General features: G+C 50.2%; 1 protein-coding gene and 1 long non-coding RNA gene across 13 annotated transcripts in view; both read left to right on the top strand.

Annotated features, from left to right (window-relative positions):
* Positions 1 to 6108, top strand: part of LOC131496930 (ADP-ribosylation factor 2) — a 20050-nt gene extending 13942 nt beyond the window's left edge. For 3 of the 4 annotated variants that reach the window (XM_058702779.1, XM_058702777.1, XM_058702776.1), the window contains 2 exons: positions 2231 to 2355; positions 4287 to 6108. In XM_058702779.1, the coding sequence (XP_058558762.1) occupies positions 2231 to 2355; positions 4287 to 4448 (287 nt within the window). In that variant the 3' untranslated portion in view covers positions 4449 to 6108. The remainder of the gene's footprint in view (positions 1 to 2230; positions 2356 to 4286) is intronic. The other variant, XM_058702778.1, reaches the window with a different exon arrangement.
* A 28975-nt stretch (positions 6109 to 35083) lies between these two features.
* On the top strand, positions 35084 to 99651 carry LOC131497131 (uncharacterized). 9 transcript variants are annotated; one of them, XR_009254786.1, is made up of 12 exons: positions 35092 to 39093; positions 39787 to 39881; positions 40374 to 40641; positions 41460 to 41560; positions 41834 to 41932; positions 45734 to 45821; positions 53542 to 53687; positions 53834 to 54040; positions 56414 to 56570; positions 57892 to 58028; positions 86479 to 86589; positions 87326 to 89790. It is a non-coding gene; the product is annotated as an uncharacterized LOC131497131 (long non-coding RNA). The 9 variants fall into 9 exon arrangements; XR_009254785.1 differs by having other exon boundaries at positions 35084 to 39093; positions 39787 to 40641; XR_009254788.1 differs by adding an exon at positions 51839 to 51906 and having other exon boundaries at positions 35091 to 40641; positions 53545 to 53687.
* Positions 99652 to 142346: the final 42695 nt, after the last annotated feature.

Below are 142346 nucleotides of genomic sequence, written 5' to 3'. Positions count from 1 at the left end.
CAATGCCGAGCTCGAACTCACTCATGGACCGTGAGATCATGACCTGAGCCAAAGTCGGATGCTTAACCCACCGAGCCACCCAGGTGCCCCAGCCTCCCGGCCTTTTAAAACAAATTGTAGTGTACCATTCATGTGTAAAATGATCTTTTCTAGGTTCTCCCCGTTCAAAAGTAGAGTCAGTCTGATGCTAGATTCTTTTGTTTCTCAGATCAGGATTTATGTGAAAGCAGTATAAAGTGGGCCCTGATATTTATAAACCTTTGTTTCTATCAGGAATGGCAAAGGGATTCTACGTCTGCTCCCACCCTGTCAGCTCTGCTTTGGAGACTAAGGATCTCCTCGAATTTCTGGATAACCTTGTTTGCTTAGTTATGATCAGAGACCTGGTTATACTATTGGTAGAATATTGCATCTTCGGGAGAAGTTTTGGATGTTCTGCATTGTTTTAATCTGATGTGATATAACAGACAGGACTTTGGCTCGGGTGCAGCACCCGAGCACCCCGAAGCCGTGGGAGCTCCTGTCTGAGGAGTGGGCCACCCCAGAGCAGCTGGCCAGGCAGCTGTCGGGCGGGCCTGGGAAGCAGGAGGAAAGGGGCAGAGGGCCAGCGCCGGTTCTCCCTCCTGACATCGCCGTGAAATCTGTGTTGGAGGCAGCCAAGAAGTCATCCTCTCACGCTACACTTCTGCTACCGGGAAGGTCCCTTTGGCAGTGTCCCCATAAGCTGTGGCTGAAGCGGGGCACAAATCTCCCCAGCGACAGGGAGGCCTCCCGAGGCAGCCCGTTGCGTCTTCAGTTTTGTTGACTCTTTGTTGATGTCCTGTAGTTTGTACCCACTGATCTTCAGGGTACTTATAGAGCTATATGAAACCAGTTGAACCTCTCTTTATGGCATGAACTCTTAGATATTTGAAGACAGCTGTCAGTCCCCCAGTGAGTCTTTTCTCGAGATAAAATATCCCCGGTTATGTCAGTTCTTTTTCGTCTGACATCGTCTCTAGTTCCTCTGCCGTCCTAGTCTTTCTTTGAATCCTTCCAGTGCGCCTGCGTTGTAGAGCGTGGGGTCCTGCAGCGACCATGTAATCTTCACAGGATGTTCTGACTGACACACGACAGAGAAGGCTTTTTATCGCCCATACCCCAGAAACTGAGCTGCCGACACTGCTCTCGATACAGCCTGAGAGCATATTAGTTCTGGCAGCCGCTTCACGTTTTTGTCGCACGGAGGGCTTATTGTCAGCTAGCCACCAGGTTCTTACTATCATTATGTACTTTACTGTACACGGACGGCTGCGAAGACGGTCTTCCCCGTTCTCTATTTGGGTGTGAGTAGGATTTCCCAGGGAATCATCTTGGCCCAGTGCTTCCTCCAGCCAACGTAGCAGCAACCAGGTCTGTGCAGGTTTCTACCACCTTTGCTTCCACACAGTGTGGTGGTATCTTTCTTCGACCTGTCTCTTGCTTCCTGGGGATCCCTGATGCTCTCTCTAGTGTGGGATCCTGCAAAGATTTCCCGACACCAGCTACCTGGAGTTGGGCCAAACTTCACAGGTCAGAGGCACAAGATTCCCTCACTTCAGACACCAGCTGTAAATGGGGTCCCCAGACCACCCTCACTTCTCATGGGCTGGCTGCAAATTCAGCAGTTCCCACGACCCCCTCAGGTTCGGTAATTCATCAGAATGACTCACAGGACTCAGGAAAGCGAGATACTTAGAATTACAGTTTTGTTATAGCACAGGGATACAAATGAACCAGCCAAAGGGAGAGACACATAGGGCGAGGTCTGGGAGTTACCAGACACAAAGCTTCCATGGTCCTTTGCACACGGAGAAAACACTGCATTACCTCTGGCACGCTGATGTGTGCCAGATGTGTAACATCATTTGAGCCTTGCCAACCTGGGATGCTTCTCTGAACTTTGATGTCCTTTGTTTTTATTGGGACTTCATTATGTAGGCATGATGTAGAAGCAAGGTAATAAAGCATGAACCTTAACCTTTTCTCTCTATATTCTTGTTTCTGTTAATCTGGTGAAGGCCTGTGATGCTTCTGAAAAGGTAGGTGGGTTGAGTGTGCAGCAGCCTTCCTGACTCTGGAGATTAGATGTCCTTCCTTATGGATTGCTTTCGGTGAAACCATACACATAAGTAGGGAGAAGCTGTAAGGACGTATAAACAGTTCCCCTTTCCAGGTTCAGATTACCAACATGCTTGTGATTTCTTTCCAGGTCTGATTTTCGTGGTTGACAGTAATGACAGAGAGCGGGTCAATGAGGCCCGAGAAGAGCTAACCAGAATGTTGGCAGAAGATGAGCTCAGAGATGCAGTTTTATTGGTGTTTGTAAATAAACAGGTATGTTGTTGGCTTTCTGAATACCGGGACTGAAATTTCTGCCAGATGTTCACTTAAAAGTATGGATACTTAAATTAGATATCTGCCTTCCTCTCTCTCTAGTCTCTACTGTAACCTTCCCACCTTACCCCCCACCTCTCTCTCTCTTTTTTTTTTAAAGTAAGCTCTAGGCCCAACATGGGGCTTGAACTCACAACCCCGAGACAGCCAGGCGCCCCCTATGCACCTCCTTTTTAGCTTATGTCTTCTATTCATTCATGCAACAAATATTAATTGAGCATCTACTAAGATCCAGGCATTGTTTTAGGTATTGGTGTTGTAGCAGTGAGCAGCAAGACTGACAAAAATCCCTGTGTTCATGGAGTTTGCATTCTAGCGCAAGCAGAGTCAGTCGGTAAATAATATGTAATGTGTCTGCTGGAAGTATGGAGGGTAGATGTGGGGAAGGGCCAGGATTCCTCCATCATATGATGACATTTGAGAAGAAGACCTGAAGGCCAGCAGGAAGGGAGCCATGTGGGGCCAAAAATAGCAAGGCAGCCAATACAGCTGGAACAGAGCGGGCGGGGGCGGTGAGGGAGGAGATGGTTGCATCATAGGGGGCCTATCTTCCAGGAGGAGAAGGGTCTTCTACATAAATGTAATGGAAAGCAGTAAAGGAAGAGTGGGAGGAGGGCCAAGTGTAGAGCCGTCCCACCTTGGGACTCAAAGCTGAACTAAGCTTGGAAGAGAAGGTAGAGTTGTGGAACGTACCAGCCCGAGATAACCTCAGTCAGTTGTGGTGTGTTTCCATCCACTTTCTCCTCCATGAACACATTCGTTATGTGACTGAGCTCACGCTCTTCTGACTGGGTTGCATCCTGTGTGTCACTTTTTCTCTTGCCATCCAGCTCTTTGTAATCATGATTTTAAATGGTGGCTGGGTCATCACTCAGTGATTACCCTACTGCTGGGTTCGATGCCAGTCCAGAATTTCACTAGTGAGCACAATGGACTTTCAAAAAGAAAATGACACTTGTTCTTTTTAATTATAAAAACAGAACATGCCCATGGTATAAACATGCCAGCAGTTCAGAATACCAAGTGAAATGTTCTAGCCTCACTCTTCAGGGTAAAACATTGTTGAATTTCTTCTTTTCCCAGAGTTACAACGTTCTATGCCTGTGTAAACAGTTACGTGATTGTATTCATATTTACATTCTGGAGATCAGCTTTTTTCCTTAGCCTATCTTTGATGTCATTCCATATCACTATATCTAGATCCATATCAATATATCCAGATCCATATCAATATGTCTAGATCTACATTATGTGGCAGGCATGGTTGTAGGAACTTGAAATATATCAGAAAACAAGCTTGTAAACAAGCTTGGGTTCTAGTTAGAGGAGACAGATGATAAGTAATTCACGTACCAAATAAGTTTTATAATGTAGCAACATATGGTGACTGCGGCATTTGAAAAGATTAAGCAGGACAATTAGGGAGGGGTCCCGGGGGCTCAGGTCACGAAGGCCTTGCAGACCATCACAAGGACGCTGGCTCTCCCCCTGAGAGAGACGGAGCTGTTGTCGGGTTTTGAAAGAATGGTTCGCTCTTCCCCTGACCACTGGGTTGAGAGCAGACTTGAGGGGAACAAGTGCAGAAGCAAGGGGACCAATTAGGAAAGTTCTTTCAGTGCTCCAGGGTAGAGGTCATGGTGCTGGCATCGGGAGGGTATCTGCGGAGGTGCTGAGGAGGGGTCAGATTCTGCATCTGTTTTGATGGTACAACCAGTGGTGGTACCCAGTGTGGAGTTGAGAGGTCAGAGAGAGAGAGAGATTAAGGACCAGCTGAGCTCAGACTGGGGTGGGGTAGGTTTGGGGAGAAGAACGTAGTATTTTGTTATATGAATGCATCGTTAAAAACTGACTTTCGGGTTTTCTTTTTCAAGGATCTTCCGAATGCTATGAACGCAGCGGAGATAACAGACAAGCTCGGCTTACATTCCCTCCGCCAGAGAAACTGGTACATTCAGGCCACTTGTGCCACCAGTGGAGATGGGCTTTACGAAGGCCTGGACTGGCTCTCCAACCAGCTCAAAAACCAGAAGTGATCGGAAGCGATCCCTTCCCCGTGCGTTGTGGCAAAGTCAGCTGGCCTCTTCTGTGTGCGTGCGTGCGTGCGTGCGTGCGTGCGAGGAGCTGAGTGTGGGTGTGTGGCTGGGAGCGGGAGCAGCTTTCTCACACTGTGCCTTATACATGCTGTAAGAAAACCAGTCTTACGTTTGAAGAAAAACCAGTGTTACATGTGAAATGCTACCTTCCACTTCGATAGCTCCGGCGCTCAGCCTGGCCGCGGGTGGAGGGCCCCCGGGGGCTTCCTGGTGCGCGCTCCCAGAGCCGTCTCCACAGCGGGCAGGAGGCGGGGAGCTGGCTGGGGGCTGAGTGGAGCTGGCAGAGCCGGGGCTGGCGTCTCCGCACAGCTCGAGTCCCCTTGGACGCTGGTGTCCTTTTGTAAGCAGGAAGGTCCCGTCCTTCTTGCCCATCACTGCCAGAGCTAGCAACTCACTTGTCAGTGCTTTAAAGCAAAAGATCCTCAAGAGGAAAAAGGCACTTGCTTCCTGCGGGTTTGAAGTTCAGATCTGAACTTTTCCCTTAAGTTATTTTCTTCCTGGTGTAATGTGCTTCATTTAAAGGAACTCGAGGTCTTTTTCATTAGAGTGTCAAGTCTCCATAACACTAGAAAATTGTCCGGTCCTTCCCTCATGCTAGTTCCTTCCCGTTTGCCTCTTATTTGCCCGATGGAGACCATGTGGGGTAAGTAACCCAGTGGGAGGCCGAGGTTCTTGGCCACAGGGTCCTGCGGAGGGGCAGGCATGTGTCCCTGCGTCTGTCTCCCCTTCTCAGGTTTCAGGCTCCCGAGGCTGCTGCTCCCACTTCTCTGTCCCGTGCTGAATGTTCTGTGCTCAAAGCGGGAGGTTCACTCCTGCGATGGAATCGTCGCCAAGTTCATGATCTCCCTTCAACTTTCGGTTTTGGTCTGTTTCTGTTCCCAGAACCACACACCTGTGAGTTCTGCGAGTGAGAGAGGGTTGAGAGCTTCCTTTGGGGTCGAGATGAAATTCCCGGCCGCCCCTGTGACTGCCCCTGAGTCGGTGCTCACTTTTGGTATGAAAATGTCTCCTCCGGACCGCTCTCTGCGGCGCCCGCTCCCCCTCCCGGATGGCAATAATGTCCTACGTGGAAACGTGCTTTATGTGGTCCTCAGAATGTTCATGAAAATGGCCTGGAGGTGAGCTTGGTTTCACGTGGTAGTCTAGAGCTCGTTTGGCCAGACAGCTGTTGACCGGATGTGTACCTGAGCACTTCCACTACGTGACCCTTGAGAAGTCCTTTTTCAAAAAAGCTTCTTATTCAAATTACAGAGGAGGGGAATGTAAGGTGAACTTGAACTAAAGTAACCCTTGTTTATTGATAATAATGAAGTCGATACTACCAGGAAGAGATTTCCTGCCACGATCAGCGTGGGGTGTGATGTTTTTCTGTAAGATGTTGACCCTAAAGACTGTTCATTGCAATACTGGCATCCAAATCCCGATTTGGTTTTTAACCCTGGAACAGTTCCTGAGAGATTTAAGTTGTGCGCCTCAAATGGGCAGGGACTGTGTCCTATACTTTTGTATTTGTGCTTAGTACGGTGTACCTAGTACAGTGCTAGGCCTCGTTTAACAATTGTCGGTCGGTTGGACAATAAAGAACTTGCTTTGGAAGGAGGAGAGGACAGCCACGTGCTTCTGTATGTGTCGTCGAACTACTTTAAGATCCCTTTTCCCTCCGTCTTAGCAGACTTCCTATTGAACATTCCCAGGGTACTTGTGCAAAAGACGACCCCAGAGGTGCTGTCCTGGGCCTTTGTGCCTCTAGCGGTATCCTCACTGATCGCATCCGTGACACTTTCACTTTCACTTTCACTTTCACTATGGGCTTTCCCTGTGGTCTGGAGCTGGTGAGTGGGGGGTGAGCGGGGCCACTTCAGTGTAGTCACTTTGAACAAAGACTTGGGTCCCTGAAAGCCATGTTGATATCCCAGTTATGTCCCTTCCTGGCTGCTGGCCTCTGGCCATTTACTCTTAGCTTCTGTATCTCTTGAGCCTCCATTTGCTTACCTGTTTTCCTTTCTCTTTCTTTCTTTTCTTTCTGTCTTTCTTTCTTTCTATGCTTATTTATTTTTGAGAGAGAGAGAGAGGCAGAGTACAAGTGGGGTAGGGGCAGAGAGAGAGGGAGACACAGAATTGGAGCTGTCAGCACAGAGTCTGACGCCAAACTTGAAACCACGAACCGTGAGATCATGACCTGAGCCGGAGTCGGACGCTTAACTGACTGAGCCACCCAGGGGCCCCTTTTTTCCTTAACTGTTAAATGGGAATGATGATACTTACCCAGTAAGGTTGTGCGGATTCAGTGTCTCAGACCTTTGTATACCTTGCTCTGGTGTTTCCTGGGGAGTATCTTCATGTCTTAAGTGTGAACAACAGTGCTGGTGGCCACAAACCGATGAGCGTTATTTGTAGGAGAAGGGAAGTGGGATCGTGTGTGGGGGCTGTATAAATCTCTCTCTTGCTCTCTTTACCTTCTATTCTGCTGGATGCTTGGTCCTTTTCTAACCATGGAGAATGTTCACGAGACTAGCTGGGGTCCTTGATTACCAAGCATGTTGCTGTGTCCTATCCTCACCTGTTTCTCTTCCTTTTTTTGGTTCATTCTGTGGTTTTTAGTGTATGCAACCACAACGACTGATTTTAGACAACCCCCCCCAAAGAAACTCTGGATCCAGTAGCATCCACTCCCCATTCCTCCCTTACCCCAGGCCTGTGGCGACCACTAATCTATTTTCTGTTTCTTTGGATTTGCCTGTTCCGGGCAGGTGAGGGGCCTGGGGCTGGTGGGTGCTTTAGGAAGTGCTGAGGTGCTGTTGGCCTGACCACAGCGTCCGTCCAGAGACATAGATCTGAGGCACAGATGAGGCAGAACCCCAGGGGAAGGACTGCCCCATAGGAACCATGGAATGTGTTATCTTGAGAGGGAATGGAATGCTACCAATAATTATGCGGGACACAGGGCAAAAAATGGGTTGTGTGGTCACCCTATGGAATGGTAAGGGCTCTGAACCTTGAATCCAAGTCTGAGGCCGAAATTAAAACTCTGCCCACTTCCTGGCTGGATTTGGTTGGGCTACTCAACCAATGACCCTGCATTTCCTTACCTAGAAGCCTGACCTCTGGGACACAGCTCTGTGTGGATACCAAGAATATGGGGTAATATGGGGGTTCTGTGAGTCAATTCTATACATAGTGGGTCGTATAATCAGATCTATAATATAATATAGGCATATAATGCCTATAATAAGGCATATAATGCCTTAACAGAACTGGGAATGTTTCCATGTGAGTTGCTCAGCACAGGAGGGTTTACACTCCTGTTGAGGTAGGTTTCAAGTGAAGTAGGACACCATGAAGTGACCTGAGTCCTTTGTCCACAGGTCTGATGGAGGTCGTCAAATAGTACACGCAAATCTGATGATACGCCGTGGAGATGAATTTTTTTTTCCCTTTGAAAGTTTCGATATTCTTCTCACCTTTTTTGGTAGCAGCTTTATTGAGACATAATTCACCTACTCTACAGTTCACCCATTTAAAAGTGTACAGTCAGTGGTTTTCAGTATACTCAGATCTGTGTGACCATTATTGTAATTTTAGGACATCTTTGTCATCCTGAAAAGAAACCCTATGCCCTTTAGCATTTGCTCCCCATCCTCCCTCCCCCCCACCCCAATCCTAGGCAACCACTAACCACTGACACTGATCTTTCTGTCTGTAGATTTGGTGGGGATTTTTTTTTTTAATTTTTAAAAAATGTTTGTTTATATTTGAGAGAGAGACAGCGTGAGCAGGAGAGGGGCAGATCCAAAGCAGGCTCCAGGCTCTGAGCTGTCAGCACAGAGCCCGACGTGTGGCTCAAACTCATGAACTGCAAGATCATGAGCCGAAGTCGGACGCTCAACCGATTGAGCCACCCAGACGCCCCTGGTGGGGATGCTTTTTAAACTGGCTTGTCACACCTTGTGGTCTCTAGGAGCACCATGCTACGAAATTTTCTTCTCTTTTTATTTTTATTTTTTTTTAATCGTCTTCTTTTATTCTAACGCGTGGCCATGAGAAGGAGGGTGCTGTGCACACACAGGACTCACACACAAGCATTGGATGGACCACTGACCTTTAAGGCTCCGAAGTGTCTAGTCAGACTAGCTACTAATTTGACCAGTAAATAACTTGCTGCTGCTCATCGCCACTAGGTGGTGCTGCTGCTTCATCCCACTGACCTACACGCAGCGCTGGCAGAGGTGGGCCTTGGGGGTTCCAGGTGCTGGCAGCATCCGTCTTTTTCCCGGGATGTCAGGAGTAACCTAGGAAACGGCCTGCAGTTAGGGACGTGCCTGGAAGAGAAAGGCAAATGGACACCCAGAGCAGAACACTTGCGAGTGCCAATGATAAGAAAGGTGGCAGCAGGATTAGAAGCGGTAATCATAACCGCAAAGCAGTAATCACTGCCATTTATTGAGCATAATACCATTGTAGGCAGTTTACGTACATCAGCTCTGCTCTTCACACCCGGCAAGGCACATGTATTACATCTACTTTGCAAAGGGAGAAGCCAGGGTTCAAGAGGATAGAGTACCTTTCTGAGGCCACATGGCCATGATTCAAATGTAGATCTGGGGCACCAGCGTTCAGATTCTTCCAGAACACACTGCCACCTCAGACTCTGTGCCGAAGACCAGACACTGACACGTGGCGAGAGAAGGAAGCAAAAGTGACAGTGGAGACAGCTGGGGAGGGTCCAGGGCCCAGGCTCACGGCAGCAGGTACAGAACCATGTCAGCTGACAGCAAAGAATGAGTGGTGGATGGAGGGGAAGAGCCAGGGCATGGGGACGTGGGCTGCGTTATTAGGCCAGTGGAGGCTGCAGCCAAGGGACAGCTCGACCTACCTTGGATGCTTATGTTCTTTGGGAATCAAAAACTACAATCTGTTCTAAAACTGGATTGTGCTGATGGCTGCACCACTGTATACATTTATTAAGAACCTTCAAATTGCTTTCTCACAATGGGTGAATTGGGTAGTAGGTAAATTACCTCAAGAAAGCTGTGTGAAATTTACAATCATGAAACCAATGGCAACAAGGGTGCTGAGTTAGTACATCTTGGCAGTGCTGTGGGCACCTTGAGAAGAGGGAGAGTATCATCTCAGTAGGAAGCCTGGCTGACAGCTGTCCAGCCTCTGCTTGCATGCTTTTGGTGCCAGGGAGCTCAGTACCTTAAAGCAGCTGATTCCAGTTTGGGATAACTCTCTAATCTTCAGAAAATTGAAATCTGTCTCTTGCCGTTATCCTTCTGTGCAGAATAAATCTCTTTGCTTTGGCATGTGACATTTCTTTGAGTGTTTGAGGGCAGACGTTGCATTCCCCCCAAGTTATTTTTATTTTTGTTTTTTGGGTTTTTAGAGAGTTATGTGGGGGGGGGGGCGGTGGTGAGGGGCAGAGAGAGAGAGAGGATCTTAAGCAGGCTCCAAGCTCAGCATAGAGTCTGACACGGGGCTCGATCCCACAACCCTGGGACCATGACCTGAACTGAAATTAAGAGTTGGACGCTCAACTGACTGAGCCACTCATGCACTCCACCCCCCAAGTTCATTTTTTATCCCATATGGAAACCCCCGGATTTTTCATATGTAAGATTTCTAGCCTCTCCCATTCTGGTAGCTCTCTGCCATACTTGCTTTGATCTGTCAGCATCTTTCTTAAAATGTAAGGGCCAGGGGTGAACCCAATGATCAGATGCCAGCCCGGTGATATGGCTAATAGTTTGAATCCTGGAGTTAAGTTCTCTGAGTTCAAATCCTTGCTCCACTAAAGGTCAGCTGTGTGACGATGGTTAAAATACCAACCTTTCTGTGCCTTATATTTAAATCTGTTAAACCTTATTTCTTCATCTTGCTCACCATGAATCCTCAAAGATTCTGTCAGTTGCTTCGCCAAGAATAAGTATACAATGTGCGTAGCAGCGTCTTCATGTACCGATTGATCAACAGTGCAATGAGGTCAATTTGACCATTTACCCTTACTGAGTATGTTGGCCACAAGTAACACCTGCCATCTTCTCTGAGGGCTCAAAACAGAGCTGACTACAGGTCAACGTCAGACATGCCAATCTCATTTCCGGAATCCACTTTCTTTTTCAAATGTGGGCAACATTTTCCTATTTCCAATTTCCGCCCACCCCTTGCACCTTCCTGGTTTCTCAATATTTATCAGTGAGGGTTCTGCAGTCACACCAGAAAGTTCTTGGATATATTTAGTTGGAATCAGGAAAGCTGAGCCCATGTAAAGCAGCAGGGCTCTCCTTGAGCACTGTGTCACCTGTCTTGGATCTCAGTTACTCCATAACCATGTTTGTTAACCTTTCCAGCTTGAGGATTATTCCCTTTAACAAAGGAACTGTAAGAAAATAGAGAGAAAGGAGGTTTTAGCTCTTTCCCAGTCTTATTAATATCGTGTCATCTGCCTTGAACATCTCCCTGTTACTCTTGCTCAGGAGAAAAAAAAATGAGCTTTTGAAGGCTGCCTCTGTTACATCTTACCACAAGCCCTCATCATTCTGGTATTCGATGATGATGATGATAATACCACCTAATATTTCTTGTATACTTACCGTGTTCTAGTCACTATGCTGTCTTACACGTATTCGTTTCATTTGTAAACATTCCCGCGACTGTCCATTCTTATCGTTTATCCTTCAGTGTTTCTCATTCATTGTCCTCTTAAAATCTGAGTTTAGCCCTGAGCTCCCAGTGTTGCCACCACTTACATTTCCTTAAAAGCTGCTGCTTTCCTCCTGATTGGGTGGGTCCTGCCTCTGAGGAAGCCCTGCCTTCCCAGACCTGCAGGGGTGGGGGGTGGGGGGTGGGGGGAGGTTCCCTGGGGCTGCATGACTCCGCGTAACTGATGGCTACATACAAAGGGAGAAACTCAAATTTAACTGAGGAGGGATGCAGAAGGCAGAAAAGTGGTCTGGCCCTAGGAATGCAGTGGGAAGGAGTCCAAAGGTTAAAGTCTAGGATATGTGGGCGTGGCAGGAAGTGGAGAGAAGGAGACTCCTTCCAGATGGAGGCTGTAACAGTGTGAACCCATCTGTGAGGGTTCTTTGTATGTGTTGATTTAACTGGGCTAAGGGATGCCCAGATAGCTGACAAACAGTATTTCTGGGTATATTTCTGGGTGAGTGTTTCCAGAAGAGGTTAGCATTTGACTCCGGAGACTGGGTAAAAAAGGCCCATCCTCACCAATGGGGGCTGGCGTCACCCAATCCATTGAGGGCCAGAATAGAACAAAAAGGTGGGGGAAGGGCAAATTCTTTCTTTTCCTTCTTAAGCTTCAACATCCATCCCTCCTGCCCTTGGACATCGGAATCGGAGTTCATGGTTCTTGGTCCTTGGACTCTGGGTGAATTATGCCACCAGCTTTCCCGTTCTCTATCTTGCAACAGCGTATCATGGCATATCTCAGACTCCATATAAGCCAGTTCGCGTAATAAGTCTCCCCTGTGTATCACCACGTATCCTATTGGTTCTGTTTCTTTGGAGAACCCCAATACACCATTATTTCTTTTTTCAACCGTGAGGGTCAGAAATGAGTCCAGAGGAGTGGCTCTCTCCCCTACTTCCTCAACCTGAGGACGAAGACCGGCCACAAGCAGGTAAGACCTTCCAGGATGCTCTACTTTTAGCAGAATGAGCCTTTCTATCTGTTTTCCCCCCAGAGCCAAATTTCCTCACCCCTCCTGGATTTTGCCTCTGTTCCATTCTGTGCCTTGCATTGAAAAAGAAAACAAGTTAGAGTCTTCCCACTGTGCCATCAGCTTTGAGATAAAGGACTGTGAATTTTTGCAAAATTCCCTCCTAGGGCCTAGCACTGGGTAGGTGTTCCACATATATTTGGTGAGTTAATGAAATCAAAGTGCTCTCCTTCTGTTCTTCTGGCTGGGTAGTGTACGGAAGAATCCCGGAACGCCGTCATTTGTATTTCTGTCCCCTTTAACTGACCCTGATAATTCTCACAATGTGTCCATTTTCAGATGCATGGATTTCCATGCAAGCATTTTGCACACAAAGATGGTTCAATATATATCACTTGTTCATCTGACTGAAGAGCCCAGAAGAGACTAGCACCCCAAAGGAGCATATATTTCTCTTTTAAGGCTCCCCAGCCCAAAGCAGGCATCTTAGGGATAAGCATGCAGTACGCAGTTGATAAATACTCAGTTACCAATTAGGGACCATAAATACGCAAGAGTGGTAAATTAAAAAAGAGCTGTGTTACAGATAAGCAAATAACAAGTTATCTAGAACAGCCGAGTCTACTGTGCTCTGCATATAGGGAGAGGAAGCCTCCACCAGCTAGAGAGATCTCCCTTCTAATTAGGCTTCTGTTAGGATAACATTGCAAGTAGCTAGGGATATTATTGCGCTTACCTGCTACTCTTGGAATAAACTCGTGGGAGATTTAAGTTGGGCAGTAGAAGGAGGCTGTCCCAGGAATAAATAAATACATTGGGACCACTCCTGAGTGAATACTCCACACATAGCTAATGAAACGTTCACCATCAATACTAACCTGATTGGGTTGCTGCGTTTTGCATCAATGACACTTAAATGTAAGCTCAAGAATTTAGAAGGCAGGGAGCATCTCTACTTGCTAGATGGGGTGCCGCGTGGTCCATGAATCATCTATTAAAGCCAATTAGGTCGGTCTTTTTTTTTTTTTTTAGTTTGTTTGTTTGTTTGTTTGTTTATTTATTTATTGAGAGTGTCCGTGGGTCTGGGACAGAGAAAGAGAGAGAATCTCATGAACAGTGAGATCATGACCTGAGCCAAAATCAAGAGTCAGTCGCTCAACCGACAGAACCACCCAGGCGCCTGAGATCTTTTTTTTTTTTTTTTTTTCTTTTTTAAAGAAGAATTTGGGTGGGCAATTAACAGGACATGGCTCAGGAAATTGTAGGTTTCAAATTTCGGAAAAATTAGCACATTTGGGCAACTTGAGTATCTTCTCATGAGGGTAGACAGTCTCTGCCTCTAAACCCTGGCTGACCAGGCTTGCTGCCGAGATGGGCACTGAGAGGAGAAAATATAATGTTCTCCATTATCTTGCCAGTCATTGAGACGTGTAACAGATGCATTTTATCCCCTCGACAGTCCCCTTTAATAAAACAGCTCAATTCTCGGTGGATTAATTGGCCGACGGGCTGGGAAGGATGTGCTGTCTGGGGGGTGTTTGCTCTCCCTGGCTGGGGTGGGTTAAGGGTGTGGCTGGCAGGATGGCTGGTGTGACAGAATCAAGCCACAGATCCAGCCTCTCTGACCCCTCCAATCAGCAGATTTCACTTTATCTGCCACCCGCCACACTTCTCTTTCTTCTGAGACCAGAGAGACGGCAGTAGAACACAGATTTTTGTCAAAGGGCCTGAGCCGGTGTCCTGCCTGTCTCCACTGCCGTCTGGTTAGGTGATTCTAGCTTTCCAAGGCTCATCTTCTCCATCTATCGAATGGTATGATGATACCCACCAGAATCATTCAGAAGGTTGCTGGCAAGGGGAGGTGCCTGGATGGCTACACTAGGCTTTAAAGAACCGTGTGGGCGCTGGTTTTGCCACCCACAGTCCTTACTGAGCCAGCCCTAGCAGCCTCCGCGCTGAAGCAGGGCTGCCCTGCAGATGGCGCTGTGGCCCAGGGAGTGCTCCCAGAGAGAACTCCGGCAGGTGGGACTACACCTGAGAGGCCGGACAATGGGTGGGTCCGGTCTGGATTTCTACTTCCTGTGTGTCCTGGGTGTGTGTCCCACCGACAGGTCCCCCATGGTCACATTGGGCTTCTCACAGGGCCAGTTGCCTGCTAAACCAGTGGTCCTCTCTTTCTCCTTTACTGCCCTCCAGTGGATGGAGTGCTGGGGTCTTGCCTACCTGCTCATGCTCTTTGACCCCTTCTCAGGTGGTGTGTCTGCAGCCCTTTCAATCCCATTGGGGCATCTTAAGGCTTAGATAACCCCCCGGGGCTCCATCTATCTGTGATGGTGGCCACCAGCTCTACTCTGGGAAACATCCTTATCCTGACTTTGTTTCCCATGTGAGGCAGTGTGACAAAGGATCTAGGCCAGTAAAAGAGAGAAGGCACCGGGACCCCCAAGTGGTGCTCAGAAGACAAAAGGCCAGGCTAACAGGTGGGCTCGGCTCCCGTCAGGTGGGAATCCTGGCCCACCACCCAGCATTTCTGTGTCCAGGGGCTCCTTCTGGGGGATGCCCAGAGACCCCTTCCCTGCCTGCGAAGAGAAGAGAATTAGACCTGCCCTCTAGGATGCAGTAGCAAAGACTAAGTGAGATGAGTCATCCCGTGGGCTTCGCAGAGTGCGTGGTACACAGCAAGGTTCAAAGGATGGTGATTAGTATTCAGGGAGGAGCAGAAGTGAGGAGGTGGAGGGATCGGACCAGGGAGAAGACAGGGGCGGCTTGTGAGGGAGGAAAAGTGGCAGTGGAGAGGAAGGTTTCTTGGCCCTGGAAGGCCACCGAGGGGACCCACCCTCACTCTGCTGACCCCCGGGGCAGCCGTGCTGGCAGAGCCAGGTGCCAGGCAGAACGAGCCAACCATCTGGCCAGTTGTTTCTGTAACAAAAATAGATGGTGGCAGGGGCTTGGAGAGCCGTACTCTGTTGACCACAACTGGCAGCGGAGGCCAGGGCCTCCTGGAGACCCCCCAACCCCTATCAGCAGCATTCAGGCCAGCACGCTGCAGCAGCAGGTGAGGTCAGGATCTAGCCTCAAGGAAGCAGGCACAGAGGCCCAAGGGCCAGAACCTTCGCTGAGCAAACGGCAAATCCTGAGAGGATTTGCCCTTCCTCCTGGTCAGCGATTTCTTCCTCCAGGGGCACAACCTCCTCTGTGTCCCATGAAGGTGCCTCCCTACCACCACTGTGGTATTTATTACACTGCACGGTCAGAAGTTTGGGCTCTGAGGCCAGACGGCCTGGAATCACCTCCTGCCCCCACACACATGGGCTGTGTGACCTTGGCACACAAGTTGCGTAGCCCCACTGTGCCTCAATTTTTTCAACTGCAAAATGAGTTGTCGCGAGTGTTCATTGAGTTAATACATGTAAGGACGCAGTGGGGCCTGGTGTGCCCGAGGCACCCAACACCTCATCCCTTTCTCTTCTTTTAAACCCCATCAGTCTCTGTCTCCTACCTCTCTCTCTCTCTCTCCCTCCCTTTTCTCTTCCCTTTCTCATCCATTCAGCAAACATGCCAAGCTATGGGGAGGGGAGCTGTGGGGCACATAGCAATGGGACACTGTGAGCACAGGACTCTCCAAGGTCCACCCTTTGTCAGGGCTGTGATCTGCCCACACAGCTGATGTCTTCGCCATCACTGCAATGGGGCTGGTCTCCCAGGCCCCGAAGACTGATCCAGCCCAGCTCCTACAGAAGGCAGGGCTGCCTTTGCCCTCAGCCTCCAGGGAGAGGTGATTCTGGGAGAGGGAGTCTTCCTTCCTGAGAAGGAAGGGCAGCACTGCTAAGAGTCTGGCTGGGAGTGAATGGGGCTGCTGGGGGACAGCACGGCTGTCAAACCCAGGAGCTCCTCATCTGGGGACGGTGTGCTTCTGCCCTGCTAATGACAGAGCCATCGCTCACAGGGCACCATGGCATCGTGCAGGACCAGACACTGCTGTCTGTCCCCAGACAGGGTGACAGATGTCATGGGGGCTTGGGAGGTTCCGAGGGGGAGAGTTGGGATACCCTCCTCCCCCCAAGTCATGTCACATCTCCCAAAGTCACACAGAAATGTTCTTACACACCTCAGTGCCTTTGCATGGGCCATTCCCTCTACCTGACCTGTCCTCCCCTACCTCAGGCCTCCTCCATCTGACAATGTGTCGAGCATCCTTCCAGACTCAGTTCCTGGGGCACACCTGGGAAGCCTTCTTCAGTACTCCAGGACAGAAGGAACCCCATCCTCCTCCATGCTGCTCGGATGCCTTGTACATACTTTTCCTAACACAGTGGTCACAGCGAATGACAGTTATTTGTTTAGGTGTTTGTTCCCCCTGCCACAGACAGTGAGTTCTTGAGACGAAAGGCCAGGGCTCGGCTTTCTCTGCATCCTAGGGCTGAGCACGTAGGTGGCACCTAACGAATGTGTGCTGAGGAGTGGATTGCCATTGCTGTCACCATCGATCTCTACGCACATCTCGATGCTGAGCAGGATCCAATCCCCACTTGATGTCTGGCCTAGAGGGACATCCTGCTTTAGTGAGAGGTTTAGAAAGCCAGCTGGCTAGAAGGATCTAGAATGAGGAGGCCTTTTCCTATTGAAGGCCAGATCTAAGCTCTCTTTTCCTAAAGAACTAGGGGATACCAGTTTGGAATTGCCTTTAAATGTTTATTTTTGAGAGAGCGCATGAGTGGGGACAGGGCAGAGAGAGGGAGACAGAGGATCCAAAGCAGGCTCTGCGCTGACAGCAGAGAGCCCGATGTGGGGCTCGAACTCATGAACTGAGAGATCATGACCTGAGCCGAAGTCTGACACTCAACCAACTGAGCCACCCAGGCGCCCCTGGAATTGTCTTTAAATGTACATGAGGAGTTTGAGCTCAGAACTAGTTAAGCCTCTTCTTCCCATCTGAGGCGACCCACAAACCGTGAATGGCACCCACCGGAGGCAGAAATGAGGCAGGGCTCCCTGGGGCAGAAATCCAGGGAGATGCCTCCCAGATCACAGGGGGGAAAAACAAAGAAGCAGTTTCTGTCTCAATTTTGTAATGCAGACACATAAAGTGTTCCTCATGGTTGCTTTTAAAACAGAGGAGAGAGAACATAAAATGACTTAACAAATGAAAAAGTAATTGGAAAAAAAGTTCCTGCCATCCCATGTGATGGCCAGTTAAGGGGGAGAGAGAGCAGGGCAGAGAGAAGAAGAAGGGGAAGACCAAAGAAGGTGGGAAAAATAATAATAGCATGAGAGCGGGGGGCGGAGATAGAGAAAGGAATTTGAGAAAGAAATGGTGGAAACACACACAGGAGGCCCTCCGACACTTGCTCTTTAATTGTGCCTTCTTTGTGTTTTGTTACTGTTTTTACGAGTTTAAGGGATGCAATTTCAATCACATTTCTCTATTTTCTGACTTCTAGAATGAAAAATTCCCAGTGAGATGCCTGATGTCATTCTTCGTGTTGATCTGTTTTGCTTTTTGTTTTGTAATCTGTTCTTTTTTTTTCCCCCCTTCTGAAAACTTTTAAGATCGTCTTTTACTTGAAATGCACCACCGTGAAATTAGCATGGACTTTATTCGTTCATTGTATTGGGTGCTCAGTGGGCTTTTATTTTTATTTATTATTTCTTTCTTTATTTTCAGTGGGATTTTTTAAACATGAGAGAGAGAGAGAGAGAGAGAGAAAGAGAGAGAAAGCAAGCAAGGGAGGGGCAGAGAGAGAAAAACCCGGGCAGTCTCCTCAGTGTCAGCACGGAGCCCGATTCGGGGCTCAATCCCATGAACCACGAGATCATGACCTGAGCCCAAGCCAAGAGTCACCTGCTTAACCAGCTTGAGCCACCCAGGAGCCTCTCAATGGACTTTTTAAATCCGGAAATGTAAGTCTTTCTTATGTTCCTTTGACAATGGACTCCCTTCCATGTTCTCTGTCCTGTATTTCTTCTGTTGGGCCTCCTAGGTGGATCTTTTACTTTCCCTATTTTTTTTTCTCTCTCCTCTTTTCCATATCTTTATTTCTTTCCTACTTTCTGAAAGTTTTCCTTGATCCTTTCAAACTTTATTTGTTGCCTATTTTATTTTTATTGGCAACTTTGTTTCACTATCATGTTTTCTTTCTTTCTTTCTTTCTTTCTTTCTTTCTTTCTTTCTTTCTTTCTTTCTTTCTTTCTTTCTTTCTTTCTTTTTTTGGTTTTAAATTTATTTACTTAAATTCAAGTCAGTTAACACACACTATAGTATTGGTTTCAGGGAATAGAACCCACTGATTCATCACTTAGTTTTAACATCCAGTACTCATCCCAACAAGTGACCTCCTTAATGCCAATCACCCATTTAGCCCAACCCCCCCATCCTTTCTACATGCAACCTGGGGCTTGAACTCACAACCCTGAGATCGAGTGTCGCGTGCTCTACCAAATGAGTCAGTCAGTGCCCCTCTGCTGTCAGATTTTCAATATCCAAGGGTTTGCTCCCTTTCTCCCCCTGATTATTGCCTTTAAAAAAATTATTTATTTTTGAGAGAGGGAGAACAAGTTGGGGAGGGGCAGAGAGAGAGAGAGAGAGAGAGAGAGAGAGAAGGAGAGAGAGAATCCCAAGCAGGCTCCACACCATCGATGCAGAGTCTGACGTGGGGCTTGAACCCAAGAACCGTGAGAGCGTGACCTAAGCTGAAGTCAGACAATTAACCAACCGAGGCGCCCCTGATTATTCCCTTTTCAAAACAGTTTTTGGGGGCACAATTTATATCCCAGGAAAGTCATCTATGTTTAAGTGCATGATTCAATGGTTTTTAGTAAATTTACAGAGATGTGCAACCATTACCATAATCCAGTTTGGATTACTCCTTCTCGTATAGTCTTTTGTTCTAGTTTCATGGGTGACATATCTTCTCCTGTCTCTCCCAAGACGATGCCTGTTTCTTTGATGTTTTCAAGTTCCTCCCTTTGGTTGTTGGTCAGCTGGTTTCAGTTTCTGCCTTTCATCATGTTGGAGACGTTCCTCAAGTTCTTGGTTCTTCTTTGTGGTCCACCGATATTTAAGAGTAAAGTATTAAGAAGCCATCTGGACACTGTGTGAATGAACATCATTTGTCAATTGGCAAGCTTCACTATGGGAGTTATATGAGGGCCATTTCTTTGAGGTTCCCCAAATGTCAGTATCAGTGAGTCTTTTCTAGGAGTCATTCAATTTCTCCAGAAAAGAGTCTACCAACCTCTCTGGGGTTGGGGTGGGTGAGTGTGGTGGGCTAGTGCTGATCTGTTTGCCAATATCCTTGGAGATGCACGGCGCAGGGGACTGGGGGGACAGCCATTTGCAGATAGACTTTCATGTAATCCTCCTGTTTTCCCTCTGGCGCCTCCCACTTATACTGTTCTTGCTGATCTGGGCTTAGACCCTCAGTTTCGCCACAGAATAAATCCACTCCTGGAGGAGGGGAGAGGGGGTCACTTGGCTGTACTGAATGGGGGTGGGAACTTGGGGCGTCTTCCTACCGATCTCTCAGTTTCCAGTTGGCCAGAACCTGCCAAGTTTCCAGTTCTACAACTCATCCTTGTCTTTTGCAGTCCCCGGTGCCCGCAATACCTGTGTCTTGCCAAGAATCCGCGGCTTGAATTGGCTCTGTTTTCGTTAGCATCCCCCTGTGTAGGCACATGGTATTCAGATTTCTCAGCTCTGATGATTCTCCCACTTGCTTTCCATCTTCCAAAAATCTGTTGACATCTTTTGTCTTCTGCTGGGTTTTTTTCTCTCATTCTTTTCATTCTTGTGGGCTCATACATTTTTTAAAATTCCTTAACTCACAGTCTAGTGGTATTTCAGGAAGAACAATGCTACCTCCCTGTGCTCAATTTGCCAGGCTTTACCTGAGATGTGGGACTAAAGGCCTTTCAAGCTTTGTTTTTTTAGCTGTGTTTTTGTAACTGTAGACATAAGGAGAAACAAGAGGAGGTCTTCTGTATTCTATACTCAACATGTTATGGATTCTCTTCCTACCAGAGCAATCTTTCTAATCTGGGTCACTGGTTCTTTAAAAGAACAAAAAGGTGGAAAATGGAAGGAAATCTTGAGAAGGGATGATCAAAGGGATGGACATTGGGTCCAGGGAGGATTTGAAGGTGTTGGTGCTGTTTAAATGGGCAAAGAGGCTCGGAGATGGTTTAGTTATTCATTGGAATTCATTTTCTTTTGAGTGATTTTTGTCCCGATTCATCATGCCGCACTGTACAATTTTGTGTTGGTTTGAACTTCCACGTTGCCATAGAAGAGGCATCTTAAGACTTGAGAGAGAGGAGGATTGGGGGAGAGACTAAGACTGTATTAATCAGGATAGACTAGGCAATGCTACCGTAATGGATAAACATGGAAGTGTCAGCGTCTTAACACAGTAAAAGTTCATGCCTCTCTCACTTCACCATCTTATCACTGTTTGGTAGTTTCCTCCAAGAGGTGAGCGAGGGGCCCAGGCTACATCTATCTCTTAGCTATACTATCTGGAACACATGGCTTCCCAAGGTTCTGCAGAAGGGGAGAGAGAATTGGAAGATCATGCAAGATGCTTTTAAGCGCCAAGACCGGAAGTGGTTTATATCTTCTACGCACATCCATTGGCCAGAACTCTGTCCCTTGGTCCCAAATTATCTGCAAGAGAGGATGTGGGAAGTGTGGTCTTCCTGTGTGCTCTGGAAGTAAGGGTGTTGCGTTGTCTCTGTCATCTGTTTACCAGGCTTTCTGAGGAGGAGGGGAGGTATGGTCTCCGTGTCCATAATGCCTGATCACGAGGAAATAATGCTCAATTAAAGTAGGAGACAGCCGTCAGATATAAAGAGAAATTTCTTGACTTTAAGGGAGTTGAACATTAGAATGGGCAATGGAGAAGTGACATTTACCCTTATAGATCTTTAGGAAAAGTGTTCCTGAGAACTGATGGATCTCCCCGCTCAAGAGATGAACCGGTTAATCTTTTGAGATCCCACCTGATTCTGAGATTCTATTCTCAAATATACAGGCCTCAGAGTTTGCAAAGCAGGACGGCCAGGACCAGAGGTGGATCCAGGTTTTGTGAAGCCTGAAGCTTATACTCCTTTGGGTACCTTCTATAAGAAAAATAGGTACCTTCTGTAATTCAGAATTATGTACAGGGCTTGGAAGGGGCCCTTGCAAGTGGAGGGCCTCAAGCATAAGCTTATTAGTTTCCCAATGAACTCCCCCAGCCAGGAGAAGCCTGGAACCAGTAGATTCCGAAGCATCTTCCCCAACACACTAGCTCTTCCAGATTATAGATCGCCTTCATGCTTTTTTCCAACTCTTTAACTCAGTAAAAATGGTTGAATGCTCCCCATGTGCCAGGCACTGGGCTGGAGCCTTCATCACGCACCTCTGTTGTAGAGTTGAGCTAGGCACCAGCCCAGGGGCCATTGGTCCTGACCCAAGGAGCTCCTAGGTCCATGCAGGCAGCATCAGTGCAAAGGGTGGGGGGGTGGGGTGGGGAGGAGAGCGAGCACAGAAAGCCAGATGGGAGAGCAGGGCCATGTGTGACCTGAGGATACAAGAAGTCATCTGTGGACGTCAGGCTGTTGTGCTCAGAGGAGAAATCCGTGCTGCTGTCTGTCTTGCTTTTAAAAGGAAATGTTCCTGTAGAAACTGCAGAGACCTCAGGCTTGCTGTGGAACAGAGGGCTCAGCTGTGTCCCGGGCCCCTCTGTCAAACACATCACTCCTCTTGAAGGGCTGGAGTCGAATGTCACCACGAGGAGTCAGCAGTCTGGACTGGGACACTTGGTCTGGAGCCCAGCTGTCAGCCCTGTTCCCACGATTGTCCCTGGCACTGTCTGGGCCTTTTTGAGCTGATTGAACTGCAGTGTCTGGAAAACTCCAGACCAAAGCTAGGTCCCGCATGCAACCTTTCTTAGAATTTTCAAACAGCAGAAAATCAAGCTGGCAGTGATTTCTGAGGCCATCTCAGAAGACCAGGCCACAGATTCGCTGGGTGACCTTGCAGGACACCTTCATCTCCCTGGGCCTCTTTTTCCTCTTCTGTAAACTGAGGAAATAACCCCTGTGAAGGACAATGTTTGTCACTGTGATCAAGGTCAGCATGGATCTGGGAGGGTGGGGGCTGGGGAAGGGACACTGACACCTCACAGTCTTTCCTTTGGGCCAGCTGCACAGGTGCTACACAGGGGCCCCAGCCAGTTAGGCAAAACCGAGATGATCAAGCAGCTCCAGGCCCTTGGTGGCCCCAAACCTGCTTTCTGGTTTTTGATGTGCCTGCATGGTTTGCATTGAGCTGAGGCCCGGGAAGCCTAGGGGGAAAGAATAAAAACAACCCACCTGCTTAAAGTGATTTGTCTGAAAATTCTGTCATCAAGACACACTGTACGGAACACAGAAATGAAAATGCATTTTAAAAGGCTTCCTAATGAAGGAGTTGCAAAACAACTCACGTTAGAGAAAGCTCGTCTCAGCGTGCCATGGGCTGCCTCAGCCAGAGAAGGCGGGCCAAAGAAGAGGTGGAGAAGGCAGTGGGGTGGAGGAGGTCTGGGAGGACTGGTTTGGGCTCCCCTTCCAGGTTCATTGTGATCCTGCTTTGTACCCAGAAACCCCAGTGGCCTGCTCTCTGCTGTTGACACTAGTTGCTTCCCAAACTTGGGCTGTCCTCTAACTTCAGGTCTAAATAAATGCCTTTAGGGGCTCTCTTGGTGGACTTAAGGAGATGCCAAACCCACTGAGGCGCAAGATTTCAAGTGTGTGAGAAATTTTCACGTGGCTGGGCTTGGAGGTTTTTCTGGGAAGAGGGGCCTGAGTTTTCATCCTATGTCCAGTGGGTTCAGGACCCAGGACATAAACCTTCACTCTAGAGTAGCTGGGGTTGGGGGAAGGTGAGGCAGCGTGTGATTCCAGCGGGATCACTGGGAGAGTGGGGAATGCAGGCCACTCCCAACTGTAGAGTGAGCTAGTTACCCAAAGGAACATGGAACCTTGAACCACAGAATGCATTTTCCTTGATGAGGTCTGCCCTTGTGGAAGTCGTGCTCCCTGACAAGTAGCCAGAGTTTTCTATGGACAGACCCATTCAAAGACCCCCATCTGGCACCTGAGGTGAGCCTGGCACTGTGCTGGGTGGTGGGGACATGAGGAAGATTAGACATGGTTCTCGTGTGCCCATGTGGGACTCCCCGGTCCAGGGGATGAGGTGCCCAGAGAAATGACAATACGAGGGGTGCCTGGCTGGCTCAGTCAGTAGACCATGCAACTCTTGATCTCAGGGTTGTGAGTTTGAGCCCCACGTTGAGTGTAGTGATTACTTAAAAATAAAATCTCGGGGTGCCTGGGTGGCTCAGGCGGTTAGGTGACCGACTTCAGCTCAGGTCATGGTCTCGTGGTTCATGAGTTCAAGCCCCGCATTGGGCTCCGTGCTGACAGCTCGGAGCCTGGAGCCTGTTTCGGAATTTGTGTCTCCCTCTATCTCTGCCCCTCCCCCACTCACACTCTGTCTTTCTTTCCTTCAAAAATAGATAAACATTAAAAACAATAAAATCTTAAAAAATATTTTTTAAATGTTTATTTAATTTTGAGAGAAAGAGAGAGAGAGAGCAGGTGTGCACTAGTTGAGAGGGGCAGAGAGAGAGACAGAGACAGAGAATCTGAAGCAGGCTCTGTGTTATCAGTGCAAAACCCGATGTGGGGCTTGAACTCATGAACCGTGAGATCATGACCTGAGCCGAAGTCAGATGCTCAACTGACTGAGCCACCCAGGCACCCCAAAATAAGATATTAAAAAAAATGACAATATAAGGTAGTATGTGCTATAAGGAAAGGTAAAAGAAAGGTCTGGATGGCACCAAGGGAGAAAAGGTTAGCTCAGTCGAGAAGCTGGAAGGGCACCCAGAAGGTGAGTGGCATGGGCCAGAGGGTCAAATACACAGGGGTGTGAATCCAGGCTGTACAACCTCTGAGAACCTCAGTTTCCTTTTTAAAATACAATGATAATTATTCACAGAATTGTTGAGAGTCCGATGAAATCATGTTCACACAACACATCCGTAGATTGGACGTCCAAGTGGGATTTGGCTTTTGGAAAGATCTAGAAGCAGCGAGATCAGCCTGGCTAGAGGCGTGGCCCCGGAGGGTACTTTGTGCTGACTCAGCAATGCTTCTGTGCTAGGAAGAGAGTCACTGTTGATGGCCCACAGTATGTGGATTCAGTGACTCAGCAATTCGGGATTCAATGATTTATTTTATTTTTTAAAGTTTATTTATTTACTTTGAGAGAGAGAGAAAGCTTGTGTGTGAGTGGGGGTGGGGGAGAGGAGGGGAAAAGAGAGAGAGAAAGAATCCCAGGCAGGTTCCACACTGTCAGCACAGAGCCCGACTCAGGGCTCGATCTCACGAACCGTGAGAGATAATACAGTAATTTAAACATGTGCGGGTACCAGGGATGAAGCGAGTAGACTGCTTATATATCGGGGTGCTGACACCATGGTAACAATGGTTGCTAGTGATGACTGAGAGCTTCCTATGTGCCAGGCTCCACCCGGTGCTTGTGGACTAACTCACCGGATCATTTGATCATGCTAATGGAGGAGACCTCACCCTCCTCACTGTGGGGCTCCTGCTACCTTCAGTCCCAGTTCATTCCTGCCCTGTCCCTGTTCTCACTCAAACCTTCGTACCTTTGCCCCCCTTACCCTGTCCTACACATCCTAGGTCAGAGCCAGGAGGGACCTTGGAGACCCCTAGTTCAATTCCTCATTTTATGGAGGAGGAAACTAAAGCCCCTAAAAGAAAGGAACTTGCTTTTCTAGACCATAGAAAAGGCCCCTGGGCACCCTATTGGTGCCAGATGAACCTAGTCAGGAGGCCCGGGTTAGCATGTTGTCCACATGATCCTGGGTGGGTGTCCTCAGGGTAAGGGTCAGACCGGTGATAGGCTGGCTGTGTCCACATGCCCCCCAGGATTCACATCCCCGCCATTCTTCTCCAGGCACTCATTTTCTTCAGTTCCCAGGCCTCCTGGTTTCCCTTCAGGTCAAGCAGCTGAGGTGGGGGGGGGGGGGGCCAGGCCCCTCCAGGGCTCTGGTTCAGGCCCTGGGAGGTGCAGGAGATGCGGTCGGGCCTCCATGTTGATGGAGATGTGTCACTGCAGCACTGTGAGGACCCAAGCTCTTGCCCACCTGTGGTCCGCCTCACTTCCTTGGTGCACAGACCCAGGACCGGAATTGCTAGATCAAACGGTACCTCTGTGTTCAGCTTTTTGAGCAGTTGCCAAACTGTTTTCCACAGAGGCTGCACCATTTTCCATTCCCACCAGCAAAGCACAAGGGTTCCAATTTCTCCACATCCTGGCCAACATTTGTTATTTTGGAAACACGCTTCTTTTTCCTCTCTGACAGCAGTCCTGGCGGGGTCACCCCCGAGCTGTCCCCTTTAGGATCTAATCGCCAATGCCTCGTTCACACTCCTGTCTCCTCAGCCCAAGTGCTGCTGAAGCCATCAGGGACAGGCGCACGCCAGGGCCCCGGAGGGCACGGAAAACAAAGAGGGCTGAGCCCCGTCCCCAGAGTTTCTGTTCCATTGGGTCTGGGATGGGGCTCTGGAATTTGCATTTCTAGTAAATGCCTAGCTGGTGCTAACGCTATCTTCTGGGAAACCCCGTGAGAACCACCGCTTTAAGGTATCACTTTCTGCATTTTGTCCTAGGAGGTCCCTACTTTCCTTCCTCATTTGCATAAAACGATAGCACCCTTCACCTCAATCTTGCTTCAAACTTCCCTTCCCCCAGATCTTGTTAGACTGGGCGGTGGGATGGGCGGGGGAGGGAGGGAAATGTTGGCTCTGCTTCCTCAGTTCCTAGACCCTTGGCCCCTCTGTCCAGCCCCATCTGGAGGGTGAGTGTCCCCTGTTCTGACTCTGGAAACGAGATGGGCCTTTCGCTGGGATCCACCACATCGCAAGAATTGTGGCCACAGTGTAGCCTTGGACCAGCTTCAATCAACTTTCCACTTTGAAGCTGTTCTCGGTGAGTGATTGATATTTTATTCAGCGTGTTAAATGCCTGACAGGAGTTGAGTGTGGTGAAGGACTGCACTGGGAATCCTTCCCCAAGGCCTGGTGTGGGGGGAACACGAACAAAAGCCTGGTCTCCCCTCTGGGGTGGAGGGCCTCTCATCCAAGCCCCAGAACGGTCTACTGAAGCTCTGCCCAAGGTAACCAGCCACTTGCATAGTCCTCCCAGCTCCCACCAGACCCCCCTCCCCTCCCCTCGCCTGCTTCCTCCTCCCCAGGCTCTAGCATGGAGACCTTGCACATCCCTTGGCCTCTGGATTTGGTGAACATTTTCTGACATCTCAGCTCCAGCTTGGCTGGACATTTTGCGTGAAAAATCATTTCCTTTATTTGGGCCTCAATTTCCCCATTGGTAAAATTAAAAACTAGACTATAGCAATGGTTTTCAAACTGTGTGCCACAGGGCCAAGGGTTCTGCTGAGGGTCAAGGTATACTCCAAGTTTACCACCTCTGCTTAATTAGAGTGGCTTCACTTACATTTACTTAATTAAAAAAAATTTTTTTTTATGTTTATTTATTTATGAGAGAGAGAGAGAAAGACAGAGTGCAAACAGGGGAGGGGCAGAGAGAGAAGGAGACACAGAATCCGAAGCAGGCTCCAGGCTCTGAGCTGTTAGCACAGAGCCCGACGTGAGGCTTGAACTCACAAACCATGTGATCATGACCTGAGCCGAAGTCGGATGCTTAACTGACTGAGCCACCCAGGCACCCCTCTTACATTTACTTTATATGTTGAGATTTGGTGTAAACAACTCATTTGGAAGACAGATATTCTGCTGCTAACAATCACTGGCCTAGATGATCTTGAAGATTTTCTTGCCCTGGTTGTATGGTCTAGATTCTGTGGTTCTTTGGCCTCTACATCTTTTTCAAGTCCCAGCCCATGTGTGACATCAGCCTTGAGCTTTTCCTCAAGTTTCTGAAACTCAGTGCTTAAGAATATGTGTTTCTTCCAGGATGGAGCTGGGGGGTGGCAAGCAAGGCAGGTTGGCCACTGTTCCAGTCACTGACCTGTCTAGGAGGGTGTCTCTGGGCCAAGTAGACAGGGCTGGCTGGGGTGGGAGGAGGTTTGAATGGATACCAAGAGACTTTCAGGGTGTGTGTGTGTGTGTGTGTGTTCCACACAGAAAAGGCTGTCTGTGAAGGAGTAGGAACCCATTTTGTCGTCTCTGTGATAGGTCTGTGGGAAATGCCAGCAAACTCCCAGACCCAGTGAAGGGTGGGAGCAGAGATCAAGTGTGAGCCCCCCCACCCCCACCCCCTGTGAGGGTCTTTTTTTGGATATCAAGTTGACCTGGAGTTGGTATGGAGCAACCAGTGGGCATAACCAGCTGGCATACTGGAACCTCTGAACAGAAAAGGGACATCCCTGGGATGCTTCTTGGAGAGCCAGAAAGGAGGCAGTGAGACGGTAAATTTTGCTGAATTGTTGGAGCTGAGGCCATTTCTCTTGGGGAGAAGTAGTCAGGGGATTGGGGTGGGTAGATGGGGGCTATCTATTACCAGGTTCAGGTACATATATCCTTGTTCCAATAATGCGATGCACAGGCTTTTGGATTTATGGTGAGAAAGGTAGGTCTCTAAATCATTTTATGGACCCTGAAGCCGTGACCGGGTCTCAGGCTGGAATATATTATGGGGTGGGAGCACCCCCTGTGATGCACCATAAATCGTGGAACCATGGCTACTCCAGAGCCACTGGAAATACTCAAAAGAAAGGGGGGAAGGGAGCAGTGTGACAGGATTGTGTGTGTGAAGGGAATGTCCAGGCAGGGGAGAAACAGGCAGCCAGTGAGGCTAAAGCTCCCACCCAGGAGACTCAGGTCCTAGCCCTGCTCTGGCACTGCTTAGTTGCATAAATTTGATCAAGGACCCTTTACAATGTTGTAGATTTACAATGTAGTTTGCAGCCAGGCAGAGCTGGACTTGAATCTTAGCTCTACCAATTCTTAGCTGGATGACCTCGGCAGCTTATTTGAATACCCAAGCCTCGGTTTCATTATCTGCAAAGTGGGAATAAGAACAACTGTGGATGTCATTGCTTGTTGTTCATCTAAAAGCTACTGTCTCCTTTCTCCTTAGAGTTTGTTTAGATGAAACATGCTCAGGGAAGAAGGGCCCGTCTAGCAAACTCAATGGATAAACTACACTTGGTCTAATCTAAGCGTGGTCATGTCATTTTCTTTTTGTTATCGCTTGGTTTAAGGGCGGACATACAATTTTAACCACTGAGGTATAAGAGGAAGGCTACTGGACTTCCAGGAAGGACTTTTCTTCCTCATATGCCAGGAAGTCCTGCTGTCATCTTCCTGCTGTGGATGAGGTTGGGTGGGGATGTGATGCTTGGAGCTGTGGCAGCCATCTTGCAACCATCAGGTGCTAAGCCTGAGATAGAAAGGCTAACATACCAAGGATGGTGGAGCAGGCAAACAGAAAGAGGACTGGATCCTAGACGACTTTACTGAGCTGCTCCATCAACCCTGGATTGCTTATACCTCCAGACTTCTTATCTGAGGTAATGATGGATCTTTATCCCATAGGACATTAGCAAGTACACCGTTACCTGCAGCCACAGTATTCCTCCTTATAACATGGCAGCCCCACAGGGTTGCTGTGAGTATCAGCAAGACATTAGTACACGGGAAAATTCCAAGCCCAGGACTTGACTCAGAGTAGGTGTTCAATACGCACTCGTTTCCACCCTCGGCCCTGTTGTCATCTCTGAATTGTAGATTTTTCCTGTTCTACCAACCTTACAGGATTGTGGTAAAAAAAAAAAAAAGCAAATGAGATCATTGTTATTTATGGCCACAATAATGCTCTAGTAACAACCGCAAACCTCAGTAGCATATCGTAACAGACATTTCTTTAGCACATAAATTTGGTTCTCTGCGATGTAGGCTGGCTACTCCACAGGGCTGGCGGCGGGTGACGGAGCAGCTGGGCCATGGACTTCTTTCTCCACGGGGCAGACTGGGTATGTTGTCAGGAGCAGGAGAGGAAGCAGAAGCACACAGCGTTTGTGGCCACCTCTGCTTCCTGCCTGTTGGCTGGCATCCCATTGGTCGAAGCAAGCAGGGTGGTGGAGGCCAGAATCGAGGGGAAGGGTAGGACGAGACACCACACTCACACTGGGAGGCCACCACTGAGTTGCGTAACAAAGGGAGTGAGGGAGAATTGGGCCAGTTTTTTATTTTTATTTTTGACAACCAACCTCTCACCATAATATACAGTAAAACCTTGGACTGTGGGTAACTCATTCTGCGAGTGTTCCGCAAGACGCGCGAACATTTCTAACAAGTTTTAACTTGATAAACGAGCGATGTCTTGCAATATGAGTCGTACGTGATGCCGAACGTCACATGATCAAACTGAGCCAATGGTTCTTCTGTCTCTCTCTCTCTTTTTCTCTCTCCCTGCGGGATTGTGGGTGATTGTCTCCCACGCTCGGATGCTTGGTCTCAGGCCACCGTGTTTGGCAGAAGTCAGTGATTTTTCAGAACGTTGGAAGGTTTCTACCACTGGCACTGGTGTATTTTTTTGTCACTTCCAAGCACCTATGGACAGTCCTTTGCTTTTCCATCCAAGAGTCAGCTTAGGAATGCTTTGCTTCATTCTAGGTCAGGCTGCCTGCAGATAGAGACCCTTTCCTCTGCTGCCTGATTGCCAGTTACATGAAATACAGTATAGGACAAGAGTTTATTAATACTGTACCCCAACAATGGTGCCCATGCAGAAAAAGGTTGAAAAGGAAGGTGGTAAGAAGGAGATGATTATGGTGGAAGTTAAGAAGGAAATCATTGAGAAGTACGAACGAGGTATGCAAGTGGCCGAAATTGCAAGATTTTATAAGAACTCTACGTCTGCATCTTGTCTGCAGAGGAGGAAGAGAAAAAGGCGGGAGGAATCCCTCACTTCAAATGAGATTAGGGAGATGTGTAAAATGTGGGAAACGGTGCAAAATTTTGTAGAAAAGCACCACCCAGATAAGGCTGTAGCAGTGCAGGCGATGAATCTGTTTAACGACAATGCAATGTCACATTTCCGCAAAAACCGCAAAAGGAGGCAAAAGCAAGAGTCATTGGAAAGGCTTCTCATGAAAGTTGCACAAAAAGAAAAAGATTCCATTGAGCCAGTAGATAGCAGTGATTTCCTTTGTGATAGTGAAAGTCATCCTACACAATAACCCTCCTCTTTCTTGTCTCCCTCACACTAGCTACAAAGGTTGTCAAAGGTAAGTGCGGGTTAATTTATTTTCTTTATATTTTGTATTTTCTTTATTATTTTGTATTATATTACAGTACCGCAATCATCTTTATATGAATATTTTTGGGTTGTGGAACGAATCATCTGAATTTCCATTATTTCTTTTTAAAAAAAGTTTTTAGTGTTTATTTTCGAGAGAGAGAGAGAGAGACAGAGTGTGTGTGGGGGAGGGGCAGAAAGAGAGGGACACAGAATCCGAAGCAGGCTCCAGGCTCCAAGCTGTCCGCACAGAGCCTGACGTGGGGCTCCGACTGATGAACCGCGAGATTATGACCTGAGCCGGAGTCTGACGCCTAACTGACTGAGCCACCCAGGTGCCCCAGAGTCTCCATTATTTCTTATGGGGAAATTTGCTTTGATACACAAGTGCTTTGAGTTACAAACATGCTCACTTTGGATTACAACGAATTATGCTCGCAAACCAAGGTTTTACTCTATATGAAAGGACTTCATAATCTGTAAAGGGTTCTACAGATAATAGTGATGAGGAAGGTTGATGATGTAGACAATGGCCCACAAAGGGGAAGGTTACATGAAAAGTCCAGAAGAGCCAAATCTATGAAGGTAGAACGTATATTAGTAGTAGCTTAAGGCCAATGGGGTTGGAGAGTTTGGGGGGGTTGACAGCAAAGAGGTGCAGTGTTTCTTTTAGGGGTAATCAATGTTCAAAAAATCCATCATGGTAATGGGTACACAAGTCTGTGAATATACTAAAAGCCACTGAATTATATGGTTCAAACGGGTGGGTTGTATGGTATGTAAATTATATCTCACTAAAGCTGCTTTTAAAAAGGAAAGAAAACAGAAATGATTCTGGATTCAGGAGGGGAGAGGTGAATCTCTAGGTGGTGGTCATATATCTCCTGTTTCCCACAAAACTGCCAGGGCACCACCATGAGTGACCATTGAAAAAACTTGTTAAGGTTTTCTCTGGCACCCTTGGAAATAATCTTGGGTTTTATCATGGGTTCTGTGGGGGAAAATAATATTGTGTTTATAGCAATTTGCTGCGTGGCCAACTTTGTGGGAGAACAAGCCCCCCCCCCCCCCCCCCCGCAAGCCTGGAGCAGAGCTGGGAAGCTCAGCTGTCAGTGCATGAGCCAAAGTGAAGGCTTTCAGAGGCGCCACATGAGTGGCTGCAACACTGGGCCCCTGCCTCCAGCCCCCCGCCAGAGGGAAGGACCCCCTCACTGGAGGGAAGGAAAAAGTCTTCCTTGGCCTTCTTAGGGGCCCTGACTGGATCTGCCAACGAAGCTGACATAATAACCGAAAACCACACAAATTAGCTTAACCCAAGTTTTACCTGGCACTGGAGCCCATAAGGAAATGAAGTCATGAAGGAACGTTCAGCCTAAGTGTTTTCGCGCTAGGTTTGATGAAGAGTGGACAGCGTGTAGGACAGTGAAAGACTATGAGCAAGTGTAGTAAACTGGGTGAAACTTAGCAAGGTCTGTTTGTTCAGTTTCCTCTCAATCTTCCTCCTTCTTGGAGGATAAGATGCTCCTTTCCTTTGAGTACAAGGAAAACACCTGTCATGTGAGGGTCTAATGGGGAGAAGCACGGCGAAGTTCAGAGAGAACTTCCTGCTTACACTGTTTTCTGTGACTTTCTCAAACTCCATCAGCTCAAAACATTTACTATGCCAGGATGCCATATTTTGGAGTAGTATGTCCTGAACCCTGTCACCTGCCTCTGGCCTGGAAGGGGCATTAAGGACTGTTCTGCTGTGCATTTGCAGAGGTGAGCATGTGGGAGGGGGGAAGGCTGGAGCGTGAGAGTGATGACAGGCTGGCGCGTGGGACCTACCGGCAAAGAGGGAAGGAGATGGGTTATGAGCTGAAGAAGACCAGCTCAAAGGGCAATGCAATAATCATCTTTGGGAAGCAGATGGGTTGCTAACTGCAAGGGGGCCATGTCTATAGGCTCATGTGCTGACCCTGAACTTAAGTCCTTAGGAAGCAAATTTGCTTTCAAGGAAACTGGCAACCACCCCCAGCATTCCAGCAAGTGCATGGATCACTGGTCCAGGCTGATATGAGCTTCTCCTTTCCCTAGAACATCTTCCCCCCACCCACTTTGGCTGCCCAACTCCTACCTGTCCTTTAGGACTCAGCAAAGACATCTCCTCCTCCAGAAAGCCTTCCTGATCCTCTGGGTGCCCCTTTGTGATCAATGACATTCTTTATCTGAATGCTAATCCTTCTGAATTGAGTTGTTTTCATATTAGACTGTAAGCTCCCTGTCCTAATAATGCCGAAGAACCCACATTGGCATAATGTCTGGCCAAGGAAGAAATGAGGGAAAGAAGGAAGGGAGGGATGAAAGGAGGGAGGGATGTTTCCATTGAACCCTAGGGAGCAGCTGGTAAATCTGGCATAGGACGGCCATTACGGGGGCAAGCCACGTGCATCCTGAGCTCTGACCAAGCATTGGCATTGCTGCAGTCCCCACTGCTCCAGCACTGTGGTCTGCAGACATCCTGGGCCTCCTGGAGTGACTCAGGGAAACTGGAAACAGTGGCCAAGTCTGGACCCAGGGCTTATCGCACTGGTTGCATTGGTCCAAAATAATGAAAAATGTTCCATAGGCTGGGTTCCCTTGAAGTGGAGGCTGAGACAGTTTACTGGGGATCGACAGATGTGAAGGGAAGGGAGGAAAAGCAGAATTGGCCAGAGGGAGACGTGGAACTGTGAAGCCCAAGAAAGGCTCAGCCAACTCCAGGGCAGGTGTGGAGCAAGTAGTGCCTGTCAGCGTGCCTAGTACCCAGGCAAGATGGCGGATGGAACCTTTATGCCCCACTCTTGCTCAGTCCCCTGGTAAAGGCTGCCCTGGGGCGAAGTGGCCCTCTGTAGCTGAGAGAACCAGAAGGAGTGGAAGTCTGGGGGCTGGGGGCTGAGCCTCCATTCTCTCTTCCCAGCCCCCCACAGCTGGGCAGTGAGTCCTTACTCCAAGGAGATCTGGGCAGTGCATCTCTGTGCCCACCATAGTTTGACAGTTATGGAAGCTATAATTTATTGAGCTCTTAGTCCCAGCTGTACAATTAGCATCCTTTACAGGTGAGGAAACTGAGGCTCAGAGAGCCCGAGGTCACACAGCTGGGCCAGAAAGTAGGGGAGCTAAACAACTGGACAGGCTAACTCTAGAACATCCATTTTTAACTGCTGATCTTAAGGGGCATAGCTACTTGGGGACCACACAGATACTTTTTCAGAGTGAGTTCTTTTAAATAGAAAAGCTTATGTGTATGTGTATATATATGTGTGTGTGTGTGTGTGTATAGCTCATATATATATATGAGCTATATGGGGACCAAACAGATACTTTTACTCATATATATATATATATATATATATGAGCTATATGGGGACCAAGCAGATATTTTTTCAGAGTGAGTTTTTTTAAATAGAAAAGCTTATGTGTATGTGTATATATATGTGTGTGTGTGTGTATAGCTCATATATATATATGAGCTATATGGGGACCAAACAGATACTTTTACTCATATATATATATATATATATATATATATATATGAGCTATATGGGGACCAAGCAGATATTTTTTCAGAGTGAGTTTTTTTAAATAGAAAAGCTTATGTGTATGTGTATATATATGTGTGTGTGTGTGTCTAGCTCATATATATATATATATATATATGAGCTCATATATATATGTAGCTTATATATATATATATATATATATATATATATATATATACACACACACACACACACACACACATACATATATATCATATATATATGGTGGTGATCATAAAGGAGCCTTTACATTTTTGCCTGGCCACATGCTTCTCACTGTCCCCAGTGGGGATGGAAAAAACTCAGTCTGTCCCCTTCCCCCATCATCAATTAATCCTGCTGAGGGAAAGGACAACCCCTGGGCACAGCCTCCTCTCCAAATCTCCTTATGCCCACTGAGCTGGGACTCAGGAAGCACAGTCAGTGAAGAAAAACCCTGCAGTACAGTTCCAAAGATATCAAAGGGGCTAAGGGAAATTGCCTTACTGAGAGAATTACTCAGTTTTCATGCTTTTGCAGAAAGGCTTTCTGGAGATGAGAGATGCTGGGGGCTGCAGGAGAGCCTGGAGGCTGAAGCACTTTTCTTTGTTCAGGGCCTCACCAGGGGAGTGAGGCAGTCTCGCTTCAACTCAGCTTCCTGTGCTGTGCTTCGAGTTGATCTGTGGTGGAGGAATGACTATGATGGTTCTGCAGGTGTGATGTTCTAAGTAAGGTTGGTTTGATTTCATTTATCTCCCCTGTCACCCACCCACCCACCCTCCCATCCACACATTCACCCATCCACCCACCCATCCATCCATCTATCCATCCACTCACCCACCCACCCATCCACCCATCCATCCACCCATCCACACAAACCCCACCCATCCATTCATCCATCCATCCATCCATCCATCCATTCATCTACTCATCCATCCATCCATCTACTCATCCATCCATCCATCCATCCATCTACTCATCTATCCATCCATCCATCCATCCATCCATCCATCCATCCACCCACTCACCTACCCACTCATTCAACCACCCATCCATCCATCCACCAACCCAACCATACACCCACCCACCCATCTACCCAAATCCCCACCCATCCATTCACCCACTCACCCATCCATCTACCCACCCACCCATCCAACCATCTAATCATGCCACCCACCCCATCCAACCATCTACCCAGTCCATTCACCCATCTACCCATCCATCCACCCACTCACCCATTCATCCATTCACCCAGTGGCTACTTTGTGAGTCCACTGTGTGCCAGACACTGTTCTAGGCACTGAGGAAACAACAGTGAAAAAGACATGGTTGTCATGGAAAGCAGGTCCTGGGCCTTCCTGCTCCCTCCTCTCCCAGCTGAGAAGTAAGAACTGTCAGCACTAGAAGCTGTCAAGGGCCAGATAGTAAATATTTTAGTCTTGAGGGCCCAAAGGTCTCTACAGTAGCCACTCATCTCTGCCCACATAGCTTGAAAGCAGCCACAGACAACATGTGTGTGGCTGTGTTTTTTAATTTATTATTATTAAATATTTTATTTTTAAGCCATATCTACACTCAATGTGGGGCTCAAACTCACAACTCTAAGATCAATAGTCTCATGCTCCACCAACTGAGCCAGCCAGGCACCCCATGGCTGTGTTCCAAAATAAAATTTTATTTACAAAAACAGGCCAGCTGGGAGTAACCCCTGAAGAAACACAGAACTGGGAAGGACCTCAGAGCCCAGTGGTTTTCAACCATGGCTGCATAGTCAAATCAGTCAGGAAGCTTTATTTTATTTATTTACTTATTTAACAGGTGACCTGATTTTTTTTTAAGTTTATTTACTTTGAGAGAGAGAGAGACAGAGACAGAGAATCCCAAGCAGGCTCCATCCTGTCAGTGCAGAGCCTGATGCAGGGTTTGATCTCACAAACTGTGAGATCATGACCTGAGCCAAAGTCAGATGCTTAACTACCTGAGCCACCCAGGTGCCCCTAGGATCTGATTTTTTGACTCTAGCCAGCCAGCCTCTATCTGTGACCTGAGCTGCCTCTTGGGGTTGGAAGGAGGGCACCTGCTGTCCATTAGTCTTTTCTGTACCAGCTCTCTCCTTCTGACAGGTGGGTTTCCCCAGGTAAGATATAGATGGCCTGATCTATGATTTAAGTTGAAGATGTGATGTTGAGGGCACCCTGAGGGCCCTCTGGAGGAGTGGATTTTGAGCTCATCCGTTTGGGGAGGCAGCAGAGGGCAGTTGTAAATGCAGGCTTGAGGGAAACAGAACTCCATTGGTAGCTGCGTGACTTTGAGCAAGTTATTTAACCCCTCTGAGACTGAGCGTCTCCATTTATAGAATAGGGACCATAATACCTGCCTTGCGAGAGAGAGTGTTGTAAGAATTAGAGGAGATTATGCGCACAAATGTTTATCGTCATTCCTGGCACCCACCTCGTGCTAATAAACAGAAGCTATTACAGTATTTTTATTTCATCTCGGTATTAGACCCACTTCTGTGCCTTCCACAGCCTTCTGTGTTGTATGCTTAACAAAGTGAGAGGCAGAAACCCAGCTGGAAGACAGAGGGCATTCCAGGCTTGGGGAATGGTCGAGGGAAGGCCCTGAGGTGGGAATGATTGAGCTGTGATGAGATCCAGCTCCGAGGCGACACTCAAATGTCACCGGCCCTGTCTATCTCTGCCTCTCAGAACCGTTCCATGCCTCTCCCCACTCCTGAGCTCTGGTTCTCTGCAGGTAGAGTTCTTACTGCTATCTGTTGGTTTAGGGAAATGCTCTCGGTGTGAGAGCAGGCATGCTGTTTATGCTGGAGGCTAGGACCCTGTGTGGCATACAATAGGCATAGCCAGCCAGGCTGTAAGGAGAGTGACTTCCTGATAACCATGAAGAGCGACAGGGCAGGCAGGGAGGCCTGTGGCCGGGAGGCTAAGGAGCTTCCATTTGGTGCAATAGGAAATGGGAAGCCACAGTTGGCTGAGCTGAGACTTGTAAACAGGAGCCTTCCAGGGGTTCCTGGGGGACCCTGTGCTGCCCTGCCCCAAAGGCCATCTGCTCTGGGAGGACAGGTGCACCAGCCCCAAGCAGGGAGGGGAGTACCTCCCTGCCCATCACTGCCACATCCTTCCAAGCGCATGTTGGATGCGGCTGCTCCTCCCAGAGCTTGCAACCCATCGCCTTGGTCACTGCCAAGGCTGGGCCTAAGGCGTCTGAGCCCAAAGTAACCACTCTGCCTGATGGTCCTGGGCACCATGGCCCAGGGAGGAGGTGAGAAGGAGGAGACAGGTGAGAGAGGGGCAAGGACTTCTCTGTGTCCTCAAAAGGCTGGCCTCAGCGATAGGAGAGTCAGTGGGCCTACAAAGGGACCGTGTGCAGCTGTTTTGGGGTTCAGCCATCCGGGACACAAGGGATAACTGCATCCAGAATTCTGATGTCACCTTTTGTGTCTGGAATAATATAGCATCATCTTGACAAAGTGCTTTACTGTGACTTCTCCCAGGCTTCTCCAGCCTCTCTGGTTGCTTTCTCAGGGCTCAGAGGTCTTTTCTCGGGTGGGCCACCTGTGGAAAAGGTGTTGGCTTTTCAGCTGGCACTGATGTACCCTAACCTACCCATGCCTGACCTTCTCCATCAAGATAAAGTGGCAGAAGGGCCCCCGTCCCCTGGCCCTTCTGTGGCTTCCCCTGGGATCGGGGTGTCGTGGGGAGGTGGTCCAGGAAGCACGCCGTGTGATCTGCCTCCAGGGGTGCCACTCATCCTCTGCACCTCGAGGTTTGTCCTCCCCCAAGAATCCCCTCCCAGGCTGGTGTCCGCTCCGTCCTCGGTACCCCTCGGGTGGAGAGGCTGCAGAATAATCCATCTGGATAGAGAGCGTGGGATCGATGCGCTGTTTTTAGTTCCGTGGGAGAAGTCACAACAAGGGGTTGTAACTTCTCTGCAATTTCTCTCCTCCATCAGGCATCTGTTGGCATGCTGTGAGGAGGTTCTCATCTGAGCACAGGGCTTGTATCTGGATCCAGCCTCATGGATGTGTCCTGGCCTCATGGCCCCTTCTGCCTCTGCTCTGAATGAGGGGAGCTGTTTAGGCGTTTGTCATCCTTTTCTCCCCACCGCCGCCCCTGCTCTGGCTGACTCACACATGGCCTCTAGCCCTCACTGCCTTGAATGGCACCTGCCCATGCCTCGGTTATCTCTTCTTTCTTTAAAAAATTTTCTTTTAAAATATTTATGTATGTTTGAGAGAGAGAGAAAGAGACAGAGCATGAGCGGGAGACGGACAGAGAGAGAGGGAGACACAGAATCGAAAGCAGGCTCCAGGCTCTGAGCTGTCAGCACAGAGCCTGACACGGGGCTTGAACTCCCAAGCTGTGAGATCATGACCTGAGCTGAAGTCAGACGCTGAACCGACTGAGCCACCCAGGCGCCCCAGGTTACCTTGTATTTCATGCTCCATCTGAGCCAGTGCTTTCCTTGATGCTTCCCCTGACCTCCAGCACATCTGGTCAGCTTAGTCACCAGTCTGACCATGTGCCAGGCCCTGTGCTATGTCCTAGAGATCTAGAAATGAACAGGGACTCCCTCTGCCCTGGGGAAGCCGGCTGCCCGGGTAGGAGGAGAGGCTCAGAGACTAACACGGGATGCTTGTGCCAAGGCAGAATGTGCCGGCGGCCTTGGAGTTCACAGAGGGAACCTCTCATCTTCTGTAGGAGAGCGATTAGCAGCTCTGGAACTCAGACGGCCAGGGTTTTGCTCCAGACCAGTCAAATATAGAGGGTCTGATATTTGGGGGGGAAATGATTTTAGATTTTGTAAGTAAAAAATGTTGCTACATTTACCTGATGATAGGACATTCCTTCTACACGGCAGGATGCCTGATAAGAAGAGCAATGATTTAAAATAGGAAGCTCCCAGATACATATTTAATGATATCTTCCTCCCCACTTCCTCCCTCGCCGTATCGGGAACAACCAAGTCGATCTTTGTCCTTGGCGTGGGCGTTAGGATTGCCAGTGACAGTTCAGGTAAGAGTGAACCCGGGAACAGGTGCTGCTTGAGCTGAGTCTTGATGGGTGAACGGGACTTTGCCAGCTGGAGGGGTTGGGGAGGTGGAGGGAGTTCTGGGTGAGGGATGGAGGTGTGAAGGTACCCACCATTTCCAGAAGAATAAACATGGTTTGGTTGGGCAAAGGCTTAAGGGAGAAAGGGCAAGAGATGGTCCTCAAATGGTAGGTGGGGCCGGATCCAGGGGGCTTTAACACCGCCCGAAGGGGGTCATGGTTTCCCACCTTCAGGCCTTTGCTCATCATAGACTATGAGCCCCTCAGAAGCAAGGCTAGGACTGGGGTGAGCAAGTGGTGTGCCAAGGGAGCAACGTGTAAGGAGGCACTCACTCTCAGAGTTGTGCCAGAGCAGGGCTGGCCCCCTGAGGGTGAGCACGTCCTTTGTGCACTCTCGGTGCTTTCCTTGCCTCCCCCTAGACCCAGTGCTGCTCAGGAGAGAGGTCACATTGTGTAAATCTTTGTACCCCTACGACCTAGGACAGTGCCTGACCATAGTAGCAGACTAATAAACGCTCAACTGAATGAATGAATGAATGAATGAATGAGTGGTGCTTTTTGGTTTTGTTTTTGTTTTTTTCTGTCTGGAATGTGTTTGCCCTCCTCATGTCCAGTCAAGGTGTGTCATTTCTTTTATGGCTTACTTCATCCCTGCAGCCCCTCCAGATACACCTCCCCTGAGTCCTCAGCTCTTACATTGTGTCAACGTCCCATCACCCAACCAGATTGTGTGGCTGTGCTTGGAAGAAGAGGTAACCACAGTTTACACTGGAGGCTGACCAAATCTCAGAATCTTCCCTGGGCGGGCTCAGTAGTTCTAGAATATCCTGGTCCCTTGGACGGAAAGGACCAGCCACCACTGCCACTATTGCTGCTGTCGCTGCTGTGTAGGGTCTCCTTCCCCTCTCCCTCCCTCCTCTTTATGGGGCCAGACTCAGAAAAGCTTCTGGAGGTGGTGTCTCCAAACTGCTCCTCCACAGTACTACCCACTTACCCAGCCTGCTTCCTCTGCTCAGCCCCTTTGGACCACGGCCAGCTGATCACTGCTCACGCAGTTACGAAGGCCCCAGAGGTCTTTTGAGACACCCACCCCTCCCTGCCCTTCTGACTAATGGGACTCCTCACCAGGTGGCTCTTGGCTGAGAAATGAGGTTAAACCTGGACACCGCTGGGATATGGAAGCTGGGGGATGATTAATGATACTACTCAGGAAGGGTTGAGACGTTTGCATTTCTGTCCAGCAGAGGATCTATTTCAATCAGGAAGTTACTCTTGCTGCCCAAAGAAGCAGAATAGTCCCCTCCCACGCTCACTTACTGCTGAAGGGAGGATGGTCACGCAGCATCGTGTGGGCAGTGCAATCACAGAGCGCCCAGGCAGGAGAGCTGAGCTGCACCGACGCGCCCAGAAGGGGGCCACTGCCCCTCATCCATGAGAGCTGGTATCCTGAGAACAATAGCCCTGAGTGCACCGACCTCTGAGGAACGCTGTTGCGAAAGAATCAGTGTTCAGGTGAACGCAGCGCAGTTACAGAGAATGGGACAATCTGCAAAAAGCAACAAAGAACAGGAAACTGTGCCAATTTTTTTGTATGGTGGAAACAGCATGGGGGCCCCCAGAGAAGGTCCAATGTCTGCAAAAGACAGAACAGATTCCACTTTAGTCAGGGAAAGAGCTGGACTATCTTGGTAGCCAATCCTGACCATAGGTTTCTCACCAGCTGCTATGGTTGTTAATTACACCTGAGAGGCAGCGTAATATACTGGCAATGAGCACAGCCATCTTCTAGCTGTGCACCCTCAGGCAAGTTTCTTAACCTTGCTGGGACTTAGTTTCCTCATGTATAAAATGGAGATAATTGTTTCTACCCCATAAAATTGTAAGGATTAAACAAGCCCTTAGAAGAGGGCCTGGCACACAGTGGATGCTGTCTAAGTATTAGCCAGTGATGATAATAAAAATATTTTCTGCGTAATTAATTACATTGGCCTTTCATTCTAAGCCTGGAAGGGTTCCAACATTTAAAACATCAATTCTTGGGGCGCCTGGGTGGCGCAGTCGGTTAAGCGTCCGACTTCAGCCAGGTCACGATCTCGCGGTCCGTGAGTTCGAGCCCCGCGTCAGGCTCTGGGCTGATGGCTCGGAGCCTGGAGCCTGTTTCCGATTCTGTGTCTCCCTCTCTCTCTGCCCCTCCCCTTCATGCTCTGTCTCTCTCTGTCCCAAAAATAAAAAATAAAAATAAAAAATAAAAAGTTGAAAAAAAAAATTTTTTTTTAAATAAAAAAAATAAAAAAAAAATAAAACATCAATTCTTTGTCCTTTTCGTGAAGTCCAAGTTCAAGAACATTTCCAGACGTTATGGATACCTGGGCCAGGTGGCCCTTACCTGACGTAGAAAGCCAAGATTCTGGAGCCCAGAAGGGCAGGCCAGGTAAGCAGCACCGCCCCCTTCCTAGATCCCATCCTTTTTAAGGTCCATCCCTATGTGCTTGGGTTCAAGTCATACAGACACAGCGCACCCTGGCCTTTTGGAGCAGGCTGAAGGCAGCCATGGACCCTACCTCACGTTCTGAGTGTCTGCTTCTCTTAGCAATGGTGGAGAGCTTTATCTTCCTGGGGGGAGGCACTGGCAAAGTAGAAGGAAGAAAGGTTCAATATTTGGCTGGCATATGTTTGTTTGTTTTTTCCCCATTCCCCTGTGCAGGAGTGGGAAGAGCAGGCCCAGGATGGATTTTCTGTCATCACTGCTCAGGGTCTAGGAGCTGGAGCAGTGTGGCATCCCTACCCGGCCCGGCAGCTGAAGGTGAGAATATAATAAACAGGCAGCTGCTGGAGGGGAGGTGAGAGAAAGGGCAGGTGGGGATGGGGTGCTTTGAACCTGTTCTGGGCCCCCCTGACCCTGGCCTGGGAAGCAGCTCTGTGGAAGCGGTCTGGGAGTCCTCATGCACCCAGGCAGGTCTCCCCTCCTGGGTACCTTGCCTTACCATCCTATTTGCCGTATTGTAACTGTTGGTGGAGAGGTGTGCTAGATTGTTGGGGCTGCTGATTGGGTCTGTCCCCAAGGCCTTCCCACTCCCTTCTTCATTGATCAGACTTTCTTGGCCAGGGGAGCAGATGCCCTTGTGTCTCCCAACTCATCCCCTTGGACCACTTCCAATGGTGGTGTTGGGACAGTTCGGTTCCACCCCAAGCAACCGCCGCCTGGCCTCGAAGTGCTGGAAGCTGGTTCAGCCCCTGCACAGGGCAGCCTGGAAGGGCAGGGGTAGGGTAGGGGCAATCCTTAACCACTGGGGAACAAGGATAGGCGGAGAAGTATTTCAGCCTCCGGTCCTTCAGGGCTCAATCCTGCAGTGTATTCCACATGGCGTCCGGTGCTAAGCAGCCCAATAACTCACCCTTCACTGGCTTTCCCGCCACCCCATTTTACTCTCCTCATGCCAACTTCCTGCAGTCACCTCCCCAGGGAATTCCCTGCTTCCTGGTTGTCTCCGACTCTGCTTTCTGGGAAAAGCAAGCTCAGATATCATGGGGCCACCGGACTTGGCAAAAGTGGTTGGTCTAAAAGACAGGGGTGTCACCCAAGCAGGCCAATCAGAATCCTTCCCTGGGAGAACAGCTCCTCTTTTGTGGGGGCTGCTGAGGTTGCCAGGGCCAAGTGCTTGGGCGCTGGAGAAGACTATGGCTGTGTGAGAGAGAGCGGGGCTGTGGTGAAAAGAGGAGAGACGAGCAGGGGCAAGAGAGGGCTGGGGAGAGTCTCGGTGTCCTGAGCCCCTCGTGTGAGCTCCAGAGGTTTCCGTTCCTGTTGCTTTTCCCCAGCGCTGGATCCCCCGAGCCTTCCCAGCAACAGAGACAGCAAATGTCCCGAAGTTGGTGTGAACTGGGATTCTGTTCCTTGCAACTGGGAGAGGCTTAGCTGGTAGCATGCTTCTGCGTCCCCCAGGGGAATAACTCCTTGAGCTCCTGGACTCTCCGCCTTTGCTTAGATCCTAGGACAGTGCCTAACGGCGTCAGGTGCTCGGGAAACTGGGCCCAACGGATGAATGAATGGATGCTAGTGGCCCAACACGTGTGCCTTTGCAGCTTTTTCTCCCTGCCCTCAGGTGGCCTATCTACAAGAGCCTGTTTTCCTGTGAAATGGGAGAAGATAATTAACCTTTTGATGGTGTAGAAATTAAGAGTAAAAAATTGACTAGAGGATTCAGATCCCTTGTTTGAAGAGAAAAGGTAGGGCAATGGAAAGGAACTAAGCGTACTTAGTATTTACTTGCACACCAGATTAGATACATTATTTCATAAAAGTTTTACAACAACCCCACAGAGTGGGTATTATGCCTATCTTAAAACTGTGTAGACTAAGGCATGGGGTAGTCAACACTCTGCCTGAACTTTTACAAACAGTAATCATTACACCCAGGGTTTGACTGAAGCCATCCTAATAGATGTCTGGGGGTATCTTGCTGTGGTTTTAATTTGTATTTTTTTTTTAATTTAATTTATTTTTGACAGAGAGGGAGAGACAGAGCATGAGTGGGGGAGGGGCAGAGAGAGGGAGACGCAGAATCCGAAGCAGGCTCCAGGCTCCGAGTTGTCAGGACAGAGCCCGATGCGGGGCTCGAACCCATGGACTGCGAGATCATGACCTGAGCCACCCTGGCGCCCCTTAATTTGCAGTTCTTAACATCAAGGGTCTTTTCATGCACTGATTTGCCCTTTGTATCTCTTGTGTGGTAAATGTTTGTAAATTTTTTTTATCCATTTAAAAAATTGATTGTTTATCGGGTTGGTTTTTATTGGCTTGTTATTGAGTTTTGCGAGTTCTTTTTATATTCTGGATACCAATCCTTTTTTTTTTTTTAGTGTTTATTTTTGAGAGAGAGAGCATGCAAGATTCGGGGTGGGCAATGTGACAGGGGGACAGAGGATCCAAAGCAGGCTCTACGCTGACAGCAGCAAGCCCAACGCGGGGCTCAAACTCACAAACTGTGAGGTCACAACCTGAGCTGAAGTTGGACACTTAACCAACTGAGCCACCCAGGCGCTCCTGGATACCAGTCCTTAAAAAAAAATTTAGGGGTGCCTGGGTGGCTCAGTCGGTTAAGTGTCCGACTTCGGCTCAGGTCACGATCTCACGGTCCGTGAGTTCGAGCCCCGCGTCAGGCTCTGTGCTGACAGCTCAGAGCCTGGAGCCTGTTTCAGATTCTGTGTCTCCCTCTCTCTGCCCCTCCCCCGTTCATGCTCTGTCTCTCTCTGTCTCAAAAATAAATAAACATTAAAAAAAATTTTTTTTAATTTATTTTTAAGTAATCTCTACACCCAACGTGGGGCTGGAACTCATGACCCCGAGACCAAGAGTTGTGTGCTCCACTGACTCAGCCAGCCAGGCACCTCTGGATACCAGTCCTTTATTAGATACGATATATGCTTGGCAGATATTTTCTCTCAGCCCTTTGCTTGCCTCTTCATTTTCATGATAGTGTCTCTTGAATGGCAGAAGGTTTTTATTTTGATATGGTTCAATTGATCAATTTTTTTTCTTTTATGCTTAAGTCTTTTTTGTGTCCTCGATCCAGAATTTGAACCCAGATCTGTGAGCCCCAAAGTCCTTCCCCTTATTACATTTAGGTAGTGTTTCCTTAAAAATCTATCTTTAGACCCGTTCCAGGTGGGTACCACCTGAATCCTTCAAGGAGCTTGCTAAAAATACCGAGTCCTGAGTCCTCACCCTGGGGAATCTGCTTCTGTGGTCCCAGTTTGATTTGGGAATCTGTATATTTAACAATTTCCTGTGACTGGGTGATCAGCTAGATGTGGGATGGGTTTAATGCAGGGCTCTTGGCATCCCTGAGCCTTTAAACTTGTTCATTTCTTGGCTTCCAGCTGGGTCCTGCAAAGTGTTGCTGAAGGTGGCATTTCTTGGTCTGTTTCTTATTGTGCCCCCTCTCCTTCCCCTCCCCCTCCCCCAGCTCCCGAGCACAGTCAACATCCATCAGTCGATCAAGACACGCTTTTGAACTAACCTACCTACCCTCCACCAGTCGGGGGGAGAGGCAGCCCCATCCCACAGCTGGCACTAAGTGGAACCAAGTAGAAACGATGATTACTGACCTTGGTATGAAGTGCTTGTGTGCACCCCCTCGAGCTGTGGGCGGCCACTGAAGTTGGTTTCCTCAACCTTCAGCCCAGCTGGAGTGTTCCCCACCTGGAGAGACTGTTATTTTAAAGTACCTCCAAGACTGGCTTATTGGACTGGAGAAGGACACTTCTGCCAGCGAACAGCTGTGCCAGCCTCCAAATAAAAGAAAACCATATTCAGGTGCGGTAGGTGGGACGGAGAAATGGAGTGTGTTTTGGTTTAAGAGCAAAAACAAGTGTCTAGAGCTTTTAGCAACTTCCTCTGGCATGTCAGATCTTTGACCTGCTTTCCCTGAGCAGATGGAGTTCTTAGGGGGCAGAAGTGAAGTTCACCTTCAAACCATGGGCACCAAAAAGGGTAGCAGGTCAGGGAACTAAGATCTGTTGAACCCCTACTCTGAGCCAGGTCTTTATATTTTATTCGATCCTTTCAATAACTCATAAGGTCGATATTATTATTCATGTTTTACAGATGGGGGAAACTGAGGCCCAGAGAGGTTCTAGAACTGCCAGAAAGTGCTGGATCCAGGATACAGAACATTAGCTAAAGCTGAGCTATGGTAAGAAAGAGGCCTCCACATACAGCTCGAAGGATGTTGAGGTTTATTTCTTTCTCATCTAACAGTCCCAGGTCAATAGGAAAGCCCTGCCCCAGGCAGTCACTCGGGGACCCGGGATCCCACCATCTGTCAATTCACAGGTTCCTACAACTGGAGTTGGCAAACTTTTTCTTTAAAGAGCCAAAGAGGGAGCATTTTAGGCTATGCCAGATGTATGGTCTCTGTCCTTGCCATGCAACTCTGTTGTATCATGAGAGCCGCCATAGACAATATGTAAATGAACGGATGTGGCTGTGTTTCAATAAAACTTTATTTACAAAAACAGTCCACAGACTGGATTTGGCCCAGAGGCCATGGTTTGCTCACGGCTACCCTAGAATAGTGGTTCTCAAAGTGTAGTCCTAGGGAACCAGCAGCATCAGCAGCATCTGAAAACCTGTCAGAAATGCAACCTCTTTTTTTTTTTTTATGTTTATTTATTTATTTTTGAAAGAATAAGAGAGAGAGAGAGCACAAACGCACGAGTGTGAGGGGCAGAGAGAGAGGAAGAGAGAATCCCAAGCAGGCTCTGTGCTGTTAGTGCAGAGCCCGACATGGGGCTCGAACCCACGAACGAAGAGATCATAACCTGAGCTGAAATCAAGAGTCAGAAGCTTAACCGACTGAGACACCCAGGCACCCCCAGAAATGCAACTTCTGAAACCAATCCCCCAGACCTATTGAATTAGAAGCTTTGGGGGGTGGGGGCGCCTGGATGGGTCAGTTGGTTACGCATCCGACCTCGACTCAGGTCATGATCTCATGGTTTGTGGGTTCAAGCCCCATATTGGGCTCTGTGCTGACAGCTCCGAGCCTGGAGCCTGCTTCAGATTCTGTGTCTCCCTCTCTCTCTGCCCCTCCCCTGCTCATGCTTTCTTGCTCTCTCTCAAAAAATAAACAAAACATTTAAAAAAATTATTAAAAGAATAAAAAAGGAACTTTGGAGGTGGATCCCAGGAATCTGTTTTTTTAACAAGCCCTCCAGGTGATTCTCAATGCATGTCGAAGTTTAAGAACCTCTGTTTTAGAGCCCTCTCAGGCCTGCTTCACATGAGCACCACCTAGGGAGCTTTCAAGGCTCTTCAGTGCCCAGGCAATTACACTGGACCCTCTGGGATGGGATGCAGGCACCCGCATTATGAAAGCTCCCTGGCTGCGTCTCAGGTACAGCCGGTGTGGAGAAGTACCGTCCTCGAGCACCGTCACCCTCTGCGCGGTCAGAGATGGTTTGCAACCCGACCTGTGACACAGCCGCCTCTCCGAGGGGCATACCCGGTGCTCCCCGAGGTCTGGGATTTGGTTTCTCCTTTTGTCTTATCTCTCAACCCCTCTACACCCTGGCCCCTTCCTGGGGCCCCTGTCTGGGGCTTCATGATAGGGAGGATCTTGGTTCCAGGCTAACCCTTCTCTGGCAGGAGTGGGGCAGGAAGAGTGGATGACTCAGTGGCAGGTGAGAAGGTGTGGAACGGAAAGAAAGCAGGAGGTAGAGAACCAGGAGAGGGAGGCAGGAGGAGAACTTGGGTATGGAGGCAACTAGCACAGTGGGCTGTCCCTGGAGCTCAGCGAAGGCCAGTTCCCCTCCCTGCCCCTGCTATGCGGTGACAAAGAGCAGTATCCTGGTATGCCCAAGTCTTCCTTTATACACGCCTACATGGCACTTACTGTTTGCCTGGAAGCACGCTATGTGCTTTCCGTCAGTTAACTCATTGTATCCCCGCAGCAACCCTCTGGGGTAGGGACTATCATCACTCCCATTTTATAGATGGTGAGACTGAGGCTTTAAGAGGTTGAGGTGACTTACACAAGGTTACATAGGTGGTAAGCAGTAGAGATGGGATTCAACTCAGAGACTCCGGCTCCGGAGCTGAGCTGTTGGCCACCGTGCTACCTCTCTTCGTCACAGACACGTGGTATTATTATTCCCATTTCACAGATGGAAGCATTCCCACAGTAACCTGTTCCAGATCACAGAGCCAGGAGGCGGTGGAGGCGGGATTTGAACCCAGCTGTCTCCACCACCAAAGCCCTTGCATTTGCCAGTTTGCCCCGCGGCCTGCTTTCGGCTCCCCTCCCGCCTCCCTTCCATCCGTCCGTCCATCCGGCATATTCTGGGTTCGCACGTGTGTGGCTGACTCACGGGGGAGCAGGGAGCCCATCCTCCGGAGTGGGAAGGCAGACTTTATTTCTGTTCAGAGCTGTCTCGGGTTGTCGCTGGGAGAGCTGCCAAACCCAGCTGACACATTTCCCCCCGGCCAAAGCTGCCGAGTGGGTGGGCAGCCCCGGGGGACCCCGGGGGGCCGTGACACCAGCTCCTCAGATGAGTCTCAGCACCCGGGGGAGAGCAGGCATGCCTGCTTCATCTGCTTTAGCTACAATCTCTTTCCCTCAGGGGATTTACTGGTTCCAGTTGCTACACTGTCTTTCTTACTTCCTCTCTGCTCTGGTCCGGAGCCAAAAGAAACCACAAGAAACCATTTGATCCAGGCTCTCCTTTAGGCAACCAAGGTAATCCTGGTTGTTCCCATTTTACAGATGCAGTAAGTGAAGCTAGCTGTGGCTCCTAATTGAATTGTCCTCTTTCCAACAGCCCTGTGATTTCCTAAATGTCCCTGATGGTAAGAGTCACCTAGGGGTGCTTGTCAACTACCTAGATCCCGAGTCCTCTGCTCTGGAAATTCCAAAGCAGGAGGTGAGAGCTGGGGTCCAGGAGTGTGCCTGTTAACAGGGTGATTCTCTCATCACCAGGGACCCCTGTTGGGTGTGGGGATTCTCCCCCACTTCAGGTGCAAGACCTGGGCCGGCTCTGTCTCAGCTATGCCCAAAATGGTAGTAATTGCCCCCCTGAAACTTGGATGAGTCTTGTGGGTTTAGCTGCTCACTTGGCAACATTTCCCTCCCCGCCCAATTTCAGGAAATCAGGAAGGGACTCGTAGGACGGTGTGGGTGATACCTCTGTCCTCTCTGGCCAGTTCTGCTGTGTCCTCCAGAGGAGGTTTTCGAGGGTCATTGGAGATCTCCCAAGTGTCCTCAGATAGAGGATACCTTATCCCCACCTCAGCCAACCTTCCCGATACCGAGGGATTCCCTACTTGCTAGAGGTCCCTGGTCCATTTGTTTCTGGACTGGGCAGGAAAAGCCAAAAGACATTGGAGGGAGGAGTTTGTTTCAAGGTGTGATGGGTTTAAAATATGAATGGGAATTCTTTGATACTCCATCCTGTAGAGATGGAGCCTGGTTCCCCGTTCCTTGAGTGTGGATGGACTTAGTGACTTCTTTCTAATGCATAGAATAAAGTGGAAAAGACGATATTCAACTTCTGAAACTAGGTCACAAAAAGGACTGTGCCTGCCTTCTCTTTCTTGGATTCCTGTGTGGAGGAAAGCCAGCCGCCAGGTTGTAAGGACGCTCAAGAAGGCCAGTGGAGGGTCGCCTGGTTGGCTCAGTCGTTTAAGCGTCTGACTTCGGCTTAAGTCATGATCTCATGACTGGTGAGTTTGACCCCGCGTCAGGCTCTGTGCTGACAGCCTGGAGCCTGCTTCGGGTTCTGTGTCTCCCTCTCTTTCTAACCGTCCCCCACTTGTACTCTGTTTCCCTCCCTCCCTCTCTCTCTCTGTCTCTCTCTTGAAAATAAATAATAAACATGAAAAAAAAAAAAAGAAACCCAATGGAGAGATATATCCATTTCCTGTACAGAGTTACTAAAACCCTTGTAATTTTTTTTTTTTTGAGGTGGGGAGGGGGCAGAGAGAGAGGAAGAGAGAGAATCTTAAGCAATTTTCACACCCAGCATGGAGCCTTACTCAGGGCTTGATCTCATGACTTGATCTCATGAGATCATGACCTGAGCTGAAATCAAGAGTTGAACACTTAACAGAGCCACTCAAGTGCCCCTAACCCTTGTAATTTCTTTTAAAAATCATTTATTTATTTTGCGAGAGAGAGAGAGAGAGAGAGAGAGCGAGCATGAGTGAGGGAGGGGCAGAGAGAGAAGGAGAGAAAATCCCAAGCAGCCTCTACGCTGTCAGTGCAGAGCCTGATTTAGGGCTTGACCCCACAACTGTGAGATCATGAGCTGAGCTGAAATCAAGGGTTGGTCACTTAACCAACTGAGCCACCCAGGAGCCTCAACCCTTGTAGTTTTTTAGGTGGTAAGAGCACTAGGAGCATTTTTGGTTCTAATATTTGGTGTTCGTCCCTGGTTCCTGACACAGAGCTGCTAAATCTCTTGGAATTTCCCGGGTGACAGGACTGTCTTTTGTTTTAATGAAGTGACTCTTGGTAGGGCTCCTGGATGGTTTTAGGATGGGAGCCGGTCACCAGAAAGACTAAACCATGATTTGGAGCTTGCAACTTTCAGCTCTGCCTCCATCCTCTCGGAAGGGAAGAGGAACACATTGACTCGATGATTGGTCATGCCTATGCGATGGAGACTCCATAAAAATCCCCAAAGCATGGGGTTCAGAGAGCTTCCAGATTGGTGCATACAATCCATGTGCCAGGAGGGTGGTGTACCCCATCTCCATGGGGACAGAAACTCTTGTGCTCCAGATTCTTCTGGACCTCACCCTATACACCTCTGCTTCTACCTGTCCATCTGTATCCTTTATATTATCTTTTATTATATAACAAATGGGTAAACCTAAGTGTTACCCTGAGTTATGTGGGCCATTCTAGCAAATTATTGAACCAAACAAGGTGATCGTGGGAACACCAATTTATGGCCAGTTGGTCGGAACTGTATTGACAACCTGGGACTTACAATTGGCATCTGGAGTGGTGGGGGGCGGGGGGGAGCAGTCTTGTGGGACTGAGCCCTCAACCTGTGGGATCTGAGGCCACCTCCAGGTAGACAGTGTCAGAACTGAGTTAAAGTGTAGGACTCTCGCTGGTGTTGGAGAATTGCCTGATGTGTGGAAAATAATTCCCACCCAGGAGTGAAGTGTGGTCATGTGAGAGCAAGGGAGAAGCTCAGGAGTGTTTTCGATACAGTTGTTTTGAGCTACTAAGTTTCGTGTGATTTTTAAAAACACATCAATAGACAACTGCAGGAAGCTTCTTGCAAGCCCCACCCTCTTCCTGAAGAACCCGGTGGGCTCCTTGGTACTTGTGAGGAGGTGAGCCTCCTCCTGCCGTTCAAGACCATCAAATTCTACGGCACCCTCCCCACCGGCCTCTTTCCAAGTGGTTTGAGTCTAGGCTTCTCAGGCCTCCTCGGGAGGAACCCCCCTCTGTAGACACCCTCACTCCCCTGCGCCCATCTCTCACAGTAGGAGTACCGGAAAGGCAGATGGATGGGGTGTCTGCACAGCTTGAGGGGCAAGGTGTGGGGACAGGCAGATAGGGCAAGCCCCAGGAAGGACAGATGGACAAGCATCCAGCTCTCCCCTTTCCTGAATGGCCACAGGAGGAATGAGGTCGCCGCCCCATGCCTCTCGCAGAGATGCTGAGAGTGTGAATGAGAACAGCTTGTGAGGGGCTCTGACGAAGCGGCCTGGTGAGGAGACCTTTTGTAACCTTCCGGACCTGGCATTGAACCAGAGGACACATCACATGACCCAAGTTACTATGCCCTTTGAGCTTTCTTGGCTCACATCCCAAATGTTCTTACACTCTGCAGGGGCTCTTTAATCTGGTGAGGGATATGGATGTGTCTGGGGAGGGCGTGAAGGTTCTGAGATGCAGCGGGTGGGTTAAACCTCACGGGTATGTGCCCCTGTACCATTTCCCCCCTAGAATGTCTACAGCTCCTGAAAGGGGACTGGGACCCAGAAAAGGGTCTAACTTGGTACTGGGCTATCCAGACTGGCCCCACATTGATGTTTACTCCCAGCAAATCTGGTTCTGTGTTTAAGGGCTGTCGGCATTCACCCTGAAGTACTGCCCTCTTCACTCTGCAACCCTAATACCCAACCTGCTTCGGGAGGTTTGAGATCAAACCGGCCAAGCAGGTGCACCCTCTGTCCTTCTCTTCCTCCCAGGCAGACCTCGGTTTCCTTGTACCTAAAAGTGGACCAGCCTTATGTTACAGCCACAGCCCAGACTGCAGGTAACGTCCCCAGCGACAGGGAAATCCTCTGCTCCCTGCATATATCCTGCATCTCGGCAGCCCCTTCTCAGGGATTTTGTTTACATTTTAATTTAACTGCACGGGCTTCTGCTCGTATAGGAGTTTTCGTATTTCTTGGACCTGAACGCGATTTTCTAATGTGACCTACCAACAGCGTTGTTCACCTGCTAATGGCAGTGATCATGGCAAAACGGCTTCTGTCTTGGTCTTATCTACATTCCTCCTCGATCCTTGTAATCCTGAAAGCTGATCTCAGTACGCTCATGAAAACCAAGAGCAGCGAAGAGGGAGGTTTCCGCAAGGGTTGTTTACCTTGTTTCGTTTACCTTGTTTCGTTTTGTCTTGTTTACATTGTAATAAGTTCCTGAAAGTGTCTGTGAAAACCAAATGTACCAAGGTTGGGCCATGGCCTTATGTTATACAAGAGGCAGTGTGCCCTACCGGTTAAGTGCAATAGCCATAGATCTCGGTGCCATGGGCATAGACCTGCCGCTTGCCATGGCCGAGAGAACTCTCTGCGCTTCAGTTTTCTGAAAACGGGAATGTTTATAGTAACTACCTTGCAGGGTTCTTGTGCAAATTAAGTGAATTAATGTATCGAAAGCACTAGAACAGGGTCTCTTATCCATGGTATGAGTTAGCAATTATTGTCGTATGTCCTAGGGTGGGTTCTACACTCAGCTGAAAAAAAGATTGGTGCCCTAGAGAGAGAGAGAGAGGGAGAGAGAGAATCCCAAGCAGGCTCCACGCTCTCAGCGCAAAGGTCGAAGCGGGGCTCCATCTCATGAACCATGAGGTCATGACCTGAGCTGAAATCAAGAGTCCGACGCTTACCTGGCTGAGCCACCCTAGCGTCCCACCGACGATCTATTTCTGAGGCTTCGTTTTCTATCTCTCACAAGCGAATCCAGTCGGCCAGCTCCAGACCGATGCACACTCAGCGAAAGCTAAAGGTTTTGCGGCTTTCAGCCACCTGATGACTTTCGTTTTAGTTCCAATTGTATCAAGTTTGTGAAACCTCTGTTTGTTACTACTAAAACTGGCACTTTTATTCTCTTGTTTTTGCTCATTCTTTGTACCAACGAACACAACAACATATTCAATTACGCCAGCACGGCGTATGGCACGGGCCAAATGGAGTGGCAGCGCTTCCAAAAGGGGACCTGTGTCACCTTTTGATATGTCAGTATGTTTGCTGGTGGATGTACAAAAGCTGGAGGTTGGTGAAGGGAAACCAATTTAGGAATGTTGAAGTCCACTATGACGGTGACAATGGTTCAGAAGCCAAGGACCATTGAGGCTGGGACATATGGCTGGGTTTGGGTCATGATCTACTTGTTGAAAGGACAGTTGTGACCATGAAGTTGGAGACAGTCATCCTTCGCCTGAAGAGCAGACCCATTCCGAGAGAGCTGGCTATAAAGCAACCATTCATAAGGCGAATCATGTTTTTGTTTGTTTGTTTAAATTCCATTGTGAAGTTAAGCTGGTCTTCTATAGGAAAATGGGTGGCTTTGACGAGTTTGGTGATGGGGCCAGGTCTATGTCATGCTGGGATTGTAGGGTCAGAGAGATTTAAGAATACTTTTAATAATTATCTGTTCCTTCCTGTAGCAGAAGCTTAAATGGAATCGTGAGTTCTGCCATGTACCCTGCTTCAGAAGTTCCGGGGAGCAGAGGACACTCGAGGTCGCATCCTCAGTGTGGCCTGGATCCTTCTCCCCTTTTGTTCTCCTGGAGAACGTCTTGCAGTATAGCTGGTAACTCACTAACATCTCCATTTCTTTAGCCCACATTTCTTTGTTTCGTTTTGCGATTGGGGTGAGCGAGACAGCGTTGGAATTCGTCACTCTCCTTACAGTTGGGGTTTATGTAATCTCGGTATTCTCCTTACTTCGGCGGCTAGATCCTGGATGTCGGAGAGGTCACATGTGACTCTGAGCAGTATGTCTGGCGTGGAGGCGTAAGAGAGGCCTGATGCCCACGGAGGATTTCACGTGTTAACAGGATGGCCCTGTATACAGAAGCAACCAAGGGCCCCAGCACGGGGACACCAGCACCGGATAGCACCTCATAAGGACAAGACACTGAATTTCTCCTTTGCCCTCTCGTGGTAAGGCCCTCGACTTTTTAATTCTGGGTAGTGACCAAGCTTCTACAGGTCAGCTTGGCTGCCATTGTTCCTGTATGATTCTGGAGACTCCAAGAGGTTCTGCAGACAGAGGAGAGCCCAGTCTTATGGTCCTGGCCAGGTCACGATTTCCTCATTGACCTGTCATCATTACGCTTCCTCAGTCTCTTTGGGCTTCCCCGGCCCAGAGGACCTCACAGTCTCATCCAGTCTTTGGGTTAGGCAGTTCCGGGAGCTCATGCCTACCTCCTCTCTGCCGGCCTCGGGTACAGTTGTCATAGTTGACAGAGCAGGATGCCTGTCACAGTCCCCTGGTGGGGATGGGCACTCAATATGTGCTGTGCTTCCCTTTGAAAGCACCTTAACTCAAGAATTCTAGAAAACAAGCCATTGCCTACCCTTATCAATCCTGGAAGCTCCTATTTTCGTCAAGTTAATTTACTTCAAAGAAGGTGTGATAAAATTGCTCAGACCCACTCGGAGATCCATTATAAGGGGGTCTGGCATCGAAGAAATTTTTTTATTTTCCTGATTATAAAAGCAATACGTGCTCATTCCAAAAACTTAAGAAAATGCAGCAAGATACATAAGAAGAAAGAAAATCTCCCAGAATCTTCTCTCTCAGAAATAACTACTATTAGCATTTAATGTGCCACCCTTTTTTCTGCGCACAGCTATTTATAAAATTCGGCGGGACTTCATACACAGTTTTGCATTTTGCTTCATTTCACTTTGTACAACCAGTGCATTTCCCCATTTCATTATCTATGCTCCAAAAACACCATTTTAATGACTGCATAATATTTCATTGTCTGGTTGTCGCAGAATTTAGTCAGCCAATTCTCCATTTGTAGGCACCCAGGCAGTTTCCCATTTTTCATGATTATAAATGATGCTGTGGTGAATATTCTTGTCCAGGAAATCTTTATCTGGGTTTCTGATAGTTTCCCGGGAAGAAATTCCCGGAAGCGAAATCACAGAGTCTCAGCTCTGCTGTGCGGTACCTCTGTCCTCACTTAAAGATGCCCGGGGAAGTGAGTGGCTCCTGTCACCCCCAGTGGGTGGACTTCGCTGCCTTTGAGGCCCGGCCTGCAGGATCTTTGTGAGCGCCAGGGGAAGGTGCAGAAGGGCCCCGCATCCTCCCCGGGGCCATTACCTGAATCCACTCCATGCAAAGCAGGACATCCCCCTGCAGGAATCACTTCGTAATTGACTTAGAGACTAAAGCATATTTAATTAACCATGGAAACCCTCCCAGCCATCTGCCTCTGTTTTTATTTTGAGGAAGAAGGCAGATCTTACTTCCTTCAGCTCCCTCTTTTTGGGGATGGAGCTCATTTCCAGTATCTTGGTTCTTGTGTAGAGCACGGACCTGCCCAAAGTGGCAGAACCATGGGTTTCGCCTGAGGTGGCAGGCCGGGTCAGAGGTCATGCAGGCCTCAGGTTTAGCCTGAGGGGGCAAGGCCAAGGCAGCACCTGCTCTGGCAGAGAACTGGACATTTGCCAGTCCCAGCCTCTGCCTCTTGGCTGCTGGCCTAAAATCACAGGCATTCATACTGGAAGGTGCCTTAGAGGAAAAGGCCAAAGCTCTCATTTCTCAGGTGAGGAAACTGAGGGCTGGAGACGCTCAGGGCATGCTCAGGGACACGGAGTCTGAGACTCTGTTTCTTTGCTCCTTTGCTGCACCCTCGAGGGAGGAGGTATGGCTTTGATTTCAGCTACACTCTACGGGCAGGGGACTCAAGGGGGATCCTAAGGGCTATAATGGCTCACAATGTCCAAGCAGTTTAAAATGTGCAAGACGCATTCCCACAGCACTCTTGCTGGATGGACACTCACCCAGCCCCTGCGGGCAAGGGAGACTGGGGAGGTCATGTGACTTGCCTGCAGACACATGGCTGATGAGCCAGTGTGGAGGCTGATGGAAACACTAAGTGCTTTGATCTGAATTGCTAATATGTCCAAATGCCTTTTATTTGCATGGTGTTCCTCAGAGGGCCCTGGCGGTGAGCTCACTGAGGAAGGGTCTGATGGAACATTCGCCCACTTGTCACTCATGACATCACCTCCTCCAGGAAACCTTCCTAGGCTCTCTCCCCCCAGCTACCCGCCCCCGCTCCCACCCCATCCAGGGTGAGTTGGGAGGGAGGACTGGTTCTCTGCCCCTTTGTCACCCCACACATACCCCAATATTCCCTAAGGCTCTAAACTTCACACTGTAACCCCAGCTCTAGCCAAGGGCGCGGCTGACACTGGTCGGTCAGTAAATGATATTGAGTTTAATGAGACTCAATATAGACCCAGGTGTGATTGCTCCGGTAGCTTTCCTTCCCCCCTTCCCTTTCACTTTGGCAGGAAGTCATCTGCGATCCCTCCAGGGGTGAGTATTATGCGTGCCCTGAGATGGTCCCTGAGGGCGGCCATATGGACCCGCGTGCTGCCAGGCTGGCTGTGTGCCCCAGATCCTGAGCTGTCGGTGGAGATAGGGGTCGAGCCCAGAGACCCCAGCCAGGTAAAACTACCTTTTGATAGATGTGCTGACGGGCCTGGGAGGGGCACTCGGGAACGTAGGCCACTAGGTGGCCTTGTGCTTTTTGGGCAAGTCATTTCCACCCTCCTCTGGCAATAAGGCAGTTTGACTGGACCCTTCCATCTCTGATGTTGCACATCCCGTGACTCTATAATGACCCCTGTCAGAAGCCATCCTGCGGGATGAGGACACAGGGGCAAAAAGATAGCGAGTCAACTCCAACCAGCGGTCAGGACGCCGGACCTGCTAACCAACTGCAACGCTTCCTACATACCCAAGGCTCAAGTCAAACAGAAAAGCACAAAGCTCCTGGATCCACTTTAACATCCCTGCGAGGCTGAAAAATCTCTCTCCTTTTTAAGCTGTAAAAGATGTGCTCCCTGAGACAGATGCCCTCATCTTTAATCATTTTCCACCGTCTCCAGCCACAAGCAGCCTGAAAGGTGATGAATTAGGACTCTGTAGATAGGTTTTCCTCCAGAGCCACATGTTAAACCCAAAGCAGGTCCTGGCTCCGCTGAAATCAGATGAGCCAAGAAAAGCCCTCGGTGGCAGAGCGCTGGGGTCCCCCGACCCGGAGGCACGCGGCGGTCTCCCCCAGCGCCACCCGCCTGGGCGTCTGCGCGCCACCTGGGCTGGCTCTTCTCTGAAATACGGTAAAACGAGGGTGGAGAACTCATTGTTTTCTATCAAGGGCATGGCCCACGGAATGGAAAAATCAATCAGTGGAGGAAGATGAAAGTAACATGTAGCTTCATTCTCTCTCCTTGGGGAGAGAGAAAGAGAAAAGGTTACAGTCATTTGCTTTTACAAATCAGGAATGGGGAGCATGCAACTCTCTCTCTGGCAAACGCACCCCCTAATAAAAACACACCGCGGGTCCATACTGTGGCCAGTTCCTGAGCGAGGCTGAAGGGGAGGGGGACAGAGAGGTTCCAGGAATGGGGGAGGGGGAGAGCCGCTGAGTCAGAAACAGGCGAGGAGGAATAAGGCAAATATCAAAATCAGGGAGAGAGAGAAGACAAAGCAGAGCCACAGTCAAAGAAACAAACCTGCAGACGAAAACGGGGAAGCGTGGCCACGACACAGACACAGACCCTCGATGTGATGAGAGACGGAGATGGAGAAGCCCGAGTGACAGCAAGGAGCACGTGAGGGGTGTGGAGGGAGGCTGAGACTGAGCTCATCCAGGAAAATAGCTATTTGGAGTAAATGACAAGGCCATCAAGGGTTGTTGTTGTTTCCTAAAGAGACAAGGATTACCAGAATCACTTCTTCTTCTTCTTCTTTTTTTTTTCTTCAGAATTACTTTGGCACGTGTTTTCATTTCTACCTGAACTTTGAGAAGCACAGACATTCCCCAAAATCCATTTTCCTCGTTTGCTGGGGCAGACGCCGCTCGTTTATGGCCCTGGGAAGGAAGACATCACACCTCAAGTGGTATGTAGACTTTTACAACGAGGCCATCAAATGCTTTGAGGCACCTTGTGTTTTCATGGTTCTCACCTCTTGACCTAAACAGCCACGTTTAGCTCAACCCGTCCCATCCTTGAAGCAAAGCCTCATGTGTTCAGAGACAACTGATTTGGAATCAGGGACGGTTCAGGGCCAGAGCTGGCCACTCCACTCTGCTGGGGGACAGAGTTTGTTGATGAGTTTGCAAATGAGTAATGAAAACAAGATGGCCGGCGACAGTGTTGAATGAATGAATGAATGAGAGGAATGAGTGCCAGGCATTCTGGCCACATCATACCCAGCAGTAGCTTCCCAAACGTGCCAAATACTCTCACATTTCGCTGCCAAGAACACTGCCTCTTTCCTGCCCTGCTTCTGTCTGGTAAAACCCTTCCCGTCCATTGTTCAGCAATCGATTCATCTGTATTAAGCACCTCTTCTGCGAATCCCCTGTCCATCAACCTCTTACTCCTTTGCAGGTTAATGGCTCCTTCCTTTGGGTTCCTGAAACCTGTTGTTGCTCTGCTGTAGGTCTTAGCATTTCCCAGTAGAGCAGGCTTTCTCAACGTTGGCACTGTTCTTTGGGGGGGCTGGGTACTGCTTTGCTGTGAGGGGGCTGTCCTGGGTACTGTAGGATATTTGGCAGTGTCCCTCGCCTCTACCCTCTAGAATACAGCAGCCATATCACCCTCAGTTATAACAAATGAAAACATCTCCAGTCATTGCCGCATGTCCTCTGGGGGGTAAAATTGATCCCAAGGACCCTGTATTGGAATGAGATGTGTTTGGGTATGTCAGCCCTCAGAGAGGGTGCATCCTCTGAACCCTAAGTGGCATAGAGAAGGCACCTGGATCCTGTAGAGGAAGAATCCAGACAGTTGGACTCTGCCCATTGAACCAGCCAGTTGAACATATGCCATGTCGGTCGTTGAAATAAGGACGTGTTGGCACGTGAGATCTGTAACCAAATCCATAGGTCTCTATTGTGTCCTTACCTACTGTGACCTGTGGGGGACACGCATGAGGGATATAAAAGGCGTTTTACATCTAAGGCACTTGTGATGATCCAGTTCATCAGAAAAGTCCTGTAGCCACGGGACACTGATGTAGGAATAGCAAGCAGTTTGCAATGAGGTTCTGAAGCAGGTCCCTCTATAAAGGGTTGGGGGGGGGGCGCGGTTAGAGCAGGGAAAACCAGAGTGGGCTGCTATTCCTGTGGAGCGCTTAGGAGACTACATAGAACCTGACCTGGGCCTTTAAAGATGAGTAAGACTTGAATGAGGACAATGACACTGGGGTAAGTGTGGTGTGGCCTGAGATCCAGTCGGCCAGGCCCGCAAAGTTGGGTCTTGATTCAGAAGGCCAAGTGTTTCCCAGTATGTCCTGAACAGCCTTCATCAGGGTCACTGGGAACAGTGGTCACAAAGGCAGATTCCTGGGCCTTACAGGCTTAGTGAATCCTTTTTGCTGGGGTGGGCCCAGGACTCTGTATTTTTCACATGCCCCGGATGATTCTGATGCTTGATGAAGTTTGAGACCTACTTCTGGCAGGGGGCGGGGGGCATTGACCGGACTTAGTAATAAGCTTGGTTTTCCATTGTGTGCAGACTGTAGCGTTTGTATAGTCTAATAGAGGGGTTCAGTACACAGACTGAAACTCCTGGAACCAGAGTGCCAGGGTTCAAATCTTGGTCCTGACATTTCTACTGTGCCACCTTGGGCAATTTACTTGAAACTTCTGTGCTTTAATCTTCTCATCTATACAGTGGGATTCGCAATGTCCCTGCCTCTTGGGATCTTTGTGAAGACTAAAGAAGTCAATACATATAGATGCACAGCGTGGTGCCTGGCAGGTAGCAAATGCTCATTTGATAATTAGTCATCATCATTATTGTTATTATGTTAGCATGTGATGTTCGCTGAAGGTTTGAAATACGGTCTTTAGAATGTGATCTGTGCTGCTCCCCTCACCTTGCTTTCGGTTACTCCTGAGATTTAGCTGGCCCCTTGCTCCTCCAGAAGGAAGCCGGGCCTGATGCTTTCTGAATGAGGGGAGAGGCAGCTGTGGACACAAAGGAGCATCCTGGCAGGGTCAGGTCCCTCCCTGGTCTGCGGCTCTGACAGGAGCTACTTCTTGCCTCCCTAGCTCTGGGGCAGACTTATTGGAGGCCCAGACCTCTTCCTGGCCTTGCCAGATGGCAGTTGTCACTCCCAGCAACCCTGTCCCTGAGGGGTCCTGAGCCAGAGCAGGAAAGAAGGGAGGGCAGAAAATGGCTCCATCTGTATGAAGGGCCATGGCCTTGGCCCTCCCGTTTGTAATAGCACAACTCTGCACCCCGGGGCCTGGAACACGACCCATCTTCCTCTGAGCCTCAGGATGACCCTATAAAGTGGGTGGGGTGGCCTTACCCATCACATTTAAAAAAAATGTTTATTTAGTTTTGAGAGGATGGGGAGGGGCAGAGAGAGAGGGAGACACAGAAGCAGGCTCCAGGCTCCGAGCTGTCAGCACAGAGCCCGACGCGGGGCTCAAACCCACAAACCACAAGATCATGGCCTGAACCAAAGTCAGATGTTTAACCGACTGGGGTTTAACCCCACCCATCACATTTTTTTTTAAAGTTTATTTATTTTGAGAGAGAGACTGGCAAAGGGACAGGGAGAAGGAGAGAGAGAGAATCCCAAGCAGGCTCTGCCCAGACAGTGCAGCGCCTGACCGAGGTGTGAACCCACAAACCATGATATCATGTCCTGAGCTGAAATCAAGGGTCAGCCGCTTAACCAACTGAGCCACCCAGGTGCTCCTGCCCATTACATTTTATTTTACTTTATTTTATTTTATTTTATTTTATTTTTTTAATTTTATTTATTTTATTTTATTTATTATTTTATTTTTATTTATTATTTTATTTTAGAGAGAGACAGAGACAGCACGAGGTGGGGAGGGACAAAGAGAGAGAGAGAGAGAGAGAGAGAGAGAGAGAGAGAATATCCCAAGCAGCCTCTGCCCTGTCAGCACAGAGCCCCACAACGGGGCTCGAACCCACGAGCCTGTGAGATCACGACCTGAGCCGAAACCAAGAGTCGGACGCTTAACCGACTGAGCCACCCAGGCGCCCTTACCCATCACATGCTCAAAATAACAGCTTTCTTGAGCTAAAATCCACATACCTTGCAATTCACCCTGGTGACGTGTGCAGTTCAATGGTTTGTAGTATGTTCACAGAGTAGCACACCCATCCCCACTGGCTAATTTTAGAATATCTCCTCACCCCCCAAAAGAACATTTTCATCACGCTCTTTCCCCTCCTCCCAGCCCCTGGCAACCACTGATCTACTCTCTGTCTCTATGCATTTGCCTATTTTGAACATTTCATATAAATAGATTCATACAATATGTGATCTTTTGTGTCTGGCTTGTCTCACTTTGCATCGTGTTTTCGGGGCCCACCCGTGTTGTAGCAGGTTTTGAGGGCCAAATAATATCCCATCGCATGAGGGTAGCACGGTTTGCTAATCCACCTATCAGGTGAGGGACGCTTGGGTTGTTTCCCCTTTTTGGCCGTTAAGGCTGCTGTGAACATTGGTGTCCAAATCCTTGTACAGATGTATGTTTTCCTTTCTCTGGGGAGACACCTGGGAATAGAATTGCTGGGTCACGTGGCAGCTCTGCGTTTCAACTTCTGAGCAATTGCCAGATTGTTTCCCAAGGTGGCCGCACCATTTTGCGTTCTCACCCAAGCGCGTAAAGGTTGCAATCTCTCCCCATCCTTGCCAACACTTGTTATTATCTGTCTTTTTTATTATAACCATCCTAGTGAGTGTGAATTGGTATCTCATTAGAGGCTCATCTCACTTTATAAATAAGGAAATTAAGTCTCAAAGAGGTGAAGCAGCTTGCCCCAGCACACTCAGATAGCCAGAGAGGAAGCCAAAATTCAAATCAGGCACGTCTCCCTTCCAAATTCCCTTCTTTTTTTTTTTTTTTTCTCTTGTATCAGGCAGCTCTCCAACTGGATGACTTTGGGCCTGGCCCCGTATCTGAGTCCAAGCAGTTCTTGGGATTCACATCGGTCACGGGGCAGGGACGCTCTGGCGGTCAGCTGCTCACTGTTCACGTGCCTGGCCGGCCTACCAGCTGATCCTCATTGAACACCTACCATGGGCCCAGCTCAGGAGATAGAAATAGGTTAAGGAAGAATTGATTTCTCGAGAGCCTTCATCGAATGAAAGATGGATTCTTTGTAGCCTGTAGATTTATTATTTGCCAGCAAATGGCCAAAAGCTGGCTTGAGGGAGAGGTGGGAAAAGGAGAAGAGAGAGGGACCCCTGGCAGGAGGCCTGGAGGATGATGATTTGAGCCAGTTTAAGGAAGATTTGGCACGAATGCTGAAGGGCATGGCCAGAAAGAAGAGGGCCAAGTTAGAGAGGGGGATTAGACTACCTTCAAGGATGGGTTTGGGGATGAAGAGGGAGAAAAATTGAGCCTGGCCAGGGTAATGTGCTGTCAGGGGTACTGGAAATGAGAACCAGTTCAGTCTCCCCTCTGGAAGGCTGGCAGTTTTGGAAAAAAAAATGCTCTGGAGCCGACGGTTTTCCCTGCAACGGTTTCAGCCTGTTTGGGCTTTCACACTTCAGTTTACAGCCTCAGCCCCTGCTGTTTGCTCTCTTACTTATTCTTTTTTACAGGAAAAAAAGCCAATGAATTTTTAATCGAATCGAGCTGAGGTATTTGACCAGTGAATCAGAAAGGCTTCTAAGTCTTAGGGTGGTGGTGGTTGAGGGGAGAGGAATTCACTCTCATCTGCCCGGAAGGAGGTTAGGGCTGCAGGGAGTGATGCCCTGGGGGTTCCATCAGGTTGGCACAAGAGTGCGGACCAATCCTGCATCCTTCATGGCAGGATTTCCAAGCTCCCTGGGGGATCGTGTCTCTCAGGGACAACAGCTGACGAAGGTGCTGCTGGTGGATGAAACATCCAGCTGCACAACGTGGAAGGAACTGGAAGGTATTATGCTGAGTGAAATAAGTCCGTCAAGAAAGGACAGGTATCATATGTTTTCACTCCTGTGTGGTCTTGAGAAACTTAACAGAAGGTCATGGGGGAAGGAAAGGGGGGAAAATAGTTACAAACAGAGAGGGAGGGAGGCAAACCGTAAGAGTCTCTTAAATGCAGAGAACACACTGAGGGTTGGTGGGGGTGGGGGAGAGGGGAAAGTGGGTGATGGGCATTGAGGAGGGCACTTGTTGCGATGAGCAGTGGGTATTGTATGGAAGCCAATTTGACAATAAATTATATTAAAAAAATAAAAAACAAAAATTTGGAGAAATAAAAAAACAATTAGGACATGGGGGGAAAAAAAACAAACCAAAAAACATCCAGCTGCATGCAGACGGTCTAGCCCAGGGGGCGGCAAACTTCCCTGTAAAGGACCAGATAATTTTAGGCTTTGTGGGACACTGTGGTCTCTGTCATCTGTTCCTGTCCTCCTCCCTCCCCTGCCTCTTTTCCTCTTGTCCTTGTCCCTCTCCTTTTTCCATAACCATTTAAAAATATACAAACCATCATTATTAGCTCGTGGACTATACAAGAACACACTGTGGGCCAGATTTGCCTGTGGGCCACAGTCTGCAACCCCTGGTCTAGAGGTATCTTGGAAACTAGCTTGGATGAATTGCCCAAATTTGGGGGGCTTCATATATTTGTTGAACACCTACTGTGTGCATGCCTCCTATCAGAAAATGTTCATGTTCTTTGCAATGGAAAAAACATGAAGATAAATCAAGAAAGTCAGTTCCAGTTGCTGTGGGTGTGAAAACAATGGGCCGCGAGAGAGAAGGCCTGGGTATCTGGCCTACTTTGGTCGCCAAGGAACCTGTAGAATTACATCTGTAAAAAGGAGGCAGTAATGCGTTCTTTGCAGGATTAAATAAGCTCAGGAATAAAAATTTTGAAAAGTGCTACACAATAGAAGCCAAATTTAGAGAGTTGGGAGTTACACATACCTATGAATAATTGATTGACAGTATAAAGCTACGATCCTAGAGATGTCACAGGTTAGGAAAGAAAAGAGGTTGACTGAAATGCTGTGAATTGGGACCTACAATTTAGGCATGTATCAATTAAGATTGGGCTTAGCTGCTTCCTACAGGAAACCCAAAGTAATAGCGGCCTAAATAAGTCGTCTCGCTCTCAATTAAAGTGCAAGAAGAAGGCAGTCCAGAACTTGTAGGGCAGTCTTATGGTGTCGAGAACCCAGGATAGATCGTTTGCTCCATTATCCTTGCACGTAGCTTCTGTTCTACAAAGTTACCTTATAGTCCAAAATGGCTGCTAAACCTCCAGCCATTTTATCTGCATTCCAGACATGTGAAAGGAAGAAGGAGCAAAGAAGAAGATGCACACCAGCAGCCTTTCAAGGAAGCTTTTTAGAAGTTGGCTCCAAATACTGTTATTTATACCTAATTGGCTATACCTAGCAACAAAGGAGGCTGAGAAAGTCAGTCTTTATCCCAAACGGCCATGTGCCCAGCTAAAACGAAGACATTCTGTTTTTAAAGAGGACAGTGAACACTGAGATGGGCAACTAGCTATGCGGCTGCAAGTAGCAGATTCCTGGGAAGGATGGATGTCTGGGCGGCTGGATCACGGAGGGCTTCATCAGGGGAATGAGATTGAGCCTGGTCCTGAAGAAATGGACTGAGTTGTTTTTTTTTTTAATTTTTTTTTCAACGTTTTTTAATTTATTTTTGGGACAGAGAGAGACAGAGCATGAACGGGGGAGGGGCAGAGAGAGAGGGAGACACAGAATCGGAAACAGGCTCCAGGCTCCAAGCCGTCAGCCCAGAGCCTGACGCGGGGCTCGAACTCACGGACCGCGAGATCGTGACCTGGCTGAAGTCGGACGCTTAACCGACTGCGCCACCCAGGCGCCCCAGAAATGGACTGAGTTTTAAGTGCTAGACATAAGTGGAGAGGGCGCTCCAGGCAGCGGAATGAATGTAAGCAGAAGGGAACGCACTCAGTATGGGGGAAGATAGTGGGCAAGCTAGCCTAGCCAGGAGCACTCCCATGGAGGAGGTTTGAGAATTGGTGCTGGAAAAGATAATAAAAGCTAGCTGTAACCAGTTGGGGTCCCTACACCTTGGGCGCTGTGCGGCTCCTTGGCCACTTTGTGACTCCCCAGCAGCTCCTTCCCTTGTCCTCCCCTCCCTTTGCTATGTCACCCACATGGCGTCTTTTGCCAGGCTGCCGCCCCCCGGGAGGTGGTCCCAGGGCCTCTTGGGTGGACCCCTTCAACACAGCCCTAGTCCGTCCCTTTCCCCTGCATCCACCCAGTCTTTGGCGACACCTGGCATCTTTGCTCCACTAAACTCTGCAAGTGGATATGACTTCCTGCTCAGTGGTGTCTCTTCTTCCATCTGAGGACACAGGCTGAGCCAGTGGTCTCTTGACTTTAGACTTTTTTTGGAGTGAGTTGGGCCCTAGTGTTTGTGTTCTAGCTCTGGGGGCCTGCGGGTCAACATACCTCTCCTTCCAGCTCCAGGGTGAGGTTTTGCTTGGCTTGGGGACATGGACATGTCATGGGCAGGTGCAGGTCACTTCAGTCCTCACCATTAGCTCCGAAGTCCAAAAACTCCCACCTCCCTCCAAGCACCTCAGTCAGTCTCTAGCCTTCTCTTCTGCACGGGCTGAGATGCAAGATGGGACAGGGGCCACATAGCCAGAGTGGGCCCAACCCAAGCAAGTCCTACCCAGATGATCTGGCATCTCCCTTAAGAATGTGTGGGCATTTCACGCCTGAAATTCGCAGTTTCGGGACCTCAGGGGAGATTCCACAGCAGCAGGGCAAGTCCTCACAGAGTGTTCTGCTCGGTATATTACATTTATTGACCTCTCACCGTCCATCGGGCACCTTTAGCCCATTATCTGTGAGGTTGTTACGAGTGAAGAAATGGACAGAAGTGAGTGAGGACTGGAATATCCTGGGGGAAAATTACGAAAAGAGAGGTCAGGAAAGAGCTGGGGCCAGATTGCAGAGGCTTTTTATGCCAGGCCCAGAAGCACAGACTTTTTCCTCAGAGCACATTGAAGGATTTTGAGCAGGTTGTGATGTGGTCTCAGTTGTGCTTTTGAAAAGTTGATCTCAAAGTGTGGGATGGATTGGGAAGAGAGGGACAGATGTCTTCCCATTACAGTGTAAGCCCCGGGAAGGGGTGGGGTATGGGGAAGAGAAAGAGGGGGAAGGGGAGGTGGGGGAGAAGGGGGAAGGAGAAGGGGTGAGGGGGAAAGGAGGCAGGGGGCGGGGGAAGAGAGAGGGTTTGGGTGCTCTATTTCTTTCTTCACTTGGAAGCCTACAGTTCCTGGGTGCCCAACACATGTGAGAGAGGGTTGGATAAACAATGCAGGACCGTCTGTGGTCCTTGCAGAGGCTCACAAAGCGGAAGGGAAGAGGGAGAAGAATGCCCACGAACATGTGCAAGGCCTCTGGGACTTACAGAGGGCTTTCAGAAGTGTTACCTCGCTGGATTCCTGCACCTGTTCCACGCAGCAAGCAGGACAGATGTTCTCCATTCCACAGATGAGAAAACTGAGGCACCAGCAGATTCACGGGCTCACAGTTATACAGGTGGGTGGGGCAAAGCTGGGACTCAAATCCAGTGCTGTTTCTGTTACCTCAGGAGCATACAAGAAAGGTACCCGGAGCTCTGGGAGAGGTGCTGTTGGGCAGAATAGGGTTCTAAGGACTGGGTTCTGGAGTCAGACTGCCTGGCCCCATTTCCAACTAGCTGTGTGAACCCAGGGCAAGTCTCTTAACTTCTCTGTGCTGTAGTGCCTTCATCTGTAAAATGGGAGAACTGGTGCCTATATCCTAGAGTTGCTTGAGGCTCACTCAAGATACTGTGGGTGTGTAAAGTGCTCAGCACAGGCCTGGCCCAAAGTAAACTCTCTGTAAGTGATTCTACCATTATTATTAGATTTCGAGGTGGGTGGAACAGGGAGGACACCCCAGGCAGAACCAATGAGCCACTTCAGGGGGATGTGGCAGGGACCCAGGCCACCCTAGGACCTTCTTTCCATGTCCAGACCCCCTATAGTACCCTGTACTTCACCTTTGCTTCCTCTCCTGCATTTTCCTCCCATCTTCCTCTTCCCCTCCCTTTCCTTGTCCCATCCGTCTTCCCCTCTCCTCCCTGATGCTCCTTGCTGTTATGCTGGAAGCCCTGGGTGCTAAAGACTTTGCTTACACCTCCCCATTCTCTTCATGTGACTGTGGGCCAAGAGCCAGCCTTCCAAATTGCTTTGACATCCACTGAGGAGCATGTTCCAAAAATATCAGCTGTTTACCAGGTCTGCTAAAGGACATGGCCAGGGCATCTGGCTTTTCCTGGGGGAGAGAGGTTTCTGTAGACAAATGTCTCCCTTTTCCTTATACTATTTCTCCTGATCCTTAGTCCAAATGGTCTCTTTTTATTAAAAGGAGACACACACACACACACATGCGTGGGTACGCATGTGCACGTGCGCACACACGCACACACACACACACCCACACACACATAGAGACAGAGAGAAGAGAATATTATTACAATCTGCCCTCTGGTTTCATGGAAGGAGAGAAGAAGGGAGAACAGGCTCTGTGGTTATCACAGCCATTAGTGGGAGATTATTTGTTCATCAGCCTATAAAAAGTTCCTAGCCTTGGCCAAGGTAATTACCAGCCTAGGTGGTTGGCCACACTGGGGCACAGGGGAGGTGAGGCTGTCATTTCCAATTTACCAGCCTCCATTTGCTACTTGGTCAAGGGGTTCAAATGAAAAGGTTAATTAAGAATCAGGCAATTTGCTCATCAGGTTAAATCATGTACACACAGCACAAAGGCCATGTCTACCCATAACTGCTTTGAAAAACCAATTCTATTCTGCATGCATTTATTGACATACCACACCTCATCTCTCACTTTCACCTCCTCCACCCCGCCCCCAATACATTCCCATCTTTTCTGGAACATGAGTGTACTAGGCTTTGTTCATTATAGGGCGCTACTTTTTTGGTACTCATTTGGGAAATAGGGCTTGTACCACAGTGAAGAGAAGCCTACACATGCATGGACTCCTTTCACATGAGCCATTTGCCCTGGGCAAATCACCTCCTTTGTCTCAGGGCCAGTTGGAATAGATCCTCAATTTCTAATCACGATGATCTATGGGAGGAGGATAGATGGTTGGTCTGTGTCAAGATGGTCTTGAACTATCTTGGATGATTCTTTAAACTATGTGCCCTCCAGGGATTCTGATATGTGCCCCCCACCACCACTCAATGTTGTCCAAGTTTATTGGTATATTTAGTGGATGCTGTGGGTCACCCTGATCCTTCCTGCAGGACCAAGGTCTTCATTCCTCCAGCTGCTGTGACTCTTGGCAGATGATTGACTTTCATCTGAGTCCCTTTCCAGGAATTGCCCTCAGCCCAAACAACCAACTTTCTTAAGGTCATTCCACCTTCCTGCTTCCTGGCAGCAGCGTGCATCCAACTATGGATATGGGGGTGTAAATACCCATCCTTTTGCACTCAGAAGGGTCAGATCAGTCCAGAAATCTCTGTATAATAGGCTGAGAACTTTGTTGAAACTTCAGATCAGTTCAGCTCCTCTCTCTGCCCAATCCTACTTCCTTCATTCTCTCCCCCTGCCCTCACCCCCGGTTGTTGATGCCAAAGTACCTTCAATAAATCTCCTTTATGCAAATCTCCATTTTAGAGTGTCTCTCAGGTAACCCAACCAGGGTTGGGTTTAGGATCATCAAATCCAGTGAACACCAGGGCTGTCCATTAATTCAGCAAACACGTGTTTGGCATCTATGATGACTCTAGCCCTAGAAGTCTTCCTGGATAAGGAAGGATGCCAAGTGGGCCTTAAAGGGTAGGCAGAATATGGAAGGAAGGAGGAGAGGAAATGAATTTAATAGAATCATTATATGTATTGTGGTGGTCCTTCCTGTTTTCATGTCAGCTTGTGGAACATCCCTCATAACAGAGATAATAGCAAATGGGTGGATATTTGAAATTATCCTGGATGGCCAAGATCACTAATTCTAGCTCTAGAATGGCACTATCTAATCTCTAATGGGTGCTGGATTATTGCCCATTGAAAATTCTATCGTGTTCCCATTGGCACAGCTCCCCCCCTTCCCTTTAAAGTGGTGACCTCCTTCTACCCTATGGCCAGAATCAAATAGGAGGAAGTTCCTAGCCCCATGGTATTATTTGCAGCCTTTGTCTTGAGCCTACCACCTCATCCCACTATGAATCTTCTGTCAATTGTCCTTGGGTGCCTCCGCTTCTGGTCTCTTGTCTTGCCCCCTGCCCAGGGCTTTTCAGACTCTCCTGAGCTCTGGTGATTGAGGTTGCCCTCCTAACTGTCACCTTTTGACTCCCTCCCCACTTACAGTCCAGACATGTTTTTACTCCATCTTTCTCCTCTCATGCCAGATGTCTCCCCACTCCAGTGCAGCCCAGACTCTATCCCAGCATTGCCCCAGGTGGCTGGGTGTTCTGCTGGCCTATAATCCCATGGCCACAGACCAAGTTCAGCATTATTGGGAAGGGTATCTGCAGCTCTTAGGGGGTTAGGGTCTGTGGCTCTGGCTGGAGCACATGACTGAAATGGTCTCATTCTAAACAAAACAAGAAATGCTGTGAGGTCCCTTATTTCCAGTGCCCTTCATTTCTACTCCCAACTGCCATGGTGTGGCTTCTGGGTCCTGGTGCAGGCTCCTAAGAAAAAGGCAGGTTTGAGTGGAGCCAAGACCTCAGTGAGGCAGCTGGAGGCTTCGCATTGAAGGAAACCAGGAGAGACTTGAGAAAACAGCCTGGGAGGAGGAGGAAGAGGTGGGGAGGTTCTGTCCATGGTGCTGAACAACAATCCCAGAAATAATTAGTTGTTGGGCTTCTATTTGAGTCTCAGCATTCAACCGTGTACTGTGAAGAACCCAAAGGACATAAGGAACCAAGTTCCTGCCATAAAAGGTCCTTTAATCAAGTCGGAGACAATAAAACACCCACATGAGAAAATATAGGAATAATCCTAAATGGTCCATATGATGATGGGTCTCAGAAAACTGCATGGGAGCAAGGTTCTGGCTGTCTTGATAAAGGGATCCCTGAGGCAAGCCCCGTTTTGGGGTCTGTGCTCTTTAGAGGAAAAAAAACCACTTTATAATGAAATGTTCTTTCTTTAGTCGCCATAGCATCCCCTAGAATATTTAAAGCCTAAAGGTCTTGGATATAAACTAGTTGATCTAACTGCAGCAGTTTAAATTTAGGTGCTAATGCTATGTTTGAAATGTAAGCACGTGATTGGCTTTTAGTTATGTCTTTAAAAAGGATTGGTGGGCAATTTTTGTCTGGATGCCCATCCCCAGACCATCTGGCCATGGTCTCTCAACCCTTGCTTGTTATAGTCACACCCAGATGATCCTATAAGCAGGAGGCTCCAGAGGCTCACTGCTGAGTGCTGTCCCTTCTCAGTTCTTCCTCTACCCTCAGCATTGTCAGGACCTGAGCCTGATGGGACTATGCTCATCCCCCTTCTCCACTCCCAGTATGTGCCCACCCCTTGCCTTGAAAAGGAAGAGGCTGCACCTTTGGATTCCTCCTTTAGCTAGGGACCTCCCTGCCTACCCCCTGGGTTTCAGGATGGACAGGAGGAGGCAGCTTGTCTGCACCTTCCTTCCAGAAGGTATCTTTGTGAAGATCAACTGCTCACAGAGGAAAGGAGCTGCTTTAGCTCTGTCATTGAAATGGGAAAAACTGATATTTCATCTGACCAATATACTGATCCCTGACTAACTTGCTGTATGAGGGGCAGGTGACATGTCTATAGGTCTCAGTTTCTCTCTTAAAACAAGAGGAGTTGACAAGATGGTTGAGCAGGGTTCTTGTTTGTTCATCTTCACAGTTTCTGAATCAGAACATGTTGGTTTGGTCCTTACTTACATTGTACGTATATGTCCTTCATCTGTCTACCTAATTCCCTGAAGTCTTAACTCCATGAGAGCTAAACTCAGGGAATTCTCTATCCATGGGCATACTCTTTATTCTTATGTGACTTTATTTGGTGTCCTGCAAAGGATCTAGGCTAGACAACATGGAGCCTAAAGGAACCCTTCACCCATCTCTCCCCTGAGAACTTAATCAGAGTCAGCTTCACTAGCAAGCTCCTTTAATTTCCATTAACTCTCAAGAGAAAAGGCAGGAGGCATGACCAGCCTCAAAGCCTCACTACCCTGGAATGAGAAAAGAAAAGAGAGAAGAATAGATTTTCTTTTCAATCAATAGATTGGCCTATAGACAAAACATTCATTGACAGGGCTTCAGGAAGGGACCGAGTGACACCAAAAGGAGGCTGGTGCAGATAGGAAGGTGGAGATAAGACAGAAAATCCCAATTCAGTATATGATAAAGATTGCCCAAGAAGGTTTTTCAAGAGAAGCTTTAAGAAGAGGCATTGAAACAGGATTTGTGAGCAATGGAGATAGTCATATATTGCAAAGACAAAAGCTGTAATTGGCGAGTCCAATGTGTCTGGGGTGAGGGCAAGGTTAGTAGGCTCCAGTGGGCCAGTTGAAGAAAGTGTGAGAAGTGTGTGGTGAGATGCAGGATGGTGGGGTAGACAGATGACCACAGCATTGCATGCTAGAGTCTAGAGTTGCTTCAATAAGAGCAAATGAGATGTCGGTCTTGACGCTGGGTCTCTGTGGGTTGAGTTTTTGTTCTGGGACTCTTAAGCTTGGGGAGACTTTAGGGTTCCAGACATAAGTTGGTGTGAGTATGTGAATATGTGTGGAGAAGAAAAGGGAGATGGATTTCACTTAGGTCATTATGGTTTGATCCAAATTAGTTTTAATTTGGTCAAGAGAATTAACTCAATGTTTATTAGCAATTGGTAATTAGCTCCAACTCAGCCCAGGCCCCAGGGACTGGCTGTCAGGCTGTGTAATTATTTCCTTGCCAGGAGAGAAGAGAATGGGGCTTCGGTGTTTGGTAAATACTGGGTTGGGGTAGATAAATGGATTTTTTTTCTTTCGGTCCATCAATGTCATCAATTTTGTTATTCTCAATTGCTGCCCCAGTGGATCTTACAGCACCACCCCCAACACATCCCTGGAAATTCTGTTACATTTAGCATGGCTAGGGACAGGAGAGGAACTGCTGGGGTGGGTATCTGGAGGAGAGTCTGGGGCTCTATCTTGGAGGGAAGCTCAGTCATATCTGGATGGGCAGTAGAACTGCACCAGCCATGTATATGAAGTTATCTCTAACCTCTTGCCTCCAGCCTCAGTTCTTACCATACTTTTCAGGTGCTATGCTGACTTAACATAAATCCAGGACTCTTCTCTTCCATGTCTCCCTCTTGCTTTCTTTCCAGCAGCATCAACACTGAGGCAATGCTGGGTTTCACCACTCCCTGCTCTCACTAGCCCCATCTGCACCAGGGGCCAGTCTTGGGAGCTGCAGGAAGGGTGGGGAAAGCATGTTGGGTCTGTTGACATGAGTGAGTCACTCTGAGTGGGAGTAGATGACAAAGGGAATATGACTCAGTGAAGGGAATAGAATGTGGGTGAAGGCAAGGGGTTTGCACATCTTCACCTGCCCAAGGAAATATGGAAGCCCAAGGGTCTTGGGGAGGGAGCAGCTGGTGCCCATTGATATTGGCCTAATGGCGTGACCATTCTCAGGTCTCTCTTTGTGTTGCCCATGTGTATGGCATTGTCTTCTGGATATTGTCCCATCTGCATTCTTTGCCACTTCCCTGAATATTTTGTCTTGGCCTCTTTAGCCCTTCTTAGCCAGTGTGGTTGGTGAACAGAAATTTCAGGGAATCTGAAACCAGTGCCCTCCCCCCAGCTACTGGGTCCACATCTATCAGAGGGGAATGTAGCTAGTTGCTAGTGTCCTGGCCTGAGTTTTGGAGCAGAGTCTGCCATGGAGAAAGAGACTTAAGAGTCTGTCTTAGTCACTGGACATTGCAATGGCCTATGTGGCCTCTCTTTTTGGAAAATGAGGAGAGGGATATTATCCTGACTGCTATAGGCTGCTGCTTTTTTCTGTGGCCGGCACCTTGAAAGGAGTAGGGGGACAAACTGTTCTGAGGAGGCCAAACTATGTAAGGAAAAAGAGCAAGGAGGTGCTGCCACAGGCCACATAGGACTGGCCATTACTGACCTCAGGGTCTTTGCACATGCTATTCCCTTCATATAGAAGACTCCTTCAGTATATCTGGATGGCCAATTCCCTCACTTCCTTTAGGTCTTTGTTCACATAGCACCTTCTTAGTGAGGCCTCCCTGACCACACTACTTTAAAATGTCACCCCACCCCCATCATTTTTTATTCTCCCTTCCTGCTTTATTTTTTATCCATATTACTTATCGCCATCCAATATACTATATCTTCGATTTATTCACTGTATTTATTGAACATCTTTTTCCACTAGAATGCAGGCTTCATGAGGGGAGGGAATTTTGTCTGTTTATTCACTGCAATACCTCCTGTGTCTAGAAAAGCGCCTGGCATGAAGAAGGTGCTCAGTGAATCTTAGCTGAATTAGTAAATTAATGAAGACAATTCTTTTTTTAAGTTTATTTATTTATTTTGAAGGAGAGAGAGCACACGTAGGGTAGAAACAGAGAGAGGGGGAGAGAGAGAGAATCCCAAGCAGGCTTCCCACTGTCAGCACAGAGCCCAATGCAGGGCTCAAACTCACGAACCATGAGATCGTGACCTGAGCCGAAGTCAAGAGTCAGACACTTAACCAACTGAGTCACCCAGGCGCCCCTAATGAAAACAATTCTTCAAACAGGAGATCAGTCCAGGAATGTGTTACCCGCTGTAGAAGATGAAGTCTCAGACTGGGATTCGGGAGTGCTGGTCTCACGCCCCAGCCCTGCCCACCAGCAGCAAAGTAGAGATAAGGTAGCCCATCGTGCATTCCTCCAAGCAATTATGAAAATCAAGCCAGGTGATGCTAGTAAAAGCATGCTATAAAGTATAAAGGGCTTCCCCTCATGGTCCTCATTCTGACTACCATTTTGACTGGGGCTGACCTGAATGACAGTGTGGGCACATGAGGTTGGGACAGTTAGAGATTCCTTGGAGGAAGTGAGTCTTGAGCTGGGCTCTGAATGTACAGGGAACAACACTGGCACAGGCCCAGAGGAGCAAGGAATTTGGGATGAGAGAGAAGCAGGGCCTCTGTGGAGATAGTTTCTGGTGTTAATTCTAAACAGGGACGAGGGATGCTCCTGGATGTCGTGGCCACAATTTCTCAGGCTAGTTGCCCTGGCTTAGCGGTATTCTACTCAACGCATGCCTGTTACAAGCAGCTGCGACCCACTGCACTGCCTTGGTGTGTTGCTGGTTGGCAAAGATGACAGACAGCCTCAGGCAGTAGAGACAAGTGTCCAAAGGTTGCAGCTGGAAGGCCAGGGACTCCAGCCCTCCTCCTGGGGCCCTGCAGCTACGCACTTTGCACAAGGGCCAATTAAGCTACCCTTGACTTCTTCCAGTGTTACAGCTTTTTGCAGTCACCATTCCTGACTACAGTTTCTATGTGTCTTCGTGCTATTCTCAAGAGAGAACATTTCTGGTGCCCTTGAATCAGCCTATGGATGGAGCAGTCACTTGCCCACCCCTCCTCCAAGCCCCTGTGGTCCAGAGGGGGGAAGGTCGCATGGTACATGACGGGAAGATACCTGGCCTCTCCCTTTAGTGTTGGGGAGCAGGGAGAATTGATTGACAGATGCAGTTGGGCAGGAAAGCCAACTGGCTGAAAGTTGAGTTCAAGCCCTCAGTGCCACCTTGGGAACCAGGGCTCAAAGGGTGGATTCTGGGAGAAAGAAAAAAGGCTGTCCCTATAGAGATTCTGCCTGAACTTTAAGCTTTATCTTCATTGTCCCCTTGCTCACTCACCAACCCCCAGCGCCCACCTCTGCCTGTGCTGTCTCCCTGCCTGGTTCTTCTCCATTGTTCTTCTCCCTTGATTCATACCCCACCTGTTCTTCAAGCTCAACTCTGCCCCATCTGCTGCCAGAGTACTTCCTTAGTCACTCCAGCCCCTTGGTGTTACCCCTTCTCTCCTTCCTCCCTCTTTCCAAGGTCATTCCCAGCCCCCTTGGCCCTCAGCGTGAGCTTTCTTGTGACAGACGGCTTCTGTAGGATCATCTCACATTGCCGTTGGCTCTGCTAACTACTCAGGCCTTGTCTTTCCAAGGTCAACAACACAAATATGCATCTCTCCTCAGGCCTTTGCTGGGCACAGAGATCCACAGAGCTAGGGCTGGAAGGTGTTTTAACCATCTTCAGGTCAAATCTCCCTATTTTAGAGATGAGAGACCGGAGGCCCAGAGAAAAGGAATGTTTTGCCCGTAAGCAAAATCGCAGAGGCAGGGGCAGAGCTGGGAGTGGAATTCAGGTCTTTGAGCTCCTTGCTTCGGAGAGGAGGATGAGAAGGAAGGAAGGGGCTTTGGCTGTGAAGTTGGTACCACAAGGCTGGAGAGTAAACCAGAGCCCAGGCGACCAAGGGCAGTCAGGGAGGCCTCACGCACCTGAGAGCCAGTGCTCGCCCAACACCCAGCGGAAGCAATGGCACAGAGATGCCCACATGCCCCTCCTGCTTGGAGGGGCTCAGACCCTGATATCTTAGCAGGAGCCATTTGTACCTTTGGGAACAGGTGTTCCCCCCTACTCCCTCCACCCCACAGAACAGACATTCCTCCCTCCCCCCTCCCTGCTTCCTCTTTTAAAATGCAGATCTCTCAGAGATGGGCTGAAGGACATTGATGGCAGAGAGCTCTGGAGTGGTCCTTGCAGGGAAAGGGAGGGGTGGTGGTGGAGGAGCCTTACAATGTCACCTGTTTCATGGGGCGCCTGGGTGGCTTAGTTGGTTGAGTGTCAGAGTTCAGCTCAACTCAGGTCATGATCTCGTGGTTCCTGAGTTCTAGCCCCACATCGGGCTCTCTGCTCTCAGCCTGTCAGCACAGAGCCTGCTTTGGATACTCTGTCCCTCTCTCACTCTACCTCTTCCCCACTTGCACTCTCTCTTTCTCTCTCTCTCTCTCTCAACAAATAAATAAAACATTTTAAAAAATTGTTACAATGTCACCTGTTTCTCAACCTGGCTCTGGCCATGGGCATGGTGTTTCCTGATAGACAGATGATCTGAATGAAAGCCAGCCCAGGGACCCAGGGGGAATAGTTTCTTTCTTTTTTATTTTTTAATGTTTATTCATTTTTTTAGAGAAAGAGAGAAAGGGCGTGAGTGGGGGAGGGGCAGAGAGCGAGGGAGACAAAGAATCCGAAGCAGTCTCCAGGCTCCGAGCTGTCAGCACAGAGCCCGACACGGGGCTCGAACTCCCGAACCTGGAGATCATGACTTGAACTGAAGTCGGACACTCAACCAACTGAGCCACCCAGGTGCCCAAAAAAAACCATATATTTTTTAATGTTTATTTTTATTTTTGAGAGAGAGAGTATGTGAGCAGGGGAGGGGCAGAGAGAGAGAGAGAGAGGAGGGGCAGAGAGAGGGCGACAAAGGATCTGACAGCAGCGAGCCTGATGCAGGTCTCGAACTCATGAACTGTGACATCATGGCCTGAGCCCAAGTCAGCCACTCAAGTGACTGAACCATCAGGGAGAATAGTTCCAATGAAATGTGTTATTATCAGGGTTCTGCTGCTCTGCGAGGGAGAAGCAGGTTAAGCTGAGCTTTCCCCACGCCCCCCAGGGGAGGACTGGTCTTCGGGGGCCTGGTGATCCCGACCTCAAGCCAAGGGCACTGCTGTGACTGTCTGATCCCACCCTGTTTCATCTGTTTCAGACCTTAGGGTGGGAAAGGCTGCGTGATTATTGCCATTTTGCAGGTGGGAAGAGTGAGCCCCACAGCGGCCAAGTGGGTGTGGAGAAAACAGACACGTGGAGAAGGAAGTGGAATGGAGGCTGGGGCCTAGTGCAGGCTCTGCCCTAACTGGCTGTGCGATGTTGTCCACACCTTTTTAGTTTTCTGGGTTTCTTCACTCGGTTGTGTAGGTTGGACCAGATCAGTGACTCAGACTACTTTTTACCATCCACGACTGCACGGGCTTGCCCCTCCCTTGGGCTCCTTTAGGACCACCCCAGGACCTGTTACAGGACAAACCCTTACCCTCCTGCCCACAAAGCTCATCAGAACAATGGCCAAGAATGGCATTGCGGGGATCTGTCCTAATTTATATAACCCAACTCAAAGCTTTTGCACTTGATGTTTAGGAACAAATGATGTACCAAGCCCCTGGGTCACTGTCTCAAGAAACTCCAGCCTTCCAGGTCCTGCTGCCCTGGGGCTAAGACGCCCTGCTTCTGGGTTTCTGGCCCAAGCAGTCACCCATTCAGGGGTGGCTGGGCCAGGGCTGGGTGCCCAGCCTCCAAACCCTTCATTGATCAGGGTCTGCTGCGGCCCCCGGTCCCCACCTCCCGCTGTCTGGACACCAGCCTCCTGTGGATGGCCAGGAAAACTGGTCAAATGCCCAGATTCCTCCGCGGGGCTGGTGCAGATTCCGCTCAGCGCCCTTCCTGGCCCGCTCCCTCGGGCTCTCAGCTGTCTTTCCCCACATCTCTGTGTCTTTCTCTGAGTCTCTAGCGAATACCGCCACACAGGAAGCCTGATTTACCAAGGCTTGCAAGGGGTCTTGAGACGCTAATGGCTTCCCTGGGGACGACAGGCTGGGGCGGCGGCTGGCAGGGAAGGCAGGCTGCGCAGCAACTCTCACCCTGGTGCTGAGTCCTGTGGTCTCCCTCGGCTGTTACCGCTGAGGATCGCTGATCAAGGTCACTCCTGCCTCCCCGGGGGGACAAGCCAGGCTCAAGGGCAATGCTGGATTGCCTTGCGGGGGACCTCTAGGCAGCACAGAGGGCCTCCCTGCTAAACCCAGACTGAAATTTTTTCTTGCCCTAGGCCCAACCCCGTGTTGATTTCAGATATGCCATTTACAGGCATAGACTGTGGCTCAGAGAGAGCAAGTACTTGCCTAGGGTAACACAGCCGGCCAGAGACAAAGCAGGAATCCCTCCAAGCCCACGGCCCAAACCAGAGTGAGGAAAGCCAGGAATTGGAACTCCATTTACAGATGGAGAAAAGGGGACTCGTGTCTTCCTCCCTTTGCCCTGGGTGGGTGAACACCCTCTTCCTGCACCCCGCCCCACCCCCACTTGCCTCTCCTTATGAGATTCCAGCCAAGGCAGTGTCTTTTTTCGTTCAAGAAAGAAGAGAATCTTCATTTCCTGCCAGTAGAAATCAATAATTTATGAATTGTCCCAGCCAGAGCAAAGAGTGATTTTTTAAAAATGCGTCTTAAAATACTATATTAATAAGTATTCCAAAGAGTGAAAATATTTGAATTAGGGGAAATGAATGTTTTACGAGCTGGTGGGGAAGCAATCCCCTGAGATGGGCAGGGATGGCGGGGGAAGCGGGAGTCTTGGATTGGGGCTGGCTTGATTGTTCTGAGGCTCCAAGCCTGAGCTGCGGTAACTCGAAGGGCAGAGTGGGTGCAGAATGGGGCCCAGCCAAGGGCCTGGAAGGTCTCCATCCCTAATGCTTGTCAGGTGTTGGCCGCATGTGTCCTGGTCTGAAACTACTGTGGATTTTAAGTTCTGGCTTCTTGGGACCTGCTCCCCTGGAACGGTCCTCCAGGACTTCCTTCCCGGGTAGCTGTAGGGAGAGTCATCATCCTACAGCCATATATTACTGTTCAGTAGCTATTCACTGTCTCCTCTTTGCTGTGAGCTGATTATACTGCTCCGCCCCTGCCAGGGACTGTGGCTTTGCCAATGGAATGTGGGTGGACATGACTTACGGCTCATCCAAACAGAGGCCTTATATCTGCCTGCCGGACCACTCCGGCACGCTCCGGCCCTGAGAAGAGCGTGCCTCATGCGGTCACTTCTCCTTCTGCCTGGGTCCTGGGACAGAGACACGTGGAGCAGAGCTGAATCCCAGCCACAGCCGGGACAGGCCACCGCAGCCAGCCTGCACACTTGAGAGCTCGTTGTCATGAGACGTGGAGATTTGGGAGTTGTCACAGGGCATCATCACAGAAAAGTGAATCTGCCCTCCCAGCTCTGCTCCCTCCGTATCCTGTTGGAGAAGCATCTTCTTGTCCCTCAGACAGGTGCCCCCATTGTCAAATTCATTCCTTTCGAAGGGTACCTGCTTTCCTTCCAGAATATGCTCCCCCTGGGGAGGGTAGAGCAAGTTCCCCCAGTTTTTTTTCCATCACAACAGTCCTTTTACAGCATCGACTCATGTCTCAGACCCCCAAGGTTTAGTGGATGTATTTTGGTAACCATGGATTGGGATCAAGTTGGGGGGGATCCCAATGAGAGATGCAGTGATAAAAAAGCAGCTACGAATTATATTTTACTATATATTTTATCCAATATAGTAATGGTTGATGAACATTTGAAAAGCAGCACACAAGGGCACCTGGGTGGCTCAGTCGTTTAAGCGTCTGACTTCGGCTCAGGTCATGGTCTCACGCTTCGTGGGTTCGAGCCCACGTGTGCTGACAGCTTGGAGCCTGGAGCCTGCCTTGGATTCTGTGTCTCCCTCTATCTCTGCTCCTCCCCAGCTCACACTCTGTCTCTCTCTGTCTCTCAAAAATAAATAAACATTAAAAAATTTGAAAAGCAGCACGCAAACATAAAAGGTGTAGTGTTTATTCCATTATTATTTGATACAGTGTAGATTCACAGATTCCTTGCGATCCGAGACTCTGAGGTACCCAGGAAAGAGAGTGACTTTTGCTGTAAGAGAGACCACTTGCCAGCAAGGACCTCAGGCTTTCCAGACCTCAGTTTTCTCTTCTGTAAAATGGTGATAAACACGCCTATGCTATAGGATTTTGTAATAGGTAAAAACATGAATGATAAAGCACTTGACAGACATGGGGGGTCTTGACTAATCTTCCCGTTCTTTGTTGCTTATCTAGTTCTGTGATCATAGCCCAGATTTAGAGCTGACTCTCAGCCTCAGTTTCCCCATCTGCAGAATGGGGAGCACACTACTTGTCTCCGTATTGCTGGGGGATGACCCAGAGTTCTTAATGTGAATGAACCTGGTGCACAGTAGGGACAAAAGCAACGTCTGCAGTGTCTCGCTGGCTCATTCGGTTAAGCTTCCGACTTTGGCTCAGGTCATGATCTCACCGTTCGTGAGTTCAAGCCCCACTTCAGATCCTCTGTCTCCCTCTCTCTCTCTGCCCCTCCCCTGCTCACTCTCTCTCTCTCTCTCTCTCTCTCTCTCTCTCTGTCTCTCTCTTTCAAAAATAAACAAATATTGGGGCCCCTGGGTGGCTCAGTCAGTTGAGCGTCCGACTTCGGCTCAGGCCATGATCTCACAGCTCGTGAGTTCGAGCCCCGCGTCAGGCTCTGTGCTGACAGCTTGGGGCCTGCAGCCTGCTTCAGATTCTGTGCCTCCCTCTCTCTCTGCCCCAACCCACTCTCATTCTGTCTCTGTCTTTCTCAAAAATAAATAAACATCAAAAAAATTAAAAAAAAATAAAAATAAACAAATAAATATTTAAAAAAGAAAAAAAGACAGTAACTTTCTCCTTGCTATGGTCACTGGCTGATGTTTTTTTCCTGACCACGTGCCAGTCACACCTCTTCCAAACAGCTTTCCTAGGCCCCCACTCCACTCGGGAGCCTCCGTCAGGACAAAGCTCTTGTCCAGGAACGCATTCATCCCAGGCTAAAGACCTGACCGCTGATGTCAGTAAGAGGAGCCCTCCCTGTAAATTAATTTAAGATCTTGTTTACATGCCTCAACCGTGATCATGTGCTCCTTTGACCTACAGCCCTGCACCTTAATTAAAGCAATTAGTGCACGGCAGTGAGTGACAGCCTGGGTTTCGCAGGCCTCTGCCAGGTTCCCACTTGCCTGCACTGCCCGAGGCCAGGCTGGGTCAGCCTGTCCCCACCTGGTGTTCGTAACATGGCCAGGCTCCCACCTAGGCGACGCCATCACTCTTCACAACAGAAACTGAAAATGGAATGCCACCAGGTGGGGACAAGGCGAGGCGGGGACCAGCCAAGGCGGAGGAACGTTTGGCGGAAGCAGGGACCACGCCTTTTTTTTTTTTTTTTTTTTTTTTAGCACATACTTACTATTTTCACCTTAGTAACTGGGCCACGGTGACCGGTATCAGCCTCAGCCTCCTGGGGACCAGGACATGCTCTCCCCACCCACATCCTTTTGCTCTCTGCTCTGAGGACGGTGGCAGGATATTCCTATTACCGATAGCTAGGACTGTGCTGACACACAGTTCTAAATGTGGTGGTTAAGAGCTCCAGTTCTGGGTTTGGCTCTTAGGTTGGCTGTGTGACCGTGAACAAATTGCTTAACCTCTCTGAGTCTCGAGTTTTCTCAGCAGCAAAATGGGGCTACAGTACCACCGGCGGGTAGGGCTGTCCTGGAGGCTAGAGGAGGTAATGGTTGCAGGGGGCGCAGTGCAGTGACTCACACATCAGTAGAGCTCAAGGATTGTCAAATATCATCACGCTTTGCTGATGAGATGACTTCTCCCAGTCACCCCATGGAGAGCTGACCTTAGTTCCCCTTTAAAGATGAAGATCTGGAAATTCGGAGAAGTTAAGTAACTTGCCTGAGGTCACACAACAAATAGAACGTGTTGAGCCTAGCTCTTTGTGGCTCTCTGTGACTCAGTTTCTCCCTAAGCGGCTTGGCCTGGATCAGGGGCCCCAGACAGCACCTCTTGGATGGGCTATATCAGAACCATCTAGAAAAATATTTTTAAAATATAGATCCCTGGCCCCACCCTGTGGAAGATCTGCTCCAGTAGGTGGGACGGGGCCTGGGAATTCGTGTTTTTTTTTATAAATTTTTTTTAATGTTTATTTATTTTTGAGAGAGAGAGAGACAGAGCGTGAACAGGGGAGGAGCAGAGAGAGAGGGAGACACAGAATCCAAAGCAGGCTCCAGGCTCTGAGCTGTCTGCATGGAGCCCGACGCAGGGCTCGACCTCACAAACCGCGAGATCATGAGCTGAGCCGCCCAGGTGCCCCGGGAATCTGTATTTTTAAATGTTTCCCCAGGTGATTCTGATGCTCAGTTAGGCTTGGGAACCACGCTGCCTGTCTTTGTGTGTTCCCCTCCCTCCGCTGCCATCCTGCACCCTGGCCCGGGCTGGGTGGCTGCCGCAAAGAGTTTAGGGATTAGGACCTGCTGGTTGGAAGGAGGGACAGCTTTCCAAGACAAACAGGAACCTTGCCAGACGCCTTGGGGCAATCTCAAGCTCCATGAGAACCGCTTTCATTTTTTACTGGGGAGGAGGCTCTTCTCAGCTGGAAAGATTCCTTCTGATGTAATTAGATTCCCTTTTTTCATTCCCTCCAGAAGCATCCCCTAAACACACACACACACACACACACACACACACACACACACACACACACACAGGAATCTAATCTGAAGTGCTGTCCAGGCCTTCATGTTGCCCATATGTTGAAACAGCTGAGTGTATGGAAATTGCTGGGGATGGGGGACAGGGTGGGGACAGCTAGACTTTTTCATTTGTCTCCAGTGGAGTAGGGCTGCATGTACCTGCTATGAGGGTGCGGGGGTGGGGGTAGGGTCCCGTGGGAAATGCATGCCTTTTTTTTTTTTTTTTAAGTTTTTGGAGAGGGATGGGAATGGTCTCCCAGGGTGGGCTTTGAGACAAGAAGAACAACACGTGACCCGCAAGAAACAAGGGTCAACCATGACAGGAAAGCTCACTTAGACTGTAGAAAGAACTGTTCTGCTTTTATTTTTATTTTCAAAAATTGTTTAATGTTTATTTTTGACAGAGAGAGAGAGAAAGAGAGGAGGAGGAGTGGGGGAAGGGCAGAGAGAGAGGGGAAACACAGAATCCAAAGCAGGTTCCAGGCTCTGAGCTGTCAGCACAGAGCCCCACCCGGGGCTCGAACTCACAGACCGCGAGATCGCGACCTGAGCTGATGCTTAACTGATGGAGACACCCAGGTGCCCCAGAACTGCTTTATTTTGTTTTGTTTTGTTTTGTTTTAACGATTTTATTGGTTAGAATCAAAGCAAAATCCAGAACTTACAAAAGGGTATCCCATGAAAAGTGCCTCTGTGACTTCCCATACTCAGTCCCACCCCACAGGCAACCACCGCTCCACTCCCTTACAAATCCTTCCAGAGACCGTCTATGTCGATAAAGGCAGATGACTTTTGTTCTTCCCGAAAAGGTAACGTGCTATCCACTCTCTTTTGCCCCTCGATTTTTCCGCTTTACTTGAAGATCTTTCCATATCAGCACATAGAGAGTAGCTACATTTTTTTAAAGAGTAGCTACATTAAAAACATTTTTTTAAAAGTTTTATTTAAGTAATCTCTGCACCCAACATGGGGCTCAAACTCATGACCCCAAGATCAAGAGTTTCATGCTTTTCCAACTGAGCCAGCCAGGCGCCCTGAGAGTAGCTACATTTTTTAAATGGTTGCTGGTATTCTATCTTAAGGCTGATTCATTTAATTAACCTTCTATTTAGACATTCAGGCCATTTTCCAATTTTTTGTTTTATGAGAGGTGCATCAATACATTAGCCCTACAAAAATGCACTTCTGTTCTTAATCTCTGGGATAAATATCTAGGGGTAGAATTCCTGGGTCAGAAGGCATATGAATTTTTAATTTTGATATGGTCAAACGGCCTCTTTTAGAGATTGTACCAATTTACACCCTCATCAGCAATATACAAAAATGTGTTGGCAAATATATTTTATCTTTGCTGATTTGCTAGCTAGGTGAAAAAAAATGCTGTCTCCTTGTAGGCTAATTTGCATTTCTTTTATGAATGAAGTTGAGCCTCTTTTCATGTGTCTGAGAACTATTTGTTCTTCCTTCTTTGTGAACCATTTATATTCTTTACTTGCTAGTTTTGCATCTGGATTGTTGTTCATTTTTCTTGGATTTGGAGGAATCTTTACATATTAAGAAAACAATCCCTTTGCCTGTGCTAAGAGATGCCAGTTTGTGGTTTACTTATGGGATTTTTTTTTTCCATGGATGAAATGTTGGCTTTTATGTAGTCAGATTTATAAACCTTTTCTTTATGGTTTCTAGGTTTTGTAATGTACTTTATTTTATTTATTTAAAAAAATTTTTTTAACGTTTATTATTTATTTTTGAGAGACAGAGAGACAGAGTGCGAGCAGGGGAGGGGCAGAGAGAGAGAGAGGGAGACACAGAATCTGAAGCAGCTCCAGGCTCCAAGCTGTCAGCACAGAGCCCAATGCGGGGCTCGAACTCACAAATCGTGAGATCATGACCTGAGCTGAAGTCGGAAGCTTAACCGACTGAGCCTCCCAGGCACCCCTAGGTTTTGTAATGTATTTTAAAAGGCATTCTGGGAGGCCTGGGTGGCTCAGTCAGTTGATCATCCAATTTTGGCCCAGGTCATGATCTCATAGTTTATGAGTTCGAGCCCCTCATTGGGCTTGCTGCTGTCAGCACGGAGCCTGCTTTGGATCCTCTGTCCCTTCCTCTCTCTGCCCCTCCCCTGCACTCTCTCTCTCTCTCAAAAATAATAAATCAAAATAAATAAATAAAAGGATTTCCTTCCTCCAAACTCATTGAAAGTATGTTTTAACAGTATCTTATGGATTTCATATTTTTATGTTTATGCCTTTAATGCGTCTGAGATTTATTGTGGTACAAGGTGTGAGACAGACATCCAGCTCCATTGTCCATTTGTTCCACGCCACTGAATAAATAACCCATCTTATCCCCAATGATCTGAGACACCACCTTCACCAGAGACCAAATTGCTGTTACTATTTGTTTTCGCTCTAGGGTTTTCTTTTCTGTTCCCTTGATCTGTCTGTCTATTCGTGTTGTTTTAATCACCATAGCTTTATACTATTTTAAATAGTTGGTAGGTCTAGGCCCCCTCATGGTTCTTTTTTAGAAGATCTCTGCGTATTCTTGCTTGGTTATTTTTCTGTATGAACTTTAGAAAGAGCCTGACTAATTCCAAGAAGGAAGCCGTTTACCGGGCGGCAGTGAGTGTGGGCGGGGCCCCCTGCCCGCCTCTCTGGCCCCAGCCACTTGCAGCATCTGGCAGAGAAGGCGAGATGGTGCTGGACAATTACAGATGACTCAGGGGTGTTCTTTCTCCCTTCCCAATTAAGCAAGGAGGGCTTTCTGGAGGAAGGGGAGGCGGAGGAGGCAGAGAAAGGGGAGAAGGAACAGGAGGAAAAGCAGGGGTAGAAGAGGATCTCAGAGCAGGGAAGAAAAGAGGCCTCCTGGCAGAGAGGATTAAAGAAACTACTCTGGAGGGGGAGAGAAGAGGCAGAGCACGATGAGGCTTTGGGGAAGAGAAGCCAAAATCAAAGCTGTGACGTTTCCTTGCAGAGATTGGACAGGAGTTGGGGAGGGCGAGGGGGTGGAGGCCAGCTGGGAGAGCCCGGGCCCGGGCAGGTGGGGGCAGCCTGGAACTGAAGAAGCCCGCGGTTAGAGAGGCGGTTGGCCTCTGAGTCAGGCCTCGGGGCTTCGGGGAGCAGGCTGCCATGGCTGAACGCAAGGCAGGCAGAAACGGAATCAAAGCCAGAAACTCCGATCATCCTCTTGTTCAGACCTGGCGGTTCCCAGGAGGCCCCCTCCTGTGCTCCTTTGGGTGACACGAGGTCCCTCCCCCGCCCCCCAGGAGAACCATGGCACGGGCCTCGGGCTTGGCTGCTGTGATCACGTGGGTGCATTTACTCACGGAGAGGAATCAGAAGCCTAGTCCTGAGAACTTGTAACTCCTGGGCTGCATCAGAAGCACATGGGGTTGGGGGTGGGCATTGCTGTGTGATGAGAAGTTGTAATTGTCCACACCGAAGAAGGCAGCAGGAGCCCCGTCCTGGGAACAGGCGGTGCAGAGTCAGGGAAGGCTTCCCCACCACGGGGTTGCGGGCTGGCACTGGGGAGGGAGGAAGGGAGGGCTGGATGAGCCGGGACTCACAGCCTCCTCAGGTTGTTCTAGGAGAGGGCGGATGAAGCAGGAAACGAGTGTGTGAGCGCAAGGAGCCCCAAGGTTCTGTCTGCCCAGGGTTCACTCACCCCTAGCCGGGGGGATCTTCACCCTGGCAAGATGTCCCTGTATGAGGACCCGCTCAGTCCCAGGCAGGACCATGCAAGGTGCTAGCGGACCACACCCAATGAGCTGCTTCTGTCCCTGCCACGTAACCACCTCAGAGCCGCTGCACAGGGCAGTCGGGACCCTCTCCGCACCCGAAAGCTGGCTCTTCTCTCTGCGCCCTCCTGGGCTGGGCCGGTCTGGGAGCAGAGTCCTGCTTGCCCACTTGAGGACCTAACAAAGTTTCTTTCCTCAGCCGTTCCGATCCCAGAATGTCATCAGGACCACCCCCACGCTGAGACTTTTCACCTGCAACACTGAGGCTCAGAGAGGGCACGTGAGGGCCCCATAGCCACACAGCAAACAGGTATCGATGGGGCCAGAATCCAGGGCAGCGGCTTCTAGCTGTAGGGCCTCCTCCTGTGTGCTGTGGGGGGCACATTCAGCACCCCCCCACCCCAGGGATCCCGGGGCCATCCCTGCAGGAGTCTGCCTCTGCTACGCCAGGGGTGGGGTGTGTGTGTATGTGTCGGGGCGGTGGGGGTCGATCTTCCTTCCCAAGAGCCAGAGCATCTTGGTTTTAATGAGCTCGGGGTCAGCGTCTAGAGGGACTGTGTGTATTTTCAGTGAGAATGGGTGGGATATTTGTGTGTGGTTTGCTTTTTGGATGCAAAATACATGCCATGGATAAGAGGCCACCAACACAAATCTGTACAGAGCTAGCGGGGTTTGGTAAACAATGTTCTTGCTGAGGAGCTGAGACTTAAACCCTGCTTGGAAGTCACTCCCTTTCTCTGGGCCTCAGTTTCCCATTTTGTAAACTGAAAGGGTTGGACCAAGGAGTGTTGGAAGGCCCTTCCCGCTCTGACTTGCCCTGTTTCCCGAAAGGGCTATCAGGCCCTGGACACTGTGTCCCAAGCACCTCAGTGGGGACAGGGGCGAGGCTTTCGAAGTCTCCCCCCGGATGGGGGCTGGCGTGATTTGCATGAAGCACTCTCAGGCCTCCCTGGGTGGGGGTCACTCCTGTCCCTTCTGCTGAGGATGTGGATGGGTGGGGGAGGGGGAGGGCTTACTGTCTACCCACGAGGCGCTTCTGGTTTCAGAAGGAAAGTAACTGCTGAAGACACCCCCAGGGACCCAGCCGGAGGCCTCAGTCCAGCAGGGGCAGAGAGCCCGGGGTGGAAAGGGCCAGGTGAGCAGACCCACTCCTCACTGCCTGCCCAGGCCAGCTGGGCTCCTCCTGCCCGGGACATTTCCCTCTGTCCGTGCAGCCAGGGGAACCCCCAGAAAGAGCATTTGCCCTCTTGAATACTCAGAGGGAAAAATACGCTTCACGATGGTAAGAAACATGAGAGGTGGCAGAAGTCCATGAAATCGGTACTGTAAGTTGTGAGACAAAAGTCAAAGTTCCATTGGTGGTGAAATAGTATTTAGAAAATCAAGAAAAAAAACCCAAACTAAGAAAAACCGTGAGGCTCGCAGCATCACCCAGGTGACAGTGACACTTCAGGGGCATCATCTCTGCCAATTCTTCCAGCCATCGGCACAGACTTTTGGTTCGTGTCAGAATTTTACAGAGCTTTGCATCATGCGACATGTGTGTTTCTGATGCTCTGTCACCTGTTCACAGCAATATCAGGGCGTGTTTTTCTTGGTGTGGTAAGGTAAAGCCAGGCTGCTGTAACAAAGAGCCCCAACAACTCAGAAGATACAAGTTCAATTCCTTCTCCTGTAACATCCCAGGTCAGCAGGCAACTCTGTTCACGCACACGTACAGGGGCCCAGATTCCTTCTGTTGTGTGGCTCTGTGGACCCACAGCCCTGGGGTCTGGAATCAAGGCCGGGTTTTCATGGAGGCACGCCTCCTGTCTTATGGCTCCAGCCTGGAACGGAGCCCCTCTCTTTGCTCACATTCTATTCGTGAACACTTAGCCCCAAGGTCACATCTGACTGCAAGGGAGGCGGGTTAATGTGGTCCCTAGATAGGCTCTCATGTGCTGAGATACAACGTTATCATTGAGGGAGGAGGGGGTTATAAAATTTAATGGGTCACTTAGCAGAGCCTGGATCTTTGAAAACTGTCAATCCAAAAGTTTGCTTTTTCCTTTGGACATTCCTTTTATGCGATTATGCTCTTTTGTTGTTGTTTAATGTTTATTTTATTTATTTTGAGAGACAGAAAGAGAGCAAATAAGCAGGGGAGCAGAGAGAGAGAGAGAGAGAGAAAGAGCATGAGCAGAGGAGGGGCAGACAGAGGGAGAGGAGATGTCCCAAGCAGGCTCCACACTGTCACCACAGAGCCTGACGTGGGGCTCGAACTCACGAACTGTGAGATCATGACTTGAGCTGAAATCAAGAGTCAGATGCTTAACTGACTGAGCCACCCAGGTCCCCCGTGATTATGCTTTTTTGCATTATCTGTGTCTCTCCTCCCTTGTTCTTCCTTCCCCTCCTTTTCTTTCTCCCTTACTCTTTCTTCCACCTCTTCCCTCACCCTAACACAGACCTCCTAGGGTAAGTAGGATGGAGTTTCCGGGCTCCACGGGTCACAGAGCGCACCCAATGTTCCAGACGGTCAGAGCTAAGGACAGTGGCATGCATTCCTGTTGCCTTTCCCTGTACTGATCCTTGACTGCTTCACCACTGCTAAGCCACCCCCTGTCCAAGCGGCCCTCGAGAATGTAATTGAGAATAAGGGGACTTATAAGAAATCAGCATCGGTTTTGCAGGCAGGCGACCATGGATTTCACGTTCTGATGCTGCTCGTTACTAATGTGTGATCCCAAGCAGATCTCCTGGCCTCTGTTCTGAGTCTTTATCCAACAGTGGAGCAAATGCAACTTCCCCTTCCTGTCCCAAAGAGGTTTTGGGAAGCTGGCACAAAATCACGTTTGGGTAAAAGCTTTGTATCTTTTTTAGTATTTTTCTCTAAATAATTCAAACCTGCTGGTTTTTGGTCCGAATTTGATAATTCCAACATCTGAGGTCGTCTGGAGGTCTGATTCTGCTGTTTGTTTTAGCTGCTGATTCTCACTCATTGTGGCTCGCTTTCTTATGTACCTTGGAATTACAGGTTGTGCCCTCATGTCCACGTGGGCTGTCCTTATCTGTGGGAATTCTGGGAGGCCTCGCTTAAGAGCGTCGGCTCCCAAGAGGATTAACATTGGCTCCCCAAGGTACTACTAAGCTGGCTAGACTTTAAGAAAAAACTTCCTGGTTTGTGGTTTTCCAAATCACATAAACAGTGTACATTTGAACCCCAACCTGCAGAAGAAGAGTCTATGATTCCCAAGTTCTCAGGAAAGATTCGCTTTTTTTTTTTTTTCAGCTGAGAGCCCAGGCCAAGACAGCTATGTTTCCTTCAGTCTCTCTTTGCTGGTGAGGCCACCAGCCTCATTCCAGGGCATTCCAGATGAAAAGGATTTCGGTTTTACACTGGAATCTCAATTCCGATTTCCCACCTTGCTTAAGTGCCGTGTGGATCTTAAAACTTAAGACCCTATGTTAGGGAGCTGGGCTAATGTCCTGGGGCAGCTACTATCTACAGTCATCTTAGCATCTTTATTTCCTACTCTGTCTTCATTTGGGGGCCCTGAGGATTGCCCTCACCTGTCTGTGAATTCAGTGCTTTTTTTTTTAATTTCAAAAATGTTTTATTTTTTATTTTTGAGAGACACAGAGCATGAGTGGGGGAGGGGCAGAGAGGGAGGAAGACACAGAATGTGAAGCAGGCTCCAGGCTCTGAGCTGTCAGCACAGAGCCCAATGTGGGGCTCGAAACCACGAACTGTGAGATCATGACATGAGCCGAAGTCGGACGCTTAACTGACTGAGCCACCCAGGCACCCCGAAAGATATCTTTCAAAGTGTTTGTTGTATTTTGCACCCCGCCCCCCCCCCATTTCTGGTGTTGTGCGGTGGGAGAGATTTTCAGTGGACTCTGAAATTCCGTTATCTTTCAAGGTTTTTTTTAAACCCCTTCTGTCCTCTTTCCCTTTCTCTCTTGTCTTCTCCTTGGCCTTCCAGTCCTTCTCTCCACCCTGAAGCCACACTTGTCTGTTAGATCACAACTGTTAGCTCCGCATGTCCTGAGGGAACGTTCTGGCAGGTTTTCTTCAATGCTCCTGCTTGGCCCTCCCCAGTTCCTTCCTGTGGCTCTCTAGCTCCAGCCCCTTAATGTGGCCAGTGAACAACCCCAGACACTCCCCCGCCCCACCCTGCACCCTCAGGCTTTATCTCCTGCCCAGACTTGTCAGAATCCCTCTTCCTTCCACCTGTCACTATTCGACATGTCAAAATGTGCTCAGCCAGGAGGAGGTTTAGGTCGGAGCTTTTAGAATCTTCTTGGAGCTCTCCTCCTTTGAATTATTGCGAACATCATGCGTCAGAGAAGCTCAAAGTTTTGGGGGCGGCTGGGTGGCTCAGTCGGTTCCGCATCCGACACCAGCTCACGTCATGATCTCACAGCTCTTGAGTTCGAGCCCCGTGTCAGGATTTGTGTCCGGATGGCTCGGAGCCTGGAGCCTGCTTCGGATTCTGTGTCTCCCTCTCTCTCTGTCCCTCCCCTGCTCGTGCTCTGTTTCTCTCTCTCTCAAAAATAAATACACATTAAAAAAAAGAAAAGAAAAGAAAAGAAAAGCTCAAAGTTTCGGTGCTCAGAGACTCAGATGTCGGTGCCAAGGCCTCACTCTCGGATCTTCATACTGGCAAGGTCCTAGCCTGTGAGGTCCCACCAAGAGCTTGGGGGAAGCAGAGTTTGGCCAACTTCTTCTTCCTGGAATGGACTGAAGGAATGTGAGCGAATTCTGGGGTGAGAGCAGGCAGAATCGCCCAGGAGGGAAAGTGGATCTCTGGTCCTGATTTAAGGGCCACTTTTCCCCTTGTGGGCACTCCCTTCCCTGCAGACTGGGCCCCGAGACCCTGGCTCAAGCAGCCTTCTGAGGAGGGTTTGCTGAAACTCTTCCCCTGGAGGGAATTGACAGGGACTTTGGACTGTAGCCACCTCTGTCATTGGATTCTGCATGGTCGTAGGAGGCAAAGCCTTAAGCCCAGGGGACAGGAGCCCAGGCTTCCAGGAAAAGGAAAGCCTAACGCTGGGGATCAGGGATGCTCTTCCCAAGGCTTCTAGAAGCATACCTAGAAGACTGTCCCTGGAGCCCCTAGCACAGAGCTGCTGTGCCCCAGTGCCACACTACATACACAGTGCGTCACCTCATGGCCACAGTCGCCCTACGAGCTACATTCTTCAGGAAACTGAGGCTGAACGAGGCAACAGAGGCCCTGTAGTTGCTAAGGGCAGAGAGAGCCAGGGTTCGACCCCAGGCCTGACTTACCTGAAACCTGTCCTCTACCTGCCATGTGAACTGTTTTCAGGAAAGACGGGTGGGCAGGTTGGCTACTGCAACCATGTAAGAGCTGACAGCTGCACGGCATGCTTCGGGAGGCAGCAGACCCAGGGGCGAAGCCCAAGGCCTCCGGAGCCGGCCTGGTGGAGTTCAAGTTCCAGCTGTAGCACTGAACTAGCCAGGTGACTCCGGCTGATTCTTTACTCCAGCGCCCCTCCTTCCCTGCATCCAGAGTGAGCCTTTCAAACACAAACTGGATGGTTTCCCTCGTCTCTTCTCAACCTCCTGACAGCTACTCACCACTTGTAGAATGAAATCCAAGTGCCTCACCGAGGCTCACAGCGGAGGCCACCAGTGCTCACCAAAACCTACATTCTCCTCTGGGTCCTGGACTCACCCCTGCAACGTGCCTCAGCCTCCTTGCACGGGTGGAGGTGGGGCGGGGAGGGCAGGGGCGTGGCCTCTCCCCTCGCATTTCTCGTCGGCCAGCTAGACGTGGGGGATCCACTGAGGATTCTGAGGAGATGAAAGAGCCCCAAGGTGGAAGGGGCCTGGGTCCTTGGGTATGTGGAACAAGACCCCTGTGCCCTGTGTCATAGTGTCTTATGACACTAACAGAACTATTACATGAGCAGAAAAACAAACCTCTATGTGTTAGGCCATTAGAGCTTGGGTAGCTGTTACAGCAGCTGGGTCCCCCTGACCAATACAAGGCCCTGCGTGGTCTGGTCCCACTCCAGCCCACCTGCCTCTGTCCCTTCCTGTCACTCTGCTCCGGCCGCACCAGCCTTCTTGCTGCCCCCGAGATCCTCCGAGCTCATTCTACCTCTGTGCCTTCTTCACTAGGCATCGTTCCCTCCTCCTGGAGTGTTCTTCTCGCCAAGCTTTGCATGACGCTCTTCCCCGCTCTGTCCAGGTTTCCAATCAAATACTGCCTCCTTGGACAGAGAAACCCTCCTTCCGGGGTGGCGCCATCTCCCCGCACCTCCTGGCTCTGCTCTGTTTCCCTCCAGAGCAGTTGTCATGACTTGACACTCTATTATACGTGTTTCTTTGTTGACATACTTTTTATCTATCTCCTTCCCGTGTCTGCCTATCCCTAGTGCCTGGAACAGCGACTGGCACATAATAAGCACTCAGTCAATATTCTTCAAGGATAAATGAACACAACTCCTCTCTCATTTCAATCTGCCTACTTCGTCCTCTGTTATCTCATCCATAAAATGGGATTGTGTGTTGGGACGAAAGGAGCGAGTGCGGGCTAAGTGTGGGCCACAGACGCCCCAGGTTCTAACGTACTTAGGGACCTAGAAGGCACAGGCTTTATTCCACCTGTCCGCTGGCCACATGTGGTCTCCTGCCGGAACCACAATGGCAGCGAGATACCCAATTCCTTCTTGACTCTCGAGGTTTTACTCAGGCCTGCCCTCCGCCCTCTCCTGTCCCCTTGCCATGGCTGTCGGAGGTCTGGAGCCTTGAGATGGGGGTGAAGAATTCAGGCCGGACCCAGTGCAAGGAAGCCCAAACCAGTGCCATGGGCTGTTTAGAGAAGAGCCGAGGGGGGTGATTTAGGCAGAAGATTCTAGTGGCTGCCCTCCCAGGAGAGGGAGTGGGGTGAACGGGCCAGCTCTGGATCCTTGGGCTGGCTGAGAGCTTCACTGGTTTGGGGAATTGAACCAATGGACTGGCTGATGAAAAGAGGGAGGTTTGGGCTGCCCTTTGGGCCGTGAGCCACAGAACTGGCATCTGAGTGGCTGGGAGGAATCCACCTGCCAGCAAGTCTAGCCTGCAGGGAGGAGACCCAGGGGCTCTTATGCTCGAGGGAGGTGGACAGCTTCCGGGTGCCCGCTGGCTGCTGAAGACAGAAAAGGGCTTTCAAGGAAGACAGAAGAACACATTCAGGGGCACGCACTTGTGAAATAACAGAATGACAGGGTGCCGGCCAGTTAGGATGGCAAGAAGGAGGTGGCCCTTGTGGCCCTAGATGGTGGGTGGAGTCAGGCACTGACCTTTTTTTTTTTTAATTTTTTAAATGTTTATTCCTTTTTTTTTTTTTTTTTTTTTTTTTGAGGGACAGAAAGCAGGGGAGGGGCAGAGAGAGAAACACACACAGAATCCGAAGCAGGCTCCAGGCTCTGAGCTGTCAGCACAGAGCCCGATGTAGGGCTTGAACTCACGAGCCGTGAAATCATGACCTGAGCCGAAGTCAGCCACCCAACCAACTGAGCCTCCCAGGCGCCCCAGAAGCTGACCTTTAAAAAGCCACATAAGAGGGAAGGTTGAGCACCGGATTAGGAGACAGGAACCTTCCAAAGTTTCCTGGACGAGGACCTTTTCGACTAGACTGCCATGAACTGTGTATTCTTAAGCAGGCCATCTACTTCCTCTGTGCCTCAGTTTCCACATCTGTTGAGCTGAAGACGGTGTCTTCATGTGAGGTAAGGAGAAGAAAGACTGGCTGCCTGTGCAATTTGCAAACCGCAAAGTGTTTGCTTATTTGAACTTCGAGGTGGATGGGAACAGCTAAGGAACCCCCCTGGGGCATCTGTGAGGGGAGGGCTGAGGGGCAACCCGGAAATGACTTTGCTGAGAGGAGAGGAGGAGAGAACAGGGAGAGGATACCCAAAATGGACCACAGGGAGGTGGGGGGGAGGAGACAGGCTGCAAGCGTTCCAGCAGGAGACCACCTGTGGCCTGTGGACATGACCTTTGGTGTCTCACGGCAGATTCAGTCCGGCTGCTTCTGTACCAGCAGCAAGAGTCCAGACTGGGTCCCCGTGGTTGTCACAAATATTCCGGTGTTCTCTCCGTCTAGGTACCTGGCGGGACTAGATCCTCTGTGCCGTTGAGGGTGTGCATGACCGTGTGACTCTACTTGGCCACTGGCACATGAGTGGAAGTGACGGTATCATTTGAAGATATCAAGGGGCAAACCTGAAGAGCTCATGCGTGACTGGCGGTCAAGGCAGAGCCGGTCGCGCCCCGCCCACAGCTCTTGGAGCATCCTGATGACTTAGTCCCCCCAGTGTCTGCGTCTCTGTGCCCAAGGGCTTTGTCCAGACCACAAAACACGGCTCTGCCCGCACGCACCCCAGGCTGGGAGTGCCAGGGAAATACACACCTCACCCCCGTCAGCCCGGGCCAGCGACTGGGGTGTTGAGATATAAACACCCCAGCTCTCTCACCCCTGAGGCGGGCTCACCCTGGAGCATGGGTTCCTCACCGTTTCCCCGGGATTTCCCAGGGGACGAACCGCATTTACCCACAGTGGCGGCTGGCTTAATTCACATCCCTTATTAGCTGCTTTCCTTTCCCTGAGGCATTCTCCCGCTCCATACCAGTGTCCCCTGCCCCCCTCCCCCCAATTAGCTGTTGGCACTTGCACCACTGACTCTGGGTCTGTTTCTGGACAGCCACGTTCCTCTTTCCTGCCGTCACCAAAACCCACTGGCCAAAGAGTAGGCAGTTCCCCAGGCAGTGACTGTTCTGTCATCCCCAGGCCTTGGGGTAGAGCGACTAGAAGAAGCTGGGCCTCCAGTGGGCTCACCGCGGACAGTGAGCAGGAGGAAGAAGCCCCCTGAGGCTTGGGAGGCCTTTGGTGCCACGGCACCAGCTCACCTACTCTGACTGATACGGCCCCTGCCTCCCCCCATACGCTGCAAAGGCACATCGAATTCAAGGCATCTTACAAGGGACAGAGAAGGACGGAAAGACAAAGAAAGAAAGCATGCAAGCACGTATGTGCACAATGGAGAGAGAGTGTGGGAATGTGTGAGTGTGTGTGTGTGTGTGTGTGTGTGTGTGTGCGCCTATGTTAGAGCAGAATGGAAGGAAAGGGGAGGGACCAGTTTGAAGGGGCGACTAAAAAAAGATGCCCAAGGGGCACCTGGCTGGCTCAGCTGGTTAAGCATCCGACTCTTGGTTTTGGCTTCTGTCACCATCTCACGGTCTGTGAGATCAAGCCCTGCATCGGGCCCCCCACGGAGAGCGCGGGGGGCCGCCTGGGATTCTCTCCCCCGCTCTCTCTGCCCCTCCCCACTCTCAAAAGAAATAAACTTCAAAAAGAAAGCAAGACAAAGATGTCCAAGAACTCTGGCATCGGAGAGACGGAGGTAGAAAGGATAAAAGATCAAAAGGCCGAGAGACGCAGTGACAAGGGTCCAGGGTCACACACGGAAGCTGAATGCTGAGCCAAGCCTCAAAGGTGGGCTTCCTCATTCCAACCCAGCGCTCCTTCCCCTGAGCGGGTCGCCCCATCCAGAAGGCCTGGCTGGCCTGCCTTCTCTCCGCCCCCCTGGCGTTGCGGGGTAGGGGGGAAGCCCACGGCCGGTGGCCCGTGGCTCCAAGCCCCTCACGTATGGATGACAGCGGCACACAGGCCGGTCTGTGACCATGTGTGGGCCTAAGCAGCAGGTTCCTCTGTTTGCAAGCACACAAGTGGACTCTTGCCAGCTCAAGCCATAAATGGGGGTGAACTGGGGAGTTCTGGGGCTCCCAGCTAACAGCATGGGCCTTGGGAGAACAGCGTCGAGAGAGGCTTCAGACTGGTCCCGTGCCCTGGACCCTCCCGCCAGCGATGGCCCTGTCTGCCCCTCACCTGCCATTCTCACAGGTAAGGAGTGCCGATTCCCGGCAGAAAGAATCGGACTGGCTACTTCCAGTCAGGCGTTCTTCTTGGAACCAATGAGCTGAATCCAAGAGTGAGGGGTAACCCGGGAGCACGCTGGGGCCCATGCCCGAGCATGGCCAGTTTCCGGAGCCTGGGCGGTGGTGAGCCGGCAGACCCAAGGGAGGTGTTTGCGAAGGGAGCCCTCTCCTGCCCTTGACATACACCTCCTCTCAGCAGGTCCCGCTCTTCGTTTTCTGTCATTCATTCGACCCTCCCTGAAGCTCTCACTGATGTACTACAGGCACCTGGTGCCGTGGAGACGCTCCTCACCCCTCACACACGACCACGGTAACGCCAGGCCGAGGGGCCTGCAGCCTTGGGACGGCCTGCCTGTGGTTCGGCCACAGACGTGCGCCAGTTCCGTGTCTTGATCTCGCCACCCAGCCTGGGGACGCTTAGGATTGACCTGACTGAGCCAGCCAGCATAGTCACATATGGACAGAAAGTGCTAGAAGGTGTTTTAATCTGCTCCCCAAGTTCCCATGCGGAACAGGGTCTGTGAAGGATTCCAGAGCTGGATTTCCCTGACTCATCATCCTTGAGATTCTGTCAGTGGAGTTTTTTCTAGAGAGGGAGGCCTGCCCTTTGGCTTAGTTGCAGAACTGCCCCCAGCACTCCCTCAGCTCAACCTCCCCCTCCTCTCCCCCTCCACTCCCTCGGGACTCCCTCCGGGTGTCTCTAGGTCACAATATCCTCCTGCTCTTTGGGGGGAGCCTGACCAGAGGCCCTTTTGTTGTTTCTACTCCTGTTCTCACAAAAGTCCCTGTGGAGGGGGAAAAATGTCACCTAGATAAAGACACAGAGCATAAAGAAGAAAAAACCCAAAGAGTGACATTTGGGAAAGTTTAGACAAGAATAGCCTGGACAGGGCTGAGCTTGGGAAGAGGGGGAAGGTCAGAGCCTGGGGGATTAGGGACGTCAGACAGCTGACATGGTGACAGATGTCTGGCCCTGGGTTTCTCTTTCATAATGACCAGAGTTTGCTCACTGAGCTCTGCCAGAGCACTCGCTATGTGCTAAGCACCTTCCGCTGATTGTCTCACTTAATTCACAAGACACCCCTGGGAGATCCTTACCGTTATTAACTCAGATGGAAGATGGGGAAACTGAGGTTCAGGGAGGTAAAGTAACTTTCCCAGGGTCTCATGTCCATCTGGCTACAGCACAACGGGCTACCAGGGCCCCCCGTGGTTTTGAAGCTCAGAGCAACTGGGATGTCTGAGTACCATAAAGTTTTATCCGAGCAGATGAGCCTTGCTGAGAGAAATCCTTGTGCTCCCAGAGAACAGGGTGGAAAATGGGAAAGAAACTAGCTTAGGAGTCGGAAATCCTGGAGCCCCAACACAGGCTTTGCCTCTCGCTATTGAATTACCTTGAACAACTTACTGTAGGGAGCCCAAGAAGAAAAGTAGCATGATTGGCCAGGCTTGGATCATGCCATCACACCCAGGCCAATCATTTTTAGCAAGTTGGCTGTTCGAGTTCAGTCCCACTACTTAGAGCGGGAATGGGCAGTGCTTTGTCCGGGAAAACGGGGTGTGGGTGGGGGGTAGGAAATAAAAGATTCTAGGCAAAATGAATATATTTTATTATTCAAACCCCAGTTCTCTCCGCTCCTAATCATTCCCATCCAATATTGAAATGCCACTCTGAAGTTTACATTCTGGGGGCGCCTAGGTGGCTCAGTCGGTTGGGCATCCAACTTCCGCTCAGGTCATGATCTCATGCTTCTTGAGTTCTGATCTCATGCTTCTTGAGTTCGAGTCCCACATCAGGCTCTGTGCTGACAGCTCAGAGCCTCAAGGCTGCTTCAGATTCTGTGTTGGCCTCTCTCTCTGCCCCTTCCCCCATTGACACACACTCTCTCTCTCTCAAAAATAAATAAACATTAAAAAAATTTTTTTTAAATTAAAAACATTTACATTCTGCCACCTCCTGTCTCCTACCCTGATGCTTGCTGGGCACAACTGGCCTCATGGATCATCTCAGCTCACAGGCCTGATGGGCTTTCCAGAGTTCCAAGAAGCTCTCCGTTCCTCCAGTTATGTTAACTATCTTTCCTCCCCTGCCTGCTGTGTCAGGAATTTCGCTATTGGAGGCTCGCTTTTTAGCCTAACCAACTTGTCCCCCTTCAGATGCACATCCTCTTGTGAGCAGGTACCCCCTGTCTGAACAAGTATCTAGGACTGCTCCTAGTGGCTTTCCGTGCCTTTTCCCATTTTGGTAAAGGAGGGAGAGGGCTTGAGAAGACTTGCCTGAGGCCATATTGGAGAAAGGAAGAGAACGGATGCAAAATGGGGACGCTGACCATCCTCCTGATCCAACTGGTCTATTTTAGGTGACCCTTCTTATTTCATCTTGAAGATGCAGCAGTTTTCTCTTCTTTCCCAAGTCTAAGGTGATTTAAAACTTGAAAATTTTGAGTTACTTGTAGATTCACTACAGTTGGGAGAAACAGTACAGAGACTTCTCGAGTGCCCTTTACCCAGTTCCCCAATGGTAACGTTGCAAAACCATACTAGAGCCTCACAACCTGGGGGGCGCCCGGGAGGCTCAGTCGGTTGAGCGTCCAACTTCCGCTCCGATCATGATCTCAGGGTTTGTGAGCGCGAGCCCCACATCTGACTCCCTGCTGTCAGTGTGGAGCCCGCTTTGGATCCTCTGTTTCCCTCTCTCTCTGCCCCTCCCCTGCTCATGCTCTCTCTCTCTCAGAAATAAATAAACTTAAAAAAATCTGTAAATAAATAAAATCTTAAAAAAAGGTATATCACAATCTGGATACTGATGTTGACACAATCAAGATACAGAACATTTCCATCCCACAAGGACCTTCCTGCTGCCATTTTTTATAATCACAGCTACTTTCCGATCAACCTACCTTCTCTTTTAACTGATGGTAACTATTAATCTGTTTTCCACTTCTATACTTTGGCCACTTCAAGAATGTTACATAAATGGAATCCCACAGTATGTAAACTTTGGAGCCTGGCTTTTTACAGTCAACCCAAGTCTATGGATTAATCCAGGTCGGTGTGTGGATCCACAGTTCATTTCTTTTTTGCGGAGTAGTTTTTATTTCTTTTTCTTTTTCTTTTTGATGTTTATTTATTTTTGAGAGAGAGAGAGACAGAGCACGAGTGGGGGAGGGGCAGAGAGAGAGGGAGACACAGAATCTGAAGCAGGCTCCAGGCTTTGATCTCTCAGCACAGAGCCCGAGCGGGGCTCAAAGTCACAAACTATGAGATCATGACCTGAGCCGAAATCAGACACTTAACCAACTGAGCCACCCAGGTGCCCAATTGCTGAGTATTTTTTCATGTAGGATATGCCCCAATTTATTTAACCATTCCCTGTTAAAGGACACTGGGTGGTTTCCAATTTGGGGCTATATCAAATAAAGTTGCTATAAACATCTATGTACAGGTTTTTGTGTGAACATAAGTCTTCATTTCTCTATGCGAAAGAGCTGGGACTAATTTTCCAAAATGATAAAAATTACATATATATAATAAAAATATAAAAAGTCTATGAAATATATTTTGGTATATTAACAATTATTTTGTATATAATTGTTAACCATTTTGGAATAGTTTTAGTTTATTTATTTTTAAAATTTTTTTTATGTTTATTTTTTTTAATTAAAAAAAATTTTTTTAACGTTTATTTATTTTGAGACAGAGAGAGACAGAGCATGAACGGGGGGGAGGGGCAGAGAGAGAGGGAGACACAGAATCTGAAACAGGCTCCAGTCTCTGAGCTGTCAGCACAGAGCCCGACATGGGGCTTGAGCTCATGAACTGCGAGATCATGACCTGAGCTGAAGTTGGATGCTTAACTGACTGAGCCACCCAGGTGCCCCATCATTTTGGAATAATTTTAAATTTACATAAAGGTTTCAAGGATAATATAGACAGCTCTCTTATGCCCCTCATTCTGTTCCCCCTAATGTCAACATCTTCCATTACCATAGGACATTTGTCACAAGTAAGAAATGACATTGGCACACTACTATCATTTAAATTCCAGACTTTATTTGGATTTTACCAGTTTTTCCATTAATGTCTTTTTTTTTTCTGTCCTGGAAGCCAATCTTGGATCCCACATTAAATTTAACCATGGTTTAGTTTTGTGGTTTTTGCAGAAGTCCTCAAGGATGTGGCAGAAAACTACTGAGGAAGTAAGACGGGAGGTGAGAGAGGCTTTTAGGAAAATGGTGGTATAATTTCCATACGGTAAAATTCAGCCTGTATAGGTTGCGAGTTTTGATAAATGCACACGGTCAGATAATCACCACCACAATCATGGTATAGAACATTTCCGTCACCCTCCCCAGAATCCCCACCTGCCCCTCAATAGTCAACCCTTCCCCTATCTTCAGCCCAGACAACGGCTGATCCTTCCCTAAAGTTATGCCTTTTCCAGAAAGTCATATAAATAGAATCAAATGATATGTAATTTTTGGAGTCTAGCTTCTTTCACTTAGTAAAATGCACTTGAGATTCCACCACATTTCATCACTTCATTTCTTCTAATTATTGAGTAAGCACTCCATTGTATGGCTATGCCAATTTATTTATCCATTTACTAGTTGAAAGGCACGGTGGGGGAGGTTCCAGGTTTTGATGATTGCCAATAGCTTCTCTATAAACATCCACACGTAGGTTTTTGCATGTACATAGTTTCCATTTTTCTCGGCAAATACTTATGAGTAGGATTGCTGGGTTGCATGGCACGTGTCTGTTTAACTGCATCAGAAATAGACCAATTGTTTTCAGAAGTGGCTGTACCAGTCTGCTTTCCCAACAGGCACCGCATGCCAGTTCCAGGTGCTTTGTTCAGCCACAACTTGGTATTGTCAGGTTATTATCGTTGTTGTCGTTATTTTGGCCATTCTTTGTGGTGTGAGTTACAGAGTTTTTCCCCCTTCTTCCTATGTCTCCTGCACACGCCGCTCCCAACTTTGGGCACCAGTGAGGGGTGAGGAGAGGGTGCGGTCACAATCAGGAGAAACACAAGGACTGGCTTTCAGGATCCCCTGGACACTAGAAACTTCGGGACTGCAGTTTTTAAGAAGGGGTGACCGTCAGCGAGTGTGTGGTGAAGAATGAGGGCAAGGGCAAAGGCTGGAGGGGCACTAGGGCAGGCCTGGCAGTGAAGGGCCTGGGGATGTCAATCCAGAGTGGCCTGTCCAGTTGGGGCTTGTTGATAGTGGGAAAGGGCCTGTTGGGGTCCAGGAGGAGGTCCCGCTGCCTCAGCGTCTTCCCTCCTTTCCAGGGCATCCAGCCCTTTCCAGCAGAGAAAATCGCAATCTCCTGGGGGCCCCCACAGGCTTGAAGGGTGGGGAGGGAGCCTGGGAACCAGAAGCCTGGCTAGGGGCCCAGGTGTGTGACACCTGAATCTTGGGGAGGGTGGCTGAAGAGGTAAGAGGCCAGGTCCCTGGAGCCTCTGGGACAACTGAGGACAGGGAGGGGCAGCTCGAGTTTCATCACTGCTTGATGTGTGACCAGGGCACCGACCAGGCAGCAGAATGCCAGGCCCTGGCCCCTGCGGGGTGATACCTTTCACCAAAAAACCGCAGTCTTCTCCTTGCTCTGTAGGGACTGCGCTGGCCCAGACTTTGGGTCCTTTGCTTAGAATTTAAAGGACCCAGATTTTCATCAGGCCCCGGGACGGGAGCCTGGAGGGTTAGTTTTGCAGAGGGTATGTGCCGTGCGTCCATCCATCCACCTGTGTCGTGTGATTCCGCGGCACGCGTAGCGTCACAGCGGGCCCAGTAGCCTCCAAACAGTTTCTTACAGTTTATTAGCTGTATGATCTTGGACAGGTAACTTAGCCTCTTTGGGTCTTGGTTTCCCTGATTTTTGACTCAAAGTTTTGGTCTCGGGTGATTTCCAAATTTCACTGAACATCAGCATCACCGGGATTTATTTTATAAGCTACTGATTCCTGGGCCCCACGCACAGACCTACTGAATCAGCATCCGTGGACTTGAGGCCCTGGCATCTGGGTGTTTAACAAGCTCCTCAGGCGGTGTTTTGTGTGGCCGGCGGGGCACTGACGACAGCTGGAGAAGTACAACCCCGAAGTTCACAAAAGCGAGTCTGAGGCAGCCTCTGGCGGAAGTTAGAGACTTGGTCCAGGGAGGTGGGAGGGGCCAGAGTAGGGGAGCCAATCAGTGGCCAGAAAGGGGGAGGAGCCAGAGGGGAGAACCAATCAGGAGAAGCAAATGCAATGAGCCTGGGATGCATGTTGCCAGGGGAATGAAGACTTTGGACCAGGAGAGAGCTGGGCTTGCAGGTGGGGAAGAAACGTCTCTGAGGTGAGAAGCCAAAGGAGCTGCCTGGGCGCAGCTCCTAACACCATGACGCAGCTGGAAGGGCATAACCTTTGGGGTTCAGGAGGAGAATGGTGGGGCAAGGGATGGGAGAGGGGGCATCTATGGATGGGAGTGGGGGCTTGGAGACTCGGAGCGGATCCAGCAGAAGCTGCCTCCACCTGGAAGGACATCATAAGCCCCGAAGTTCCTGACTAGCTCCTGGGAAATAAATGGCCGCCTGGACCCTCGCCATTCCATGCCCACTGTCCCGGACTCGGCTTGGAAGATCAGAGAGTCCCGGTCTGTTGCTTCCTACCTTGGTGACCTTGAACAAGTCCCTCCACCTTCCTGACTCTGTTGTCTTATCTGTAAAATGGGGATAATAATTACGCCTGCCCTGCGCCTCACGGCATTACCGTGGGCATCACCTAAAATGAGGGAGGTGACAGGGCTCTGCCACGTGCAGTGTGCTGTGAAGTCAGTGGGAGCAGGTCCTAATGGGGCCCCAGGAAGGAGGGGATTGACCTCCCTCCTCGGCCTCAAGGTTGGAGTGTCCACTTAAAACCACCCAGGCCACTCTCCTTTGAGCTTGTTACATACTCACAGTTAGTCCCCTCTCTGATGCCCTACCTCACTTCCAGAGCTAACAACTATTACATGACTTTGATGTGATCCTTCTGCACTTAAAATTCTTTTCACACATACGCATGGGCTCGTGGGAAATATATAGCATTTTGCGAGTGAGTGTGTGGGTGTGTGATACATACAAGGTATCAAGTAACATACCATTTAGCAAAATATTTTTTTAAACTCAGGATTTTGTGTTTCAGATATAATTAGGTCGTCCCTTTTATCCACCCTGTAGCTTTCCACCGCGGGTTGCCCCCACGTCCCTGTTTTGCCCGCTGTCAATATTATTGCAGAGTTTCTGTGTGCCTTTTCTTGTCCCAAGGTACGTGGACGGGCTGCCTTCAGCCACAAGCCCAGCAGGGTCGGTAAGAGGCCAGAGGCCGCGGGGGAATCCTGAGGGTGAGTTGTTACCTCTGAGCTTGGAGAAGGTTCGTGTCTGCCTCGCTCTGCTGGTGCATCCACAGCCAGTGGGAAGGAGAGAGGGAGGGAGAGACGGGGAGAGAGAAAACGAGAGAGAGAGGGAGGGAGAGAATCTATATGAGTGCCACCTTGAGCTGACCTCACACCTCTGTCCAGGAAAAGGAAAGAAAGGGGTGGAATCACCTCATTCCAGGGAAGGGAGCTGAGGTCCCTGGTGCCAGAGTCTGCCTGGCACTGGATGGCTGTCCTCCAGTGGTAGTGGCATTGCTGTGCACCCCCCAGTCCCTTCAGATAAAGGTCAAGGACCTTTGTCCACAACTGAGACAAGCTATGTAATTTGTAAGTCCTAGTGTAAAACAAAAATGCAGGGCACTTGTTTAAAAAGTGTGAAGACGAGGGCACCTGGGTGGCTCAGTTGGTTGAGCGTCTGACTTTGGCTCAGGTCATGATCTCGTGGTCTGCGAGTTCGAGCCCCGCATCGGGCTCTGTGCTGACAGCTCAGAGCCTGGAGCCTGCTTCCAATTCTGTGTCTCCCTCTCTCTCTGCCCCTCCCCTGCTCACACTCTGTCTCTGCCTCTCAAAAATTACATACATAAAAATGTTAAAAAAAAAAAAAAAGTGTGAAGACTGTGCTTCCAAGGTGGGTTCTATGTGACTGCACAGGTGTCACACCCGTGGAGCTGGCACTGCCTGAAACTGCCACCAGGGGAGTCTGGTTCTGGTGTGGAGGCGTGTGCCAAGCTCTGCCGAGGACACTGCTGTCCTTTTTGAAGAGCTCAGGGTCTTTGAGTCCTATCACACTGAACCGTGACTGTCAAAGCACTGCCAAACAGATAGGTCCCCAAACAAATGGGCCCCCCGTCTGTAATGACAGAGGCTGCCGCCCCCAGGGACTGCAGAGCCAGCAGGGAAGTCAGGAGGACCAGGTACAGAGCCTCCCTCCACCGCTGCCGAGCTAAATGCCCAGGGGTTTTTTGTTGAGCTTCTCTGTGCCTCAGTTTTCTTATCTGTGATAAGGTGCCTACTTCACAAGATTGCTGTGAGGATTAACCCTGAAATTCTAAGGGGAGGCTTAGAACAGTGGCAGGCATTGGGTGAGTGCTTCGTCGGTGGTCGATGTACTTTCCTGGAAAAATGGAATTGAGGTTGAGGTGGGCAATGGGGAGAGCACTGGTACCAGGGTTCAGGGCTCTGGGGTCTGACACCAGCTCCGCTCCCGACCACCTCTTGACCAGAGGCAGGCCACTCTCCTTTAAGTCAACTTCTAAAATCCAAAACCCAAGGGATGTGTGTCTATAGGGGGGCAGTTGACTCGTCCCTTCCAGCTTTATAATTCTGTTTCCATCCAAGGGAGTCTACCCATCCTTCTCATTGGTCTATGCAATTTTTTTTTCTGAGTTTCAGAAAGTTCTTATCTGACTGCAAATCGTTCTGTTTGAGTTAAAGTCGTTTCTCCGTGTTCTGCCCTTTGCGTGAAAACAACTGGCCAATGACCCATTTTATAGACGAGAACTGAGGCACAGGAGCCATCTGCCCTCCAGAAGGAACAATCCCGGTCCCTGTCTTTGATTTCTCGTCTCACCGGTCCTTCACTGTACCCCCTTCCCCCCGGAATCTCCACCTCGTCTCTCATTTAGAGACCCACACGTGTCACTCCTGCGAGCCAGGCACTGAGTTGCGACATCCTTCACGTCCCTCTCTCCCTGTTCGGTCCCTCGCCTGTAGGGAAGCAGATCGTGTTGCTGTGTTTACAGCTGGAGAAACTGGCTCCTGGAGCCCAGGCTGGGAGGGGTCTTTGCAGGTGACTTAGAAGACCCCCCCTCCAGGCTGTGGTCCCGAGCCCCCAACCCTACGGAGCCCAGCTTTTCCTGGAGACAGAGCCCCCTACCCACCGCCCCCCCACCCCCGCCATGCCCAGCACTTACCGGCCGCTCTTCCCGCAGCCGGCATGATGGATGTTGCTGCTGTGCATCCAGCCCCCCAGGCACACACGGTTCTGGGCATGCTGGCCGCTGCTCCAGTCCCCTTGCTGCCTCCCACCCCCGGGAAGACCCACGAAAATGTAGACAAGTGTGAGTGACCTTGGCAGGAGGCGGTCCTCAACGCCGTGCCCTTCCCAGCAGACCAGGTGAGGGCCCTGGGAGGCTCCAACTCGATTACAGCACAGTTTCAATATTTATTGTGGGGATTGTTCAATGTCCTTCTCCCCCATTAAAATACACCCCTTGGGACAGGGCAGAGGCCACGGCTTGTGCGTTGACGCGTGCCCGGAGCCCACATGCTGCCTGGCACAGGCTGGCGCTCAGTGGGTGTTCATGGGTGGGCACATGGATCCCCTGTGATTTCCTTAAAGGGAGCCTCCGGCAAATGTGGGCTTTTTACTCTTATTAACGAGTTCCCGTTAACACCCAAATTAAGGAATTTGTGCGTCTTTCCCAAAATCGCTACGAACTTGCACTGATATAGAAAAGCACTGTTTTATGTATCACATTGTGAGGATTCGTTCATCCGGTCACTGTGCACTGAGCACCTACTAAGGGCCGATCCAGGGCCCTGGCGACAGAGCAGGAATGTAGCCAATGTCCCTGCCCTCATGGAGGTGCCCTCCCTCCCCAGGGGGCAAAGCACAGCTCACAGCCATCGAGCAGTGTTGGGCCATGTTTTATGCTGTGGAGAAAAAGGAAGCAGGGAGAGGATGGAAACGGGTGGGTGTGTGGGATGCTGTTTTAGACCGAAGGGCCCCCAAAGCCCCGCAGAAGAGCTGGTATTTGAATAGAAGCTGCCACTGAGAGTGAATCGAGGGACCTGGGGCATCTCGGGGGTCGGGGTGGGGAGCTGGATTCAGAAAGATTTCCTTGAAGTCTCAGGCCCCTTGATGAGCCAGGCGGGGGACACACTGTGCTTGCCCTCAAAGTGAATTAAAAACTCATCCGGCTCAGAGCCCGGGCCAGAATCTTCTGGGCAGCGGTGGCCTCTTTCAAAGAAAAGCGTTTACCAGGAAAGAGAGCAGCACAGCATCCTGATGAGGGCCCAAGGCTTTCGAATTCTGGCCCGAAACGTGTTGAAATCCCAGCTCGGGCAGGATTAAGGTTCATCTCTTCATCACCCTGTGCCTCGGTTTCTTCATCCCTAAGGGGGATAACAACAGGGCCTCCCCCATGAGGCTGCTGTAATGATTCCAAGGAATGATCTGTGTGGAGTGTCGAGCACAGTGCCTGGCGTGGAGGAAGAGTTGGAGGAATGCTGGCCTGTACCACTCTTCTCATTCTCTTGGCTCGGGGGGAGGGGTGGGGGGCGCTCTTTGCTTCTCACTCATTCATTCCGCGGTTATTCCCCCCGCTTGTTGCCGTGAACTAGATCCTAGGGTACCCAAAGGAGAAGTACCAAGCTGTCCAGAGGTGGGGTGGAGAGAGCACCCAACCAGCGTTAGCCTAGCATTCCCACCCTCGTGAACTTGGCCACATTGCTTTATCGCTGGGCCTTAGTTTCCCCAACTATCAGGGGAGGGCCCAACTTCGCGCTCACTGCGTGGTCAGTGCTAAGGGGGCCACCTGCCAGGACACGCCCACCTTCCCTGAGACCCCTCACGGGGACGCGGAGGGAGCAGCCTGAAGGCAGGGCAGAGGGTCTAAACATAGCTTCAGGGGGAAGAGGCACGTGCAGGGTCCTCAGAAGCCTTGGCAGGCATCAAAGGTGGCAGGGGGGAGTGGGGGGTGCTCCTGAAGGAGGAGGCTTCTTGGGAAGTACTCCAGAGGGGTCAGGTTGAAGGTGAAGGCAGAGGAGGGGGCCTCCAGGAGAAGGGGCTCGTCTCCTTCCCTCGCCAGCCCACTCTCTCTTCTAGTTCTGGAAGTAATTTTATTTGGGGGCCACCATTCCTTATGCACGCCCTCTCCTCCTGTCCAGCCCCTTTCTCCTCGGAGGGCCTTGGGCCCTGGTGCCGTTCCTTTTGAATTCCTTCTTCTTCTTCCCACATCAAAACTGACCTATCTAGTGTGCACGTTTGCCCTCAGGGCTGTGGGAAGCTAGGTTCTAAATAGTGTTAATTCGTGTACTCGAAAAGCTTTTAGGGGCGCCTGGGCGGCTCAGTCAGTTAAGTGTCTCACTTCGGCTCAGATCATGATCTCACGGTTCGTCAGTTCGAGCCCCGCGTCGGGCTCTGTGCTGACAGCTCAGAGCCTGGAGCCTGCTTCAGATTCTGTGTCTCCCTCTCTCTCTGCCCGTCCCCTGCTTGTGCTCTGTCTCTCTCTCAAAAATAAAATAAAACATTAAAAAAGAAAAGAAAAGAAAAGAAAAGAAAAGAAAAGAAAAGAAAAGAAAAGAAAAGAAAAGAAAAGAAAGAAAAGAAAAGAAAAGAAAAGCTTTTCATGAGTTCTGTGCCGGGAACTATTTGGGCACTGGTGATATAATAGTGAACAAAACAAATTCCGGACCTCTTGGAGCCTGCATTCTAGAAAGTGAAGGGACAGGAATGATTTAGAGCAGCCACTTGTTCACACGCAAATTCTCCTCCAGCTGATCTGAGGTGGGGCCTCTGATTCTAGCGAGTGTTGCCCAAGGGTTCCTGCGTTATCCCTCACAGGGGCATTAAAGTCTGAAAGAGAACTTCCTGAGATGGAATGACATCCAAAGGAATGGCTATCTAATAGTGGAGTCCTGGGTTGTGTAAGTGGTGGTGGGCCGGGGCTTGTGGGTAGCAGGGCCATTGGACTGGCCTCACGGGTGGCTGCCTCCTCTGTGTTTAAGGCTTTTCAGCTGCGGCTTTTTAGCTCCCCACTGCTCCTGCTCTGCTGGCCTGTGGGTGAGAACATCTGGAAGGGATTCCCTGGAACTGGAGGGAATTTCCAGGCAAATGAGACTCTGTTAGCCCAGCCGGGAACACCCACCCCTGCCATCTGCTCCAGACGATATTACAGATCTGTGTGAGAGGAACCTGGCACTTTCCAGCTCCTCGAAGGGAACCCCCGTGTCCTGCCCTGGGCACGTCAAGACACTACCCCCGCCGCTGCTGCTGGCCTGTGGGGGCCCCGGTCCCTGAGGGCATGAAGCCAGTCCCCTCGCTTTTTCCCTTTCTCTGCAGGGAGGTGAGATGCCTTGGAATTCCACAGATGCTCTGAGGGCCTTTGCAAGGACAGTGATGCCGGAAGAGGCTGCCTTGGTTGTCAGGAGTGGCACCATCAGCCCAGAATCTTCTCATCCACACTAGGTAACACCTATGCGACACCTGTGGGACATCTTAGTAATACCTGTTTCTGTGTACTGATGGCCCTGGGTACTGGGGGCTTTGCAGCTGGACCTCACTTGACCTGCCAGAAATTCCACGAAGCCGTTCTATTCTCACCTTCTTACAGGCAGGGGCGTGGCAGCTCAGAGAGGTCAGGTGACCCTCAGGAAGTGGCAGATCCAGAATTTGAATCCAGTCACCAAAGCCCAGTGCTAACCCCCAGTCCCACCGCTTCCCTACACAGCCTGAGAGTGGGCACTGGCCCAGAGAGACAGCAGGGCTGGACGGAAACTTGTTCAGCTGAAGGTCTTGCCACCTCTCTCTTCCAGCCTCACAGCAAGCTCCTTGCCCGGGGCGCTCGGGTGGGCCTACCCAGCCATATCGTTACACGCAGCCGCAGAAGACCGGGAAGTAGTTATTGACGAGGATGACGAATGATTGTCATCAAGTCTGGGAGTTCCTCGGCACGAAGGACGGGTCTCCTATTGTGACATCCTCCTTAACAGCAAATGCCAGAGCGGAACGGAACGCCTGATCCCAAACCAGGAGGCCCAGGTTCCCACTCCGCAGCTCCCAGGGTGCTCCTGGGAACGGCTTGCCCGGTCACGGGGCAGCAGGGTGGGAAAGCCAGGGCTCGGGGTCTGCTCTCGTGGAGGGGTGGCTGAGCCTACAGCGTCTGTCCCCTCCATCCCAAGTCCCACTACCATCTGGGCATATGGGTGGCAGCGGAGGGGGGGGGTTGTCAGCGGGTGCTGATGCTGTTACCCCCTTGTTATTCTGTTACCCTTCTACCAGCACCGTCTTCCTCACAGCGTGGGTGCCCCTGGCCCGGAGCCCCTCGAAGAGCTGGCCGCTGGACTAGCAAGTTCTGATTGGATAGCTCGTGCCAGTCACGGTGAAATCGAGCCCCTGCCCCTCCCAGCTGGCCAGGCCGGGACTGCAAGACTAAACAGGCAACACAATAGCTCTGTCTTCACCTGCCTGCTGCCCTCTTTGCTGTGCCCTCGGCTTTAAACCCGAGCTGGGCAGGTGTGATCAGGGAGAGAGGGCCCCTTGACCACGACTGGCCAAGAGATTAAGGGCCCCTGAGGAAGGGCCTTTGTTTCTGCATTTTGGTTTCACAGTTCGGGGAGATTGGAGATAGCGTGCATTCCCCTGGGTAGGCGCGGGCTGTGAAAGGTTCTAGAAAAGCCAGTCAGTGGGGCTTCTGCCTATAAATGGGAGGACAAACATTGTCACTTTAAGGGCTGTACCACTTCCCCTCTAGAGGAGGAAAAAGAAGACAGGTTTGACTCCCACCCGAGGATGAGGCCACAGCCCGACTAGGACAATGGGGCAGGCAGGGAACAAGGTCTTGGAATGCTAGGGGACAGGTTCTGCAGCGGACTGGCTGTGCATCTCCAGGCCAGTGAGACACCTCTCTGGGCCCTGGATCCCAGCAGGAAGAAGGAGGGAGTGATTTTAGAAAATGACCGTGTACGGTGTTGGCGAGAGAGACAAGAAGGAGCGGGAAGGCGGCTGTAGGTTGGAGGGGAGAAGGAAGGAGGACTGGAAAGCAGGCCGTGGGAGACCCAAGTGGCTGTGTTCAGAGGCTGAGGCCTCCTTCCTCTGGCCTCCACAGCTGTCTCCCCGCTCCTTCCTCCTACTCTGGGTGCTGCTTTTCGTGGGACCCGTGCTGAGTTGGCAAGAGGGTTCACAAGCTTTGAGGTATAGGTCGTGAGCCAACCACAGTGAAATGCACCCCACAGGCCTCCAAGGGCCCGTCCCCCTCCCTGCCCCTCCAGCACTGCCTCACCCCCCAGGGGGGGCCACTCAGCCTCCATCTGCGGGGGCGACTGCATCTGACCCTGCTCCCTTGCTGAGGCTTTGGGGGGGTCCGTGGACTCAGCACTGGGTCACCCTTTCTCTCGCTGGCCTTACTGGAAATCATCCTTCACTCCGGGCCCTGTTCCAGGTGGGGGTTTGGATCCCAGATCTACAGCCTTTAGACCTATATCCTCCTTCTGCCCGGGGTCCCAGGTCCCATAATAATAGCGCCTCCCTCCTGGGGCTCTCGGAGGATGAAATGAATAACCAGAGCTCCCGGCAAAACACAGACGCCCAGGAGCTCCGTGACTCTTAGGTTGCTTCTCCCTCACCTTTAGCTTCCTTGGGTCGGGGAGCTCAATGGACTTTTTACCAAGGCCTTGGCCAGGCAGCCCCAGGCGAGGGGGAGGGGCGCCTGGGTGGCTCAGTCGGTTGAGCATCCGACTCGGGCTAAGGCCATGATCTCGTGGTCCGTGGATTCGAGCTTCACATCGGGCTCTGTGCTGACAGCTCAGAGCCTGGAGCCTCCTTCAAGTTCTGTGTCTCCCTCTCTCTCTCAAAAATGAATAAACGTGAACAAAAAATTAAAAATAAAATGAAGGCGAGGGGGTAGCAGGAGCTGTCGTTGACTGAGTGCTATCGGAGGACCAGACCCTTGGCCTGGAAAGTGGTGACTTTCGCTTCAACCCTGCAAAGAGGGCTTTATTATCTCTATTTCAGAGATGAGGAAACAGAAGTTCTTGCTGCTTTCGTGCCCTGTCCGGGGCCTGCCGCTAGTGAGTTGTGGAGTTCGGATTCGAATCCGGCCCCCGTTTCCAAGCTGCCTGGGCTGTCTCTACCATCTCATTCCTCGAGACCAAGAGTCACTCAGGGGACGGGTGGCCGAAGGCTGATGGGACCGGGTGAGGAGCGCCAGTTCTAGAAGCAAAGTACCCCAAGTGTCAAGGCCAGGGCAGCGAGGTACGCTCCAGCGAACACGGAGACCAAGAACAAGGCAATCGGGGGGGGGGGGGGGGGGAGACGCGAGCCCTGGCAGATGGGAAGGCCGGCAAGCAGAGACGCGCGCAAAGCGATACCCCACAACCTGCAGGGGGATGCTGGAGATGCCCAGGCTGCGGTGGCTGGTGGGTCGTGTGGGGAGGGGAGCTTATGCAATTCCCTTCAGGCAACGCACTTGCCCCAATCTGACAGTGGCCGATAGAAAAACTATTTACAAAAACCCAATGCAAAAGCACGACTGGCCAACATTCCAGGGAGCCCCCAATCTCCCTCATATTTCCAAAGCAAGCTATTTCTCCCAGAATCCCACAAGAGGGCCAGGCGCTTGGGCAATGCGCAGACTCGCCCAAGGTCAAAGACACTATTCCAGGTATGAATTTTATTGCTCACCAGGTGACCCTTGAAGAGGCTCAGAAATCGGGGCGAGGAAAAGTCCCTGGTTGTTATTACTTGGTGCAGTCCGGCCAGAAGAAAGGGCTCTTTGTAGGGCAATGAAAGGGATCCAGACGGAGGCCAGCCCCTGCCCCCCTGAGCAGAAATCACCTTTCCATCAGCAGTTTCTGCTGTGCGTGGCCCAAGCTCATTGTTCTGCCACATTCCGCCCCAGTGAGAGGAATACGTTTGGACGAATTGCTCTCTCTGTGCAACCGCGTGCATTTCTACACAAGGAGCTGAGTAGTTTCTTTAAGGGTGCTACTCTTCCCCTCCCCCTGCCCTTTCGCTGTTCATCTTTCTTTCCCCCTCCCAGAAACAACGTAATTCTTCAGTTTGCAGTTTACCTGGTGAGGCTAGGAACAACTGTTGAATTGAAATGCAGCAGGGGGGGCCTCAGTAGACAGAGGTGGCTTGTGTGCAGGTCAGGAGCATAAATCCAGGCAGCCCCCGGCAGCTGAGCCTCCTCCAGATCAGGCCTGCCACGGTTACAGCCCTCTGGCACCCTCTCTTCCTGCTCTGTCCACCCCCTGCCTCTGTCCTCCTCTCCCACCCTCCTCCTCCTCCTCCTCCTCCTCCTCCTCCGTCTGTCCCAAGTCCCAGCACCAGAGCCCTCCCTGGCGGTGAGATACTGAGACCTCTTGGCGCCCTGGGGGGGCTGGGAACCAGGCTACTCAGGATGTTTCTAGAAGCACTGGGCCGCCAGCAGCAGAAGGCTGAGGGGACTACGTGAGACACATCGATTCAGGAAGCAAATTACCCAACATGTCAAGGTCAGGGCAGCGAGGCATAGAAGAGACGTCTCAACTCTTCAGGGTTTCTGTTGTAGGTAAGACGATCTTTTCAATAATGTGTCCTTGAGGTTGTGGCCTCCACACGGAAGGCTGTGACAGTGAGAGAAATGTTGGGCTGATGGATGTGGGGAGCAGGTAAAGCAGCTGCTATCCCAGGTGAGTGGGCAGGGTAGCTTGTCCCCAAGGTGGCCACTGTGTTTTCCCTCCTTTTCTATGCATGAACGCCATACTCCCTCTGAAAGGTGGAAGCTGTTCCTCTCCGCCTCTTGAATCTGGGCTTTCCTTGCTGATGTGCTTGACTTGTAAAATGTGGCCAGGAATTGATACTCGGAATTTCTAAGGCAAGATCCTAAGAACCCTGCAGCTCCTGTCTGAGCCTCTAGGGGCTCCCTGAGGTGGCCATGCAGGAAGGAAGCCCAAGGGGCCTTGTGGAAAGATGAGGCAGGGAGAGAGAGAGAGAGAGAGAGAGAGAGAGAGAGAGAGAGAGAGAGATGCTGGGCTCCCCCTCCATGAGTTCCAGCTCCCAGCCCTGTGAATCACCTGAACTGCAGCCATAAACATCCTGGGCCAGAGATGAGCCATTCCCTCTGTGGCCCTGTCTATCCTGAACACAGAGTGCTTCCTGAGTCCTCCCCTAAGACCGTCTTCCCTCCTCCCCTGTCTCTGCCAGGGCCTCAGATGTCACCAGGGCCTGTCCAGGTGCAGGCAGCCAACCCTCCAGTGACTGGACCTCCCAGCTGGAGGTGGGGCCAGCAAGAGCTTGCCCAAATGGCTGGAGGTTGGTTATATGGATGCCGAGGTGGGGGTGGGGGTGGGGGTCGAGGTGGGGATACTTGTGGCTAAGGAGATGGGCAGAACCAGCCCAGGTAGGCAGCACCAGGGCTCCTCCTGGGGAGGAGCGGGGTCTTGAGGCTGCGTCCTGGGGACTGGGAGATGCCCACAGGAGGCTAACAATGCCATCTGTAGTCCCCTGATCCCCTCTGCTCTTCTCCCCCCTTACCTGCCTCCGGAGCAGCCATCAGGAAACCCTTTGGCTTCCTGTTTTCTGCTTTCCTTAACCCTTCTTTCCTTTCCATTCCCCACCACCGGTGGGATGAAGCTCCTCAGTGGCCCAGCAGCCCTGGACACTTGACCCCTGCCTGTCCTTCTAACGTAGCTCCCCTTACCGCCCGAGACCCCCTCCATGCAGCCCCTGCCTTTGTCTGACGTCAGCCTGAGGGGCTTCAAGCCTGATGTCCCATCTGGTAGCCAGTGTTTCCCGTGGCTGTTGGGCACTTGGAATGTGGGTAGGCCATCGAAGGGGCTGAACTATTGCATTTACACCAATTTAAATTTTAAAAACGGATACTGATCAGTTATTTAAAAACTTGTAATATGTTTGGGAGAATTTAGGTATGTGAACCTACCTTCCCAACTGTATATTCTGTGAAATCCAAACGCAGATGTAACACATCCAACAAGAAATACGTGTGGCTGAATTTAGTATCCTCACTGAGCTGCACTGTTAGCATCAAATACACATTGGATTTTGAAGACTTTGAACAAAATAAAAAAAGAATAAGATATCTCAATATTTTTATTGATCACATGTTGAAATGATTATATCTAGCATGTACTGAGCTAGTATAAAGTGTAAAAAGCAAACATGTAGCTTAAAATTAGTTTCATCGGGGCGCCTGGGTGGCTCAGTCGGTTAAGCGTCCGACTTCAGCTCATGTCACGATCTCGCGGTCCGTGAGTTTGAGCCCCGCATCGGGCTCTGGGCTGATGGCTCAGAGCCTGGAGCCTGCTTCCGGTTCTTTGTCTCCCTCTCTCTCTGCCCCTCCCCCGTTCATGCTCTGTCTCTCTCTGTCTCAAAAATAAATAAACGTTAAAAAAAATTAAAAGAAAAATAAAATTAGTTTCATCTTTTTTTCTTAAAAAAATTTTTTTTAATGTTTATTTAATTTTGAATGAGAGAGAGAAAGACAGTGTGTGAGCAGGGGAGGGGCAGAGAGAGAGGGAGACACAGAATCCAAAGCAGGCTCCAGGCTCTGAGCTGTCAGCACAGAGCCCGACGTGGGGCTTGAACCCACTAACTGCGAGATCATGACCTGAGTCAAAGTTGGCTGCTTAACTGACTGAGCCACCCAGGCACCCCATCATCTTTTTTCCTCTTTATTGTTTTTAAAAATTTTACTTTCATTTATTTTAAGAAAAAGAGAGAGAGCATGAGTGGAGAAGGGGCAGAGAGAGAAGGAGAGAGAGAATCCCAAGCAGGCTCTGTACTGCTCCAACCCATGAACTGTGAGATCATGACCTGAGCCAAAACCAAGAGTTAGCCGTTTAACCGGCTGAGCCACCCAGGCTCCACTTTTTTTTTTTTTTTCTTTTTCAATGTGGCTACTTGGAAATTTAAAATTATATATGTGGCGGGGCACCTGGGTGGCTCAGTCATCATGATCTCGTGGTTTGTGGGTTTGAGCCCCACATCAGGCTCTGTGCTGACGGCTCAGAGCCTGGAGCCCGCTTCGGATTCTGTGTCTCTCTCTGTCCCTCTTCTGTTCACACTCTGTCTCTCTCTCTGGAAAGGAAGGAAGGAAAGGGAAGGGAAGGGAAGGAAAGGGAAGGGAAGGGAAGGGAAGGGAAGGGAAGGGAAGGGAAGGGAAGGAAAGGAAAGGAAAGGAAAGGAAAGGAAAGGAAAGGAAAGGAAAGGAAAGGAAAGGAAAGGAAAGGAAAGGAGAAAAGAAAAGAGAAGAAAAAAGAAAAGAGAAAAGAAAAGAATATATGTGACTTGAATTCTATTTCAATTGGATAGCACTTATGGAAGCCACTGATGTAGCATGTGGTTAACAATTCAGCCCCGCCCTGCCCTCCCCTCCACCACATTCTCGGGTTCAAAGCCGGCCTCCTTGGGCTCACGTGTGGCCCCGTACCTGGCATGCAGATCTCAGTATGACACACGCATGTTCGCAAGTACACGTGTATATTTCTGTGGCCTCGTGCACGTTATGTCCTTGCCCACACGTGTATGCATGTCTGCGTCTGAACCTCTCCGGTTTTCAGGGTGTGAGCACCCGGGAGGGCCCCCGGGTGAAGGCACGCACAGGCTGGCGTCTGAATGGGAGCCCAGTGCCCGTGGGGAGTTGACGTGGGGACAAGGCCTCCGGTGTGAAGCCTCGGGCTGGTTGTCCACCCCTGGGGGACGCTGGAACACAGTGTTTCCTTGGCAAGTTGATGAGAATGTCATGTAGGACAGAACCAAAGAGCCGCCCTGAAATCAAGACAGATGACAGCTCCTTCTTTCCCCTCTCGCCGGTGAGCCCGTCACTCTATCACTGGAGAGGAAATTAAATTGGTCTGGCACAGTTTGCTGCTCCCAGAGCCAATTTGGTCGCTGCCGTGTAGTGCGTTATGCACTTTTGGCTTGTGTCTAATTGATCATTTGGTTTATTGATACATCTCCGAGGCATGGTCTGCGGAGCTAACCACACCACAGGAAGTCAGGATGATGTCTTCGTTCCTTTTCTAAAGTTGCGAACCAACCTATCCAACCATCCAGCCATTCATCCATCCGTTGAGTCGTTCAGTTATTCAGCCAGTATATATTGAGCACCTACTGTGTACTGGGCAGCATTGCAGAATAAAAAGAACTGGGGTGAGTCTGCGAAACCAGATTTCAGCACCAGCCCTTGGTGGGGGGCAGGAGGGGTGTCTCTGCTTTCTCTGGGCCTCAGCTCCCCTCTGTAAGAAGAAAGGTTGGACTAAAGATCTCAAGGCCCCTTCTAGTCCTGGCGTTTCAGGGTTTGGGGTGGATCTTCTGGGTGGAGATTTCTCATTTCCAGGCAGAGGGTCTCTGCTAGACCCGAGGGGCTGCGTGGGCAATGCAGCGGGGTGAGGGAAGCCTGGGTATCCCTCACTCCCACGGGCTGAGAGCCTGATTTACAGGAACGGGGTGACCCTGAAATATAGGGGGCTCTGACCAAGTGGCTATGTGTGTGTGGCTGTACCTCAGAGAGGTGAGGGGACCAGGCCCATTAGCAGTGGCTTAGTGACAAAAATACCACAGACCGGGTGCTTAACTTTATCTTTCACAGTTCTGGAGGCCGGGAAGTCCAGGATCAAAGTGCCAGCAAATTCTGTGTCGTACAGTCTTCTCGTTGTATCCTAATGAGGGAGCTCCCCAGGGGTCTCTTTTACGAGGACACTAATCCCATCCGTGAGGGCTCCCAGAGGCCTCTCCTCGAAATGCCATCACATTGGAGATGAGGTTTCAACATATGAATCTGGGCGCACACAAACTTTCAGGCCATGGCAAGCAGAATGGGACATTCGTGTTTTGGAGCCTGCGGTTCACCTCTTGGAGTCCCTCAGCCCCTGGAGCATGCAGGGTCGCTGAAAGCCCTTCTGGTTCTTGACCCTCTGGACAGGCCGTGTATGTCGAGGCAATTCCAGGGTTCCGCTGTCTGGGGCCCCCAAAACTCTCATCCTTTCCTGCCCCGGCTCTCCAGCCCCACGGTCTCCCTCCCACCCTTGTTTCTGTGTCTGCTGCTCGGGGCACCCCATGCCGCTGGCTGTCCTAGGCCCCCAGGACTCACTCCAGGTCCTCCTAGGAAGCTTTTGCCTTAGCCTGGTCGGTCGGCACAGAGTCACGGAGCTGTGCCGATCCGGTTACCAAGGGCCCTGCGTTCCCACCACGAAAGTCAGACACAGCAGAAGCTTTCTCAGATCCCCATCTCCTGTGCGACATCAGTCTTTGTAATGAAGGTGCCTGATTGCAGGCTGTCTGGGTTGTAAGTGGGCGGCAACGAAGGGACTGGGGACCGGGGAGGGGAGAGGCTTTGAGGGACAGGGACAGGGGACGGAGAAGCTTTGTAGCTGTGCTGAGGCTGCTTTGATCCTGCCTAAAAAGAGCAATTTCCTCTGGCTCCTCCTCCAACATTCAACCCCCTGCCAGCAACCCCCCACACCTGCAAACCCAAACCACGATGATAGATGATGGCGTGTTAGAAGATCCCGAAATTCAGGGAAAAGGATGGGGCGGAAGTGGAGAGCATCTATACTCGCCTCCCAGAAAATCCCTCCTCCCAGCTAACCTCCTCTCCTCTGTAGTGTAGACCATGAAGGGGCTCTGCTTTTCTTTTCTTTTCTTTTTTTTTAATGTTTTATTTATTTTTGAGAGAGAGACAGAGACAGAGACAGAGACAGAGACAGAGACAGAGTGCAGGCTGGGGAGGGGCAGAGAGAGAGGGAGACGCAGAATCTGAAGAGGCTCCAGGCTCTGAGCTGTCAGCACAGAGCCCAACACGGGGCTCGAACCCACGGACCGTGAGATCAGGACCTGAGCCGAAGTCGGACGCCCAACCAACCGAGCCACCCAGGCACCCCTGGGGGCTCTGCTTTTCTGCTTTATCCCCTGAGCCTCTCTCAGTGCCAGACCCGTAGTAGTTGTTCAGTAAATACTGTTGAATAGATTTTTAGCCCTAGGATCACTCTAAGGAGATTTCTTGGTAACAAACCAACTCCGGAGTGGCTGAGGGTATCATCTGTTCGGTCAGCAAGCTTTTATTAGGCAGCTCCCGGTCCCTGGCACTTTGCCAGGTGATAAGGACTAAGATGACCAGGTAAAGAAATCATTTGGCAATGTGCACCGACCCCCATTCTGCACCAGGCACTGGGTTTTAGTTTTGGACATAAGGGGGCGACTAGGACACAAATTCCTACCTCCATAGAGCTCATATGTTCCCCTCCATAGGAGATGGACGATAAGCAAGTGTATCATACACAAGACGATTCTGGATTGTGGAGATGCCACGAAGGAAATAGGTAGGTGCTGTGATGGAGAGCGGTTGGCTGGCCTACTTTGGACAGGGACGGTCTAGGGAGAGGCTCTCTAGGGTGTGCAGACCGAGGAGAAAGAGCCAAGGGCCAGAGACCAAGAGCCAAGAGATAGCCTACCGAGTGCAGAGCAAGGGGGCCCAGAGACAGCACAGTGGGCTTGCAGAACGGAGGCGGAGGGGCCAGCAGCGCGGGGTAACGTGGGAGAAGTCACCACTCTCCAGTGGGAGAGGCAGAGGGGACAGGCAGGGAAGCCCTGAACTCAGGCTGGAGGAGGCAACCTGGGCACCAAGGCTCGAGACTGCCCTCGAAAAGCATGGACTTCCGTCCTTCGCTCACCCCCTTTCCCTGCCAGGAGCAAGGGGCTCTAGCGTGGCTCCAGCTGACCAGAGGAATATCCCCCCCGAATGAATTCCCTGCCCCAAGGCCTCTCAAAGCCTCTGCTGCTGCTGCGGAAAGCTGCCTTGGTGACTGGAGTTACAGGGGCGAACTTGGCAGACAGCACCCCCTGGGTTCTATCACCAACATGGCGCATCCTTCCTTTCATCTCCCTGGGCTCCCTGGCGCTTACGCTTTCATTGAGCCCAGCATCTAGCAAATAGCCCCATTGCTGCCTTTTATCTGTTTGCCTTTCAACTTGAGACCCTCTCTCCAGGGGCCTTGCCTGGCGACAGCACCCTTCAGAACTAGAGTGGGCTATGCCAGGTGTTTCAATGATACTAATTAATGACGTAATAATAACTGTAAAATCAGCTCCCTCCTCATTAGGGTGCTGGGCATGCCGGGCGGTGCGCTAAATGCTTTACGTGCATCATTCTATGTTTTTCTCACCACCACCTTGTAGGGCAAAGGCTCAGAGAGGCTGAGCAACTTGGTTGGGTGGCACAGCTTAACACGAGCACCAGACAGATGTTGGACTCAGGGCTGTCCAGTTCCACAAACTCCTCTGTGCACTAGTGGTTCCCAGGTCCAAGCTCATTACCTTAGACTTATCAGGGGACCTTCTTAGAAATGATTTCTGGTCCCTCATTTTCAGAACTTCCAATTCAGTAGGCTTGGAGTGTGGCCCAGGAATCTGCTTTTTGTTGTTTGCTTCTATTTTCACCGTTTCTCTCAGAAGATTCAGGAACAAGGCCAGATGTATTTCTGTACAGAGCCAGGTGTATTCAGGTACATCCCCCCCCGCCCCATAGATGTACATGTAATCTTCAAGAGCGAAAGGCAGAGATGTGAGTTGGGGGAGGGGAGGTCTTCCTGGAGAGCACACTGTGGGCCCACCGCCCACCTATCCTTTCCCCAACCCATCAAGAGCCTGAACCCAAATCCTGACCGGCCCCTTCTCAAGCTCTCCACTTTTCTCCTGCAGTGGAGAAGAGCAAGGAAAACACAACTGAGAACAGATGGAGCGAAAAGGACTTTCAGGGAACACAGGGAGACGCTTGGGGACAAGGTGCCCGAAGTTGGACAAAAGGCATGGGAGAAGGTAGGCTGGGCGATCTGTGGGGTCTTTGGTCTCAGTGTCCCCAGATTAACCCACAGTGATGGTAGACTGTGACTTGTCAATCACTGAACAATTACATATGAAGCAGCAGTGAGAGCTACTGCCTAGAAAGTTGCTGTAGGGTAGAGAGGAGCATAAAGCTTGTCCTTGCCCAAGCCCCCACCCCAACACCGAGCCTTCTTGTTGCCGCGTGTTAATCCTCTGACACAATTTTGCCAAAGAATGGAGATCTTCGGGTCTAGTCGGAGGGCAGGTCCAAAATCAAGGAACAGCAGAAATTACTCTGGGACTGTACACAATGAAGTGGTAACATGCGCTACAGCACGGATGGACCTTGGGGCCAGTAGGCTAAGTGAAATAAACCAAAGCCAAACACCAGCTGATCCCACTTATACAAGGTGCTTAGAGTGGTCAGGTTCAGAGAGACAGAAAGTAGACCAGTGGTTGCCGGGGGCTGGGGGAGGGGGAATGGGCAGTTAGTGTGTAATGGGGACAGAGGTTCAGTTTTGCAAGGTGACAAAAGTTCTGGAGGGGCGCCTGGGTGGCTCAGTCGGTTGAGCGTCCGACTTTGGCTCAGGTCACGATCTTGCGATTTGTGTGTCTGAGCGCCATGTCGGGCTCTGTGCTGACGGCTCGGAGCCTGGAGCCTGCTTCGGATTCTGTGTCTCCCTCGCTCTCTGCCCCTCCCCCGCTCATGCTCTGTCTCTGTCTCTCAAAAATAAATAAAAATGTTAAAAAAAATATTTTTTTTGAAGTTCTGGAGACCAATGATGGTAATGGTTGCACAACTGTGAGTGCTTAATGCCACCAAAGTGTACCCTTAAACATGGTTAAGAGGGTCAATCTTATAGATATTTTACCACAATTAATTTTCTTAATTTTAAACTTAAAAAATTTGTGTTGCATTGTGTGGGGGTGGTAGAGACTGTTAGTTTCCTGCCAATATTCACTCTCTTCTCTTTCCATAGAAATAGAAATTTTAGGGGCACCCGGGTGGCTCAGTCGGTTAGGCGTCCTACTTCGGCTCAGGTCATGATCTCATGGCTTGTGAGTTCGAGCCCCACGTTGGACCCTGTGCTGACAGCTCATAGCTTGGAGTCGTCTTCAGATTCTGTCTCCGTCTCTCTGCCCCGCCCTTGCTCACACTCTGTCTCTTTCTCTCTCTCTAATATAAAAATAAAACATACAATTTAAAAAAAAAAAGAAATAGCAATTTTATATGGGCACAAAGGCATTCAGAATAAAGACCACATTTCTCAGCATCCTTCTCAGGTAGGTGTGGCCATACAACCACGTTCTAGTAAATAGATGTAAGTGAAAGGGTCCTGTGAGAGCTTCTGGAACTTTCCTTAAGAGACAACACCAATGCACCCTTTAACTTTCCTCTTTGTCCCTTCCTTCATTGGCTGCCGGGCGTGTTGCCATCTTGGGTCATGATGCCGGGGGCCGAGAGCTCATGAGTCACACCTGGCAGGCAATACAGTGTGAGGCCTTAAAATTGAAACACCATATCAGCCCTGAACTACCTGCCCAGATGTCTGTGTGAGCTAAAGATAGACTTCCATCTCCTTCGAGCTGCTACTATTTGGGGTTTGTTTGTTTGTTTGTTTTTGATCATTTGTATGCAAACTTAAACCTAGGGGAATACAGAGGGGTAGGATGAATGACGGTGGGGTCTCAAGGAACAGAAAGGACCATGAGGTTGGAGCATTGGATGAAGGCAGCATGGATGATGTCGGACCAGAGCTGTCCTGATGAATGACGGGCTGCGAGATGAGTAAGGTCTGGCTCGTGTGCTCAAGGAACCCACTGTCTAGTGGGAGAAACATTGATCTGTAGCCTGGGCCACTGCAATCAGCCATAAGGATCTCTTGGCACCCACGCATCAGGCCAGTGCACGGACTCGTACCCAATCTTCACAACAGCCCTATGAGGCAGGTGCTATTATTATCATCCCTGTTTGTCAGGGGGAAACAGGCTTATGGAGGTTAAGCAGCTCATTGAGCAGAGCAGGGATGGCGACTCAAACCAGGGATGGTTTGATCCTTAACCACTTTTTAAAAAAATTTTTAATATTTATTTATTTTTGAGAGACAGAGAGAGAGAGAGAGAGAGAGAGAGAGAGAGACAGAGTGCAAGCAAAGGAGGGACAGAGAGAGAGGGAGACACAGAATCCGAAGCAGGCTCCAGGCTCTGAGCTGTCAGCACAGAGCCAGACGTGGGACTCGAACTCACGAGCTGTGGGATCATGACCTGAGCCAAAGCCAGACGCATAACTGACTGTCACCCAGGCGCCCCAACATCTATTCATTTGAGATGAATTTGAGAGAGAGCACGAATGTGTGCGTGAGCAGGAGAGGGGCAGGAAGAGGGAGACGGAGAATCCCAAGCAGGCTCTGCACAGTGAGCGCAGAGCCCGATGCGGGGCTAGATCTCACGAATGACCTGAGCCTAAATCAATAGTCAGCCACTTAACCAACTGAGCCACTCAGGTGCCCCAGAAATAGGACTTTTTTTTAAAGGCCAAATTTTTCTTGAGCAGAAGGGATTGCAAAGTGCGGGGGTAGGAAGGCAGGTGAATTCCCACCTAGAAAATTAGTAGTCAAGGGCGCAATTAGCATGGCAGGTGGCAGCACCTGGAAAGGGTTTTCCAAAAGAAGAGCTGCAAACTGCTTGCAAATGTCAATGGATAGTTCCAGACCATGGGCTGTGAAAACTAAAGTATCTCCAGAGACGCTCAGGGAGAAGTCAGACTTAATTTCAGCAGAGACTGGTAAGAGTTTTGTTGAATAGAAGGTATGCATCTATACTTGGGAATTGGGGTTACTTTAAATCTTGCGCCAAATCAAACGTTATCTTAAATTCAACAGGCAAAAGAGAGGCGTTAGATAAGTATTTATATCATTGTTTTAGTGTCTCTGCTTTATGAAAAAAATCTATTTACAAATAGAGACGCATGAGATGTAGCAGCTCAGGAGCGAAACTGTTGTCTGACTTGCGCTCTGTGGGGGCGGCTACTTGATGTGGGGACAGGTGGCCAAAGAGAAACTAACCAGCCCCTCGGGGGCACAGCCCCGCCTCCCCATGCCACCCCTACTCCAGGAACAGAAAATGGGTAGCGTGCGGGTGCCAGTGAGGGAGGCATCTGGGGAGAAGGCCTGCCCGGCAGAGGGGGGAGGCATCAACAGCCCCATACCCCATCCTTGCCTTTGGGGGAAACTTGTAGTTTCTGCAGAGTGCTTTTATTTTCTGTAACCACAACATTCCCGTGGAGTAGGCAGGACATCCACAAAGTGGCATTATCCCCGCTTGCGGAAGAGGAGAGCCTCAGAGAGGTGGTGTGGTTTTCCTAGGCACACAATTGCCGGGTGGTGCAGGAGAGACCCCAGACATCAGGTGGGGGGTTGGTGTAGGTGTCCCAGCAGAGGCATGACCCGTGGAGGTGGCATACGTTCCAACCCAGAGTGGCTTGTGGGAGGGAAGGGCGTGGGTAGGGACTGATGTCTGGGGGACCTCTCTGATCCCTGTGTCTTTCTCGTGCCTGCTTGCCCACCCCCAGCATCGTCCCGCAGCCAGGGGTGGGACCACCCCTTCCCCCAGGGGACTATGCCCCATTGCCCTTGAAGCAGCTTTATACCAAGCCATTTGTCTCCACATGCATCTGTGCTCATTTTTCTTTTTTAAGAAATCAGAATGAAATTTTATTAAAAAAAAAAAATCGATACCCACAACATAACCTGCAGCAGATAAATCGGAGAAGCTTACGTTTCTCAGTCTCGGTGCCTTTTTGCGAGGATTCCCCAGTGTTTCTCCCACTCCTTTGGCCAGAAGTCTTTCTGTCGTGGGGTCTTTGATGAGCCACCCCTGGGAAGCCAGCCCCACCCTCTTGTCTTGCCAGCGGCTTTGCTCAGCAGTCCCTTCTCGTCCCAATTCACCTCAATTCTCCATCCTGGCTGATTTCCCCGCCCCCCCCAACCCCCCAGCCCCAGCCAGGCCAGCCTCCCACAGACTCACTCTGGCGCTCAGCCCCAGTTCACCAGCCTCTCCAGCTGTCAGGCCCCGTCACATCCTTCAACTCCTGTTTCAATATCACCTGGTCCGAGAAGCAGGCACCTTGGAGTCAACAGCCTCTGGTCTCTACTCACTCCTGTGTGACCTTGGGCCCACTGCATAACCTCTCTGAGCCTCAAGTCCCTTATGGATAAACATGTGGACAATAACACCACTTTCACACACTTTGGGGCTGAGGAAATTAACCTAGTGTATTTAACAGCCCTTAGGACAGGCTCAGCGAATGTTGGAGTCCTTTCTTTGGCCCCCTTGGTGCTCTCTGCTCCTTCATTCCACCTCTCTGCCAGAGAGTTTATTCTGGGGACAGAGCAGGCTACCCCTGCCTCCTCTGCTTGGTGCGTCCAGTGTGGTGGGCATCCAGCTCCCGTCTGGAGGGTCAGGGTCCGAATTCTGTGCGTAATGAGCATTCAGTGCACATCAAATGGAGATGGGGGCTGGAACGGCAGAGGAAGGAAAGGAGGAAGAGGGGAAGGGGAAGGAGAGGAGGAGGGAAATGAAGGAGAGGAAAGGAATAAAGGGAGGAGCAAGAAAGAAATCATGGGGGCAGGGAGGGAAGGAAGGTCTCCTTTATCAGCAATGGATATCTTGTGAATTCCACACTGATTGGTACAGAACAGGGGCTTGAGGCCCTTCATGTGAGTGGATGGGTGGATGGATGGACGGGTGGAGGGAAAGAAGAAGGGAAGGAAGGGTGGAGGGAGGGAAGGAGGAAAAGGAAGGAAGGAAAGAAGGAAGGAAGGAAGGAAGGAAGGAAGGAAGGAAGGAAGGAAGGAAGGAAAGAAGGAAAGAAGGGAGGGAGGAAGGAAGGAAGGAAAGTAGGAAGGAAGGAAGGAGGGAATGTGGTGTTAGTCTGTGTTCCCCTGGTCTGGACTTCCCTTTCTGTCCAGCTTGGGGTGATGTGGGGCTTCTAGGTAAGAACCCTTGGCTCCAGAGGCCCTGTAGTGCCCGGGGGGACCAGGAAAGCTCACCCCGGCCATGTGCAGCATGGCGGCAGGGAGAACAGAAGCAGCCCGTCCAGCCCAGACAGGCCAGAGCGCGGGCCTGAGCCGTGCTGCCTGGCCAGAGGTGCCTTCTCCTTCCTCCTCGGGCTTCCGCCTAGCCTCCGGCTCTCTACCCTGGGGCCTTGCTGAGGGGCAGATCTCTTTAGCATGCGCGGGGCCACCTGCCTGGCTGTAGGTGGGAAAGGAAGCAGGACAAGAGTCCTCTGGAGATTAGTGGGCTTGTAAAGGCCTGCCTGGGTGGATGGATGTCGGCCTGCGTGGCAGGCAGGGGGCTGGGAGTCAGCCCAGGCCTCTGTGCCCTGATGCCGAGGGAGGCACCAGAGCTGCGGGGGCCCGTGCTCACTTGGAAACCCCCCACCCCCACCCCTACCGCTGGGAGAGCCCTTTCCCAACTGGACTGTGCTGTGTGGAACTCTTCAAGATGAGAGAGGAAGGAAGGGGTATCCTTAGTCTCTGCCCTCTTCTCAGACATTCACAATGCAGGGAGTATAGTGAAGGCTCTGATGAGTCCTGCAGCAAAGAAACCCTTTCATTTGAACATTGTCTCCCCAAACCTCTTCCATCTTCTGAGAGCACTCAAATCACATCTCGAAGAGACTAGAATTTTGTAGGATGCAGTTTGGAAATGTCGAGGCAGACTAGGGAATAGAGTTTTGGCACTGGAAGTATTGAAAAGCCACCGAGGTCCCTCTAGAAAACTCCTACCCATCCTCTGAAGCCCACTTCGGATGCCTCAGGCTATCTGTGGTGTCTCCTTATTGGGAGAATCAATCAGTCCTTCATTCGTGCCCCGTGACCCTCCCACACCACTTTATTCTGTTCTTTTCCCATGGGGCTGTTCGGTTATGGTTATTTGCTGCTGGACAGAAGGCTTCTTGAGGGCAGGAACCGTGTGTTGTTCGACTTTGTTTCCCTACCACCTGACATGTAATAAACAGGTGCTCACTGCTCATTTACCTGTGGCGTTTAGCACAGCATCCTTACTTTACCGAGAAGTAAGCTGAGACCTAGAGAGGGGCCAGGCCTCGTCCAGTGTTTACGGGTCGGACTTGGGGGGAGGGGATAGGGAGTGCCCCCCAAGCTTCCAGGCTCCCTTCAACCTGCCCTCTCCCCCACCCTGACACTGAGCCAGTTGCCATGAGTGCTGGGTTTTCTCTCTGGCATTTCTACTAATGGTCGGGCGGGAAAAGGACTCGGGTAGGGAGAGGCCGTAGCTAATACCCCCGCTTAGTTCAGCAGATGTCAGGATGCTCATTCTGTTCCCACCTCAGCACCTTGTTTATGTCACTGGTGGCTGCAGGTTTGGTTCAAGGGCTAATGCCCCTGACCAGGGTCCTGCTCTGGGCCTTATTATTATTCTGCTGCATCTGAGGCTGACTGCTAGCATCCTGGTGGGGACAGTAGCCATCAGTTACACAAGCTAGGGGAGGGCACGGAGTCCTGCAGCAAGTGACAAGGTAGGACTGCACCCTCATCAGTAGCTCATCCCCTCTCCAGTCTTCTTCAGGGGCCCTAGTGAGGAGGACCCCGGAGCTCTGTGCCAGCCTGGCAGGAGAGCAGGTGTAGAGAGAAGGCAGAGCAGGGAAAAGTGTCCTGAGCCGGGAGGGCAGTGCCACCCCCTACACCAGCCCTGTCCACCTTCAGAGGCAGCCAGTCTCTACTCTGGCCAGGCTGACTCCTGGTGTCTATGTCTATGTCCTCTGTGTGGCCTTGCCTCCCCCCTGCCCCCCCGCCAAGGGTTCACATGCAGACATGCAGGGTATGGGTTCTGGGGAATGAGGGCGGCATCTTCTCTTGGGCCAGTTATGCAGTTGTAGAGTGGCCTTATTTTGTGCTGATGCCTGGAGGGGGCGGGTGTAGGGCACAAAGGAAGTGCCAGATGAAGTTTCCTTTCAGGGAGCTTCGTGTCTAGTCACTGGAGACGCACCTCTGAACCTTCCTCAGGGCGTGGCAGCCAGCAGGGACCCCTCGAGGGCAGAATGGTCAGTTGGCAGCCTGGGATGGGGCAGCAGGGTGGGCAGGGCAGAGGCTGTCGGCGAGCTAATGTAGGATGGGGCGCAGGGATGTGCATCAGGGGAAGGAGGACTGGGCTTCCGGAATAACCATGTGCTATCGGTGAAGGTGTGGGGCAACAGGGCACCCTGGTTTCCTGAGGAGCCCTACCTTTGTGCACTCGTACCCCCAGTGGGATAACTCCGAGGACTGTGCCCCACAGAGTCTCCCCAAGTTCCTCCGTGGGATTAAGCTCCAGTCACTGTAGGGGTAACCTGCTTGGTTTCCTCCACTCCCTGTCTCACTCTCTCCTCCTCCACTAAGGTTTCCTGGGATCACCCCCCAAATAAACTACCTACCCTTGAATCCTTATCCTAGGGTCTGCTTCCGGAGAAACCCACCCTAAGACAGTGCAAATTGGCACGATCTATCCGGAGGACGATTTGGCAATAAGGGTCCAAATTATAAATGCACATGTTCATGGGTGAACAGTTCTACTTCTGGGAATTTATCCTATAGATATACTCTTTTTAAAAAAACTTTTTTCAAAATTTTTTAAAAATCAAAAAAAATTTTTTTAATGTTTACTTATTTTTGAGAGAGAGAGAAAGAGAGACAGAGCATGAACTGGGAAGGGGCAGAGAGAGAGAGAGGGAGACACAGGATCTGAAGCAGGCTCCAGGCTCTGAGCTGTCAGCACAGAGCCCGACATGGGGCTCAAACCCACAAACCTCCAGATCATGACCTGAGCTGAGGTCGGCCACTAAACCAACTGAGCCACCCAGGCGCCCCTGTCTTATAGATATACTCTTATATGTCAGAAGATTTAGGAACAAGGTTGTTTTTTGCAGCACTCTTTATAAGAGCCAAATATTGGAAATGCCTAAATGCCATCCCTGGGGATAATTTAAAGAGAACATGGTCATCTGATGAGTGGGATGTTATGCGGCCATGACAAAGGAATGACTGGGGATGCTCTCTGTAGACCGATTTCGGACAATCTCCAAGATAAATTAAGTGGGAACAAAACCAAGGTGCAAAGAAGCATGTTTGTAGGAAACAAAAAGAGTGTGCAGCCATAATTGCTTGTTTATGTGAATAGACAGACGACGTCTGGAAGGGTACCAAGAAACTGATAAACTTGGAGCCTCTGGAGAGAGGCACTGGGCATCTAAAAGCCAGGGAGGGAGGGGAAATTTCAGGAGATAGTCTTTATACTTTTTGATTCTTGTATCATGTGTGAGTTCTGTGGTATCTGTTAATATATATATTCATTATAATGTAATATAATATATAATATATATATATAACTTAAAAATAATTGTGAAGAATCCCCACAATTCTGCCCGATCACAGGGTTTTGCTATAGTGATCAACCCAATTTTGGCTCGTCTCGGGCAAGTTGGACCCATGGCCAGGGGCATTCAACCTTCCCTTTCTCATTTAGCATTCCCATAAGGTGGTTCTGCATCATTACTCCAGCTTTCTAAATAAGGAAAGTAGGCCTGAGTCCAGCCCTCCCCCAAGACGCTAAGAGTCCAAGCTGTCCTTCCCCTACCCCTTCCCGGGGTTACCAGAAGCTTCCCGACACAGGATTGCAGGTCTTCCTTTACTGAGCTATTTGAAATGCAGACTGCTGTCTCTGTAGAGGATGAGATGAGGCAGAGGGCTGGACGGAATGACCTCTCCACGTGAGCTCCTTGTGAGTGGACACCACGTTCTATTTCTATATATTCCAGAGGCCTGGTGCAGTATCTGGCACATTCGTCGGAAAGATGGGTGAATGAATGTTTTGTTGCCCCAGAATCTCAGGTGCAGAGGAATAAAGGTCTCCTTCCAGCTCCTGGGATCCTAGGTCAGTGAAAGCAGGTGAACGAAACTCTGGAGTTGGACACATTCTCTTTGAAATCCCGGCTGTGCTCTCCTGGCTGCCGTGTGACCTTAGGTGAGTCTCTTCACTCGAGCTTCAGTTTCCTCATCTACACAATGGGTGCAGAAACGCCCTGGCCCATAGATTAAGACCCCATCAAGGTGCCACCCAGTGTGCCTGACACATAGTGGCTCTGCTAGGTACCTGCTCATCTCCCTCCTTTGGGTGGAAGAACAACCACCACCGACATCAGACATTGTCCCCTCTTTGCCTCCACCAAGCACCCTCATGTCAATGAGGTCCTCCTTCTGTGTAACCGAAAGCCCTCCTGCTAATTAACCCCCATCCATGCCCCCTGTGCTACAACTATCCGCGGGTAAAAGGAAAAGCTGTCAGCCTGGTCCCACAGGAGCCTTTCCAGATCTGAAGGCACAAAGCAAGTCAAGGTTGAGTCTCGTCCACTGGGGGCCCAGCAGTCCGGCCCCTCCTGCTCAGCCCCAGTCCAGTTTCCATCCCTGTTATCCCATCGCCTCCTGGTACAAGGTCAGCCGAGAGCTGTCCAGGGTACCAGGGCCCAGCGCCTGCCCTTCTCCACCACACTCCCTTCCTTCCCACCCAAGAAATCGGCAAATAGCTCAGATTCCGATGACAAGGAGATTGAACCCCAGGCACGGCAGCCCTGACAAGCTGCATTTTACAATAAATCCCCGCAATTAGACTCTGCAAACAGCACCACTGTCACTTCTCTGATACACGGCAGGGAATTAGCTTAATGTCCCTGGCAACCAATTCTTGGACTAAAAATAGTATGGCTGTGGGTTCACCTTCTCCTGCTCAACATCCAATCTCTGCCAGGTAGGGAACGGCCTTGGGGTCCAGGTCTTGCCCTGGTGCTGGGGACTGGGCGTCGAGGGTTAACTCGGCTTTAACTAATGTGTCTGTCAAGGAATGATCCAGCAGGGCGGGGGTGGAGGCCGCCTTCTGTGGGGGAGGGAAGCCAGGCTGAGCTGTTTTATTTTAAATACTTTTCGAGGCTTTTCGAGTAGGCAGACACCTTCCCAGAGGACTCCCTGGTTGGCCTCCCAAAATACCACCTCTTCTCTACCCATCACACCCCACCCCACCCCACCCCCCCCCACAGCAGCACCCTGCCATTTGGGGGACAATGGACTGGGGCTAGGTTCTAGCCCTCTAGTGCTCATCGTCACTTCCCTCTGGTTTGTAGTTTCCTCGTCTCCAGAAGGAGGGATTAAGTGAGTTCATCTGATTGTGTATTGGATTGCCAGACACAGAGTTTCCAGTATTTTGTCCCAAATGTCCTCACAAACATGAAGATCCATGAAATACCAACACATCAGTGTGCAAACTCCTTGCCAGACCATCAGGCAGCACATACAAAGCAACATGGATACAAAACACACGCGTGTTCACATATACCCACAACCGAAAAAAGTTTCTTTATGTAACACTTACTTCTATGATGCGTGGTGCTCTGATATGTTTGCTCCTTTTTTTAAGTTTGTCTATCTCTATCTATCTATCTATCTATCTATCTATCTATCTATATTTAGAGAGCTCGTGTGCACGTGAATGAGAGACAGGCAGAGAGAGAGAGAGAGAGAGAGAGAGCGAGCATGAATGGGGGAGGGTCAGAGAGAGAGGGAGACACAGAATCCGAAGCAGGCTCCAGGCCCCGAGCTGTCAGCGCAGAGCCTGACACGGGGCTCGAACTCACAGACCGCGAGATCGTGACCTGAGCCACATTTGGACACTTAACCGTCTGAGCCACCCAGGCACCCCTCACCATCTTGTAATGGGTTACAAATTGCAGTTTGGATACAGCCGACCTAGTTCAGCTCCTTATTTTACAGATAGAAGTACTGAGGTCCAGAGAGGGGAAGGGACTAGCCCAAGGTCACACAGCTGGCTGGTAGGAAGACCCGGACCAGACTCCAGGTCTGTTGGTTTCACGGTGGTGATGTCTCCTCTTGGACACTGACCCCTTTACTTTGCAGCTGCTCCTACAAGACTATAGCTCTAGAAGGAAACAGGCCATGTCTCCAACACTACTGTCCCTCCCGCTGTGAAATCCTGGCCCATAGTAGGTGCCCAATAAATGGCTCCACTGGGCTGATGGAATAGTGATGAGCAAGTATTTGGGGACCAGCGATGGCCCTGCTGCAGTGGGGGATTAATAAATGCAGTGGCCTCAGTCCAGAGACCAGGTCAGCTTTAGCTCATTACCAGGCCTGAGCTCTCTCAGGGCTTAGGAAGGCTGACATTCACCTTGGAGCAGAAATCCCCCAGCCAGGGGCTGGGGGAGAATGAAGAGAGGTAGCTGCTATTAGGAGGGGATGTTAGAGGTGGGCAGGGGCTGTGGAGACCGGGTGGGTGTCAGGGCGTGAGGAGGGCTGCAGCCCATTGGAACAAGCTCCAGACAGAATGGAACTCAGCCTCCTCTGACTCCTCCCGTCTTTCTGGAAGGCGTGGCACAGAAATGAGCAATTTCCACAAGCTCTCCCGAGTTAACATCAGAGACAACGCCAGGGGCCAGGAGCCCCTTGAGGCCTCCCACAGCCCCCCCCCCCCACTGCCACCCCCACTCCACTCCAGTCCCTGGGTCTGTGAGAAATTCGACCTGGGGGCTGGGCAGCCTGGGAGGTCCAGAGAGGGGAAGGGACTAGCCCTCTGGGAGGGACCAACGCTCATTTGTTGACAAGATGAGCGGCCACTTTGCCCACCCCTTGTCCTCATCCCTGGAGAGAGACTCAGGAATTGGCCAGCACGACTCCCCAGGCGGCTGTTCCCTGTGGCTGCCCCTGTGCACTCCTGAGCACCTGTGATCAGCACAGACGCAGGCCGTAGAAAAGGAGACAAGTAAGGTGCCCTGGCAGGAGCAGGACCCTGGCCATTGGTTTATTCATTCATTTGACAAGTGTCCGTCGAGTTCCTGCTACCATCTGGGCACGGGGCTGGGCTAGGTGTGCAGGAACGTGGCTGTGATCAAGACATAGAGCTTAGGGGAGCAGGGAAGGCAGACTTGGGACAAGGGTGTTTTGAGTGGCAAGGGCATCTCACAGAGCTAGTCTGGGGCACCGGTGAGGCTTTCTAGAGGGAGTGAAGTGTAAGGTAAAATTTCCAAAAATGAAGCTGAGAATTCCAGAGTTGAGAAGTTGAAATGCGACAGGTGGCCTGGGGAGCCCCTCTTGTGTGCCGTTCGTTGGGGTCTTCTCGGCCCTGTGTCTCAGCCTCAGCTTTGCAGCGTTGGGAACTTTGTTATTTCAGCTGCCTCCAGCAGGCTAGAACTCAGTGGGGCTGACTCACAATAAACAAACTTTCCAGAGACTGAGTCACACGTCAAAATGCCAATTTGTTTTTCTGTAATGGAAGTATATTTGGTAAGCTGAGCCTCTCTGGCAGCCTGCTTCAGGATTAGAAAACTGGGGTGTGAGTCTCAATGCCACGTTATACCAACTAAGGAGACAGGGGCAAAGCTTTAATCCTCGATGAGCCTCGGTTTCCTCATCTGAAAATAGGGATAATAATGGTTACTCAGGGCTGTCATGAGGAGGAAGTGAGCTATTGTCAAATACAAGTGCCTCATTTTTCTATAAGAATACCTATATTCAGGTTAGTGATTCCTTAAATTTGTGTTTCGTTTTTAATAGATGATCAACATACGTGATATGAAATCCCAAAGTTACCAAAGGATGGTTACCAAAGTTGACAAGTGGGTCTCCTCCCTGTTTCTCACCCCTGCCTCACTCCTCAGCTACCTAGTTCCTCTCTTTGAAAGAAACAAATACTTATCAGCCTCTAGTGTATTCGTTTTTCTTCAAAAAGACTTCCTTGGGGCACCTGGGTGGCTCAGTGGGTTAAGTGCCCAACTTCGGCTCAGGTCATGATCTCGCGTGAGTTGGAGCCCCACGTCGGGCTCAGTGCTGACAGCTCAGAGCCTGGAGCCTGCTTTGGATTCTGTGTCTCCCTCACTCTCTGCCCCTCCCCTGCTCGCCCTCTGTCTCTCTCTGTCTCTATCAAAAATAAACATTAAAAAAATTTTAAACAAAAACAAAAACAAAACTTCCTTTATATTATATAGAAGTAATTCATGGTTTAAAAAAAATCCAAAGAGAATAAAAGGGAATACAAGGAATGCATCCTGTCTCTCGAGCCCCCCAGACTCACACCCTGGAGGTGACTGTGGTTGCTGGTCTCTCATATTCCTTCACAGGGTAACTATTAGGGCTGGTTCCAGATGCACTTCCAAGGGAGAGACTGCTCAGGGCACCAGGTTACAAACGAGAACACGCAGGATTAGTCAGGAGGTGGGCAGAGGCAGTGAGAAGTTCCCAGGGGACATTTCTATCAACTTAGGGCCATGTAATGAATTGCTTTTCTCCACCCCAGGGAGATTTATCATCCACCCACCCGCCCACCCACCAGTCCATCCATCCAACCCTTGCTGGCTGGGCCCTCTGCTAGGTGCTGTGGGAATACAAGATGAATATGTAAAACACTCTCTTCTCTTGCATCATCTGTCATTGGGACAAAGGACATACATCGTGGATTTATTTAAGTCTGAAAGGGACAGGAGAGGTCCCCTAATATACCTCTAGCCCCCACTATGGGAAACTGAGGTCCAGAGAGAAGATGTGACTTGCCAATATCATGCAGCAAAAAGACTGCTGAACCGGGGCTGGAGGGCAGGTGTGGGGACACAACCCTAATATAAGGTGGGAACTGGTGCAGGAGAGAAGTGGGCTTGGAGAGTGTGGCATCCAGGATAGAGATTCTAGTTCTATGGGGCAGGGCACTCAGGAAGCTGGCAGAGCTTAAGGACAAGCGTCAGGGCAGGGCACTTGGAGGCTGGATGTCTACAGGGGAGGACCCAGAGCAAGCCTGGGGACGTAGGTTGGGCAGGACATTCTGGTCCAGATAATGGGGCTATCCTTGGAAGTTTAGCAGCCATAGGCCCGGGGCCCCCGGGGTACCCCTGGAGTCATGCAGTGCACAGCTGTCTCCATCAGCACGGTGAGACAGGCGTGGGCACAGCCTGGCTTTGCTACTCTTTGTCTTGGACCCCTCTGCCCCCTGCCCTTCCCTACCCCATAGCAGTGTCTCTCCAGTGAGGTTTGGGGAGACGTCCTCCTGACATCTCTACCAACCATGCCTCCAGCTGGATTCCCTCCACTGGGGTCTCTGCTCATTTTTTTAGGTTGCACCGAGCTTTGTTCTGTCTCTCCAGTCAGGCCCCCTGGGAGGCCTCACCATCCCTCTAGTTCACTAGAGTCACATGCAAGAAAAGACTCATTGTGCACTGTCTCACGTCTGCAAACTCAGCTTCTGAGCAGCCCGCACTGACCAAAGTTTTAGCAAGAAATGCATGACCCACTTGAATCAGATAATTCCAGAGGGGTTTATTAAAAAGACTGTTTACAAAGATTTGCACAGAATGGGGAAACTACCGGGGGTCATGAGGTATCCTGAGGCCAGCGAGGACTGATTCTCCTGAGATCCAAAGAGACCAGGGGAGGAAGAGGGGAGAAAGAAGTTACCAGAACCTCTGGAGAGAGGTTGCTGTGGAAGTGGCAGGGGCCCCTGGTCAAGGGACACAGCCATGCCATGGCCACCCCCACAGGGAAAGAGCTAGTGGGATAAATACACAACTCATTCTCCTCTCTTCAGCTCATCTACAGTCACGGCTTCCTATTGGCCAAACCCAACAGAAGGTGGGTGCGTGAGGAAGCCATTTGGTACAGTTCACACCGGTCAGCCCTGGGACTGGGACACAGCAGGTAGGGGAATGTGGAGGGTAGATATGGAGCGGCAAATGGAAGGTCCCCGCACAACCACCATGACCTTCTCCATCACTGACACAGCCACTCTCGCTCTGTGCCCTCACGAGTCCAGCCAGGCTCTGTTTCCTGTAAATGGACCTCCCACCCATCTTACAGGTAATTCCTCCTCTTCCCCCTCTCCTCTGCCCCATGACTCAGAAGCTCTCTGTGCTTTTCCCCTACCAAGTGTGCAGGTGGGATGAAATAACTTCAGCCTTTATCACCCCCTTGCCCTGGCCACGTGGGGATGGAACCATCTGGCCAGCCTCAGGCCAGTCCTCTCATGCAGGAGGGACCCGTGCAGCATGAGGCCTTCCTCTTCTGGAATGAACTACTGTTGTGTGGCCATTAGGCTGAGCCCCAGTCAGCACTTCTGTGGCTCAGGCGTACTTGGGGTTGCTGGCCCACGTCCAGCTGAGCCACTGGGGCCTGGCCAGGTGGCAGCCAGCAAAGCGAAGCCTGGCTCTGAGCCACAGGCCTGGCTTAGGAAATCAGGCAGTGAGCAGCCCATGGGAGACAGCCTGCCTACAGGCACCTCAAGGCAGGGGTAGCGTGACCCTGCCCCCATCCCAGCTACAACCAACTGGACCGAGGTCTCAGGTCCACAGTGTCCTGCAGGGGCCACAGGGCATCAGTCAGGCCTGAGGCCTGACGCATCAGTACAGAGGGCAGGAATCTGAGAGTCAGGAGACCGGGCTCTGCCCAGCTCTGCCCCCAGTACCCCTGGTCTTGGAAAAACTGCCTCCCCCTATGGGAAGAACCATTTTTCAAAAAATGACAGCTACTGTACAACCCTAATATATAAAACTGGCCAAAAACCAGGGCAGCCTCAGAGCCCCTTCCTCAATCTCCCCATCGCCACTTTCTCCTCCGGCCTCGTCTCTAACTTCAGTCCCTGAGGCATCTCTTCAGAATCCTGGAGTTCCAAGGAAGATGGTCTGGAAACCCTCCTATATGTGCTCCCTAAGTGGTCCCAGGCAGCTCTCACATGCTGTGAATTTTTGCAGTGCATAAAAACAGGCAAAATGTTACCATAGACTCCCATGTACCCATCATCCAGATTCGACAGTTAGCAACTCACCGCCAACCTTGTTTCATCAACATCCCCACCCACTTCCTTTCCTCTCGCATTACTTTAATGCAAATCCCAGACATCATGCCGGTTCATCTGTCAAAATTTAGGTTGTATCTCCAAAAGATAAGAACTCAATACCATTAGCACGCTTTAGAATTTCTAATTAGAATTCCTGTTTCCAATTGTTTATTTCTAGGTCTTTTTTTTTTCCTATTTGTTTGAATCAGAGTCTGCGTGAGGTCCTCATATTGTAGCTAGTTAATACAGCTCTTCAGTCTCTCTGTCTTGCTCTGTGAGTTGTAAGTGGCCAGTAAAAGTCAGGGTGGCCAGTTTTCCCAAGTTTCTCTGGGTGTGGTGAAGACATTCCCAGCAAACTGGAAAGGAAATCTGATCGGCCCGAGCCCTTTTTAAGGCCTGAGGGGAGGGGAGAGAAGGAGTGAAAAGGCCAGGCTGAGTCTCAGTGCTGTGGTTTCCCACCAGGAAGGTGTAACTGCCTGTTCTGGGGGGCCCGAGTCCAAGGCTGGGGTGAGATCAAACTCCAAAACAGGAAGTGCTACATTGGTGGGTCCAGAAGGATCCAGAAGAGGACAGATCCCTAAAGAGCGCACTGCCCTGGAGGCAGGAGCCTGGCGTCTAATCCAATGGTAAGATTGACCATTAACTGTAAACGTTTCATTTGGCATCTGCTGAGGCGTAGGACTTTGCCAGAGACTGGGACTACCGAGATGAAAAGGAAGCAGTATCTTCCCTCCAAGAAGCTCACAGCTCTTCAGGGAAACAGATAGGCACATTGCACATTTAGCCTCTAGACTTCAATGTACCCATCGGTAAAACAAAAATAATAGCACCTTACCTATTACATGAGCAGGTTTCTATGAGACCTCTCCTAGTTCTGAATAGGATTTTAAGAAACAGAAAAAAAGGGACAAACGATACTTAGAGAAGATGTGGAGGGGGGAAGGCTAAACATTAACCTGGGAGAAGGATACAGAACATTCACAGAAGACCCCAGAGCCCTTAAGTCCTGTCCCGGCTCTACCAACTACCCAGCTGGGGGACGTTAAGCAGACCCCCCCCCCCCTCCACCATGGTATTACCTCAGTGCCTTCCCTGGGGCCTCCGTGTTTTCAAAATGATGGAGTTCAGGAAATCTGGAGTGGGGAATCCTTGCTTTTCTGTGGTTTTCAGACAGAATAGAATGTCTAGGTTTGGATCATATTCCCATGGAAAGCCCAGGTTTCTGCTGTCCATGGTACCAAACTTGTCTAGGCCATGGTGCTTCAACCTCCACACTATGGATATGTTGAACCAGATAATTCTTTGCTGTGAGGGCTGTCCTGTTCATTGAAGGATGTTTAGTGACATCTCTGACCTCTACACACTAGATGTCAGTATCTCAGTTGTGAAAAACTAACCTGTCTCTAGACTTTGCCAAATGTTCCCTGGGGGGGGGGGGGGGAAGCCCCTAGCTGAGAACCACTAGTCTAGGCTAGAGGGATGCTATTTCTCTGTGAAAATACGTGAGTGTGTGCCCTTCCTTTTGACTCTGCACAAATGGCCAGCATCTCTGATCTATTTTCGCTTCCAGAATGTTCCCATGGTGTCAACTCTTCTGACTTCAGTGCACCTTTAAAAAGTTTTCTTAGAAACAACTTCGGTGGCCCTCTTGGCCACACTTAATAAGTGCAAAAACATGGTAATTGTACCCAGGATAAGCATACTTGCCCTGGATCAATACACACTCAGACTGGGGGAGGGGGGAAGGAGGAGGAATGGGTAGGTCACCTGAGGACTCTGAGTGGCCCACCTTGCCTATGTCACTACCAAGCTTGTCCTGTGGCTTGCCTTTACTCCCCTCTTTTGTCCTCCCACTGAGAAAGTAAAAGGAAAGAATGATTTTAGAGACTCATTTTCTTGGAGCTATGATCTCCTCTGGGTGATATCACAACTGCCTAGGGGTCTAGGCTCAGCTCATGTCTCTGGTACACTGGAAAATATCTGGAATGGGAGCTGGGGATGTCAGGCTGGAGTCCTGCCTGTGTCAAAGCCAGCCTTGTGACCTCGGGCAAGAGATCAACCTTGATATCAGATTTCTCATCTGTCAAGTGAGGCTATTAATACCTTTTTTAGGGGGTTGTTATAAGGATTAAATGAGAAAATGTTTGTGAAAGAGCTATGTGGTACAAACTGCCATACGAATCCTAATTACTATTGTTATTACCTGTTGTTCTAAATGAGAGAAGGAATAATATCAAGTCCTTTATCCAAGGGGATTCTCAGCCTGTCCCCTCCCCCCTCAGTTCTGCCGAGCCTCACCCAGCCACTGCATCCCCATTTCTTGTCCCCATCAGATCAGTCTCCTCCCCTGCCATGCACTTGTTCCTCTGGCTATGTCTCTAAGGGACCCTCCTGCCTGGAAGGCCTCCTCTCTTCTCCACCTGTCCATACCCATGTCCTTCAATACCCAACTCCCAACCCACCTCCTCTAGATCTTTCCTCTAACATAGGGGATGGGCAAAGCCCTGTTTGTCCTCCTCTCCCAACTGAGCTACCTACAACCCCACAAACCCAAGACAAAGTTATGGGTCGATCTGGGTTGATGATGATAAGATGATGATGATGATGATGATGATAATTTGTAAGATTTAATAATAAGAACCACTAATGTTTTTGAAGCACTTCCCATGTGCCAGGCACTACACTAAACACTTTGCATGTATTAACTCATTTATAGAGTGCTGGCTGGCCATATGGGATTGAACATCTGTCTCTCGTCCAGACCCCGGCACAATATCACTTCCTTGGTAGAACCTTCCCCGTTGGCCCCAGGCAGAATTAATATTTCTGCCTCCGTACCCATGGTGCCTGGTCTGTTATTGACCTAATTTCATTGGGTTTTAATTATTTATCAAAGTCTCCCCTTCCATTCTGTGACCATCTTGAGGACTATCTTTATTAACCTTGGCATCCAACAGTGATTGTCACATAGTTGCTGCTCATTAAATATTTGTTGAATGAATGCACTGATGAATGGGGTAATTAATACCATCTCCCCCGATGTGCAGGTGGTTTTATGAGCTGTTCCCTCCACGAGGCCATTTTCCTGACCTTATGCTTGAAGAAGCATTCTAGACCAGTGCTACTCCAAGCACGATCCCTCTGCAAACAATTTGTTGCCAGTCCATGACAGGGCAAGTGCAGAAATTGACAGTAAGCTTTTAGGAAATGTTAGGTACCTTGACAGTAGTTTTAGTCCACTGGATCTAAAAGCTTTAAAAATCGGGCTTTTATTTTGTATGTCTTTATTTGTTGCTTCCTTTTTCTAATAATGCGTTCTCACTGTTCTTTGCAATTATATTATCTGGCAATAGATTAAACTTTAAAAATCAAGAACTGTTTTTTTCGCCCAAGGAGTCTGGAACCACTAGTCTTGCTCCAGACCATCAAACTCACTGGGATACCCATGGTTGAAGTCAAGAGAACCCATAGGTAAAGGGGGCATCATCTGTCTCTCCTACTGTTTGGAAGGACGTGGAAGTGTCTCTTATTCCTGTTTAAATTCTTCATTTTTCTCCTTTCTTCCAAATCTGGCAGGTTAAATGAATGAAAGGTGACTCTGGTCTGGGCCTAGACAGGAAGAGGGGAGGGTAAGGGGGAGTCAGAAGAGAGTCTGGGAAGGGAATGGTCACCAGGAGCAGGGGGCTGCCCTGAGGGGGTGGGGAGGCTGCTAAGGAGACCACTCAGCTGTCAGGCTGGTTGGCTGGAGCAGCTGGGGCTGAGATGGGGGAGGAGCATGGAAGGCCTCGGGACTGGAAGCTTCACCAAGCCCAGGGGATGAGAGCCAGGCTCTTGAAGGTGGAAGGAAGCAGTTTCAGGACAAAGGAAAGGGGATATGGAATCCTTCTACAGAAGGGATGTTAAACAGGAGGCTCTTGTACCTCCCCCGAATCAAGCAGTAAAGGCCAAAACTCTAAGTAGGTAGGTAATGGAGTGATATAGAAGCTCTCCTCTTCCCACCCCAGAGTGGGAGTGGGGTGTGGATGTTAAGTTGGTGAAATCAAGACAGTCCACTTGGTGGAGGGGGGAATTGTACCATCTATAGATGTTCCTTTATTTTTTATTTTTTTAAAATATTTTTATGAGAGATAGAGACAGCATGAGTGGAGGAGGGGCAGAGAGAGAGGGAGACACAGAATCTGAAGCAGGCTGCAGGCTCTGAGCTGTAGACACAGAGCCTGATGTGGGGCTTGAACTCACAAACCAGGAGATCATGACCTGAGCCGAAGTTGGATGCTTAAGCAACTGAGCCACCTGTAGATGCTCCTTTAGAAAGAGAAGGTCTGAATCTCAGGCCAAAAAGGTAGGAAGTACAAGGCGTGATTACAGCCTAATCGACGGCATTTGCATATTTAAAGATCAAGTCTAGGGGAGGACAATGGGACTCAGAAAGGCAGAATTTGATGGTGTTTATTAAACATAGAGAAACTCAGAATCTGGAAATCTGGAGCTGTCTGGTCCCTGGAGAGTCAGCTCCGAGGCTGGGCAAGGTTGGAGAGCAAGGCCTTAACAGGGCCTGGGCAAACCTCCCTGAGGACCCACCAGCTTCCTCTCCTCTGATTCCACCCACAATCCACTGCTGCTGTGACCTTCTAATCAAGAATTCTGTTCCCACAAAGAATTGCCTAGAAGGAGGGACCATGAGGCCTATACCTCTGAGCATCAGGTCCACTTGATAATGGTGGTGGTGGTGTTGGTGGTGTGACAATGATATTATAGCGACTACAGCTAACTTTTGCTAAGCCCGTGTCAGGCACTGTTCCAAGCCATTTACAAATATTAACTCATTTAAAACAACCTACAACCCTATGAGGTAAGTCTACCCCCATTCTTAGATGAGAAAATTGAGGCACTGTTAAATCATTTTTCACGTTTATACAGCTTGTATGTGGAATAGCCAAGACTCGAACTCAGGCTGCCTGACTCAAGAACCTGCACTAAGCTAGACCACTATGTGTTTAGTTTTTTTTTTTTGAAATGTTCATTTTTGACAGAGAGAGCACGCGCAAGAGTGCACAAGTGGGGGAGGAGCAGAGAGAGGGAGACACAGAATCTGAAGCAGGCTCTGGGCTCCAAGCTGTCAACCCAGAGCCCAACATGGGGCTCAAACTCACAAACCTTGAGATCATGACTTGAGCTGAAATCAGACGTTTAACCGACTGAGCCCCCCAGGCGCCCCTGCATTCAATTTTTGTTGAGGACAAAAATTGACAGTGGCTGGTGTGCCCATCCATCTCTTTTGGGATTGGTTGGGGTGAGTCTGGGCCGGATTCAGCGTGACCAGCTCTGCAGCACTAACCTAATGGGGGGTTTGCAAGACTCAGGACTATGTGCTTCATCTAGAAAGTGCCGTCTTGTGTGGTTAAGCCAGTGTGACCAGCTGACTTCCTGGGCAATGCCCCTCCCCACTTCAGAGCCCAACCCTCCAGGCACTTTGAGCTGGGAATCAGGAACCTCAGGAGTAGGCTTACCAGCTATGCACTTTGGACAGGTCACCACCTAGTGTGCGTGCCTCAGTTTCCTCACAAGTAAGCTGTGCATGTTGAACCACGCTACCCCTTACAGTAACTCCCTTTCTAAGTGAAGAATCAGGTGGACCCACGAACGCGCTGGTTCTTGTATAATATAAGAAGTGAGTAGATGGGAGGAGGCGGGTGGGCCCAACAGGGCACAGAATCCAGGGCAGTTAGGTTCAGAGTTCGTGTCAAAGCTGATTCACCGCCATTGTGGGACCGTGCTCCTCCACCCAGGAGTCCTCGGGGCTTGCTCTGAGAGGACTCGGTCAGGCGCTGCAGGCTGAGGCTTTGCCGGGTGGCCCCGCCTCTCTCTTCAGCTCCCCCGTGGAGGCAGGAAGGGTTAGATGTCAAAAAGTCTGTCCAACTGGAAGGGCTGGAGAGGAAAGTTTAAGGGGCTGGAGGGGGCGGGAACGGCTTCCCAGAGCTAGGAGCTGCGTAGGGAGCTAGAGAGCCAAGGGCAGATGAAGACCCAGAGGTCTGGAGGGGCGGCTGACCTCTCCCCCGAGGCTTCGGCCGACAGGGGGCGCTGTGACCTCCTCCGCGCCCTGCTAGCTGGATTCCTAGCTGCTTTCCGCTGCTGTAGTGTAATGCGCGCTCGGCTTTCCCCTCCACGGTGCTCAGGTGCCCGCTGGTCCCGCGGGGCACCGCCGTCTCCCCTTCCTCTTAGGGGTCCCGGGTTCAGCCCCTTGCCTGGAGCAAACTGGGCAGGCGCTTAGTCTGTGGAATGAATGGATGAAGGAACGAATGAATGAAAAT

The sequence above is a fragment of the Neofelis nebulosa genome, chromosome 16 (assembly GCF_028018385.1).
Source record: "Neofelis nebulosa isolate mNeoNeb1 chromosome 16, mNeoNeb1.pri, whole genome shotgun sequence".
Classification (NCBI taxonomy): domain Eukaryota; kingdom Metazoa; phylum Chordata; class Mammalia; order Carnivora; family Felidae; genus Neofelis; species Neofelis nebulosa.
Note: the sequence above shows the minus strand (reverse complement) of the source record. Positions and strands in the feature narration are given on the sequence as shown.